At 47.0% G+C, this 143,557-nt stretch overlaps 3 protein-coding genes and 1 long non-coding RNA gene across 14 annotated transcripts; 3 read left to right on the plus strand and 1 right to left on the minus strand.

Moving 5' to 3' along the window:
• Positions 1–2,960: 2,960 nt before the first annotated feature.
• VEPH1 (ventricular zone expressed PH domain containing 1) lies at positions 2,961–61,818 on the minus strand. Of its 11 annotated transcripts, XM_048954739.1 has the most exons (17): positions 61,708–61,814; positions 60,930–61,186; positions 59,610–59,780; positions 55,477–55,532; positions 51,951–52,246; positions 50,091–50,306; positions 47,036–47,210; positions 35,135–35,301; positions 33,429–33,638; positions 28,680–28,900; positions 24,087–24,296; positions 22,968–23,362; positions 19,114–19,253; positions 17,462–17,596; positions 12,081–12,198; positions 6,543–6,679; positions 2,961–3,597 (listed from the first exon to the last, which is right to left on the minus strand). In XM_048954739.1, the coding sequence occupies exons 5-17, from the start codon at positions 52,086–52,088 to the stop codon at positions 3,361–3,363; spliced, it is 2,499 nt and encodes an 832-aa protein (XP_048810696.1). In that variant the 5' UTR covers positions 52,089–52,246; positions 55,477–55,532; positions 59,610–59,780; positions 60,930–61,186; positions 61,708–61,814; the 3' UTR covers positions 2,961–3,360. The 11 variants fall into 11 exon arrangements, with proteins under 11 accessions (XP_048810696.1, XP_048810697.1, XP_048810695.1 ...); XM_048954740.1 differs by lacking the exon at positions 60,930–61,186 and having other exon boundaries at positions 61,708–61,818; XM_048954738.1 differs by lacking the exons at positions 59,610–59,780; positions 60,930–61,186; positions 61,708–61,814 and adding an exon at positions 57,617–57,957.
• On the plus strand, positions 42,870–47,029 carry PTX3 (pentraxin 3). Its single transcript, XM_048954750.1, has one exon. The coding sequence runs from the start codon at positions 43,600–43,602 to the stop codon at positions 44,185–44,187; it is 588 nt and encodes a 195-aa protein (XP_048810707.1). The 5' UTR covers positions 42,870–43,599; the 3' UTR covers positions 44,188–47,029.
• A 5,477-nt stretch (positions 61,819–67,295) lies between the features above and the next one.
• On the plus strand, positions 67,296–79,902 carry LOC125697678 (lysosomal amino acid transporter 1 homolog). The gene is made up of 9 exons (XM_048955178.1): positions 67,296–67,319; positions 68,142–68,224; positions 68,348–68,486; positions 69,666–69,795; positions 70,553–70,643; positions 71,936–72,060; positions 72,914–73,009; positions 73,908–74,093; positions 78,698–79,902. Exons 4-9 carry the CDS (start codon positions 69,736–69,738, stop codon positions 78,797–78,799), a joined length of 660 nt encoding a protein of 219 aa, XP_048811135.1. The 5' UTR covers positions 67,296–67,319; positions 68,142–68,224; positions 68,348–68,486; positions 69,666–69,735; the 3' UTR covers positions 78,800–79,902.
• Positions 79,903–121,576: 41,674 nt separating this feature from the next.
• Positions 121,577–136,030, plus strand: LOC125697758 (uncharacterized). The gene is made up of 3 exons (XR_007378919.1): positions 121,577–121,743; positions 127,055–127,193; positions 128,952–136,030. It is a non-coding gene; the product is annotated as an uncharacterized LOC125697758 (long non-coding RNA).
• Positions 136,031–143,557: the final 7,527 nt, after the last annotated feature.

A 143,557-nucleotide genomic window follows, 5' to 3' on the forward strand; every position in this document is an offset into this window, starting at 1 on the left:
TCATGACCTGAAGATGTTATGGTGCTCCTGTTGCTGAGCAGTCTGTGGGGATGTTGATGTGAGCTCCAGGCTGAAACCTGGAGGGCTCCCAGATCAGTGTTTTTTGTTTTTCACTCTCTTGGAAGGGAGCTGGATATGCTCATTGCTGGTAACAAAAGGCATTGTTTGATTTGTGATGCCTCCTGCCCCCCGTTCCAATTTCCTCATGCTTTGCCCACAGAACACACAGGACGTGTGCCTCCATGTGGTTCCCCTGCTGGGGAAAAGGCAGAAGAAGTGGAGGGCAAAGGCAGAGGGCAGAGAGCAGCAGGCAGAGCTGGCCCTGAACCAACAGCTATCAATGGAACAGCTCTTCTGTCCTGAAACACCGTGACCTCAGATGGACTGAAAGTCATGCTTCATCACATGCTAGGATTACCTTTAGAATGCTTTGTGTCCACAGAAGGTGGAGAGGGCACTGAGAATCACAGAACCATAATGGCTGCAAAAGACCTCTGAGGTCCCCAGATTTTATCCTCGAAGCGTTGGTTGTCTGCACTGGGATGGGTTGGCTGAGCTGGCAGCAGCTGGCAGGCATGGGGGTCCCTGCAGGATCAGAAAAGCTGGAAGCTCTGAGAGTGAGTCAAAGATCCAGCTTGTTCCGCTTCTACCCACAGTGCTGTGTGCAATACCTACGCACTCACCCCCTATTTTATTCTGTTCCTTTTAACCGTGCTGTAGAACTTCTTTTTTGAGGATTCAGGGGCGATTCGTGGGGTAAACTTTCCCTGGAAATGCTCCCAGGGCTGCGCTCAGCTCTGTAAACAAGGCCTGGGCAGGCAGCTCACGTTTCTGGGAAATGCTGTGCGTGGGGCCACTGGAGCACAGGGCACTGCTTGGAGCCTGGGGATGCAGCCCAGTGTCCGCAGCTGTGATTTCTGCCTTTGAGTACAGCCCTGCGGGGGGAATGGGGTCTTGTAGGGATGTGTTGGAAGAGCTCTGCTGTTCTGCCAACCTTGGGAGCTGAGCCCAGCCCAGGGGTCTTATCTGTCCCCATCATGGTTTTAAATGGAGACAGGGGAGGTTTAGGTTGGATATGAGGAGGAAGTTGTTCAGTCAGAGGGTGGTGAGGCACTGGAACAGGTTGCCCAAGTAGGCTGTGGATGCCCCATCCCTGCAGGCATTCAAGGCCAGGCTGGATGTGGCTCTGGGCAGCCTGGGCTGCTGGTTGGTGACCTGCACACAGCAGGGGGTTGGAACTGGATGAGCATCGTGGCACCACGCAAGGTACAAATGGAAGGTGATGGGTTCCCCTGCAGCCTGCAGGAATGTGACCACAGGCACCAGAAGCTTCTCTTTGTCCCTATCCCCATCCCCATCCCCACCCTGACTCATTCCCCATCCCTATCCCTGACCTTGTTCCCATTTCTGTCTCCGTTTCCCCATCCCTGTCACCATTCCTGATCCATTCCCCATCCCTCTCCCTCTCCATGACCCCATTTCTGTCTTCCCATCCCCATCCCTGTCCCCATCCCAGGATGGCTCTTGCTGGGGACATTGCACAGTCACGAAGTGAGGAGTGCCCCAAGCTCCCCACTCAGAGTGCAGCACTACTCAAATTTAGAAAACTCCAATGCACATCGTTTCAAAAAAAAGAAACAGGAAGAACTATTTATACGTTTGCTCAAGAAGAACATTTGCCACATTGCAATTTGCATTTCTTTTTTTTTTTTTTTCATATTTATTTTTAAATCTCCCTGCTCTCATCATAGCTGGATTGATGATTTCTGTGTTTCTCCTTTTGGGAGGTTGACTAGGATAAGCTGCCAGCCGAATTTCTCTTTCATTTCACTCCAAGTTTTAATTTAAGACAGGAGAAGTGTGGCGAAGCTTCTCATTCTGTGTAATCGTTTCTTGGCACAAAGCAGGGCACTAATGACCCTCATGGGTCGCATTGCTCCCATGGGTCGCAGGGCAGGGCGTGGGTTGGTGGCAGTGGTGGCAGTGGTGAGCCATGGCCTGGCCAGTGACAGCCACAGCCCAACAGCTGACCATGATTCTTCTATGTGACACAGTCACAGCCCGGCCCATGCCCAGGTTCTGCACTTGGACACGGAAATCTGTTGGTAGTGAAACAGGTTCTGATCTCTGGATCGCTAAAGTAGGTCGGAAAAGACATCTGAGATCCCCAACCCAACCCCAACCCACACCACCATACCCATAACCACATCCCTCAGTGCCTCATGGTGCTGAACACCTCCATGCATGGTGACCCCACTCTTCCCCGAGCAGCTGTGCCAATGTAACTCCAGACAGTAAGACCACAAACGTACACCCATGAATTAACTTCATTCCCATTCAACTCAATGGTGCATCCTGTGTGGGCAAAGGAAGGGTTTGCTGGTCCCAGTATTTGCAGTCCAATGGCTGACAGCTCCCTTCCCCTGGAAATCCTCACTCTGTCCCTCAGGCTTGGATCTGATTTCTTGATTTTGAGGCACGAAGCGTCATAGAAGTTGTAAGTACTGAAATAGCAGATTCCTAAAATACTGTTTTAGAGGTTTTAGTCAAATTGGAAAACATTAAATTTTATATCTACCCCATCTTGGCCTGCAGGTTAATTTTTTCATCCACAGATTTCCCACTCACTTTTCCCCACTTTTTCTCTTCTGCTTTCATTTTTTTTCTGCGCCATTTCCTTCACTTTGGAATCATTTGAGAGTAAGAAACCCCCTCCCCCCCAAAAAAAACCACCCCAACAGCCCAGATCTTGAAATGATCCATTTTTAGAGCCATTCTGAAAGCTTACAGTGAAGGCAAGTAATTAAAAAAATAAAAAGGAAAACAGTTTTTAAAAACTGTGTTGGTTACAGATGGGGGCAAAGTGGGAGAAGGTGGCAAGAAACCAAAACACTTAAATATCTAAATTTGTTCTTTTGCACTGTTAAATCTTTAAAATCACCCCATCTCTGACCTGAAGGGAGAAACAGCTGTGATTTTTATTTGTAGGGACAGGAAAAAGGTAAGAGGCATTGAGGTTAAATAAGGAGGAGGACGATCGTTTTGCAGATGGAGGAATGCAGGCAGCCTGGGGATGTGGGGTGCTCCCAGCAGTGCCAAGGCCATGGACACCTGAGCCGTAGGATTGGAGCTGGGCTGCTTTCCAGCCACATCTCCCAGCTTGGAGGCGACCAGCCTGAAGGAAAAGCTGTACTTTGCATGTGGACGTGGCAACTCCGTCTCTACCTGCACACGGATGGCAGCACTGGGTCTTCTGGCAGCATTACAGCCACCCCACAGCCTCCCATGTCCCAGCAGCTGCCCACCACCCCGGGCAGCTCATGGAGGGTGCAGAGCAGTGGGATGCTCAGCACTGCAGCCCTACAGGTACGTGGTGGCCTCTCTGCTCTCCCTCTCCTTGGCCTGTGCGATAGCAACGTTGATGCACTGCAGCCACTCCTCCGTGCTCTTCTCATCCTTGGCCTTGAAGACGTAGCTCTTGCTGTCGGTGAAGATCTCGAAGGCCCGGGGCAGGCTGCGGTCCCGGCGCTTCTTGGCCACCACTTTGACACTCTGCACCTTGCTGAGCTCAATGGGGCAGTCGTCGGGGTCGTCTTTCTGAAACACAGGGTGGGGAAGATAAACAGAACCAAGTTCACATGCTGGGGCTTCCACCAAAAGGGAAGCAGCCACTCCTTGTGCTGGTTTGGAAAACAGGAGAGGTATTTCGTGCCTGAGTCGGGAACGCAAAGGAAGCCACGGCGGTTTTCAATGGGGAATGGAGAGCATGGCACAGCTCAGTCGTGCTGTGGTTTGAAAACAGAGAGCAGCACATCTGTGAAACCTCAGCGTCACTGTAAGAGTGGGGATGGGATGCAGGGAGCAGCAGAGATGGCTGCAAAGAGTCACAGAAGTTTCCTGTGGGAGATCTGTGAGCTCACAAAACAGATACAAGCTGCGGTCTCCAGATGAGACATGTGAGCCCCAATCCCCCAACACTATCTATGCTTCTCCTGTTGAGATTCTTAGGCTTTTTAGCAAGAGGAGTAAGGCAGGTTTTCCAAAAGCTTTCTGCTCCAACCACATGGATTCCCCATGCATGGACACAACACCAACACCAGTGCAGGCTCTATGGTTGCCCAAGGAGGCTGTGGATGCCCCATCCCTGCAGGCATTCAAGGCCAGGCTGGATGTGGCTCTGGGCAGCCTGGTCTGCTGGTTGGTAACCTGCACACAGCAGGGGGTTTCAACCCAGGTCATTCTAGGATTCTATGACAGCAATAAGTAGCTCTGCACTGAAATCAGACCCATGTTAAACAGTGAGAATTTTATCACAGCAAATGCAAAACAACAACAAGCTCAGGGGGAAAACCTGCCAACAGGTACTGAGCAAAACCACTATGCTCCCTTGATGGGATGTCGTGTACACACTGCTGAAAGCTGCTCAAGAAAGCTGATTGTACCCATGGCACATTTCTGTGAATACTGTTTACCACAATTTTCCAGGACTATGGGATGTGGCTCATTTTGAACCTCTTCTGTTTTGGTTTTCTCCTGCCTCACCCGCTGGCAATCCCACTGCTTACTCAGAGCAAAGAGCATCCGCGTGGGTACATCTGCAGAGGAAAGGTTTGCGGTGGGAAAGAGGCACTCACAGCCAGCTGGCCGCCCTGCCGTGCCTCCTCTGTGCTGCTTTGGGCTTCCAGGCAAGCAGTGTGACAGTCCCAGCACCCCCGTGTGCCCATCCCTCAGCAGCAGTGCCGGATCTTCTGTGCAGCTGGAGCAGAGCTGTCCCACTCAGCCCTGCAATGAGCACCAGATGAGGCAGAACCTCTTTCTTTTCTAAATACAGAGTTATTTACCAGCCCTCGTGGCTGCAGTACTATTGGTGTGTCCTGCAGCCATTCCTGTTGCTGGTGGGACCTCCCTGCTGCTGCTTGCTGCCCCAGCACAGTATCTCGCTGTCTGCTCACAGTCCAATGCTGGACAGACTTTGTGGCACTGAGAGCAAACTGCCCCTTCCCACCAGATGCAGACACGAAGCAAGACAGAGCACGATGCACAGCCAGGGAAGCCCCTCTGCTGGTGTGTGCAACAGTCAAACCCAGGCCTGCATACAATGCAGGCAGAGCATGGGGGCTCCCGTGCTGCAGCCCAGGCAATGGTTAACATCTCAACTCTCTAATTTAAGCAAAAAATGTAGTGGTAACAGGATATAAAGCAGCAGTTGGAGGACTGATTGCCCAGGCACAACCACCTCAGTCCCTGGGGGCTGGACGCCAGTCTGCTCCTCGAGGAGCCAGATATTTGTGTGCAGCTCCAGAGGAAACAAAGAAGCTTGGATCTGACAGCTAAGAAAGGGAAGTTAACCCACATGAGTTCTGCCATTTAGCAAACTCTGCTGTCTGACCATCTCCTCACATCAACCAGGAGAGCCCTGAGAGCACAGTGCTGGGGCGACTGCTCCATGCCAATAGCATCCCGGGGGAATCAAGGTGTTCAGTGTGACTTTTGTCTGCCTTGTTTGCACAGCTAATTAAATCCATTCCATTAAATGCGTTTCCTTCAGCCAACCACCATGCTAAAAGAAATGACAACTAGTCCAGCACTACAAAAAGTGAACCTCGGCCAGTTCTGAGCAGAAGCTGAGGCTCTATATGGATTGAAATGTCTTCAAAATCTCAATTCATCAGAATAAGTCACCAGAAAGTAAAGAAAAAGCTGTTCTGTTTGCAAGGGCCAATGCCCTCCCTGCTGCAGTCCTCAGAGGAAGGGGCTCAGGAAGCCATTTCAGAGGCTTAAAGAGCTTTGCTGGGTTTCTGCAATGAAAAAGATTATTTACCAGAAATACTAAGGCTTGGCTGCAGCTGGAGGATGCTGCTATTTTTGGATTACCAAAGAGAGTGCTGTTGCAACAAAAATAAAAGGCCTTTTTTTGCGCCATGTTTGATAATCCTCATTGTGAACAGCTGAGGATAGTTAGTTTCTACTAATGGGCAAGTAAGAACTAATGAGGACTGGATTTAATTACCTGCTCATCCATGCCCAGCAATGAACTTGACTCTGAGTCACACTGGTGTCACTTCCAAATGATTTCACAGAAATTTCAGCAGAGTTGCCCTGAATTTAGATGAGGGCAAGAAGTGAAAGAACACTGGGTTCCTTTGGGAGAGGAGCACTTTGGCATCACCTTGCCTTAAACAAACCTGCACTTCCTGCACAAACAATGCCTGTTATGGGATCACTCTGCAAGGGGGAAAATATATTTATCTAAGCAGAGTTTATTGAAGTGGTGTTTATGCAGTGTAATAATTGCTAGGCAGGATGGACAGCCAGATTTACATCACCGTTCCATTGGTGGTGGATGCACTCGTGGTGCTGGAGCACCCTGGTGTCAGCTGGGATAGAACTGGTTTCTCCAGCAGGCGCCAGGAGCAAAGGCTCAGCTGGAGGCGGCTGGGTGGAGCGTGAGGTCCGTGGCAAAAGCCATGTGGTGGAGCCCCTGGGAATGGTGATGCAGAGGAGATAAACACAGAAGGTGAGCTGATGTGTTCCACACTTACGGATTTTCCTTTCCGAAAGAGCAGCTGGTTTCCAGCAAGGGTGAAGTAGCGAGTTTTCCACCTCTTGATGAACTTCCAGCGGACCTGCTTCTCCTTCAGCTTGCCTTCCATCAGCGGCTGCCCGTCCTGGTTCACTTCTGTGGGGGAGATCACAGAGCAGGGGTTATCTCCACAGAGTGCTGAATATCCACAGTTTGGCTGACAGCTCTGCCTGCATTCCTCCTGACCCCAGCGCCCAGCCTTAGTCATACATTGCCTGGGAGGCCTGGCAGCTGCAGCAGGCTGCAATTCTTCCTTCAGTCCCTCGTTCATCACATACTTATCCTCAGCATCACGCCTCCCAATTGTTCCTCAGCCCTGCAAGAATTTATTACTCTGTACAACTGGAGGCCAGCACTTATGTTGTCTGTATGGCTTCACGCCACGCTGCAGAGTTCAGCACAGAGTTCTGCTCCTGCTCTGCAGTGCTATGGACAGGTTATCTCGCTCCCCACTCACTGCTGTGTGCCCACCAGCATGGCTTGCCTGTGCTTCCAGCTGCACACCCACATTTTTCATAGAATCATAGAATTTCTCAGGTAGGAAATGACCTTAAAGATCATCAAGTCCAACCCCAACCTATCCGTACCACTCTAACTCTAACAGCCCTCTGCTAAATCGTGTCCCTGAGCACCACATGCAAGTGGTTTTTAAGCACATCCAGGGGTGGTGACTCAACCACCTCCCTGGGCAGCCCATTGCTTAACAACCCTTTCTGTAAAGTTGTTTTCCCTGATATCCAACCTAAACCTCCCCTGGGCCTTTTGCAGCAAAATTCACTTACTTATCATCAACCAACACCACCGCCTTTCTGCTTCCCTGGGTGGCAACAGCAAAAACAGCACTTGTGCAATGCATGGGTGAATGCCATCGGTATGGAGCGTGTGTTAAATGAAAGATCTGCCCAGGTCAGTGAGGAGGAAGAGAGGGAGACACACCAGCTTCTGCTCCCCCCAGCTGCACTGCGGTGCTCCTACAGCTGGGGCAGAAGGCGGTGACAGATGCAGCAGGTTTAGATCAGGAATGTGGTTTTTTTCCCCAGCACTGTTTACATTGGCAGTAAAACACGCTTTGGGGGTCTTCAGTGTGTACTGCTTCAATTTCCTCATGAAAGACTGTAAATATTTCCGTCTCTGGAAGGAGATACACTGAATGAAAATGGGGTGGCCAAGTTTTAGCCACAATACGGAACCATGCTGGTGATTCCTGTGATAAAGAGAGGTCGTTCTGCACTCCTCGCAGCCCCATACCTCCATCATTCCCATCATTTGCCATTCACGTGAGCAGCCTCTTGGTGGAAAGAATCTTTTTTCTGAATGAACACTCTAAATGACTCATTACGTGCACAGTAACTTTCAGACCTTGATGTCATCTGGATGGAGCTATAGAAAGATTTGATATGGAAAGACAGTTGCTCAATCAGTTGCTCAATCAGCAACTTAGGCTTTGTGAAGCAGTACTGATTCCAGGGCAGTAGGAACATGTTTTAAGCCAAACTAAGAAGCTTTAAGGCACAAAACATTTGGGCACTGAGATGGTTGGTGGTCAGGAAAGCAACATGGGAAAGGAAGTTAACGTGCAATTTTGGCCTAAACTGGATTTTCATGGCCAAAGTCTTTCACAAACAGGATTTACTGGAGAAATGCTGGTCTGTCTTTAAGCACTCGGGGCTGGAACCAATGATAACAGAGCGCTTCTCGCCTACATCCACTAAGAGGTCCGTGGGGAATTCTGATGTCAGCTTCCAAAGTTGTGATAATGAAGCAGATGCCAGTATGTCTGAGTGTCTGATTAGAAGAAAAAGATTCATGAAAGATAAGAATGAAGCTCTTTTCCAATCTTTTTTTCTAAGTCCTTTTGCTTGTTTTGATTGCAGTTAACTTCACAGAGAGGCAGAATAATTCAGCTGGAAGGGAGCTCGAGGGGTTGGTCATCCCACCTCCTGCTCAGAGCAAGGTTGGCTCTGGGGTCAGGCCAGGTTGCTCAAAGATTTAATGATTTGGGATGTGAAAATCTCAGCGACACCTCCAGTCAAGCTGCCCCAATGACTGACCATCCCTGCAGTGGGAAAACTTCCCTTTGCAGCTGATCTGAACTTCCCCAAAGCTCCCAGGGCTGCCCACCCCAGTCCTTACTGGGATTTTACTTGGCCACCATTGAATGCACGGTGTGTGCAAAGTAGGAATCCATGCATGGGGCCGTGCAGGCACAGGGCATCGGGAGCGGACCCACGCTGCCCCAGGAAGGCAGAGATTCACTGTGAACTCTTGCCAGAACCAAACTCAGTTCCTGCTGACCCATGGCTTACCACGCAGAGCATCGTTATGTGGAAGAAGCATCCGCATTTTTAATGCAGTTAGGAGGATTAAAAAAGTGCCATCAGCTGGCAGGTGGAACGTGCACTTTCTCTATACACACACTAATCACCGGAATATCGTGTCCAGTTTTGATTTGCTCAGCTCTAGGCAAACTGAGGAGGCTCCAGAAGAGCGATACAAAAATGGCTGATCTGCTATCTGACCATTCATGTCATGGGAAACTGAGGAAGTGCATTCTCTCCAGTTTCTCAAGCACAGATCTAGATGTGACGTGATAAAGTCTACATAGAGCAATTTTCCTCAGAACGGGGAAGGGCACCTTGAGATCCAGAGCTCAGCAACAAGGCAGAAATAATCCCACATTTTAGCAGGAGGTCAATTTACCTAAGCAACAACTCCTGAGTTGTCCTTCACTTACTTTTAAAGAACAGATTTAGGCATCTTTAGAGAAGTATGCTGTTGTGATACTGATCAAAGGGGAGAGATTTTCTCCACGTAAGCATTATTGGACTGGGTCTATACTAAATAGTACCCTAAAAATAAAAACGATGGTTTTTTTTCCTACATAATATCCGTTGCTTTTTAAACAATTGCAGTGGAGGAAGACTAATTCCAAAATCAATTCAACCCCAAATAATTCCCACTGATGTAAGTGTCCACCGTGATGTAAGCTGGAATTATTTTGTATTGCCTGTATCTTGTTTTCTTTGCAGAATTACAGTGCGCCAAGCTCTGAGTTGTTTGGGTACTGAACAAAAGTAACAAAAACAAAACAAAACCTGACACCCTTCCAAGATGAACTCAAGAAAAAAGCAAAGCATTAAATCTTCTGTTTGATGAAACGAAGCCATCCACAAAAATTCAGCCCCATCATGAATGATCTCAATGATAATAAGCCCCTCTTAACTTGAAAGAATGGAATGTGTGGGTGGCAGGCAGAAGATAAATGCAATTAACCTAAGGGAATATGGATTGGCTCTCCTTCATTAATCATCGCATTTGGTTCTGTTGAAAACCTGGAAAGGACACGTTGCTGAATGCCACTTTTTATGATTTTCAAGCAAGCATTACAGCGGGGATATTTCGGTTCACCAGATAATCACCACTGCTAGCAAAAGATAAATGCATCCCCAAGTTAACACGGCGTGGGCTCTTCTGAGCGAATTGCTTTTTGAAGGAGGAATTCATAAAAAGCCCTCCGTTTCACCCGAATCATTGCCCATGGGCACGATGTCTCCTCTGCAGCCCACGGGGATTACTGCGATTCCTTTGTAAGCTTCCAGAACAAGGCATGCACTGCAATTCCCTCGCAGGCTATCAAGTGGTTTTACTGAATTTTTGGTGTGCAAAGGCTTGCGAGCCAACTGTCAGCGCGGGAGGTTATGTTGAAACGCAGCTCCTAAAAGCCAGCTTTTCCCAACGAGAGGCACGCAGTGCTGACTAACGCTTCTAAAGCCTTACATCCACACTTGAATGGTTATTGTTATAAAAAAACAAAAATAGAAAATGGTGCAGTTTGGTCTTCCCAGCTCTGGGACCAGCAGCAGAGCCAGCGTGCGTGGATGTGGGCAGATGAGTCGGGCTTGCAGGAATGCTCCCTCCCTCCTTAGCACAGGGGGAGCAGGAGCAAAACAACTCAGGATGATTTAGCAGCACTTCTGGAAGAATGTGGTTGTCTAAGTAATGCTTTCAAGTGAGAAGAATGCATGTGAAATGGTCAAACTTTCTCTGCGCTGATTGCTGCGTTGGGTTCATCCACTGCATTGCTGAAGCACAACTGCATCTGCAAACAGCACCACAGAGCACAGCAAGATCCAGGCTTCAGGGCATAATCCTTCCCTAAGTCCCCAGGATAAATGGCATCTTGCAACACGGTATCAAAAAAAATGTCACAAAAACCCAACATTAGCAGAAAACAAATGAAAATAATGGAAAAAGAATTTGCTTCTGAATTCCTTCTTGAAGGACCGGGTTGCTAAACAGCATTGCCAAGAGGGATGAGTGACTTTCTTGTCTTTCAAAAGTACTTGGGATTTCCAAAGGCTCTGTCCCACTGTGGAACAGGATAAAAGATGTGTCGCAGCCTTTACATTTCTCTCCCACTCCAGGAGACCTTGGAGCCCTTTCTTCTGTCTTATAACCCCCTCAATGAGCCCCGAGTGTCTCCCACTCTGGCACCACCCTTCCCATACCTCCACACCCCCATTTCAGGAATGTTTACCTGCACGTTTTCATCCACTAAGCACTATCTTCCTCCCTCTCGTGCATCTGAGCTGTATTACCACTAAGCAGTTTCATTCACTTGGACTTCTCAGGGCATTAAAAACTGAGGAGCGAGCTCCAATAAGATTTGGTGTTTTAAACAAGATGGGCTCATTTTCCTCATGGCTTGACATCCATCTCATTCTGATGTGATGGACAAAGCACAGTAAGGCCACTGGACTGACTTACAGCTCAGAGCATGACTTCTGCAGTAGATGAGTCCCATATGAGAGCTACAGAAGGAGGAAGAGTGGGAAATGCCCCATGGAATGAGGGCAGCTGCTCAAGCAGATAGCTGAATCAGCAAGCTATTCAAAGGCTTGGCCAAATTATTCATAGTTCTCAGCCAGAATTCTGCATGCAGTCAACTTGTGGCAAAATCGTCCAAGAAAAAGCCATCCTGAACCAGAATCTTTTACCTGGGACAAAGTTCATTTCTCCTCACCTTATTTTCTAACATAGTTGAAGTATCAAGGCTGTTCCTAAGTGCTGCCTTGCTCTTAAGATGTGCCCTACAGACACAATGATGTTAGAGGAAGTGGAGTCCCTGGACAACCTCCCTGGGATGCCCTGACAGAGGACAGAGGTCAGGTGCAATATCAGTGCTGATGGCCCCTAAGGGATGGCATATGGGATGCAGCCAGGCAGAGGCAGCCCCATTATCTGTGTGCTGCAGGATGGGCACAGACCCCTCCCCACGCATTAGCAATCATGCACAGCTGTGGGTTTACATTCCAAATCTCACCAGGAACGCTGAGATGAGTTTCATGGAGAGTTCCAATGGAAACAGACAGCATCTCTGCTACTCTGGGAAGCTAGCTTTGCTTTTGCACAACCACCACCACCACCAGCACTCCTGCACAGTGCAGAACCACACTGCTATGCACCCCTGGCTGCAGCCCGCCAGCAGAGCACTCACCTGTTGCCTTCTCAGGGTTGTTGCACATGAAGCACTGCCAGGCTCCCACTTCCTCGCTGTAGCCAAATAAATCAAAGAACCTCACTTCTTCCAGGTGCATCTGCACGTGGTCCAGATCCTGGGCCAATAAGGAAGAGAAACCAAACCCCCTTATGCTTCAGGACCCTGCATCACAGCAGGAGCTGACAAGTGCCCTCTCTCACTGGTCTCATGCTAAAAAACAGCCTGCCCAGGTAAATTGCTGAGCAGGACATCTCTCTCTGCCATTGGCAGCACCCACTGCAACAGCTCTCTAGAAGCAAATCATGGGGCTGAGTGCTTTCCTCCTCCCTTCCACCAGAGCCCACAGCTGAGCCCCTCCTTTCCTCCAGCCCTCAGTGTTCTCCAGGACCCCCAGGGCAGTGGTTCCACATGCTGGGGACCTCCTGTCTGACAGCAGGTCAGATCTGTCAATGGGTTCCCAGTGCAGCCAGAGTGAGCGGCTGCTCTTTCCCTTTTTCTGTTCTCTTTTTGTTGTTGCTGTTGTTTATAAAGAAGAAAGTTCTGAACCCATGCCCCATACAAGAAGCACTATAATAATAACATTTTAAAATGTCAATGTGAATGTTTCCAGAAATGAAGCAACAACAGGATGGATTTATCCTGCACAAAACACATCCAGGTACACGTGATGCTATCCTTCCACCGAGAGCAGGCAGCAAAGTGAGGGCTGGGCCAAAAAGCCAAGGTGATGCCTGACTCCATGAAAGGCCTGCAGAAAGCTCAGCTGCAGCTCCCAGAAGGAGCCAGGAGATGCTCTGTCTGAGGCCATTAAAACATGGTGTAATTTGTTGTCATTTAAAACCCACCATTTAATTTTTATAAAGATGATGACCTCACATTTAAATGGACGTCAGATAACAACCACCACAACGCTCTCTGTGCAGAAGGAGCAGGCAGGAAGGCTCAGAAAACATTCCTGCTTGTTTCCTCAGGAGCATCACCAGTCTGCAGCACAGCCCAAAGAAAACAAGAATTCATGCAGTAGATGGGAACAAAACCCTGTGCTGCCAGGGATATGGGCTCACCCCACTGAGCAAAGGGGAGCTGTGCCATTCTCACCTTTTCTATCTGCTGGGGCAGGAAGGGCTGTGTGCCCTGCCCCAGGGCACTGCACATCACAGCACAATGTGGTTGCATTGCTCTGTCTGCATTGCTGAGGTGCTTACTGCCCCCTGAAGAGGAACTGCATGCAGCTCAGGAGCATGTCCCCGAGACAGCCAGCACGGCTTCACCAAAGGAAGGTCATGCCTAACTAATCTTGTGGCCTTCTATGATGGAGTGACGGCATTGGTGGACGAAGGGAAGGCGACCGATGTCATTTACCTGGACCTGAGCAAGGCCTTTGACATGGTCCCCCACCACATCCTCATCTCCAAATTGGAGGGAAGTGGATTTGATGGGTGGACGACCCGATGGATAAGCAATTGGTTGAAAGGCCGCAGACAGAGGGTGGTGGTCAATGGCTCTATGTCCAGGTGGAGGCCGGTAACAAGTGGTGTCCCCCAAGGGTCTGTCTTGGGACCGGTGCTCTTTAACATCTTTATTAATGACATCGATGAGGGAATTGAGTGCACCCTCAGCAAGTTTGCTGACGACACCAAGCTGAGTGGTGCGGTTGATACGGTGGAAGGAAGGGATGCCATTCAGAGGGACCTCGACAGGCTGGAGGGCTGGGCTCGGGTGAACCTGATGAGGTTCAACATGGCAAAGTGCAAGGTTTTGCATTTGGGCCGGAAGAACCCCAGGCACCTGTACAGGCTGGGAGGAGTGGTCCTTGAGAGCAGCTCGGCAGAGAAGGACCTGGGGGTCCTGATGGACGAGAGACTGAATATGAGCCAGCAGTGCGCTCTGGCAGCTCAAAAGGCAAATGGGATCCTGGGCTCCATCAGGAGAGGGGTGGCCAGCAGGGACAGGAAGGTGATTGTCCCTCTCTACACGGCTCTTGTGAGGCCCCATCTGGAGTACTGTGTCCAGGTGTGGAGCCCTCAGTACAAGAAAGACATAGAGATTTTGGAGAGGGTCCAGAGGAGGGCGACTAAGATGATCAAGGGGCTGGAGCACCTCCCCTATGAGGACAGGCTGAGGGAGTTGGGCTTGTTCAGCCTGGAGAAGAGAAGGCTGCGGGGTGACCTCATTGCAGCCTATCAATACCTGAAGGGAACCTACACCCAGGAGGGGAGTAAACTCTTCAAAAGGGCTGACAACAGCAGGACTAGGGGAAATGGTTTTAAGTTGAAGGAGGGAAGATTTAGGTTAGATGTTAGGGGGAAGTTCTTTACTAGGAGAGTGGTTAGGCCCTGGAACGGGCTGCCCAGGGAGGTTGTGGATGCCCCGTCCTTGGACGTGTTTAAGGCCAGGTTGGACGGGGTCCTGGGCAACCTGATCTGAATGTGTATGTTTGGTGGCCCTGCTAGGCAGGGGGGTTGGAACTACATGATCCTTGGGGTCCCTTCCAACCCGGGTGATTCTGTGATTCTGTGTGATTCTGTGTCTGGCTGCTGTGCTGTGCAATGGGAGAGGTGCACAGCCTCCCCTACCATCCTCCCACCCACCTGGGGGCTGTGAGGTGGACAAAGCTCATGGGGCACTGCTCCCAGTGGGTCTGTGCAGGGCACTGTGAGGATGGGGCTGAACAACAAGCCTGGGATCCTGAGGGAAACCTTCCAACGTCTGCAATGAGCCATGTGAAAGGCAAATGTTGGGGAAATACTGAGGCAGCCGTTGTCCTTTTTCACTCTGTATTCCTTGTATGCCAAAACAAGGAGCTGATTCTGGGAGATGAAGCATGGGGAAAATGACTCACTGGAGAGGAGAGATGCATCTCATCCTGCCCTCCATCATCTGGGAAACGTCAGTGACCGCACTGTGAGAACGCAGCACCTCATTCTGCTGCACAGAGGGAGAAGGCAGACAAAGAGCAGAGAAGGACAGAGCCAACAGTGGCTTAAAAATGTGAACTATTCTCCTGCAGAGCTGCTCAGCAAGAGGCACTCGGAGGGAACCAAATGTCTGCTCTGACACACCACGATGCAACACAACACACTCTGCACAGCTGCAACCAGCACAGCCTTCGTACCCCTGGGTAGAGAGCAGTGAGGCAACGGAATGGAGATCTGTAGGGATGCACATCTGGAAGCACTTTACTCCCGGCACGTTTTGAGCTGTGTTGAATCAATATTTTTTGTGGCATGATCCCGTTGTCCATTTGGCTTTTGGGACAGCACTGCCCAGCAATACGGGCATTCTCACTGCAAGGCATCTGCTGCAATTCCTTGCACGCACTGGTTGGCCCAGTTCTGAATTCCGACAGCGAGGTGAAGCTGGAAATACTGCTCAGAATTTACTTTGGGATAAATCACTGGTGCAATAGCTTTTCCTGCTGGTTTGCAACACTCTTTCGAATACGCATCAAGGAAACGTCTGCATTGATTTATAGTGGAGCAGAGGTCACAGCATTGGCTTTGCTGGGTGCCTGCTGGCTGCCAGCCTGCAGTGTTCCCTGCATGCTCCCACATCATCAGCAGCATCCCCATTTCTGGCACAGCCATTCGGACAGTGCTGTAACATGGGGTGGGTAGACTTGGGTAGAGAACACGGTGTTCATTCTCAGCGTATTCCAAACGTCACCAAGAGATTTCAAAACATTTTAAAGGAAAACATCCAGAAATCTGCTTTCTGTGCTATTAGAAGAGGAGCGAGATTAACAGCAGCAATTGTTTTGTCAAATCATTCGCTATTTTGGAGTCCATTGGTGACAGGAAGACTTTGGACACCAAAGCATTAGGTTTTTGGGAGGCACAGCCTGCTGGGCAGAGCGATGGCTGGGTCACACCATGAGTGTTCCCATCAGGTTTTGGCAGGTAAAGGTAAAGGAACTCTCCTTCCACCCAGCAGGCCCAGGTCCCCGTCCATGAGAGCTCCATCAGACTTCACACAGTTGCTCAACAGAAACATCACGGAACCCAAATTCAGATTCTACATTACATGCAAAACAAAAATGGAGGAAGTAGTCGCAGCAGCACGCTGCGGGGAGCACCGCCGAAGCCATTCCCCTCTCAGGTGCATCACATCAGTCCAACAGTCCTTGGCCTCCGGAGCTCTTCCCATAACCAGCATCTTCTGGAGCTCCCTCTGCCCATCCATTCCGTCACAAATGATCAGCATCTCATTTTTCAGCCCCACTACTTCAGGAACTGGGAGATGTTCTTCCTGTTGGGCAGTGCCAGGAGTTCCCCAAACAGGCTGAATGCCTCTCTGACAGCAGCAGGATTGTGCAACCAACGCGCTGGGGACTGATGACATTTCGAGGCATTTTTCAGAATGGGAACACACAGGGCACTGTATCTAAGCCTCATGAAAGCACACTCTTTCCCAAACCCTTTATTCACCCCAAACCCTTCTGTGCTCCACCAGTTCTGACCTGACCAATGACAAGGATCCAAGTTAAACGGCACTGTGCAAACAGAGACATCCCTAATGCCTCTGGATGACTCTAGCTGGGATTTCCATGCAGATAACAGGCTGGATGGGGACTCTGCCGACCCTATGTCCAATGGCCCATAAGCTGTGACCCACTGCTCTCACACTGCGGCAGCAGCTCCCTGCTCTGTCCAGTGCAAGCTTGGGGGTTCAGAAGCTGTCTCTAATAAAACTCCTGTTTTTAAACTGCCCACAACTTTTGTAAATTAATCTCATTCAGCCAAACATGTTTATGCCTCCAATGTCCTGAGAGACAGTGTTTTAAAACCGTGTTTGACAGTGCATTTCATCCCATTTCGCTGGATGGAGATGTTCGGGAATGTGCAGATATTTGTTTCACAATCCTATAGCGTCCTTTTCCAAGAAGCCCGATTAACAGCTTTGAAATGGCATTCTCTGAAATCCTGGAGACAGCAAACAGCTTTGAAAGAGTAATCTTTTTAACTGGTGGGGGCAAGCAATGGTGAGTGTGCAAATGATCATCTTCATAACAGTCAAGTCTGCGTTTAAGGAGGCAAATTTCCCAGCGGCTGCGTGACTCAGAAGCAGACTTAGAATCACAGGATGACCGAGGCAGGAAAAGAGCTCTAAGATCATCCAGTCCAACCATCCACCATCCATCTATCACAATATTTCCCACTAAACCATGTCCCTCGGTACAACATCTATACGTCCCTTCAACGCCTCCAGGGATGGTGACTCCACCACCTCCCTGGACTTCCTAATCTGCAGAACTTCTGATGGATGGGAAGGGAAGAAGGAAGGGAAAAGGGCCTGTTTTTCACAATGAGAGCACAGCAAACACTCGTTACAGCTATTTTAAAAGTTTTTTTTTTCTCTCAGAGGAAAAGCATACTTACCTTTTGGTGTGGGAATGTAGACTGGATCATGGCAGTTTCAAAACTGTGCGTCCCCTTGAGCTGTGTCTTCTCCCATAGGGCCTTGAGGACTTGCACTGAACTACTCTGCATTGACAAAGGTTCAGCAAACAGGCTCTGAAAAAAAAATGTTGGAAAGTGCATTTGGAGCATTTTTGGCTCAGCCATTAACCAAGAGCATCTTGTTCCTTTTCATACCACGGCAGCTGTGCAGGTAACAAGCAACTAGTTCATTTCTGTTTCAGGAGTGATGATGGATGTACATGCACGATGTTAGATGAATGCCTACAGGTTTCACCTGCTCCTGGGGCTTTGCACTGAGCTGAAAGGCCTGTCACCTCCAAGACCTCCTGCCCCAATGGTCTGGGATGCAACCAACTGCCTTGAAATACTCTACTGTTGCAGTGCTGGTAGGTTCTTCACCATATGAACTGCATACAAAGCCAATATTAAAAGAGTGGCTAAGAGAGCTTAGCATTATTCCTCTACTATATCTACAACATGATCTTGTAAATAGAAAATGCATTTGCATGCTGGTGCCAAGTTAAGAGCACACAAGCAAATCCAATGTTCCGTACTTCTAATGCTGGATTGCACAACACGTGCAACCCAGCTGGATTGCTCTGCCTGAATTAGAGCTGAGAAACAAAGTGCCTGGGGCTGCCGCCGGGCATGAGGAGCCTGCAGCCTGTTAGCTGGGGCTTAGACCAACTGAGGGGGAGTGCTGGGCACTGCACACCAACGGGGGAAACCAACCCCGAGTCTTATGGTGGTACAGCATGATTTTAATGACCGAATCCAAGAGCACCTCCTGTGTCAGGTACCCATATTCTCATTTTCTTCCTCCTGTTAGTTATCACTCTTCTGTCTGACAATCAGCTCTGCACTGAAATGTGCTGCCTTCCTTCTGATCGAGAGCTGCCCAGCCAAGAAAACAGCAGTACATGAGTTTCACAACTTCCATCTGAGATGTTTGAAACACGAGACAGCTACCCATTAAAATTTCTGAAATTCAATAAAAAGCAGAGCCTTGAAATTGAGGGTCTGCTCTGGAGACCATAGAGAAAAACTATTTCTTGCTTCTTCTGCTGCAGAGTCCAAGAGAACATAGTGTGAGCAACAATCAGTGAACAGAAACACAGGTGACCAGTGTGGAAATCTGCAGAAATTGTGACCTAGGCATCACAGCCATACTGCATTATTGTTTTTTCCAACCATTCCTATACTCTAGGATAGAAATTTCTATATTTCTAGGAACAGAGGGAGGAGTGACCTGACCTGCCGACTTCACAGCGTCACTCACTGTGTATCAGCTCCACATTCCGGATAAACCCTTTGCATTTTGGAGGGTGCAGTAGGGTAGGGTGAATGACAATGATCGAATCTATTTAGGTTAAAAAACAATTTAGGACCCAGTTGTTTTACAATAAGCTTATCTTGAACAGTGTACTAATTAAGAGAAATCCTTACAAACTGCAAAACCACCTCAATCTGCCACGATGTAACCTCAGAGGTGAGCAATCACTCGAGTCACAAAAGCTCACCCAGCTGGTTAGGAGTGCATTCCGACAGATTAACCCCTAAAACATTGTTCCAAACATCAGAGATGTGCCCCACCATTGCCCTGCACACACCTGCTGGAAGAGTAACATGATGTGGATCCACAGTGGAGGCTGAGGGCTGAGCAGCGTGAAGCTGGATTTGCTGTAGAGGCAGTAGTGGCCCTTCAGGGGACAGCTGAAGAACAGCTTTGCTACACAGCTTCTCATGGTATCTGAAAGTAAGTAGAAAGAATATGAAAGTCAGACGCATACCAGAGGTATAGCTGCCCCTAGCTGGGCACTGCCATGCCTGGAGATGGCTCTGGTGCAGACAGTGCCCAGGTTAATGAATGTGAGCATGAGTTTGTGTCAGCAGAGCTGCTCCAGCTTTCTAGGTACAGGTAGGTAACCCACTGCCTGGGAACAATCCATGCATTATTTGAGTTACAGTGGTAATCTTGTACTATTAAGTGAACCCTGTTAATAGGAGAGGGGGTATGCTTATCAGCTTCCCATCTGGAATCAAACCCACCCATAGACACGGAGCTGGAGAAGAGGAAATGAATATGACTTTTATAACGGCGGTTTTCAACCATTTCCTCAGTTTCCCTTCAGTTTGGGTTATAGATAGGGATGCAAAGAATAACTGTAGGAGAAAAGGGTAACGATTGGAGCAGTCAGCTTCAGGAAATGATCACCTCTTGGAGCACCACCAGCCATGCATGCACATGGCTCAGTGCAGGGCACGCATGTTGTCACACAGATGGCATAATGCTGACAGGCACTGGGCGGCCCCTGCAGCACCATCAGAACAGAGCTCAAATCTGAGTGGCAAAGGCCACATTTGGGAGCACACAGATTGGCTCAACTTCATTACTGTTCTCTGCCTTCCTAACCGAACCTAGCCTGCCTTCCTTCGCCCTTCACTGCCGGGGTTATGATGCACCTGGGAGGGTGTCCCCTCTGCTCAGCACCAGCACCGAGGGCTGCTCACCGCTGCATGAGGCCAAGATGGTGCCACTCCTATGGCCGTGGCCCCTGGCTTCTGCAGTATGGAATAGCAAACCGCAGTGGGAGGCTGCTACCTCGGGATAAATGGTGTCTGGAGAGGTCCATGTGGCCATGAGCACATCCACCTTCCTGCTGAACTGCCCCCTGCCCTGGGGACATCTCTGCAGATCCCGTGAGCACAAGGACCATCCTTTGTCTTTGGGTCAAATCCAAGCACTCATAGCAGCTCTGCGGGATAAAATCCCCACTGGTATATCCCTGGCACAGCAGAGCAGAGCCCTGGCAGCACCCAATGCTCCATGACCCCACCAGGGCCACAGCTGCTTCCAATCAGTGCAGAAGCACCGGGCTGCGGCGGAGGTGAGCGCTGTAGGGGAGCTGTGAGCTTTTCCATCACCTCCACTGTATGGTACCAATTACCCCTCGGCACAACGGAGTGCTTAACAACAACCAGATTCAGGACAGCTGCAACCTGCTTCTCTGCCACCTCCTCCTTTATCAGCACTTTGTCTCTAAGCCACAGAACATGTGTGCCCATGGCAGAGCACCACGGGACCAGGAGCAGAGCATGATACTGAGGGGCTGAGATGCTGTTCATTGAATTCAGCTTCAGTGCCCAAGAACTGGATGATGCATTGGGTCTCCCTGGTCTCTGCTCTTTTAAGGCAGATACTTGCCTGGCTGAAAGGCTCTCAGCCTGGAATTTACCTAATCATTTGTGAAAGCAGGTACAGTATAATTTTCAGTATAATTAATGCACTGTAGCAATCAGTTCTGCCATGAAATTACATGCGGCTAATTACGTGGTGAGAGGCTCCTATTTTGCATGTGTTGAGTTTGCTTCCTGACAACTTCATTACATCTTCTCCCATATGCATAACAGGACAGAGAGTGAGCCACCACTCCCAGCGAATCTTCTGTCATCTCTGATTTACAGAGCCCTGCCAGCTGGCTCTTTCTGGACTGTGCAGTCCCAGGTCAGTTCAGTCTCCTGCATTTAGGGGCTCTGATGATCCTCGCACTCCTCCCACAGGTCTGCTTTGTCATTCAGGATTCAGACTGTAATCAATGTAGACAATCACTTAACGATGTCATCATGACAGATCTGTTTTTCTTCATAATTCTTCTTTGCTCCATTTGCTTTCCAGCCCGCAGAGAACGTTCAGTTGCACCACATCTGGAAAATCTTCAATATCTCCCAACTCTTGGAAGCGATGCCCTTGGTACTGGTGTCCCATACCTGGCAGGGGCTCCAAACACCAATTCTGTGCCTTTCCAAAAGCACACAAGTGTCTCCTGCCCAGGGCAGCATGCCCAGGCAATGCTTTGGGGGATGGCATCCGGGCTGAGAGCTGAGGAACTCAGCAGACAGGTTGGACCCCTCCTGCACTAGAAGCACAAGCATGGTTCTGAATCCTGCTGAAGTGAACAGCACTTGGCCTGTCGTTAATTATGACTGCTCTGAACTGCCTATAGTGTGCATTCTCTCTCTTTGATATACTACATTTCCAATTCAACAAGTTCCCACGTGGCCGACTGTGCGCATTTAGAAACACGTTAATATTTTCTAAATGTTTTACTTAGAAAGTGAAGCAGGTAAGTTTGAATGAGCCCTTATAGTGTGCAGGGATCGTATAAGCCCATCAGCTGCCAGGTTTTTGATGGAGTGGTTTGTGTAATATCTGAAATATGAACAAAGCTGTCCCCCGTGTAAGGAAGCAGACATTTCTTTGAGCATATTTGGAATGAGTCACATAAATCTCCTGTTCTGCACATGTGCCCCTGCTCAAGGAATTTCCCCAAGAATGCTAGATGTGGATTTCCAGGAAATTACAATAGTTGGAATGAATTTTGAAATAGTCACATGCTCAGAACGTATCGTAATAGGTACTTCAGAAAGCAAATGGAGCAATGTATTTAAAAATATTGATTAACACAAGATTGCAGCCTTCAGCACTTCCAGCCAGATTGCTCCCTCACACGTTTCCATTGTGACTCTATGAAACAAAAGTTCCATCAATAATAATAACAATTTCAAATAGCAGACCTGACATTTTTGTCCTTCTTTAGAAATTCCTGCAGAAATATGAGCTTTTATAATAAATAGTTACGTCTCTTTTATGAGTGGAGACTCGTTAACTCACTGACCATAAAAAAGTAAGCAAACAGGCAGAGAGATATGTGATGGAAATTAAAATCTGGTTTGATGTAAGAGACTTGAAATTAATTTGAGTTACTCTCTATAATCAACACAAGCCACGAAGGGCTGGAATGCAAAGTACTCACAGGCAGCAGCAGGTGGTTTTATGTACACATCTCCTTGTGTCCCAGTAACCAACAGCTGCTCAGTGCGAGCAGGAGGCTTACAGCCCAAACTCCATCATTTTCCTTCAAGGAGCATCAAGGATGTGTTTGGCAGCACACTGCAATCCAGCCCCACCTCCATGGGCCTCACAAAAGCAGCTCTCTCACACTTCAAGACAAATATCCTCCCTTGATGAAAGCAGGAATCATTAAAGGGGTGTGGTGAAGTAGGATCCAGCCTAAACTGGAGCACCAGGACCTTATGCAGTCGCTTTCAAGCAGCATTTTTTGAGGAACGTGGTGACCCAGCTCCGCAGCTTGTGTTGTCACAGCCCATATGCTTGTTCAGGTGTGTGCTTCTCACTGGATCATAGAATGGTTTGGGTTGGAAGGGACCTTTTAGATCATCGACTTCTGACCCCCGCTATAGGGATGCCTCTCAGTAGACCAGGTTGCTCCCAGCCCCATCCAGCCTGGCCTTGCGTGCTTCCAGGGATGGAACATCCACAACCTCTCTGGGCAACCTGTTCCAGTGCAGCCCTGCTCCTGTTGCATTTGCTGCCCATTTGCCCAGGTCCTGCAATAACACTTGTGTTAAAGCTGCTGTAACCAGAAGGGCTCAGACCTCTTACCTTCAATAACACAATGGTCAGGGACGGGAATCCTCCTCCCCATCTCCATGACGTATGCTTTCACTTTACCCAGGTTTTCCTTCAAGTGCAGGTAGAGCTTGTCATGGCACTCCACAGGACCCTTCCCCAGCACCACGCTTCCTTCCTGGGCCTCTCCTCCAGCAGGTGCTGGAGAACCTTCTGATTCTGTGCAATCGATACTCTGGTGTGAAACCAAGGAATTTCCCAGTTGCATTTCTTCAGCATCGACACTGAAAGGCAACTTGTCATTTTCTTGGCTGTCGTAGATCTCGGTGAAGGAGATCCCAGCTGTTACATCCCCATTCTCCTCGTCTCGCCCGCTGTCTGTGTTCACCCCCTTCATGCGGACTGCATGCAAAGCCAGGCTCTTGGACCTGGAATGCAATTAGGGAAAAGTGCTTTGGAATGGAGGTATGGCAGAGCACAGTGTGGTGAGCAGTGAGAAAGGACTCATTTGGACATTTGCTCTTCAGAGTTAGCACTGTGCAGCCAGCTCTGAGAGTTGAGCACAAGGCTAGCTTAGCCAAGGGAAATACCTTCCACAAATACGCATTTCAAAAGCAAATGCAAGCCAGTTTTAATAAGCAAATGAAACTGAGTCCTAAACATATATCACAACATCTGCATGACATAGAAGGAGCCAATCATCCTATCTGTGAGAAACTTATAGCCCCAGCCCTGCAGCGTACGCTTTATTGATCACGTCATAAAGATGCCATCCAACAGCCATTCAACTGCACCACGACTCAGCCTGCAGCTCTGCGTTACCCACACCTACACTCAGCACAGAACAAAGGCCTCCATTAGAACAGGAGGCTGGAAGGGAAGTGCCTGGAAGCAGGCGCAGAGCTGATGCATGTCCGTATCTTCCTTTCCACAGTCATCTGCGAACATTTTCCATCCTCCCTGCTGTTTTAGAACAGATTCAATAAATAACTTGGAATTTTTTTGCCAACCTTTAAATTCATGGATATGAAGTTGGTTCAAACTCCTTACAATGCCCAGAGGTATCACAGAACCATTTCTCAATATTTGGATAACGTTTCATTACGAAACTGATATTCCTGAAAACCACTTGTGCATTTAATAGAACCATACCTGTTAAATCTCATATCCTTCCTTTCTTCTTTAGAAACCTGGCCTAAGCTGTATCTTCTCACAGAGCCAGGGGTACTGGTGTCAATATTTATTTTTTCTTCAAAAGCCTGTATTTTCTCTTGAAGTTTTTCATCTTCTTCATTTCCATTCACTACAGATTTTAAATTGCCCAGTGGCACAGGGGATACCATGTCTGTATCATTTTCTGTCCTGGGGAAGCAGAAAGCAGAGATTTAGCTCCAGCACACTTTGCTCCTCATGATGCTGATTCTGCATTTCCACCGCTGACCCACGTCACGCGCCGGGGGAAATAATTCTGTTTCAGCACAGATTTACCTAGAGGCTGATTAATCATTCTCAGAAACATCTTCCAGATCAACATCTCTGTCAGATGGATCAGAAATACTGAACATCTCTGACAACGTTGGATTAGAAACTGCGTGTGCTGTATCTGCACAAGCAGAAAACCTCTTTTCCTGATAGTCCCACTGGGAAAAGTTTTTCAGCTGAACTTAAACCATTCCTCCAAGCTTGCTAAACAGTGACTTCTTACATTATTTTCATAAACCAAAAGTAGAGCTAATTGCAGGGTTTATAGAGGGCTGTGGTTTTAACAATTTGACAAAAGCACATGCAGTTGGTACTAACTTAATGTACTCTGAGTAAGAAAAACATGTTTTGGAACTCAACACATGGAAAGAAATGGGATCAGGAGAAGTTCTCAATAATTCCACCCAGAGTTCTGAAACAAGCTGGTGTTGCTTCTGGTCTCCTTGGCTTCCTTCTCCACCTTAGGAGCAAACATCACAGTGGTGCAATCTGCGAAACACGGGTATAGAAAAGCCACAAACAAGGATTTTAACACACCATCCTCAAAGCAATTGCATCTCAGCAAGTCGTGCTCACAGCTGGGAAGCCCCTTAACAAGTCTCAAACACTGCAAATCAGCAGTTGTGGAAAGAAAGCAAATTTGAAGAAAACAACTGCGAGCACTGCATCACAGAGCGCGCTGTTTGTCTCGATAAAGGCAGCTCAGGATTCCTCTCGGGGGACTCAGCAAGTTTTGTCCTGTTTGGTTTTTGATTCAGGCAATAACACATTAACACTGCAGAGTGTTTCTGAAAGAAGTATTCTAATAAGGAACTGTAGTATGACCTTTGCTAAGAAATCCTTCTGGAGACGTGGGACAGGATTGGGAGTTGGATTAGATGACATTGTAAGGTCCCTTCCAACTCAACAAATTCTATGACTCTAAGATTTCGTTCATTTGAAAGATGCCAGCCCAGCAGCTCTCTCAACATTGCTCTCACTGTTGCTGATGAGTGCTAAGGCAAGCTTCTTGCACATACATGTGTGTATATAAAGCCCCGAGTGGGGATGGATGAGCTGATGGCTTTGTGAACGATGGAGCCAAGCCAGCAAACCTTGATGGTGGCTGGAAGTAAGAGTGGACTTTCATACCAGCACCTTTCTTCTAGTGTCAGGACAAGGGGGAATGGTCTTCAACTGAGACAGGGGAGGTTTAGGTTGGATATTAGGAGGAACTTTTTCACCCAGAGGGTGGCGAGGCACTGGAACAGGTTGCCCAAGGAGGCTGTGGATGCCCCATCCCTGCAGGCATTCAAGGCCAGGCTGGATGTGGCTCTGGGCAGCCTGGGCTGCTGGTTGGTGACCTGCACACAGCAGGGGGTTGGAACTGGATGAGCACTGTGGTCTTTTTCAACCCAGGCCATTCTGTGATTCCATGATTCACAAATGATTCTATGATTCTTTTCCAGCATTCTCCAGTTGAGCCCTGATGGCTTTGCAAAGGAAACACAAGAGAACGCATCCACTAAAGAAAGACATCAACAAAGCAATATGTTAATAAATACAGAGCTCATCACCAGACCTTGCACCCCACCTTAGCACTGACCTGGCTGATACCAGGACCTCCAGTAACCACTTGCTCTCTCACACATACCAGCTCAGCACCCAGGAAGACAAAAGCGCCTCAGAAGAGTGCAGCAAAGCCCCTGCCCTGTGCCCAACAGGATGCTGGCAGCCCTTCCTGCCGGCCTCCCCTTGCAGCAACAGTAAAATAAACTATTGTTTGAAATCTTGGCAAAAGGCATTCGGTACATTGCTGAGGTTGCTGGAGTGGGATCAGCTTACACCAAAGCTCGGACTGGTTTCAAGAAGGAAAGGATGCACAGACCTATCATGGGTCACAAGGAACCTTGCTTGCAAAACCCTCAATGCTGTTGTGCTCCTCATTGTTCCATTGCTGTCAGGCTCTCTTTAGAGAACTTTAGAAAGCCATCTAACTCAGCAATCAAGAGTGATATATTAATTTAAAGAGCGTTTGTCTGGACTATCACCAATATCAGCATCACCCATCTTGTGATTCAAGTGGGCAGAAGAGTGCCCACAAATAGAAATTACTGAAAACACAGCGGGATGGGATGGCTTCCAGATGCAGCTCTGCTGGGAAGCAGCGTGGATGGATGGAGCACAGGTCCTTGTGGTGCATTAATGGACAGCTTTGAAGGCATGGTGGGATGGCATGGGGCAGGCAGGGAGAGGCTGCAGCTCAGGACCTGCCTCCGCTCATGGGGAGGAAGCTATCAGGAGCTTCCAAATATTGCCAGAAACCAATTACCTTGCAGAAAATGAAAGGCAACTGAAAAGTAAATGAATGCTAAAACGACACCATGTGCTCGAGGAAGGAAAGGTACCTCCAGGTGCTGCTAATCTGAGCAGCACTGCTGCCATCTCTTACCCCCCAGTCCTTACCCAGAATGATGGCTTGGAAACATTAATTTTTCTTCCTACCTTTTCCTGCCTACTCTTAATTGACTGTGCTACACTTGTTGGTTGGATCTGCCTGTTAAGACTCTGTATGTGTTCTTCAAAAGCCCCTCTGAGATGGAACAACTTGCAGTAGAGCATCACATGGTTTTAATTACACTCTCTGCTAAATGCATGTAAAATTCCCAGTGTCAAACAACTCCAAGCGAGCCGTCATTCCAAAGAAATAAGTTTCTTCTTATGTAAACATACCATTCTGGAAGGAATGGTTGCAATCCAGCCACACATTTTAAAACTTTTATATTCCTTCCACAGCACAACTGCTTTGGATTGCTGCTCCTTGAAGCACTGCAGCAGAAATGGCAGCAGCACTGCAGCCAGCACACATTGCCATGTCAGCCTCTGGGTCGTTCCCACTGAACATCAGCACAAATCAGAAGCAGCTCTTTGTAAATCAGTGGAGGTCCCTCATTTTAGCCTGAATTTGCTGCTCAGTACTTGCTCCTGTCTGGGTTAGCTGATGCTATGCTTGATATAGGCCTGAAATGGTATTTTAATTTCCTTCCACAGCAAACACAGCTCTGCCCTGCCCTCTCATCCCCCAGCTCCACACACAATGCAGTATTTTGCATCTGCATCCATACAAACACACACCAAGTAGCTTCTACTTTTCAGCAAAGCAAGTCCTTAACTAAGGGGTGTTTTATAGAGAAATGGGACAATAACACTTTAACAAAAACCTTTTCCTGTGCTTTGGATAAATGATAGATGCAGAACATAACAAGGCATAGGAAAACCACAGCATATTAGCAAATAGCATCATTTTTCTACTGCAAATCAAATGGCCAGTCCTGGGCAGCAGGCACAATCCTTGTGCTTTGCATGTTTCTCCCAGCCCTGCATAACGAGTGGCTCCAGCAGGGCTCCTCTCTTCTCATTTCTAACCCTCCAGGATACCAATTAGTTGTTTCTCAGATGACCTCCATGTTTTGGCTCCGGCCCTACGTCTGTCTCCAAGGCTGTCCTTCATGGTTATGAGTTTTCTGACATCTGTTATGTTTTATATCACAGCATTAGTATCCCCTTTGTGCCCTCCTGACCCACGTCAGTGTACACAATGCCAATGATAAGTCTCTCCCTAATTAAAAGTGACTGCTACCAGCTATCTAAGTGACACCTACATCCTTATTGCGACAACCACAGCATTGCTCCCCATGCTTTAATCTTAGCACAGAGATTTGGAGAAGCTGATTGCTACAGCAGTTGGGTACAAGTTCAGGATATTTACTCAGAGCTCTTTAAGTAAACCCATGTCACAGAGCTGTGCCAGCCATTGTTCTTTTCAGCCTCAGTGGTTATCTTCTAGAGTAAACCCAATGATAGTTGCGCAGCCTGACTTCACTGGTTTATTTTGAAAGGAAGCCTTGCAGATTGCCCATGTCTGCTAATGTGGGACACGGCTTCCTTTCTGTGCTTTTGGAAATGCTCAGACTTGAACAGCTTCTTTGTTCTCCAGTGCCAATGACACAGCTGCTGCCATGTGATGTGCAGAAGCACCTGGCATTGCAGGCACCTGGGGATCATCCCTACAGCCTTAAGTTGCTTCTACAGACAGAGGTGCTGTCCATTAGGTGTAAGGGTGAGCTGGCACACAGACCTATAACCAATGCAATCCAACAGCTGAATGTGCATCAACTACAACAAAACACAAGGGATAATCGAGATCAATTTGCAAATAGCAACATGGCAGCTCCCAGGAGCTCCTAGTGGCTCACACAGCCCTGTCACACCCACCGGCTCTACCTGGCTGATGCTGAGCTGCTGTTCTCCAGCTGCCTGACCAGGAGCTTGGCTATGGCAGTGAAGCTGTTGCTCATGCGGTAGATGTCTCTGCTCTGGGTGCCCAAGATGCCAGAGAACGTGTCAGTGAGACTCTTAATTTCCAGCAAAAGGATGTGGTGAAAAGAGTGCTCCATGTTGGCCAGCTGGTTCACCAAATACATCAGGCACTTCCTGGCTTGCTCCTGGACAACACAAGGAGATAAAAAGAAACGACTCTAAACAAACAAATGCAATGTTTGCTCATGCAAGGTGGGTTGTGTGCACGTTGGGCACACATGGGCATGTGTGCATGCTGCTAATGAAAGCACTGTCATTGGGGAAGGGTGGTACCCCTCGAGGCCAAACACAGGCACATGCTGTGCTCATGTGCCCCCAGCTCAGCGGGGAGCAGACCCTGTGCTCAGGGCTGTGCCGCACAGTTCATGGCTCGTTCCATCTTGGAGTCTTTGTTGTGGCTCCACTGCATGAATGGGCAAGTGTCCAGGTCACTGCCTTGCCCACGTTGCCCTCTGCAGCTGCAGACACTCTAGAGCAACCAGGCAGTTACAGCCAGCTCCATGCATGCCCCCAGCTGTGATGAGCACACAGCCAGCAGCCAATACCTCTTTTTCCAGTGCACAAATATGTTTCTTGATTGCGACTTCCCTTCTGGATCCACTGCTGCACGTAGCATTGCCCCCAGAACCAGCCTTTAGCAGTACTCCCAGCAAAGCTCAGCACTGCAGTGTCCTGGGTACCACTGCAGCCCCCCCAGATGTGGGCTGATGGTGAGGAGTTCAAGCATCCTGTATATCACATATGTGTATCACAGCAGCTCTCCTTGCACTGCAGTGCAACACTCAGATGAGACCAACACTGCAGCAAAGAGGAGTTTAACATGAGATTTCATCATAAGGTCTCACCACTGGTGGTGAGCTTCTGCCTGGCAGCCCTATCAGTCATGTCACACAATGCAGTCTGATATGCCCTTTGTAGGCAAAGCTCTATGGAGCAATTTACCCACAGGACCACATTCCCTGCCAACTAGGATGAAAGGGGCTGTTTCAGATCCTAATCTAAAGAAGCACAGATATTTTCTAACAAAGATACCTTATCTCTGCTTGGCAAGTGCACACAAATCCAATTCCAACTATTTCTGTGTGCACATGTGCAAATTCTCATACTAAAACACAAGCCCTGAAGATAAAGAAATGCATGGGGGGGGTTTCTGTGTTTTATTATAATTGTCCTAAGCAGTTTGGGTTCCAATGTGCTGAAAACACCTGAGTGGCAGAAGCAGCAGAAGGAGAAGCCAGTAGCTCAGCAGCTCATATTGGATCCTCCAGTGGGACAGCAGGGCTTGGGTCGGGGCAAACACCTTCCAGCCCAGCAGATCCTTACAGAAACTGGGAGAAACTTTGCTATTAGAACCTGTGCCAAAATGCATGCAAAGGCACTTTAAGAAAATAAAGGCTTCTCATCTTACCAAGCATTAGCAGATAAGGAGGGGAAGCAGCGCATCACATGCAACCTCCCTACGCTGCGGGGCAAGAGCAGTATTGCCTTGGATTTCAGAAGAAACTCCAAATTCCTCTAGAACCATGTAACAGGAGAGAAAACACTACTGAAGGTTGGCTTCCAAGCGCAGCAGGCCCATAAAAGCACACGGGAGACTTTGGCAGGACATCACCTGAGAGCTGCGAGAGACGTGTTGTGTGAAAAAAGTCAACTTGTTCCAAACTAAAGGCAAATGGCTGCCCTATGTCATGGCACAGAGGAACGGTGCAGCAGTCAGAAGAGCCCTTCAGCCCCATGCAGAACCAGTGCAGGTACTGTGGGGTGGGCTGGGAGCTGCAGTGGAGCCTTTTTCTCAATGGCTCGAAGGAGGCTGGCTGTTGGGTAAATATTCCCTAACTTATTTGGAAGACATTCCTCCCTCCTAGAGATAAACACGGGCTCAATTAACATTTAAAACACATTTCTGTTTCCTAAACAAACTGTGCAGCAGACGTAACTGGAAGAGAAGTTCTGAGCGTTGCCGTGTCGCTTTGATCCAGCTGGAGCTCCTCCAGCCCGCTGCAACGCTGCTGCTCGCCTGGAGCGAGCTGAAAGAACAATAAACCCCGCCAGCCATGTCATGTGTAACTGTTAAACAAAACAGAGTCATGGCAAAACAGCTCGACATGAAAGCCGTTATTATCTCCGTCACAATTTTTTATCCAAGAAAAGAAAAAAGCAAAAAAAAAAAAAAGCAAAAAAAAAAAAAAAAAAGCAGAAAGCCCGTTTGGACAGAACTCGTTGTTGGGAGCTGCGGGTGTTTTCTGATTTTGTGTGTCTTGCAGATATTGCAGATATCTCTCACGTTTTCTGGCACTCTGTCTGCTGGGAGGTGAGGATCCAAGCCATTTGGTGAGGTGTGGCCAAGCACTGTGCTGTACCTGAAATCTGGGCTGGGGAGACTACCAAAGAGATGACAGGGAGGCAGAAGGAGCTCCAGTTTCCAGTTGGTTCCAAACACACACTTATTGGAGGAATGAATCTGAAATACCCAGCTGTGCCCCGAGGTGGGGTTTTGCTTTGCGCTAATTTACAGCCAATGAACAGGGTCTGATTTCAGCTTTGCCCACTGGACCCTCTGCTTGTGTTTGCAGCCTATGCTCTAAAGGGCCAATCCTCAATCCTTGCCACTTCTTTTTGCCAAGTGAACCTTCCAGTAAAATCAAATATCAACAAATAAAATTCCAACCCTACCATTACCTTTCATTTCTCACTCGCTTTGCTTGGCCAGAAAGGGGCTGCAGGTGGGGGCTCACATCCATAGCCCCAGCACTGGAGCAGCAGAGGAGTTCCAAAAGGCACTTCCATGGTGTCTGGCTTAGGGAACAGCCCTCTGGGACTGCTCTGCTGCTCACACACCCTGCTGGACCCGACCTACGTAAGCTAGCTGGCAGCAGGGATGCCTGGAACACAGCAGTTCCACTTAAGTCAGAGTAGAACTTCAATACTTTCTTGTGGTGCACTCATTTTTATCAGCTGAGCCTTTAAGGCTGGTCCAGCTTTCGTGATGCCAGATGTGTTTCTGCTTATCTAATTGCAGGCTGAGCGCCTGTGCTGCAGTGAGCGATGCTCAGTAGATCAGTGAATTCAGTCTCAAAGGCTTTTTCCCTACTTTTAAGGTGCCTGATCTGCACAGCAGTGCCCAGAGACAGTTATCCCATGCAGGTTTGGCCATGGGAAGCTACGTGCAACTGCACCAAGCAATGGATTAAAATAGGAGAGACGTACTCTTCCGGGCAGCCTGGTCTGGTGGTTAGTTGACTCTGCACATAGCAAGGGGTTGAAAATCAATGATCACTGTGGTCCTTTTCAACCCAGGCCATTCTATGAAATATTCTGCTGAATGCAGAAATAAACATGGCCCACTGCAGCTCTTGGAGTCTTTAAAACCTTGAAGAGAGGGACTGAGCCCTGTCTATATACACAGGACTGTGTTCTCCAGCCTATGTGGAGAAAAATCTCCCTTGATTTGGCACAAGGATCACAAAGTCCAGGGGCTGGTGGAATTCAGCTCCGCAGAAATTAATTATCCATGTCACTGTGTGGCAGGCTTCAGTGTCACACTCCACAAATGATCCAACTTACGACATACTACTCATTTTCTGCCTGGGCAGCCAAGTTTTATCACAGCCATAAAAGCCTGACTTATTTAGCCAAAACTCTGTGATTTCAGAGCATTAGTTTTGCCTTCATAGAACTGATTTGAGGCAGAAGGAAAACATCTATTGCTAGCAAGGAAAGACAGTAAGCTTGTATCTGGGAATGGAAACCCAAATCTCATTATAAATCAGGGTATGTCAGATATAAGCCAGGACAGCGTGGTGCCCTGGACACCCAAAAGTTCAGACACTGGGCCCAGGCTGCCCAGCAGTGCTGACCACACTCTGAGCCTGTTTGCAACACGTGGCTCTGGTGAACATCATTCCATCTCCACACTGCATACTTACGATGGAAGCAAGAAGCCCACTGCAAATTCGTACCTCTGTCCTAAAGGTTATGAAACAGCTTTTAGGAGTTTGCCACTGTACATCATTGTACAGCACAGGGCTCCCACAAGGTCAAACCCCAAGCTGAATTAACGTGAAGATGTTCCCATGATGAGGTTCAGCCCAGCACCGCCTCTGGGCACTTCCATTATACAGACATTTGTCAGAAGTATTCAATTAACTCTGGCTACAAATCCAAAATAGCTGGATTACATGATATTAGGAAGTTCATATTTCATCACATGCTTACAACATTCCTGAAGGCTATATGCACTTAAAATTCAATATCATACCAAGGGGCTGCAAAATATTTCTTTTCCTTTTCTTTGCCTTTCATTTCTCTTACTGTAGACACTGCAATCTGAGCTAAGCTGCTGGGATAACGACAGCCGTGTGCATTTATCAACTAGGAGCTTTAGCCACTCCGAAAAAGATGATAGAAATAGAACGTATTCACACAGAGAACAGATGCACTGTTAATTAGGAGCAGTAATAAAGAGACTACACTCTAGTAATAATGATACCACATTCTAGACATACTGCCACCTTACAAACCATGGAGACATTTCTGGTAGGATGCTGTCTGGTTACTCCAGAACATTTAGTATAAGGTTTAACAAAAGAAGCAGACAAACAAGAAAACACATGTGCTGAACCAACCAGCCCATCCCTTTAGTTTCCTAATTACCTCATCAACGCGTCCAACAGCCCCAAAGATCTTCGCTGTTTGCCCAATCAAATGTGGGAAACTCTCACCAATTTCTTTTAGCTCTGGAAGAAACGCAGCCAAGGCCGTTGGGTCATAGCCAGATACTTCTGTCAGTATGTTTAGGATAATGTCACTATGGTTGGGGTCTCTCACAAGCCCCAGCAGACACAGAAGACATTCTTTCAGCACCTATTTAAAAAGAAAAAAAGAAAAAAAGAAGAAAGCTGTGGACGTATTTGTGAATGGTGAATATATACAACAAAAAGAGGCGCTGTACATTGGAGGGCTAGAAGCAGACCGTGAGACTTTGATTCAGTGGAATAGCTTTTCACCCTCACTGACCTCTGCACATAGCTATTTGCTGAGGTCAACAGAAGTTCAGCTCAACATATGGAAGAAGGGTAAGCTGTAGCCTTGAAATATTACAGTTATGCATATATAAGTAAGAAAATACTCCATTGTTAAGAAAAAAAAAGGCCCAAAAAAAACCTTCAACCCCCTCACCAACATTTCTCTTGCTTTAGGTTCTATACTTACAGGATTAAAACAGCATAGGTCTTAGTCATCCCTAGCAATACAGTAAATTAAAGTACTGGTAAAAAAATATTTTGTGTCCCCCAGGAACTAAACAACCTGACAAGGTTAACAGTGGGCACAGAGCTAAAAATAAAGGCTAGCTCCTTGCTGCACAGAAAATGCCGCGGGCAAGCTGGCATTGCTTAGAACAACACAGTTTTCAAGAGGCCGAGGGTTTAGACCTTCAAACATCTCACAGGCAGGATGGAGCACGTTCCACTTCCTACTAAGGGATTCTTTCATACCTGTGCTGCTAAATGTCTACTAACACACCTCTGGGTCAGGGAAACTGAGGGATGTGCATAAATGCGTTTCAGAACAGACTGGTGAGACCTTCCACCAACTTCCCATGGCATGGCATTGGGTTCCATATCCTCCCTTGTGCATCTCTCGGCTCAGACACCAACGTCCCAGTGGGGCAGCAGCCCCGGTGTCCCCAGCCAGGACACAGCAGTGGCACACAGTGACCTCAGACACATCGGCTCCAGCAGAGCCCCTCCATGGCCACATGGGGCTCTTTGGTCTCTTGCTTCCAAAGGCAGCTCTATTTCATCTGTGACAGCACGTTATGATAAAGCTTCCTCAGCTATTTGGAGGGAGGCATTAACCACTGCTGATTCTTCTTTTAGAAAGGTTTTATAGACTTAATAAATTTGCAAAGCTTTGTCTTATTCAAATGTGCTGTGAATGTTGTGCCATTCTGAGAGCGTGACACATAGTGCCTTAATTAATCTTCAGCTCACTCTTAATCGGTTCCTAACTTATTCTAGCTTTCCTTGATATGTTCGTACAATTCTAACAGAAGTGCAGTGATGGGAATTGCAATCCAACTGACAGAGGAAGAGCCAAATAGTAGAGTAGACAGTCCCAGTTTATAAAAACGACGACTGCTGGACCACAACGTTTATGTTCTTTATGACCGGATGGAGAATTTGGAATAGAATTAAAGAATGGAATTAATGAAACTCTATGGCAAACCACAGGAAAGCTCTGTTGTGGACTCCAACTGAGACAGCCACCAGCAGTCAGAGCTCACCAAGCCATCTGAAAGAGATAAACCCCCCAGAAGGAGGTGCAGCACCGAGCAGCTCATCCACACACAGCCTTACCCCGATCTCTTTCCTCCGTGCCATGAGCTGGAGCAGCCGCAGGAGGTGCTGCTGCTCGGATGGCTGCAGGTGGCCCATCAGTGCCAGAAGCTCGGGCAGGCGGTGCACCATCGGCTGTGGCTGCTTCTCATATAGGGCAGGCAGGACACGCAGCAGCAGTGAGTTCCCTGCCAACAGAGCAGAGGAGAGCATTACTGCACAGCAGTGCTGCGTGGCTGGGGAGCAGCCTGGACCATCTGCGTCCACCTGGAAGCAGCAGGACCAGTCATCAGCACAAACCAGGCAGTGTGGAATACACTGGAGGAATCATAGAATGGCCTGGGTTGCAAAGGAGCACAATGCTCATCTGGTTCCAACCCTCTGCTATATGCAAAGTCACCAACCAGCAGCCCAGGCTGCCCAGAGCCACATCCAGCCTGGCCTTGAATGCCTGCAGGGATGGGGCATCCACAGCCTCCTTGGGCAACCTGTGCCAGTGCCACCACTCCGTGAGTTTCTGATTTCTGTGGGCTGGCCCAAGGAGCCCAGTATGTGGCCCAAATAGAGCAGATCACAGCAGGTATAACAATGCATATAAAGTTATTTCCTATTCATTATGATTTTCATTCCCAACACAATACCAGGAGAGGGTTGCTTGCAAGCTTTCAGATTTGGATCATACTCCATTGAGTCCTACACTCAACACTTGTGATTTAAATGGATTTAAAAAAAACAAAAAACAAAGAAGGCTAGAAAGCACATAAAAGCTGTATTTTTCCTTCTCTGAGATTCAGACTTTCAAATTAAATAAGCAGCATATGGAAAGAATAATTGGTTATTAAGAGAGCTAAATGTGCTTGACAGTAAATTTGAACATAAATAGTTAAGGATGCCATTTCCAGGAATAGAAAGCAGCCAGAGAAAGTCAACTGTAGACAGACTCAGATATGCAAAACCCTCTCTCACACATTTTCTTAAGATGTCTGTGCATAATTCAGTTTGAAGCCCAGGCTCATACCAAAATATATAACTTCACATCGCTGTACATGCCTGCTTCAAATATATTTAAGTCTCACTCGAACAACATATGGAAAACATCTGCCTATTGCAATGTAGCATGGCTTCTTTTTGTACAAGTCCTTAAGGTCTCCTTGAATTTGGTTTCCAATAGGAACTAGCACTCTGGCCTGCTGCTTTTTCTCCCACTTAAACCCAAGCCCTATAATTTTGCAAGAGAAGCAGCTCAGTTCCCAGGTGGCAGAAAGAGGACCTATGTGTCAGACCTGACCATACCACGCTCAAGCCAGACACATGAAGAGCAACCCAAGCCTAGCAACTCCACCTCTGAGCCAAGTAGCTGAAATGCAATTCGTTGCAGGCTCCAAAAGCACCTGGCTAGAGCCCTTCACAGTACCTCAGCCCTGGGAGCGCTTCTGCACTGCTCAGGCACTCTCTGCATCTGACCCCAAAGCACTTTGCTGCTCCTAGAGCCGCTGGCTTCTCCCAGGGCCCTGCACAAAACCACCACAGCTCCAGCTCCACCTCTGTCCCCGGGGCCATGGGCAATTCCTGCCCTGTTCCATGAACGGAGCACAAAGCCAGCTGCAAATGAAGGAGATTTGCTGATGGTCACCCCAGGCAGGTCAGCAGCAGTTCAGTTCTGGCTGCTCTACCCACACCTCCCCCATGCTACAAGTGGGACTGCACAATAATTGAGGGGCACGAGTACCACTGTTTTACCATGGGATCAACACTCCTGTGTCACAGAGGTTCTTTTGAAAGTGCCTTTTTAATTTGTATATTCAGCAAAGATTTGATCGTTTTTTTTTTCTTTAACTAACCAGAAAAAGTAACCCAAACTAACCAAAAGCAACCAAAAGTAACCAAAAGTAACCCGCAAAGCACCAATTCGCCCAAAGTTCAAATTAAGGTTTTCTAGTTTCTCATTTGAGTTTGAAATTGAACAGTTTTATAATCAAATATACGGAAAATTATTTCCTTCTCTGGATAATGTGTTTGCAGAATTAAGCCTTTTTGGCACTTGCACGTGCTTAGCTTCCACTGGAGGCTTTCTGTCCATGTAGAACAGATGCCTTAAGCTTCACTCACATCTCAGCAAAAGATGAAATTCCCTCTGCCCTGGACAAGCAAAGTTCTCAACTGTAAGAGCATGGAGGGAAATTCTTCAGAGACAGACAAGAAGTAGCATCTGAGATGTGCTATTGCCTGTGCTGGGACATCATGGACACCTGGAAACTCAGACTAACTATTCAATTTGAGAAAAGCACCAATTTAAATTTAGCACCAATTTATCGGATGCATCAGAAGGGGGACATAACTCAGCATGACACAACGTGCTGGATTGCAGCCACTTGTACTAAAACACTTGGAACAAAAGTAAATTGGGCATCTTGTCCAGTCACCGTACAACAAACGTTACTGGGTTCGCAGTCACAAAGCAGGATGAATGAAAGGCAAGGGCAAACTGCAGGCAACCCCCCTGCATTGAAGCCGTATTTCAGTGACCTCACTGATATGGAATTCTTTTTAATTGGATAACCTGTATATACAAACCTGTAAACAACCCAAGCAGAAACCATAATTTGTGTCTGTTCTTTGTATAACTCCAGAAGGGTCACGAAGCACAGCTCCATCCCCCACATTTTCATGTCTGCGTGTTTCCTGTCAGCTCCCAGCACACCTCAACAGCTGCCAGCCCTTTCCAGCTTCCATATGATTCACCCACACGCAGCCACCACCAACCTTCTGCCTGCTCAGAGCTTGGAGGTGACACCCTGCCCATTCCCAAGCAGCTCAGCCTAAACGAAGAGCCTGAAACGTTCATTTGCTGTCTGAGAATGGAAAAATGCGACACTCCACTCCTTAATCATCTTCTCTCCCTCTTCCTCCCCTGCTCCCATTATCCCCAATGCTTTCCAGATCAGACTTTTCCAGGCGTTCCGGGCAGACCACACACTGGGAATTAGGCAATTTCAGTACAAAGCAATGTGCAGTTGGGGACATCCGATGGCTGAGCGCTGCTGGCTGCAAGTCAGGTGGGGCAGAGGCACCAAAAGGCAAAACACAGCCCTGCAGCCCGGGGCCATGCTGCATGCTCACAACCAATGTACCTGCATGTGCAAAGAGCCACAGAGGTTGGATATTAAGAAAGATTTCTTCTCCAAAAGAGCCAACCACGATGATTCCATGAAAGGCTCTGTGTGCTGCCTCTGCTCTGCCCCTTCCATGGCCCAGCCCAGCAGCACAGAGCTTGTAGGAGAACGACTCCCATAGCACTCTGTGGGTATGTTGTGAGCAGAGCAGTACAGCAGCACTTGGTCATAGAATGACAGAACAGCTTGGATTGGAAGGGACCTCAAAGATCAGTTAGTTCCAGCCTTCCAAACTCAAGGGACAACTGCTGAGGCCATATGCACCTCTGCTAACCCTCCCACAGACACTTGTCCCACTCCTGTGCTATCGGCCGCGTGCCGGAGGAGCAGGGCTGGCAAGCACTAAGGGAAGCACCGGCCTCTCCTGGGGAGTCTAACCAGAAAGGGAACAACGGATTGCAAATGAGATGCAGCTCTGTTTGCTTTTGTATCCTGTTCTCTGAATATTTTGTGGCCAATATATAATTTGTACCATCAGAGTGCTACCCTTAATCTCAATGCTGGAGTAACCCGAGGCTCATTAAACTGATACACTCTCCGGCACTTAAAAGTGATCAACACCAACTACAGTAGGATTTGGCACCAGATTAACATCTAACCCCACAGTCTCTCATTTTGTTTTTCTCCATGTTAACAGACACAATCCTAATCGTGCAGCTGCTAACCTGTAGGCTCCCGAAGGAAGAAACTAGACGGAACACATTACTCTAATGGATACAAAGTTGCTATTGCTAATTTGGGCTAGAAAAGTAAAAACCCAACAAGCTGCCTTTATTTTACAAGCTCTCCTTTGCTGCTCAAACTACCAGCGCAGCAGAAGTTTCTAAAGAAAACAGCCCCCAAAGCCACAGCGTATAGGTTACACCAGACACACGCACCCAAACCAGCTCCAGGTAGCTGTGTTTTCCTGCCAGCCCCCTCCGTAACCACAGCACATACCAACTGCCAACGGAGTTTGCACAAAGAGCACAGAGCAGCCCAAGTGATGCAGCTCAGGCAGCAGTCCCTCTCCCAGCTCCCACCCAACACTGCGCATTTCTGGCACTCTGCTCCAGGGGAAGCAGCAGCGTGCGGAGCAGCTCTCCCCATCCTCCCCCCCCCCCACATGCAGACCTGGGGGCTGACATTAAGCAAGCTGCACGCCCCCTGCTCCTCACTGCCAAAACCAACAACCAGAAGTGCTCCTATTACAGCGCTGGCACTCGCAGTGCTCATTCATTCAAGCTGAGACACTCGGAGCATTTATTAGGGGCTGCCCGTGGCTCCTCGCAGTCCCTGCTGCAGTCCCACTCCAGCCCAGCCCCAGCCTGGCTATTTGCAGGAAGCAGCTGCAGAATGCTGCCTGGAGGAGTGCTTTCTCTGCTCACGCTGTTCTGTGTTTTCAGGGCTTCTGCTTCTGTGCTGGATGAAGACGACGACTACGATCTCATGTATGTGAATCTGGATAACGAAATCGAAGGTCCGGTTCTGGGCACTGAGGAATGTAAGTAGATACCATCTGCAGCGCAGCACTGCGTTCTTTGTTGCTTAGCTCTTGTAACAACCACAAGCATTATTTTAAGAGGAACCATGTGCTTGTAGCAGTGGGTTATTGCAGACGGCAATGCTCGGGTACTGGGATGGCGTGCTGCAGTTTGCTGCCACTGCTTTTCTGTTTTCCTGCAATGGACGGCGGATGCCACTTGGTTTCAGGATTGCTGTACTGAGCACTGCTTTGCCTTCTGCTTTGATACAGACATAAATGCAGGGGCAGGCTGAAGCCTTGCACAGAGGCAGATTTCGGGAAACACCCCTTCTATTTAAACCTACATCTGTGTCTTGCCTTGCAGCTGCCTCGTGTGACTGCCAGCGGGAGCACACGGAGTGGGACAAGCTCTTCATCATGCTGGAGAACTCACAGATGAAGGAGAATATGATGCTGCAGGCGCTGGAGGATGGGCTGAAGGCAGACGTGCAGGCAATCAGAGCAGAGCTGAGCCAACTCACCGTTGGCCTCACCGGCACCTTCAGCTCCGTGGTGCAGCAGCTCACCTCCCACGCCTTGGCCCAGCTGGAGCAGGCACTGCAGAGGAAAGGAGACCAACCTGAGGATGCTGAGAGGCTCTGTGAGTTCCAGCAGGGCAAGGTTCTGGAGCAGGTCCTGCAGCTGAGCCACAACGTGTCTGCCAGGCTGGGCCAGCTGGAAAGCTCCTGGCTGAGATGGGCAGAGGGGGAGGCCCAAGAAACAGCTTTCCAGCTCCAGCAGGACAAGCTCAGCCTCAACAGAGAGGACAACCTTCTCTTGAACACCTTATGGAAAGAGCTGCAGCAGACCAGAGCTGAACTGAAGGCATCTCAGAAGTGGGCTGCCCAGCACCTACTGCCAGCAGGTGAGTGCAGTGTGGGGCGCTTCCCAGAGGGCTCCTTGGGGGCCCAAGCAGATGTCCTGTGAATGCTTTCCTCCTCGTAGGGCTCCATAGCAGCCTCGTGGGCAGCCCAGAGGCTCTGAGCAGGCTGTAGATACAAGGGAGCAATTCAGTAGGCATTCCTGAGAAAGCAGTTCTGAGCTTCCCAAACATGGGATCAAAGAAAGATTTAATCAAAACCCTCATGCAGGGCAAAGCAGCCACCCAGCCACCAGCCCACCTCCAGCAGCTCTCCTGGATCCCAAAGGGCTGCCAAAGAGCAGCCAAACACACCAAAACTATCCTCCCCTTCTCCCTCAGCTGGTAGCCCCCTCACTCACTCACTCACTCACTGAGCCCTCCTGTCCCCCTGGAGCATATTCCTGCTCCTTCCTCCCCCTCCTTGCAGCTCAGAGGACACTGCAGCAGGGCACAGACCTGCTGACACCCTGCTACCACTACATTCACTTTTTTCCCTCTGGAATATCAGTGAGCAAGCGAGGTGCCTGTAGAATGATGCTCAGATTTCCTTGGGGTCCCCTGTGCTCTGTAACAAGACTTGCAGCAGCAGCAGCAGTAGAGCAGGGTATGGCAGAGCAGAGCCCCAGCTGCAGAAAGCATGGGCACACACTGTTGTGTGCACAGGACTGTGCAGCTCTGCCAGCCAGGTGACTATGGCTGCATATTTTCTCAGTGCTGCCATATCTTTAATGACTACATTTCACCACAAATAAAAGTTCCTGTACCTTAAAAAAACTAAGAAAAACCCCACAAACCTACACTTGCATGGTCCTGCACGTGTGCCAACAGGAAGGAGGAATGCAGTCCCAGCACTGTCAGCGAACACTTAGCAATGCCATACAGCTGAGCAAGGATACAAAGCTGTATTTTAATGGGGAACATGAATGCAGTCTTATGAATACGTTGCTTTCACCCCTTTATATGCTGCAGCATTTTAGTAAACTGCATGTCCTGGGAGCAGACCTTCCAGCATATCCCTTACCCCCATCCCAAGCACATGGATCTTGCCTTTCAGAAGGCATGAGCTCATTCCTTATCTCCCCCCGTAGCACAGCCAGCCTTGCACCATTTATTGTGCACTGTAGGAGAGTCAAATCTTGATCAGCATTAGAGACCTCAGCCTCAACACTAGAAACTCGGAGTATTTCCACTAGTTGCAACATGATGTTATAGAAAGCATTCTTACTTTTTACTTCAAAATACACCTTTTAAGCAATTCCAGTGTGTCTCTCTGCCTGGAAGTTCTTTTTCAAGGGAATTTTTAGCAACTGACTTTAATCTTGAACTGCTGCCAGACATCTCTTGAGGGATTTCCTAATCACACTTTTTGTTCTTCAGCGAGGCTGGATTTAATTTTGTTTAGCCCCTGATAACAAAGCCAGAAAGCTTGCTAACTAAAAGCTGCTCTGTGAAAGAGTTCCTTCACAGCATCTTAAAGAGAATCCCCAGCAGTTGCCCCCCGAGTCTCCCCAAAAAAAGAGAATCCCAGAACCGTATGGGTTGGAAGGGACCTCTGCAGCCCCCAGCCCCCCAGAGCAGGTCTCCAGCAGGAGGTTATGCAGGAAAGCGTCCAGGTGGGTTCTGAACCCTCCTCTGGAGATCCTACCACCTCCCTGGGCAGCCTGTCCAGGGTTCTGTCTCTCTCGTGGGAAGGAAGTTCTTTCTCATGTTCAGATGGGACTTCTCACATTCTAAAATCTGCCCCAGGTTTGAGGAAGCAGTCTGAAATAACACAGCAGCACAGCCCTGAAGGACACAGAGAGGCCTTCATTCACTAAAGCAGAAGTTTCCATACATACAGAACTTCCAGATGCTCTAAGCTAAAGAGGAAACTTACTTGTGTGTGTGTGTTGGGAGGGGGGGGGCTGCTTTTTCCCTATGTAACTTAGAATGCCCACTTGTATTTAAGGACCAGGGAACAGCATATAGGACACCAAGGATGTCTTGTGCTCAGTAATCATCATTCTCTAAGCTTCATGAACTCCTGAGAGCAGCTTAAATTATCTAGTTTCTATTGTAACATATGGCTGATTGGTGATGGGAGAGGAACTGTTTTAAAACGTTCATATTCTCAGTGCTTAACCAGTGCACGGTTCCTGATGGCCCTACAGACAGGGCCACAAAAGAGACACCTAAAAGAAACCAAACTCATCACGCGTCTGCCAGCACTCCCTTCTCCTATACAGCACTGCTCTGGGTTTGGCTCCAGGTTTGGCTCCTGCCCCAGCGCGTTGCATTGCACAGAAGGGATGCTCCCAGCCCTGCTGCTCAGAAGCTGTCGGTGGCATCCAGCCCTGCAGGTTGCTCTGCAGCTGCTCCTGACACAGAGATCCAGCAGCTCCATGCTGCTATCCCAGGAACACCAAATATCTCAGACTTCCAGAGAGACAGAGCAGCAAACCCATCCGCTTACTGTAATGTTGTTGTTCCCATCACATCATGATGAAAGAGGGCACAGAGGCTAAAAAATGACCTCTGTGAGACAGAGCTGTTGCTTCATTCACCTCTCATCACAGACAGGACCATCTCTATTGGTGACCCATGCAGACTGCAGGGGCAATGCAGAAGGACAGGCAGGCAGCTAACCCATCTGTATGATGTGTACAGGGCAGGAATGTGCTTCTGTGGAGAAGGGAAAGCTGAGCCTTGCTCAAGCAGCATGACTAGCCCCTAGGCTCACTGCCATAAAAACTATGCAGCAAACTCATCCATCAGATCTGACAGCTTCTTCAAAGCATCCTGCAGGTGGGTTCCTCCATTCCATGGGATGAGCTGAGCTCACAGCCCTCTGAAAAGCCCAAAGCGAGTGTGAGCCAAGGGTCCTACCTGTGCACGTAGTAACAACTTGTACTTAATGTCCTCTCCCTAATCAACTTTTTCAGGCTATGAAACAGCAATTCTGTTCCCGATGCGCTCCAGAAAGATCTTTGGGAGTGTTCATCCAACAGCTGCGATGACCCTCTCCTCCTTCACCATTTGCATCTGGGTCAAAGCAACGGAGGTTTTGGACAAAACCATCGTCTTCTCCTATGGAACAAAACTCAATCCCTATGAGATTCAGCTGTACCTCAGCCAGCAGTCTGCAGTGCTCACCGTAGGTAATGCCCAGCACAAGCTGGCTGCCAGGAATGTGGTGGTTCCTGGGAGGTGGATCCATCTGTGTGGCACCTGGAGCTCAGATAACGGGACCGCATCGCTGTGGGTGGACGGAGCGCAAACGGCCACAGCTGTGGGCATTGCTGACACTCATGTTGTTCCTGATGGAGGAATTCTGCAGATCGGCCAAGAGAAGAACGGCTGCTGTGTTGGAGGAGGGTTTGATGAAGCTTTGGCCTTCTCGGGAAAGTTAACAGGGTTGAACCTGTGGGACAGAGTGCTCAGCACTGAGGAGATAGCAGCGCAGGGCGGAGAGGATGCGTGCAGCTCCCGGGGCAACATTGTGGGCTGGGGAGTCACGGAGGTTCTGCCTTATGGAGGAGCTCAGTATGTTTCTTAAGCTCCAGTAAAGCAGTTTCTGAAGCAGAGCACATTCCATTAAGAGCAGAACACCAGTGTACGTACAAGGAACGGAGCTGAAGAAGCCTGTATCTCCCCAGCTCCCAAGGCAGATTGGCACCGCAAATTCACGCAGTGAGATGCTGTGGGGGTGGGATTTGATCTCCGCCTGCTCTTTAGGCAGAACGCTGAAAATACCACATCCAGACTTGACATTGGATAAGCCATTCCTGAGGTCAGACAACCACCGTCTCTCTAACTTATGCTGAAAGCTGAGTGCCACTGTGGGCACCTCAGTGCTGCCCGGGGCTCCTGCCCAGACCTGGCAATGCCAAGCAGGGTCTGCACACCTCCCAGCCTTCCCTGGCCGTTGCTGCTCACCCTCTGGCATAAGCTGTACAAGGGAAGCCCATCAGCCAAGAAGCGTGTTGTTTATTAAGTGTTGTTAGTGATCTGTAGGCTACAAATAGAACTAGCTTCTTGTTTAAAGCATTTTTAGTGCCACCGACTGACCCAACACATAGGAGTGATATTCACCATCATAATCTGATATGTTTCAAGAAAGTGCAGCTGTATTATACTGTAAATTGACTTTGTCGTAATTTTATTGAGATTATTTTTGTAAAGTTGTTTTGTAAATAAAGATACTTTACTAAACGAAGGCCTTCCTGTGATTCATGGTTTTCATCAACCGAAGCTCTAAATAAATAGAAAACTGGATTTTCCCCATGTTTTTAAGTGCTCCATTTTAATAGCTAATAGAGAAGAAACAAATATCAAGTCTGATAGAGATGGAGAGCCCCTCGGAGGGCTGCAGGCCAACACCAGCCAGAGGCAGTGCCTAACACTGCAGTCTGAGAAGTTTCTTGACATTTGTTGCCCCACTCATTGCTGAATGCAATGCTGCTATCCAACCCTTCCTTCCACCATACAGAAGTAGTAAGAAATAAAAGTGATGACGATGGCATTTCCACTTTACTATGCCATTTGGGGGGGGGGGGGGAGTTGTGCTTTGTGGCTAAAGCCACGTGTTCTGCTTCAGCATTCCAGCCATGCTGTACATTTAAGGGAAAAAGAAATGCTCAGAGAGCTGCAATTTCCACCGCAATAGGAGTTACCTAAACACTCAGCAATGAGCACAACTGAAAGTTCTTACAAAATAAGATGTGCAAATAACCTGAATTATGGGAGAGTGAAAGGTTACCTCTGTTCATCTGCTGACTTCAGAGGAACACTCAAGTTCCCAACATTGTGCAAGCAATGAAGCACTCTCAAGCCCCTTTTCGGCTGCCCTCCATTAAGTGAAAACAAATGTCCCTGGGATGTAGCAGAACCAGCAAAATCCTCACAGATTACCAGCAGTGGTTCCTGGCTGCTTTTCTTGCCATTCCTCATACCTGGGATGCTTTGGTTTTTGGGAAGCCTTTTGCTATCTCCGCACTGCTTTGGCCCATTACCAAACACAACCCAGTCATTCCCACTGACTCAGCTGGAATGCTTTCCAACCACTATTGCTTTGCAGCAACTGTGGATCAGCACAGCTTCCCCATCAGCCAGCAGCTACCTCCATCAGCACCCATTCCCTCCTGCCCTGGCTGAGCTGTATCTGAACAGGCCCTTTGCCTGCTTGGAAAACACAAATTAAAAGTATTTGGGAGAGCATTTTGCCAGCATTACCAATGCAGAGTGCCCTCCTGCAACCTGCAGCTCCCCTCTCTGATTATCCACAGCAACATCTGCTGGTGGAATATCATACATACAGGAAGGCCAGCAGTCAGCTGTGGATGTTTGCCACTCTTCTACATTCATGACTGTACTGTAAAACTCATCACACTCCATGTTTCCATTCATCCCCAGTGGTAATACACAACATAAGCATCTAAATCCAATGCCACAAGCCCTAAAAGAATGATCACTACCAACCCACAAAGCCACAGGGATATCCTGCTCCTGGACCAGTCAGTTTGTACTATCCCACAGCTCATACTTATTGATTGCATTTGTCCTTAAACCAATTAGACTAATTTGTACCATCTTAAGCACCACATTACTTTCTAGCTCAGGGTATCTCTCCAAATTAAAAAGAAAAAAAAAGCACAAAATTAATGAATTCAAGGGCTTAACATTTTCACAACGATATACATGGAATAATCAGACAGCTGTTGGCAATTCTTACTATTACCTGTGCTCGGAAAAACAAACTGATTTTCTCCTACAACAGCACTGTATTGCAACTGTGAAATTGACAACGTTGGCCAGATTGGAATTCCTTTTTTAGAGCTCTGAATAGTTCTGGTTCCTTTTTAAACCACAGAAGTAAAATGTAAAGAGTTTAGCAGCAGAACCATCTGAAGCTACTGATGTAGGCGAGAGTGCAGCATCACCATAAGGCTTTTACATCTGACACAGGGTGGGATCCATTTCATCCTCATTTCTATTTTGGAGTATTGCCACTGACACTAATAGAAAGGAGAAGAGCCCAGTAACTGCAGCCTCCTATCACAGCTCCTTACTTGCACTCCATTAGCACAGTGCACTAACAGCTACAGAGAGATTTCCTGCCCTGGGGGTCACCTAATCTACAACGAATCTCCCATAGTCCAAAGGGTTCATTAAGTTCACATATTCCCCAGAGGTGTTCCTTGGTTAATTTCTGTTCATTTAGATTGCCTTACTCACTCAATCACACGTTTATGAACGTTTGTATGTTCCATACACACACGTCACAGGGTGGGCTCGGCGATCTAGTATTAAATGTGGAGGTTGCTGGCCCTGCCTATGGTGCAGGGTTGGAGTTTCGTGATCCTTGAGGTCCCTCCCAACCCTATGGGTTGGATCCACGTTCGTACCTTGAAGGACACTTTTGACAATGGCATCTGTGTGCTCAGCCAGCAGCTCTGCTTCAGCAATGGCAGCCAGGGAGAGGTAACTTGACATGTTTCTGCACAGCTCCTTATTGCCCCTCTGAAGGAATTTCACCGCCACTGGGACGGCCAGGGCCATCACCGAAGGGCGGCTGTAATTCTGCAAAAACATGAAGAAGCTCTGAAAAATAAGCGGCTGAAGTGAAATAAGGCATCTCCTGCTGATAGGAATTGAAAAATAAAGATCAGAACGACGAGGGGGGGACAGGAAAAGCAAAACAAGGGGTCAAGAAAGCTTATGCTTTGGTGGCAGCACTGACAGCAGGCTTCAAAGAAACAGCAAGGAAGGAAATCTAAAACTGCTGCAGCAGGAGATGATTGTACACACATTTCTGTACTTTGCAAGAGGAGAAAACATGATATTTAGTACACAACATACACATCAACTGCTGCAACATTATGACCAATTCATTTTGTGTTTAGTCCGTCAGGGAAGACAGCAGAAGCCATGTCCACCAATCCAAACAGAACAGGCTGCTTTCACCCCAACGCACAGCAAACCCCTCGGAGCAATTCCTCCTGCTGGGACCCACTCATGCTGCTCACTGTGCCAGCAGAGCTCAGCCCAGCAGCCAGCCCTGCAGAGTGCAGGCAGTGTGTGCCTGCTGCTGAGAGCTCAGCTTTCTGCCCTTCGTCCTCCCCTACCCCGTTCCCTTGCCCAGCTCTCCAACCCCAACTGGGGAAAACTTGACCATATCCAACTACATTCACTGCAAAACAGGACATCAGCATGCTGGATAAACGCACAGGAGCACAGGTCTTCCTTGCATTGGGTCCAGCAGTGGTTATTTCTGTGCTTCTCATCCGCTGTTGTGCTTTTAAGAACTTACAGCAAGGCGTGAATATAGCAGCCACGAGTAGTGACAGCCCACAGCCCTCCAGCATCAGTCACCACGCTCTGCTCAAACTGCAGTCCTGTGACATGCTTGTGAAGTGAGTGAAAACAGAAAAGCCTTTTTTTTTGAAGGGCAGGGGAGAGGTGAAAAATAACTGATGGACTCTGAAATCTAAAGCATACCCGTCAAATGAAGAAGAGAACACATGAGTGGATGCGCTGGTAGGCTTGCTCACAGGCTAACCATCAATTTTCCTCTGATAATTAAGACTTCCTTTCTTAAATTGCAGCCAATTTCCCTGAACACCGGGGTCAGCAGAAATTGTTCATATGCGTGGCGCTGAAGAAAGCTATCTTCTGGCCTCACACTGGCGAGGTGGAGGTCAGTCTCTTCTCCCATGCAATAGGTGATAGAGCAAAAGAAAATGGCACCAAGATTCGCCAGGGAGGGTCCTTAATCAGTGCTTTTCTCTCATCTTCCCTCACTTTTGAGCATCTTTTTGAAACCAGAATACAGCGATTTTGAAAAGAATCCCACAATACGACTATATTTAATTAGAATCTGAAATCACAGGCAACCAGTGGGCCCCAGATGTTACAGAAAGCAACAAAATAGTGAGCAACAGGGGTAGTCCAGACTGAACACGTGCTCGTTCTGGAGCAGCCCTGAAAAATATACATTTCCACCCAAGGAAAAAGCAACTCTGTTGTACATATAGCCAACTCTACCTCTGTGAGAGGGATCTGCCCTGGCCATCAGCCTCAGAAGAGCAGGACTGACCCTAATGAAGGCTACAGCTTGCTGCTCAACAAGAACAGAAGAGCGAATTTAAGAGGCTACAAGGACTACAGGGACTGCTACAGCCCCTTTCCATCAGCCCCTGTGTAAGATTGGGCTGCAGCAACTCCTGGCATTGAGGCAGCTTCTTGTGGCAACTGCTGTGTGACCAAAACTGTGTTTCAATGAGAAAAGCCTTCAAAACGAATAGATCCATATGCAGCAGCGTGTTTAAATCAATGTAATGCCTTGTTACATTTTGGATGAGAGATAGCAAGTAGGAGCCAAATTCTGCCTCCAAGTTACACGCTAGGACTGCGTGCAGAAAGAATGAGAGGATAAGGCTTGGCCCTGTGATGAGTGCTTAAACAGACCTAAAAATTCTGAAGAATGGGATATTTTTTTCCTATAATAAAGATAAAATACTTAGATAAGAAAAGGCTTTAATTCCAACAGAAGAAAGGTTTCATTTGTTCCATTGTAACTATCAGGGCATGACAGCACACTTAGGAAATTGTGAGGGTGACAATGAAAAACAGATTTTAATAATATGATATAGTACTGTTTGCAAACCTAGGGGACCTCCCTGCTGCTAATATCAACAGAAACACGCTGTGAGATTCAACCCAGCTGTCAGATATTCATTACAACTTCAACTAACCCTCGCGTACCGCATTCAAAACTCAGTTCATGCCTGCCTTTGTGTTTTCTTTCATGCAAAGGAACTTGCTGATAGCAGCTCTGTTTCAGAGAGCAGTAAATGCTTTTATGACTTTCTCATCTCATTTGAGTGAACTCCTTTCTCAAAGCAATCTGTAACAGAGCAGTCCCTAAAACATTTGGATAAGGGAACACAGCTGCTGACAGCACAGACCGAAAGTGAGGACAAGCCATTGCATGCCTCAGTATGGTTTTTAAGGTACTACGAAGACAAGATATGTCTCCAGTCTGGAAAGTTTAAGCTGTGCCCTAGCTGGTGTCCAAACCCAGCTACTTGCTGCTGTTTTCTTCCTAAAACCCATAGCAATGCACTCCAAAGCAATTGTTTCTCCAAATGATGGTCCTGTGGCTCCCCCTGCAACTCTTACATGTAATGCAAATAGTAAGAATTAAAGGAGCATTAAGATGGTGAGATCTGGCACTAGACAGGTGCAACATTTCTAAAGATAAGGAAGCTGCAACAGATTTGATTCACTGATATGGATATCACATAATAATATACATTAGCACTGGGGGTCAAATTCTTGGTTTTAAAGACATGCAGCCACTCTCACCCTCAGATAACACAAAGTGCTGCTACCTTTTAGGAGATAAAGCTGAATAGCTGAGGAATGCATGGCACTCCCTCGCCTTCAGCTCCCTCTCACCTGCAAGATGCAGCTCATGATATCAGATGCAATTTTCGCATGCGGCGTGTCCTCGTCTTTGCCAGAAGGCTTCAGATTGTGCTCCAGACACGACTCCCAGAGAGACACCAGGGCTTTCCCATGCTTCTCTATGGACTCCGTCTCCCTGATGGCAGTGGTGATGCGGGTGATGCAGATTTCCACAACGGCCTGGTCGTTGTCATTGGTTTGGTAGTCCTGGTTGAAATAAAGAGACGTGTGCCAAGCACATCTGGGAGCAGACCCCACTGCATTAACCAGAAGGCATAAAGGTTTTGGGGCTGCCCACTGTTTGCTTGCTTCCACCTTTACAGTGGATGCTTATCTTGATTGAACACTGATCAGACATGTCATAGACAATATGCTGTTCCAAGTGCTAATGTTCATTACTGCTAAGATAAGGATTATGCTATCACATGATTTTTAATAGGCTGCCCTTCTTGTTGGCCTCAAGTTGCACCAGAGGAGATTTAGGTTGGATATCAGGAGAAACTTCTTTACAAAAAGGGCTGTTAACCACTGCAATGGGCTGCCCAGGGAGGTGGTTGAGTCACCACCCCTGGATGTGTTTAAAAACCATTTGGATGTGGTGCTCAGGGACATGATTTAGTGGAGGGCTGTTAGAATTAGGGTAGTGTGGTTAGGTTGTGGTTAGACTTCATGATCTGTAAGGTCTTTTCCAACCTGAGCAATTCCATGATTCTACAAGAGATTGAGCTACATGCTTTACAACCACTTGCATGGGATTTTCCTCCCATGAACACCATAAAATATCAAACCAAAACAGTTATATCCACATAGTCACATAAACGCTGGGTCCAAATACTTCCCATCATTTTGCCTGATGTAAGCACAGTTAGCTTCAATTAGTGTTAACACAATAGGAATAAGAAACAAGTAAATAAACTTCATCACAAAACTGTGTGATCCCCCATAATTACTGGGGCACATCCCACATGGCTAGAGAATGGTAGCACTTAGCAACTTGAAAGGCTGCTGGGAAGAGCGATACCCAGACACAACATCACCATCCCTAAGTCTCACCCATGCTGTTCCACCCTGAAAACTAATAAAGATGAAAGGTGGACCAACGTCATGCCAGAAAATTGCAGTTGTTGCAATATGATCACGTTGCTTGCTGAGTATCTGAGCACTCAGATACTTCCTCTTCCTCCCACAGGCTGGCATGTACCCTAGCCAGAAGTGCATTTGAGGGGTTTGACGCTCTGATTCAAGTCTCCCATAGAAGATAATCAAGGAACGGATGGGCTGATCATTAAACTGGATGCAACTTGTTCTGTAACCAGACACGAGTTAAAGGCAAAACACAAAGATGAGGGATGGCACGGGGACAAGATACAAGGGGTTGGGCTCTGGCAATGGACTGCTGCCCTTCAGGAGCTCACCAACCACTGTGTAACCTCACGCTTCTCCACAATGGAGCCAGTGGAGCACTGGTGTAAGCACTGCAATGGGCTGCCCAGGGAGCTGGTTGAGTCACCATACCTGGATGTGTTTAACAACTGTTTGGATGTGGTGCTCAGGGACACGATTTAGCAGAGGGCTGTTAGTTAAGGTAGTTTGGTTAGGTTGTGGTTGGACTTGATGATCTGTAAGGCCTTTTCCAACCTGAGCAATTCTATTCTATTTTAACCAGTGCCCTGGCAGCAGCCCCCAAGCCTGGAGCCAGCCCCAGACAAAGGAAAGGAAGCAGAATGTTTATCTTATATTTTGCTTGGCATTCTTGAGTTTAAAATCTTAAACTGTGCACGTCCCGATCTTTAACACTTTGTTAATACAATACATTTAATCTCACTAATTACAGGACAGCGTTTCACTTACAGCAGATGAACTAATTGTCCTTATTTGTTCAAGAGCTTCAGAGAGGCTTCCTTCGATTTCAGCATCCTCCAAGGAGAAAAGATCCCCTGCACGTGAAAGGTCCCTTTGTGCCAAAACCAGCCCAAATAAATGGTGCATGGTGGCACTTGCTGCCACTCAGCCAGGCCTCTGCACACACCATGTGCTCGAAGGAGTTAGATGAGGGCAAAACGGAAACAATCCTGTCCATCAGCCATCCATTCAACACGAAGAATAAACCTGCAGCATATTTCAAGACTTCATTCCTCAGCCATAATCTAAAAGGGGGAGAAAAACAAGGAGGAAGAAGTAGTTGATGTACTCACTACCATCCAGTTTAGTGAAGATTTTTAAATGGTACGTAGAGTCAGCATGCGGAACCCCCTGACCTAGGGATGCCCTTAAGCACCTACCATGAACTGCATGCTGAAGGACTTTTGCCCTCAAACACTAACTAGCTAAACGACACGGCTTTTATTAAATAAAAAAAAAGTTTGTCCTCTCAAGGCGGATCACCAGGAAACAAAAAAAGGTTGACTGGGCTAACTGAAACATAGTGCCGACCTCCTTTCTATGGTCAGCAGTAGAGTGGAGCTGGAGCAGGCGTGCTGGGCTGCTTGGTTTTCTGGGTTTGTGTCCTGACTCAAGAAATACGCCATTTGTGAGCTCAAGATAATGACTTTTGTTTAGAAAAAACAGTCACTTTTGATGTCAAAACGATCCCCGCAAACTTTCTGGCTCATGTAAAACAAACATTTGACTGAGTTGGAGCTATGGACATCTCCTTGGCTGGGGAATGCAACAGAAGACAAGCCAAGCAGGGCCAGGCTCAGCAGGCGCTCACAAAGGACAACAGTCCTGCACTCATGTCCCAGAACTGTGGTGATTAAAGCTTCCTTAGAGGGGACGTTTGACTTAATTACAGGAGAGGTTTGTTGATATGACTGCCGTTTCAGAAGTGCTGTTTGCTATTTGAGGGCTGCCAGGTCTTGCCTCATGTGGACGGGACCCTCTGCTCATCCATCTTCAAAGCAAGAGTTTTCATGGCCAACCTCAGACTCCTGTTCCAAGGAAGGGACAGAGTCTCTTGGGCCCAGAACACCTTGTGTGGACATTGCAAAGACAGGTCCAAATGTCTGCATGCAAAGAATACCTGTCCTTGAGCCTCCAAGAGGCTGCATGACAGCTCTACTGGTGGGAGCAGGACAAGGGTGGTCCCTCAGCTCCAGTCTGCAGTGCATTCTCCTATCCTTTCCCACCAACACCATGCAATTTTTGAGTAAGTAAAACAACCTTTTTCCACCAAATTCCTGAACTTTCACTACAGACAAAAGCACAACACTCTTCCCAAGTACAACAAACAGTTCTGCTTTAGAAAAGGCCCCATCAGTATGACCTCCTTTTTCACTCAGGTTTGCACTAGATGAACCTGCTGGAGGTGTCAAGAACCACCAGGCAGCTCTGGGCACACACATTCATCAGCCAGGCACTGTCAAACTCGAGACCATGCACTAGAACACAAACATTTTGCCAAAAAGGCAACAATCCCCTCTTTCTTCATTTATTCACAAGAAGTATTTCCTGATTTCAAGGATAACAAGAGATTCTCCAAGCATGCTTCCAGACTGGGAGACTGGGCCCATCGTAGTCATACTCAGCAATTCTCAACTTAAAAAATAAAACATCAAAAAGCTACAAACGTTTTTTTAATTATTAGGATTATTTTTTACCTGCTCACAACTCCACAACGGCATCCTCAGCGATGTCTATGGGTGCAAAGTTTGCATTCTTTGAAACAAAGCCTATTTGCTTTGCTCTCCTGCGACCGTGGGCAACATTCAAGGGCACGGGTGGCAAGCAGGGATTCTGGTGGCAGGCAGTGAACCCGAAGCTGTTAATTGCAGTGCCAGGAGTAAAGCATCTCAGGAATGCAGACTAAAGCAGCCTAAAAGTTACCAGCGGCCCCATCAGGTGACTACAGGCACCATAACGCAGAGGGGCCTTATCTTTGAATGAAACTCTGTTTCTGGGACAAAATATAAAGCCTATTCCACTTGAGTGCAGTTGTTTTTAACAGAGAAAACAGAACTCTCTGTGTTAGTGGAAAGCTATCCTTGCCTGGGAAGAAGGTAAAAAAGCCCTCGGTAAGCTCGCACCGTTTGTTCACTTGTTCTTTTCCTTTGCTGCACAGGAGATTGTCTTTCCAAAGAAAAAATGCTGTCATTCTATAACACTTCCCATGAATATAAAAGAGGGTCTGAAGTTTGCTTTGGCTTCTAACGCTGCATTCAGAAGTAGCACAACGAAATCTGCTCACAGAATTATTAAAATTCAGGAATGGAGACCCATTGAATCTTTTCTTTGAGCTGCAACACTGAAACACGGCCGCCCCTCCTTGGCCTTCTGCAGATGACACCTTACCTGCTGCTGTTATACACACAACACGTCTTGTAAAGCATTTTGTTGTTTCGTTTGGGTTCTAAGAAAGAGGCCTGTTGGACTACTAAACTCAGAGCATGGTTTGTGAGGTGCCTCATCAGCTTGACTTCCCATCACCTATCAGCATCATCTTGTTCAGACAGACAGACAGACATCTCTGTCAGGGCAGCATCTGAGACGGGCACCATGCACTCCATCAAGAGGAAAAAGGTCGAAGATGCTGCCAAAGTTCCCGACTCCCACACAGATCCCCATCAGCTCAGAGTCTGCAGGGTTAGCAGCAGGGATCTGCCCCTTCGTGTGGTCACAACATGGGAACAAAGCGCTGACTTTGGCTCTCATCGCAGCCTTCAGGTCATCACTATGCAAAAAGTGAGACTCAGCACATAATACAGGGCATTCCACTCTTTTGGGGTGCACTCCCACATCAGAAGCAAAACTTGGAAGGGGATTTTTCTGCACCTAGATTCTCTTTTCTTAACAAACTGAGAGTTCCCAGGGACCTTGAAGCTGCTCCCCACCAAGGTGAGCCTGGTAACTTGCTGGAGGCACAGCATTCTTACCAAAGTTCCTTATCAGAAGCATTCAGAATAAAAGCTAGCCTGACAGGTTCAGAGCTTAAAGCAATTGAATCGGTCTGTTTGCAAAATAATTCACCCAATAATAGAAGATTAACAACAAAAATTCCACATGAAATGACATTTGGACCTAAGGGCATCCGAGAGCCAATTGAACTCTAAGCAAAAAAGCTGAGCCTTGAATTTCATCAGAAATTTGGGTTTCGCAGAAGGACATTAGAAGGACAAAATACAATTAAACTGTGCTATTCCACTAAAAATAAAAGGGCAAGAGTTGTGCTGTGGTATTTTTGATTCACTGTACACGAAGCAACATACACGAGAGGAAGGTGCTCTCAGGATTTTCCCTGAAGAAAGGGACATCCATCACAGGGCTGGGAGGCCAGCAGCCTTGCTGGCCCTTAGCAATCCCAGGCACATCACAACCTAATGCTTCACCCTTTCTATCCATTAAATATAAAGAAATACATCGATAGAATTGATGTCCTTACCTCACAGATGTGCTGCCACGCTCTGCAGACCAGGTGGCACAAAGTGCTTGGGATGCCTTGGATGAAAGATGCAAAAGCAAACCAGTATCAGTAACTCGGTGCCTTTTCAGCAGTCTGTGTGCAGACAGTAAAATATATTCTGCATGATACCACCAGGAGTAAGACTCACTGGGGTTAGTATTTAGGATATGGTCTTACTTTAAGAAATAAGTATGAAGCAAAACCCAAAGTCCACTCAAATGGGACCACAGATCTAGTGAACTCTGCAGGAGTTTGATGTTGTTCACACACACGGATGGAACAAAGAGAGGTTTCTATTTCCATTCTCTCTGGGGGTGGGGACAAATGATTTCAACTAGTGCATATTTCGTTTTATTTCACTTCTCTGTGAACAGGAGGTGGACTGCAATCACTGTCAAAGCAGACTTCCATTCTGTATATACAACAGCATTCCCTTCTCTTGAAATTCTTCTCCTCAGCTCACTCCTTATTCCACAGAATAGATTTTTCCTGTATGTCTCAGTTACAGAACCACTACTTCCAGGACTGATGGATATTTCCTTCTCCACGTGCATCCATGCAGGAAAAAAAAATAAGGCCTGGATACATTTCCTGTTAATTTTTGGCCTGAAACTTTCCCAATATTCACACACATAATTTAGGGACAGAATATAGCAAGATATTTTGGACAACTCCTCTCCCCTGTGCGCTACACCAATAATTCAGTTTATTTTTGCATTGGAAACACATTGAACTTCCTAAAAAAAAAGCACTCAAACTTTAAATAAAGTTCTCACATTTTTCAGTGAAAGAGAAGGATTAAAGATGATTTTGAAAGAGCATCATTTCCACACAGGGTGAACAGAGCACAGCAGTTCCCATGGGGTCGGCTGCATGCATTTAAACTCTTTCCACAAGACCACCATTGTTTGCTGGAAGCCCCTCTGCTTTTTGCTGCCATGACAGGTTTCCACACTTCATGCCGCATGGAAATCCTGTGGAGGCTGAGCTGCACCAGATGATGAAACAAGGAATCACAAAGTCTACTAATTACACTATGCTTGATTTCTTTTTTCCTGCCTTGTTGCAGGCTGGGGAGCTGTGAGTTGTCCCAGACATCCAGCTTTAATGAAAAAGGAAGCAACTGTAAAAGAAGGGGAGGCAGCATGCTTTGAGATGCATCTCTTCTAACAGAGCAGCTGTTGGGCAGCAGCCCATCCTCGTGCAGCACTCCTAGGCATGCAAATATTCTCTCCTGTGATAAACAGACTGAACAGGGAGGATTTATTTATTGGTCAGGTGCTGCTTTCAGCAAGGCAGACCTCACAGATCTTGGATGAAACTTTGGGTGCAAGAACAAAACTGATGCAGAGTGGAAAGAATGCACCTACATGCTCATTAACTCACACTTGTGCAAACACTTGCTAACTGCACAAAAACACCTATACTTCTTTTTACGTGTCTACTTGGGAACTTATGCACCATGGAGACAATTTTCTGCATCTGAGGGAGGCAGCAGCTCAAGGCTCTCTGAATTCCCTTCTGGAAATGAAAGCAGGAGCAGAGCAAGGAAGGGATTCACAATCCCTGTCCCTTAAGCTCTCCTGCAGTCACTGAACAACCACCACCTGCCCTGAAGTTCCTCCCAGGCACAGAGCAATCCACTCTGATTTCTCTTCAGTGCGTGAATCAACGCGGCAAACACCTTTCCCCATCTGCATTCCCAAAGTTCCCCAATGTGAGACAATAACAGAGGCAGAATGCCTTCTGAGAGTGAGGGGGAAAGCAAAACGCATTCACAGCCCAAAATGAACCACTGTCACTGTAGGACTAACACACAGAGCATGGCACACCACGACACGCAGGCACTGCTTTTTCCTCTCTCGAGGAAACTCTAAGCTCACTTACAACCCGTTTTGCACAAACATTACTGCAATACAGTTATGCACGCAATAACCACAGCTTTGCATTCACAGAAATCCCAGTAACAGCCGCACTATTAAATACCACATTTCATAAACTCTCAGACATCTCTTCCATTATTTAATATTTGGATGTGCTGCTCAACTTCTTTCCACGCAGCAATTTATTCATTATTGAAAACGTTTCATGAATGCATATTTAAGTTAGTTATTCATACCTCTCAGAAGAGAAACCTCGGAAAAACATTAATAATTGAAGGCAAATTGTCGGTCTTTAGAGAAATTCTGATAAAATCCATTAGGGCTGTCAGTTCCCCTTCCATCCCCCGGTCTCTGGTATGTGAGGCTGCTGGCGCGGGCGCAGCCTTGTCAAACCAACCGTACAGTCTATTCAGTTACCCTGGAGTTGTCATGTGGAATCAAGCAAACAAATATCTTCTCTCCGTTTTCCCCAACTCCAGAACTCAAAAACAGATCAGAACCAATTCTTCACAAAGATTAACTGCTGCAGCAGCTTGAGTAAAAATGCTCAGAGCTTTGATATGGAATTGGAATTAGTTAGGAGGATTTATCAACAGCCAGTGGTTACATTCAGTTAATTAATAACCTGCTAAGAGCAACGAGGAAATTGCAGAAGTTAATGTAAGTTATGGGGCCTCTTGTCAGGAGCCAGTGGGAAGGTCGGCCTTGTTTGGTGTCTTTGGAAGGACACCAGCCAAAGAAAATTCGGGAAGAAGCAGGGCACCTGGTAGGAAATGCATCCCTTCAGGTGGCATTGGGTGCATCACACCCACCCCCAGCACTGCAGACAAAGCCACCCATGTGAGAGCAGTGCCCAGGACCTACCCAAGCACTACAGCTTGCCAGCTGCTCTGGAGGAATCACATCTAAATCACTCTGGCAGCATTTTGTACACAAGAAAACGTGCTTTCCCTCCACTTTAAGCATATCTAGATACTCTTCCCCTTAACCTTCTCTCAATAAGTAAATTTCAGATTTCCAACAAATCAGCAGTAACTAAATCCTACCCTACACGTAGCGCAGAACCAACGCAGGGCAATGCCCTCCCCTGGCAGAACACAGGAGCAAACCCACACTGGGTTGTCCCAGCACTGACATTATTCTAATAACAGCCAAAGCAATAAGAAATGAGCCAACTTGGTGCAGCAAAGGGTAAGGTCAGGCACTCCTAGCCAGCTACTGGAAGAAAAGAGACAGCCTGCCCAAACAGAAGGAGGAGGCACTCTTGCACCATTCTTCTTAGGGCTTTTGTCCCTTTACAGCACAGTGAGAATTTAGAAATCATAGATAAAAGAACTCTTTTCCACAGAAGAAGCATTCAGTCATAGAAGTTTTCAATTTTAACAGTAAATGTGCTCAGAACAGCTTTTTTTTTTCCCCTCCAGATCGTTCCAGCATTATCTCCACAACCAAATCAAAACTTAATGGTGGGTGAACACAACATGCCTTTAACAATGCTAAGAGATTATGTAGAAGAATGTGATTGCATATTCTCCACATCTTCCCTCTAAGCCAGCGTGCACATGAAGCACATTTCTTCTTGTCTCTAGGCCTAGAAGAGTGTAAAAGAGGACCTTGGATTTTACTTCTGCATCCAATTCAATTCAAGTCTCAGCACAGTGTGAACTAATGGGTTGATTCCTTCACTCACTGCAAACCCACTTTCAACTTCAGAGGGCTGGAGCACCTCTCCTATGAAGAAAGGTTGAGAGAACTGGGATTGTTTAGCTTGGAGAAGAGAAAGCTGTGGGGAGACCTCATTGTGGCCTTTCAATATTTGAAAGGAACGTATAAACGGGAGGAATTACAACTATTGACAAGAGTGGATGGCGATAGGACAAGGGGGAATGGTTTTAAACTGCAACAGGGGAGGTTTAGGTTGGATATTAGGAGAAAGTTTTTCCATACAGAGGGTGGTGAGGCTGGAACAGGTTGCCCAAGGAGGCTGTGGACGCCCCATCCCTGCAGGCATTCAAGGCCAGGCTGGATGTGGCTCTGGGCAGCCTGGGCTGCTGGTTGACGACCTGCACACAGCAGGGGGTTGGAACTGGATGAGCACTGTGGGCCTTTGCAACCCAGGCCATGCTATGATTCTCATAACAACCAAAGTAACACACCCCCCAGCATTGAACAACCTCTTCAATTTTTATTCAGAAGGAAAGCAGAAGCACAAGCTGGTTTTATGCTTACTCAAACTGCAGTCACAGCTGATCACAGTCCAGGAAGGCTTATGTGAAAAGGATGAGCGTTGATCCTCTTCTCAGACCATCCATTCTCAGTGTTGAGAGGTGCACAGCAGTGAGGGGTCCCACACAGAATACATCTTCCTCTGCAGTGAGTGTTCTCTGCTCCCAGAATCATCTGCAGCAGAAACAAAACCAGCAAAGACAGCAGGCTGGGGAATGCAAGGCAAAGGAAAGATCGAGTGTGAGAGACCCAAACGAGCTTTGAAAAGAAGACTGATGGTGTTACTGTGGGGAAAGACAGAGCGATGTGGCACTTCCCCAGCTACGGGCTTCAATCCCTTCCAATCTGTCTATTTGCTGCAGAGCTTTGCCACGCTAACCTCACCCTTTACAACCCTGACATATTCATACCTTAATTCTTCTCCTTTTCCACTAATGGGCTCATTGCTATGCACCATTAATACCGCCAAGATGAGGAAACTTTCGCTGATGCAAGATGGCACAGAATGGAATCTAGCAGGATCCTGACCCAAGCCACCCACTGCAGCCCTCTTGAAAGCTCCTTGACTTCCCTCTTGCTGTTTATAAAACAAATAACCCACTACACAAAGAGCACAAATTACCACTGAACCGGAATATGCTTGGAAAGACAGATGAAATTAGAGACAGCAAAGAGCATCTGAGCAACCCACGACTCCAAAGCACATAACGCACATATTAAGCAACGTGCTGCAATAAAGCAAGAAGTTTTCACATCCATTTTGCCATCTGGGAAAGGAGAATTGAGTTTATGAAAAGAGTTCTTCCCATCCTAGAAAAAGCTTGCATTGAACCCTCATAATAGCTGTGATTAATTTGTGTCCTTCTTGAACAAAGCCCTGACAATAATGTATTTTGCTAGACTTCTTTAAATAAACTTCTTGTTAGGAAAGAAAGATGCTATTGTTCTCCCCCTGACTAATTGGTGAAGAGAAACAGAATATTTCATATTCATAGCACTTAGCCTAAATGAGTCATGCTATCTTCTACTCAGACAAAGCAGTTTAATTTTAATAACTACGATGCTGACAGCTACAATACTGTTCTTGCAGAAGTTTGCTTGTAAATAATTAACAATTGTTGTATAATGACAGTGGTTTTTTTGATAGCTCTATTAATTTCACAGTCAAGCTGGAGTCTCTTTAATTTAGAGTATTCATAAAAATCCACACGCACCAGCAAACCAATGACATAAAAGGCCCATGGAAAAAACCCCACAGATGTCCTCTGAGGAAGAAACATTTCTCCCCAGGAGTAAGAAAGAGCCAATAAAAAGCATACTGACCTTAACTAAGCAACTCTTATTAGAAGATTTTATACCTTTGTTCCCCAGCAGGTATTTCCTCAAGTTTCCTTCTCCCTGTTTGCTGTCCCAGATAAAGGAGTGAATAATGATGCAGGCATTTATGAAGCAATCGTTGGTGTAAGCTGGACTGGTTTATGAGAAGTATTTCTGGGCCATTCTGAATGCTACAGCCCAATAATCAGAGCACAAAAGGATGCAATTACACCAAAGTGGAACGTTCAGGGTTGAAAACTCTCCTGCTAAATAAAGGTAGGCATCAACCTAATACTTCTATCAAATTCCATCCATACATACATGCACTCACCCTCCCACATTCACATTCTGCTAGTCAATTAATGTACTTTCATTACCTGCCTGCATCATTTTCCACTTGAACTGCATCTTCTACTTCAGGCATCTATTTACACTCACATTGTTCCCACATACATGGCTTTCTTGATTGAGCTGCACAGTTTATGAACCGTGTTAATTGAGCCACATAACTCCACTGCTGAGTTTTATACACTGCACCAGGCAGCACATGCAGTGCTGGAGCAGTGCCACTGCACTATGAGCCCTGCAAGCTGAGAAGTCCTTTAACACTTCTGCTGCTGCTGCATTTTTCACTTCCACATTCTTTTCCCTACGTTCCCACCTGAAAGGATGGAAATCTACAGTTGGCTTAAGCAAAGGTCTTCCTAAAGGTAGCCAAGAAAATGAATCAAACTATTGATGGTGGCCCAAGCAACCCTTGGAGAAGAAGTTCAGGAAAACTTACCTAAAGAGAGCAAAAGCAGCTGCTCCCACAGAGAAGAAATTCTGCCTGACTACAATGGACTGTTTCAATAGGCACTCATGCTTTGTTTCTGGTAGAGAGCCAGAGGCCTTTAAAAGAGCCCTAGAAGCAGGCAGTAAAGGTATTAGTGATAAGAAAGCAGGAGGACATGCTGTCCTCAGCTGCCTCGAGTTAAGAGCTCATGATCAGGGCATGTCTGCTGCAGAGATACAGCGCCTGGAACCGAGATGGATCTGCACCTGCACAGCATCCTTACAACCCTCATTCACCTTATAGCTAACAGTGATTATCCTCTCAGGCTGATAGCTCATCTGTGCCATAGATGCACATTTAAAGTTGCTACAGGCATTTAAGCTAACCTTCAAGGAACACAGCATGCCTTGGTGCAATGAGCTCCTGCCTTTCCTGTGAGCAGCTCCTCCTCTTGGCACTGGGCAGATGCCACAGTAAGAGTCAGTATTTAAACAGTACTGAAACATCTGCTCAGGGTGCTTCAGAAGCTTACCTCTGCTAATTCTATACCTCACAGATGAGCACAGTGCTTTGAAAAACAGGGACATATGGAACAGTGCTTCCATCAGGAGCTCTAATGGCAGTAACGGCATCAGAGCTAAGCAGCCGCAGTTGTTTTGTAACTCAGGGAAACCAGTCAACAATAACCTCAAGGGAGAGGTTATTTAAATTAATTAATACCACCGCTGGTATGCCTATGTGAATTGCTTTCCCAAACATAATTTTGTTAGCCAGATTTGCAGAGGAATGTCTCTGTGTGGATTGAGCATGAAACCATGTACATGTAGGGTTGGAAAGGCCTCAAGAGGTGAGGTAAGCCACCTCATTATGTTGAGCAGGAGCCATCAGGTCTAGGCACACCCAATATTTTCTGTTCTGTTCTTGCTTCCCTGAGAGAAGTGCTTCAACACCTCATAATTAGGAACTGCCTGGTAGCAAAACACTCCTTCCAATTCCGTTACAGATGACAAAAGATTGCTGCTTTGTTACCCAGCCTGATTTGGATGTTGTGTTGAGGGACATGGTTTAGTGGGAGCTATTGGAAATGGGTGAACGGTTGGACTGGATGATCTTTTAGGTCTTTTCCAACCTTGGTGATTCTATGATTCTATGATTTTTGCTCTCTCAAATGTCTCTGGTGGACCAAACACCCCCTGCAGCTGCTCAGCAGCCTCAGCTTTTCCTGCCCCCATTCCTGAAGCTCTGGGTTCTCATTTGTCTTGTACAGTTACACTGAAAGTTCGTTTCTCACATCTCATCAACAGAAGAGATCTGTGCAACCTTCCTGAATATCTTCAATTTCATTAGAATCATTTCACCTTAAAAATTACAAGATCTAGTTCAAATTTACAGTCTTGGAGTACCTTCACTCACGCCAGGCTGTACACTGAGAAAGGGATTAATGTCACACACATATACAGACCAAAGACTTTATTTTAATGGCAAGGCAACAAAGAAATCCACTTAATGACAAGTTCTCTGGCTAATGTATTATTCATTTTGTTATGTGTCAGTAGAACAAAATTGTATCCATAAATATATAATGCTGTACATATCTCTTCTGCGTAGTTTACATTTATGGGATAATTGCCTGTCTATCAGTACATTGTCCTATCTTTATTCACTTTTTCACTGCTCAGGTCCCTCGAGGCCTGCTAGTGCTCTCAGGACCTTGGCACAAACCTTTCCCAGCGCCGTGCTCCTCTCACAGTGTTGTTATTTTACCCTCTCCATCCACCCGTGTGATCTCTGCACTTGCTGCCCTTGCACAGCCCCAGGCTCACACCCAGCTTTTGGGGTACACGCTGTGTGGGTTCCTTGCATGGAGAATGCCTTTCCCCAGGTGGCACCAGGCCTGAGCCCTGCTGCTCCCTGTGCCCTTTCAGCGCCAGCTGTGGGCTGAGGAGCACGAAGGAGGGATGTGGTCAGTGGACACGGTGAGGTTGGGTTGGACTTGCTGACCTTAGAGCTCTTTTCCAGCCTTAACAATTCTGTGAAGCACAGCAGACCCCGGCCATCCCACCCTGTCATAACCGATGCCATGCGGACATCTCAGCCAAAAGCTTTTGAGGCGTGGAACAGAATCCATCTCTTCCCCAAGCCCGTGTCCTACTGCAGACATGCACAAAGCTGCACGCCTTCACCACTCAGCAGCAGATGAGCCTCATGGACACAAATGGGACTTCCTCAGTGCCAGGCAAGCACTGCTCAGCTGCCAAAGCCAACACGGAGCCATGGTTTGAGCAGCAATTAAACCAGCACAATGCAGACACTGAGCTTTGCTTTAATCATCCTCCCAACCCTGTGTTAATTAGCTAGACAGCAGTAACTACAGAAACAATGAGAATAGAAGTAAAATTGTATTAAAAATTCAGTAAATTATACAACATTCCTTCCTATCAAAATACTTTAAAATATTCATGCTTGAAAGTACATATCCCACAAAGACCCCAGGACTGTTCATTAGATTGCTTCCTTTCTTGGATCCTTAATTGCTGTTACCAATGAAGTGAACGGGCAGTGCTGGCAGCACCAGCAGGTCCAGGGGCACTGCAAAGATATTACTGGTTAATACAGCTGTACAGATTCTTTGGAGTAGAAGGGCTGACATGGATATCAGCCAAAAAAAGTTGTTCTTCCCTTGACGGAGCCTTTTTTTGGGTGCCATATCTATTAGGATTATGAATGTCATCGTTATTTATTTAATCTCACTTTTACATCTACACACAGGGCTTTCAACAGCACGGTCTGAGAGCTGGAAATCTGTGTCAGAAGTCCAATGGATGTACAGCCTGGGCACCACAAGCCCAGATTTTGGAATTCAATGGGGAGTATACAGGCCCTTCCAGCTGTGCTCTGCTGCCATATCTGGTGGACTGAATGATCCCCAAAAGTCCACGCCAACCCCTACAATTCCATGATTACTGCCACGCAGCAGGCGCTGCTGCCAGGCCTGCAGCTGGCACTTCCGCGGCTCCAATGCGGATTTCCCCCACTTTTTAGACGCCCAGGAGCTCCGGCACGGGCTCAGCCCGTACAAACAGGAGCACAGCCCAAACAACCCCCCGGCTGTCGAGCGACCGCTCCGAGAGGGTCGCGCTCAGCGGGCAGGGCGCCTGGCCGGGACTCGGGGGTGGCGGAGGTCTTCCCCAGCTTGAACCACGCAGCGCCTCCCCGTGCCGCCTGCAGAGGGCGCTCCGCTCCCACCGCTGCGGCGCTGAGGGCGGGGCGTGCGGGCGGCTCCGTAAGGGCGCAGGGCGGTGGAGTGCGGTGCGGGGATTTCCAACCCTTTTTCCCCGCAGGGTTTGGGCCGGCGGAGCAGCAGCGGCAGCAGCAAGCAACAAGGAGCAGCAGCAGCAGCTCAGGGCAGGTCGGTATGTGCCGCGCTCGCATGCTCGCTTCCCTCCTCGGTGCCGAGCGGGAGCCGCCATGGCCGGGCAGCCCCTCCGCGCAGCTCCGCTCCCCCCGCCGCCCCTCTCCCCGGACGGAGCTGCGCTGGATGCGCTGGGAGGTGCCTCCTCTTTGGAACGGCTCTTCTTGATATCTGCTTCTCGTTTTCTTTTCTTCAGTGAGTGAGAAGCGTTCTCGGGATCCGCGCTGGGTGCGGTCCGGCCGTCCTCAGCCCTCGGGAGGAGGCGTTCGAGGTGGGAAAGCAGCTGGCAGCCGGGAGCGGCGGGAGGGTTTCGGGCTGGGAGCGCTCCCAGGAGCTCGGAAATACCCTCTAGGCTCCGTCTTGGTTCTAATTCTTATCCCCCAGGAATAATTAAACAGCCAGGCCATGCTGGATGGGGCTGTGAGTAACCTGGGGCAGGGGGAGGCGTCCCTGCCTGCAGCAGCGGGTTGGAGCTGCGCGATCCTGAAGGTTCCAACCCAACCCATTCTATGAGTAGCACACAAATGAACGAGCATCCCTCCGAGTTCCAGGCTGTCCCAGAGTCTGCAGCACTGCTCACAGTGTGACGTCCTGAGGGTGGTGAGGCACTGGAACAGGTTGCCCAAAGAGGCTGTGGATGCCCCATCCCTGCAGGCATTCAAGGCCAGGCTGGATGTGGCTCTGGGCAGCCTGGGCTGCTGGTTGGTGACCCTGCACACAGCAGGGGGTTGGAGCTGGATGAACACTGTGGTCCTCTTCAACCCAGGCCATTCTGTGATCCTGTGATCCTGCAGCAGTTGGCTGTGCCATGGGCCCAGGGATGGCTGGACCTCTTGGTGCTGTGGGGCTGGGCTTAATGAGGGGGATTTCACTTCTCAGCCATTAGGTGTTAGGGTGAAGTTGCAGGCAGGGGATTGTTAAGGCCCAGAATTATTATAGAAACGTAACTCACCCTTTTGTGTTGTTTTCCTTTCTCATCGACTGAAAGGAGAGAAACATTGTACCAATCTCATTCTGTTTGCAGGCGGAAAGCATTTCATGCGACAGAAGAGAGGTGGTCGGTCTTGTTTAAATGTTGAGGAAGAACTGAAGTGAAGGAGGATCCATTCGCATTGGTTCTGCTCAAACACCGTGCTACTTTTGCACTGTGAGCATAGATATGCAGTGTGTCAGTTCCAAATGATGTGGGTCTCTTGGTCTGGCACACCTAGTCCAGATGTAAACTAACTGGAGCTGCCAACAATACTGACCACATTGCCTTTCCCTTCCAGCAGTGGAGGAGGACTTCAGGTTTGTGTCAGACACATTGAGGTTTACAGCATCCAGTTGTTCTGAGCTGGGGTTGGATTCTTTGTTTGGGTGATAGTGCTCTTTTTTGGGACACTGAAGTTTTAAGAACAACAGCCAAAATTAAAGCAGTTAGTGTTAATGAGGCCAAAAAGGGAGATGCAAGGAGTGCCCATCTGGGAAGCAGTGGTGGCCTGGCTGGGTCCCAGCTCCCACTGCCTCTCAAAGTGTTCTGTTTCCTATCCTAGCTGTAGAGTTTTGGAGCAGAGAGCAGCAGGAGTTCAGGTGACTGAGCCCGAATTGCCACATTGCTCTTCTTAGCCCACAGTCCATGTTCTTTGAGTTTTTGTATGCACTAATCAAGCTAGAATGAAGATACTCAGGTGTAGTTTTAAATACCACGTTCAACCTTGGTTTTCTTTCTTTTGTTTTTGGTCTCCTATATTTTGGATATATTGAAATGGACACTTGGGATGAAGTTGAAGTGCAGTGGTATCTAATAAGACGTGTGGTTTGTGTCTCAGTGCTTACAGATGGTTGACAGTTCATGGCATAAGGCCTGCCCAGCAGTATGTGTGCTCTGATGCTTCTGCCTTCTGAGTGGATGCTGACACCCTGTTCAGCTGCAGGGTGCCAGAATGGGAAGCTTACCTGCAATGCTGCTCACAGATAATTTTGAACTTTAAAAATTATTTGCAAAGATGACTGCAAAGCCCAGCATGAGCTGAATATCTCCTACAGGTGAATTCTCAGCATATGAAAACGTGTTTGTTTTTATTGTCTGTGTGGTTTAGGTCCCATGATGATAGTTCCCTTGAGAGGCAGCCAGCTTCTGCAGAAAACTTGTTCCAGCACTGAGCGCTGCAGATACCTGAAGTCTGAAAAGAGAAGGAAAAAAGCCAATTTCTCACTGTCTAGCCAAGTGAGTCCTTTCATTTTCTTGTTGTTTGGGGACTTTTTGGGAGTGGGTTCGGGCTGGGATTACCTTTATTTACTTTGTGAATGTTTACATAGTAAATACTTTCCCAATTTCCTCAGCTGTCTGGCAGGGTACTGGATCCCTAACTGGTCTGATGGGCTACTTAGATGCAGGCAGGCATAAGAGCTTGTCTGCAATCTGAGCATTAAGGGATTTCCTTTTCATAACATTAGCTGGAAGTGAATTACCTGCAACTCAACACCGCGTTTGTGTTTTGTAAGTGTGAATCATAGAATCACAGAATCCTAGAATGGCCTGGGTTGCAAAGGAGCACAGTGCTCATCAGTTCCAACCCCTGCTGTGTGCAGGTCACCAACCAGCAGCCCAGGCTGCCCAGAGCCACATCCAGCCTGGCCTTGAATGCCTGCAGGGATGGGGCATCCACAGCCTCCTTGGGCAAGGAGAGGGTGGAGTGTTCATTAAAGAGAGCATCCTTACTTCACTGGAATAATGCTAAACATGGAAATCAGAGTTTTGATATAAGCACAAATCTTGTTTTTTGTTTACTTTACCCTGTAGCAGTTTTCTGAGCCCTGAGCGTAACTGGCAATCTCTGCCTAACGTGAGCTCAGATTAAAGTGGTGCAGTGGTATAAATCCAGAGCGTTGCAAATAGTTGTCAGGCATTAATGAATGTGATGGACCACAAAGCATCTCTTCTTTCTTGGAAGTCCGACATCTTTTCTGTAAGCAATAAATAAGAGCAAGCATCTTATGGTTAACATCATATTCACACTGGCTGTATTTGTTTCGTTGAATTTGGCAGGTTTGTTTATGAGATTGGAAATAACTGTGATCTCAAGCATCCGTCTGCATGCAGAGGGTTTTCACAGCAGATATTCAGCTTTGGTAAAAGGATTTGCGGATTTGCATGGGGTAAAAATGGAGGCAGAAATAAACTTCTGAAACTGAGCCTCAGTCCAGAAGTGATGGCTTCCCAGCTGCATGCGTATGCTTTCAATATCTCTGCAGTAGAGAATAGGAGTCTGTGTATAAATGGCACACCGTGGATTTGGCATCTTCTGGAAGAATGTGTGGAGAATGCATGGGAGTACTGCAGCGTTGTCGCAGGACTGACTTCCATTGTCTGCTTTCTGTTTGCTGCACTACCGTAAGTTTCAAGTCTTTGGCAGCCCTTAGATTGAAACATGAGTAATCTTGCCTGAAGCCTTTTTCACAAGCTGCCTTTTTTTAAGTTTATCTTGGATATGTTTCTCTGCATAATACAGATATATTATGCCGGAGAAGCATGTTGTTCATGTTTAGAACAATATTTGGTGGTTGACAAATGAGCTTGATGTACTGTTCTGTTGTACTGACTTGACACTAATCTCTGCCACTTAGAGAAAATGAGAATAAATCACCTCTTCTCCCTTATCTTCTCCACTCTGAGATGTGTGCACACAGCATGCTTGCTGCAGAGACTGGCTCACTGTGTATGTAAACCACATGCCGTGTTACCAGTGCTGTTGAGCTGGGTCCTGCCAGTGAAATTCAGACTAAGACCAAGTCAGGAACACAAGTTACTGCTTTGGTAGTGCAAAACCAATTGCTGTTGGGAGAACTGGTACTGGGTTTGGATTTCCAGTGTGAAGGTAGGAGATGGCAAAAGGAAAGTAGAAATGCTGCTTGGAGGTGAAAGTGCCCAAAACAAAATAGGATTGTCCTCATAACAGGAATATAATTTACTGAACTAATGAAAGGCTGATGGAAATCAAAATCAGAACACGCTCAGTAAGCTGTAGAGCTTTTGAAATATGAGTTGAAAGGAGGCTTTACATTCAGAGTGTCACGTTAGCCACTGTGTGATTCATCAAGACGTGTCTAATGGACTGAAATTTGGGATTGCTTCATAGCTCCCATTGTGAATTTGAAGAACAGTTCTTCAATTTCGAGGCTTAAGTGTTGTTGTCAGCTCTCACAGAAGCTTTGTTCGTTCTTAGGCCTTCTGTTAAAAGCGTTTCCTGTTTCAGGATTTCAAAGGCTGGTATTTCCAGCTGATGAGTGCGAAGCGATGAAGGCATAGTTTTGGTGTCCAGACTGATATTTCACTGCAGAACACACACACATAGCACACACAGAAGTTCATGCAAGCAGTAATGAAGATGTAACACGGTCAGCACTGATGACACTTGAGTTTTCCTTCTGAGTGTCAGTGGGTGTTGCTCTGATGGGTCTCTTGTAGTTCTGTTGTTATTCTTTCCTTACTCAGACTTCGAAAATTGTATGTTACAACTTGTCAGAGGCATTTTTGGCTAACAGTGTGTCCCAATTCTGGAATTTGTGCCAGTCAAATTCACGTTGCCTGTCGGGATGGAAAGGTGGACCAAGCACTGTCTTTGGGCTTTCTGCTGTGTTGGATGGCTGGAGATGTCACAAATCTGATAGGCTGCTATTTAACAAATCAACTGCCAATTCAGGTAATCTGTTGATATTTCTACTTTCTGATATATCCTTTTCAGAATGTCTCTTTAAACTCTAGGATGCTGTAATAATCACAGTCCAGTAGGCACCACGGCAGAAAATAGTTTTACATTCTGCTTACTGATCTACTATCCATAAAGAAAAAAAGGTCAGAATTTCTCAGATGTTTACTTTGATACCATTATGTGTGGCAGGAACCATTTCGCTTCTGCAGTCAGCATTACGAGAGACTTACTGGGATGAAGTGGGGAACTCCCAGTTAAATTTTTCTTTCAAAGTAAGTTTGCAGAGCAAACAGGGCTGGATGCAAGTTGTGCTGTTCAGCTTCTGATAGATTAAGCTACCGTGCTGCAACTACTCTTAATATTTCCTTTTGTGTATTTGATTTTAGGAGAAGTGTTTAATAACAGAAACACCAGTTCACAGAAGCTGTTAATCCCTTACAAATCCAAAATTACGGTTTCTTCAGTGAAGGGAGGGCTTCTCTGGAGGAAGCAGTAGTTGTCAGTGATAGGTCCTTTGTGTCTGAAGCTTTCTTATCTGCTGCTCTTATTTTCAGCTCTTCCATTTTCTTACTCTTTACGCTGCATCGATCTGCTGCTGTCCAACTTGTTGTTCCTCTGAATGCTTTTCTTCCTTCTTTTGGCACTGGCTTTCTATTTGTTGTGCACGTTATTATTAAGAAGCACAACTTAGTTCTGATGGTATTTTGTGCTATGTGTACTGAACAAGCAAATGTATCTTCTCTTTCAGACTATCACTGCCATCTCCTACGTTAACATGGATATCATTTTGATTTCACAATTTGCCTATTGCAAGCTCAAGAATTGGAAGATGATGAAAGGTGAGGCTTTTTAACAGTGAAAACATTTTCCTTAACGCAGGTTCTTCACCTTGCTGTTTTCTGCAGAGTTTAAATAAAGCCTATCTAAAAATGGGGTACACAGATTCCAGCTGGAGTTGTTAGGCCTATTTCTTCCAATTCTCTCAGCCTTTTGTGAAAATTCTTTTCTTCTGCCTTTCTCCCCTCCTCTTAACCACTCAATATCTGTCAATACTTTCTATGTAGTACAGTCAGTTTATATAGGCAAGAAATGAAGCCAGAACCTGGTCCCATATTATGATTTGCTCCATGGTTTTACTGTCTACTTACAGACATCTAAATATACAGAGAAGTTGAAATTAAGTGTTATTTTTTGTGTGGTTCAGTTAGTTTCTTCTGTGCTGATTAAAACAGGACTTCATTTGCTTACATCATCAGATAACTTGACATCTTCATGCTCTCTGTTTCAATGCATACAATTTAAAGGCATTCAAGAGGAACGAGATTACTCGAGTTGCTTTGTAATCACTGGCAGTAGTTGTAATATTCAGTCTACCAAACAGACTATTGAAATAGAAGGCAGAAAGCTCTGTGCACGTTACATGCAATCAAAAACAGTAGCTCATCAGTCTTAAAAAAGCAAAGGAAACCCGTGGTGTAGCAGGGGTAACAAAAAGCTGAAGGAAAGCACATGCCTGCGCAGCACACTAAGTAGGATAAATCCAATTCTTTCAATATGGTGCTGATAATAAACCTGAGGATAGGGCAGTGCTGAAGATGCCTCCTTCCTACTGCCTGCTCTTGTAAACAAACATGGGATTTTGTGCATTAATAACTGCCCCTGCCTGCTTCAGCTCAACTCTGCATAGCTGGAGAGGGAAGAATGGTATTTGTGAATAAAGCAGTACAAGAGAGCTCTCAATACCCAGTTTTAGAGCTCTGACCATGGACAAGTTGGTCCATTTTGTGAGTTGGTCACAATCCAAGCACAGGCTGTGAAACCACTGTAGTAATTCCTGTCTCTGTGATACAGGTTGCAGGTCTATGGGGCAGGCTTCTGATGCCATACAGCCGTTTGTTCCACTGGTGACAGTCACCATAGGAGCAGTGCCTGTTAAAGGAATGCTCCTGCACTGCTCCTGCAGTGCTTCAGTAGACACTGTGTGTGATGAGCAGGGCTGGGGACAGAGCCCAAGGAGGTGGAATCCTTAGGCTGAAGTGAGACGTTTACATGTTTGTATTGTGGATGAAAAATAACCTTAACAGCAGGTGTTATTTTCCAGCTCATTTGTTTGTCATTTTTATCATTCTAGGCAGCAGAAGGCTGAAGAATTTCTGTATAACCTGGATCTTGATGTGCATAACCCTGTGTGTTGTTTTACCCTGCCAGCTGTTTATCAGAAAGCAAGACCAGAGTTCAGCAATGGAAAGAAGTATTGTAAGTGCTTACCTGCTTCCATTCCAAGAAATGAAGCTGACAAATTCAGTGTCTTGAAAACATTGTGTGCTCTGAGTTTTCAAGAAATTTGGGTGATGTTTTTAACGATGCTTCAGAAGCCATAAATGTGGCACCGTGTGGATCTCTAAGTACGTACCCTACATTCCAAAATAAATAAGCTGCAAAATAGCTTCTTATAGCAGCTCCCTGTATTTCGGGCTCATTCTATCCCTTGGGTTATTAGGATGTGCTGCTTTGTGAAATGACACGTCCACGTGTTGTCTTTCTGCCTGTGTTGGGTACTGCAGGCATCCATGGAGAGACTGTGTAGTGAAAAGTGCAATCAATAACAAGTGGGGAATTACAATTGTGCCTGCTGCTGCTGCTGTCGCTTTACCAGCAAAGTTCACAGGCTGTTCTAGCAATTTGATGGCCTTCGTGTTAATGCCGGTAAAATAATTGTAATCCAGCAACATTGCCCAGCAGGGAAGCAGCTTATTTTCAAAATACAGCTAGAATGAGAAAACTAACAATTTAGTGGCCCTAGCGACGGGTTTTCAGTTTTGGCTTGAATTACTGTGCCCAGGCTTTTTTAGCAGAAGAACTGGATTGATACGAGGGTTATGTCCTGAAGCCTGGTGCCGATTTTGATCTCGGTCTCAGCCGTGACGCAGCACTGTGCATTGTTGTGAGATAAAGATGAAACACTTTCTCGTCCTTTTTGGTCATTTGAAGAGCAGCCTTGAGCTGCTTTGAAAGTTCTGTCCAAAAAAACAGCCGGCGGGCTCTCAGTTTAAGTCTCTGAAATGCTTGAGAACATTCTTGCCAAAATACATGTCCCTTTATTTTTCAGAACTCTCTCGATATGATTGAAATGTCAGGCTTCGTTTGTGGCTATATATCCTGTGTGTTTTACTTGGGAAGTAGATTTCCTCAGCTGTACAAAAACGTAAGTCTGTTTTTGGCTGAGCACACTTGTATATTTTACCAAATGCTCTGCGTTGCTTGAGATTTGGCCTCGAAGTGTGAAAGCCTCCCTGGCTTTTGTGACAGTCTAAAACGTTAAAGAAGGGTTGATGGTCTTTAATCAGTAGAAGGGTATTGATTGGGCAGGAAAGAGGAAGGTTTACAGCTGGATTTAGGAGATACATAAGCAGAAATGTGCTTTGTGTGATTGTTCTCATGAGCAACTGATGCCTCCCTTATTTTTTTTCCCCAAACAATTCGACTGTAAGAAACCAACTGCAGGATCAAAAACTGAAATCACAGGAAAAGTAGTTTAAAGCTTTAGCCCTTCTTTTTTCCCTTCAAAGATATCATTACTGACTTTTTTTAACATGCCAATATTAAAACAAAATAAATAAATAAAAATGAGAGGCTATAGAAGAAAAAATCCTGCAGGTTTTACGTCATCAAATTCATATGGATCTTTTAGTTGGTTATAAGAAGGTTTGGTGCGTTTCCAAGCTTATTCCCGTTCCCCTTTCCTTACCTTTTCCATTCCAGCTGGAATACAACAACCTTTTCAAAGGGCTCTACTGTGCACACTGATAGAGAAGCAGATTGCCTAAGAACTAAATATCATTTGGAAGCAGATTATCCTTGCTGCTTTGCACCTACATAAGAACTACGTTAAGCAGAGCTGCTTCTAAGAGCTGTAACAATTTCAGTTGCTTTCAGTGGTGTGTGCTGAAAATACTGAGCTGTGAGGGCTCAGGAAAAGATGGAGAGGAACGACTGAAAAAAATCTTTCAGTGTGTGATAATAGAAAGTGCCAGAGTTATATAGAAATGTTTACTATGATGCATCTTAAAACATGTTTTCTGTATAAACCTCCTTGTCTTTAGTTTCAGAGAAAGTCAACAGAAGGCACCTCTTACCTGCTGTTTGCATTGGCCATGCTGGGAAACTGCACGTATGGCCTCAGCCTTGTCCTAAAGATGCCTGCTGCTGGATCTGTCCGGGCCCTCTACTTTTTACACCATCTTCCATGGCTCCTCGGGAGCTTTGGAGTTTTGTTCCTGGATGTTTTTGTATCCTTTTCCTGTTAGAGCTCGAGTTTGTCAGGTTGGACTTGTCTGTGTTTACTGATGATATTAAGTTCATATGAAAGGTGTACAGGAAAGCTGCATTGCAGAGGTTAAGTTCTGTCTTTCAGCATCTTTGCTCTTAGCTCTGTTAACTCCAGGTATGAAGTGGGATAGAATGAAGAGTAATTTCAAGACCATGCGGTGCTAAAGGACGCTGTGTTAATCTGTTCCATGTTCAAAGGAAGTTCTTCACCAGATTGACTTGGAGCAGTTCAAGAAGTTAGGATTCCCAGGCGCTGAGGTTGTTTTTCCTGATTAAAGTAATTTCATAAGCCACTCCAATTAGCCTAATGATGGACAGCTGACCCTTTGGGTGGACTCTGAAGTCATGCTGTCATTCAGAACAGCCATCTGTGCTTCTTGCATCTAGAGCCAGGATGGTTTAAGTGGGCAGTTCAAACAGTAAAAACGTTTGCATTGTGGGAACACAATGCTTGTGTGACTAAATGGTGGTTAGCAGCCTGTTTTGAGATTTTTTTTTTAGTTTTCTCTGTAGAGACAATACAGACAATAGGTGTTCAGGGCTGCTCGTTAGCCCTGGTGGCTGTTCAGAGTGCTCAGACCTTTTGTTCCATACATGAGGGAGTTACTTTTTCTCCCTCCCTACCCCCAGATGGAAGCACAAAACTGCCTGTGTTTATTTACAAAAAAAAAAAATAATAATAATAATAATAGAATTGGATCTGGACAACCCTTACAGTACATTATGTGCATGTTTGGAGATGCTTTTCTGTGACGTACTCTGAAAAGAAAGTTTTATGTGGGCCACAAACCTCCCCCATCTCTGAGCCCAGCCTGCAACTGCAGTGCCAGTGTGCACATGACATTCATTTCTCAGTTCTGTCTTGATTGGAGGCTGAATCCAATCTTGCTAATAGCCTTCCAGTTCAGATTGTATTGAAAGCAGATGCTTCCAAATCAGGTTGAGGAGCTTATAGAAATCTGGTCGTGTATGTAGTGTTAGTTCAAAATGTATAAAGTGTTTGTAATCAAGAGAAAACAAGAGCAGACCTCCAGCTTTGAGAACCCCCTGAGGTATGGAAGTAAATGCTTTTTAAAGAAGAGAGCTTCGTTACTGTCTCTTGCCAAAGAAGAAAATCAAAATTCCAACAGAATGCTGTGTCGTGTTGGACCAGAAAAGAAAGACCAGGGATGCTTGGCTTTTGGGAAGCAGAGGGATTAAGTGAAAAGGTTGTAATTTCTACAAGAGAGGTGTTTCATAATTGACCATTTGTGTGGCAGTCTCTGTTTTGAGAAGTAGTTCCTGACACTGTCCAATTCTAGTGGGGTTTATTCTCACAGTGTGCAGAGTTTCATTAGGTGGAGAGCAAGGCCTCATTTCTCAAGGTCCAGCGGAGGATTAAGGGTTCACTTACTCTGTGTCTGCTGCAGTGTTCGTTCTTCTGCTTCCATCTGACGTGGCCAGGGTTGACTATTTTTAGGAAGAAATGGACTCCTGATGGCAGCAGGAGCAGTGTTGGTTAGCACAGGATTACACTGGGTTGTGTCAGCTTGCTTAACAGGATAACGTGGTCATCCTTTTTCCTCGGTATCCCAACTTAGATTTGTTGAGTTGCACAATCAGCCAGTTATTTTCAGTGAATAATGCGAATGTCCAATTGTTTGTAAAGTATGAATTGTCCTCTTTTTTTTTTTTTTTTTATTTTTATAATTTTAAAAGGAGTTTCGTAACAGGAGGAATTTGAATTATAAATCGGACGTGATTTCCTGTTCCAGTGATTGTCTCCTTCCAACTGCTGCTTTGTACTGGAAGTTGATTGGAGTTTCTCAAGAGGCCACGAAGCCCAGGGTGTAAATGTGTGCTTATTAATGGGTGCCTTGTCTGTAAGAGATACTGGGTGCATGGGGGCCTGTCTTAGGGTCTGTGCTGGACCTTATCAGAGCTCTTCAGGTGCGTGAGTGCTTAATGGTCTGTTTATATGCAAGGACTGAGTTCAACGTATCCTAAAATCACAGAATGGCCTGGTTTGAAAAGGACCACAATGATCATCAAGTTCCAACCCCCTGCTGTGTGCAGGGTCACCAACCACCAGACCAGGCTGCCCTTTGGCACTCAGTGCTGCCTGCTGCTGAAAGCAGCGGACCTGAATTTAGTGCAAGTTTTTGGAAAACTTGGTCCTTTTCTGTATCTTCTTTCACCCTACGTCCTTCTTCCTTTTACCAACAGAACCAAACAACTCTGCTTTGTACTTAGATTCAGGTGAAGCCCTTTACCACGTTTTTTGCGTTTGTTTGTTTGTTTGACAGCATCCTATTGTCAGAGAACCCTGTTCAAATCCTCCATACCTGCTTCTTTTCATTAAGTGTAGCCGGCTTGTTACTAAATAGCCCAAGTATATTCAGCCAGAGCCAGGCTGCTGTATACAGACTGTTATCTTGCACCTTTTGTGAATTGCAGGGCAGCCACTTGGAATCCATTATATGCTCCTACAAAACATCACACTTTGTAATTTAATTACACAGTGCATAGAATGTAAGTCCGACCTCAGCAAGACTTTCCCAGCCAAACGTACTTCTCTGCACTCGTGTGTTTTGTCTCAATGCAGTTAGGTTATTTGAGTTGTCATTCAGTTGTCTTTAGGTTTTGTGCAGCAGATTTGACACCGTAGCCCAGTGGCCATCGCCCCCATCGCTCTGAGGAGTCCGTTTGGTTGTCTCCTCCACTTGGTGCTGTCTGCATGCTTAGCCCATATGGTTTCCCCCAGGAAGTCAAAGACTTGAGCAGTGACTGTTTTTGCATATTAAGCTGTTTTACAAATCCAGCATTTATTTTAAAAACGTGAGCAGATGAGTGCATAAAAGCCTGATTCTGGAAATACTCTTTTGTGAATTCCACGTGGTTGGTTTGTAACTTATCTTCCTTAAAAGCTCTGTTGCCAGCTTGGTGGCTAACAGTGATAGTGTTTCAGTCCAGACTTGTCCCAGACTACCATCTGTTTTCAGCAATGTGATCCCCTGTTCACCGCATCCTTTCTTACCCATGCAGCTATTAAGACTTGGGGAGATGCTGTGCTGTGAGTACAATAAGGCCTACTTGCAAAAAGAAAGAAAGAAGAAAAGGAAAAGAAAGAAGCAGGAAGTGTAAGCAGCAGCTATATATGTTATAAAGCTAATTTGCTAAGCTTAAGAAGATGATTCCCCAAATAATAACTTCAGAAAGACTTAAAAAGAGTGCTGATCTGCTGTCTATGAAGGAAATCCTGTCTAATCTTTAGCTGGGGGGCCAGAGAGGTGGGATGCAGGAAAGCTTTGGAAAAAGTAGGACGATTACTAGGGCTTTGCCTGTGATGTAGACAACTTCCCCTCTTTCCAGGCCTCTCTGAAGATAATTTCCCTTTAAAAAACAAAACAAAGCACCAACGCTTATGGAAAGACATAGCTGGGTAGCTTTGTGTTCTATCTTTATCTCACAAATGGTGTCTCTATTAGAAAACAAAGGGTTTTGTGTCAACGTTGGTGCTTAACTATCTGGCAAAAGGAGTGAGACCTGTTGTCCTTTCCAGGTGCACATACCCATTTATCTGAAGGTTGGGTTGCTGAAAGCCAGCAGTGTTGTTTCAGAGCTGGAGCTATCAAGAAAAAGACCAAGTACATGCTTGTTAATTCTTTGTAGATTAGTAGCGTTTCCAGTGGTCTGTTTTACAATAGAAATAAACACGTCTAATTGCACAATTCTGTGTTGAAAACAGCATTAAATATTGAGTCCTAGAGTTGTCAGGCTGTCAGTGCCTGTAAATCCCAAATGAGGTGGAACTTTGTGGGAAATGAGACTCATGGAATCATCATAGAATCAGAATGGCCTGGGTTGAAGAGGAGCACAGTGCTCATCCAGTTCCAACCCCCTGCTGTGTGCAGGTCACCAACCAGCAGCCCAGGCTGCCCAGAGCCACATCCAGCCTGGCCTTGAATGCCTGCAGGGATGGGGCATCCACAGCCTCCTTGGGCACAACGAGCATCTTGTTTTCTGATCAGGCCCTGCTGATCTGCTGCTAAGAAGGTCTTACCAGCTTCCCCTCCTTCCCATCATCCAGAAGTGGGGTTCCCTGCCCACCTTGCTGTAGGAGCACAGGGCAATTGGGGACATTGCTCCTCTTCCACTTCTAATTAGTCTCATACTCAGGACCCATGCAAGCAAGAGATACTAATGAATGTCTTCACTTGTATTTGAGCCACAGAACCAAGGGGATCTGGAATTTTGATTTATTTTTTTTCCCCTGTATCTTCCTGTTTTTAGTATTGATAAAATGACTGAACTTTTTGCTGTACAGCATGAAAATGAGAATTAAGAAAGATATCGAGAAGTTTATCTGCTAATGTAGAACCTTCCACAGTTAGGATTAGATAAATGAGTAATACTCCACACTATGTGAATAAGTTCTAAGCTTTCCTCTGCGGACTCTGGTACGCTGAGTCTGTGCCAGCACTAAATGGAGGGCTGCTCTTCTGCACAGCTTATTTCATCTCTGATTGGAAGCAAGTGCTGCCTCTGTATCCTGGTTAATTACTTCCTTACCCCAAAATAACAGGTGACTGTGCAGTTCCTTCTGTATGGTCAGCACAAAGAGAGATCACATGCCTTGGTGGCACTGGAAGTGGAGCCACTGCTTGTGGGTGAGGAGGATGCATAGTGCTGTGCTCAGCCCTGCTCACGCCTGGGGACTTGGATGGGTCAGACTGCAGGAGCTTTGCAACCACACTTATTTTTGGTATTCATTTATTTGTCATTAATTTGTCACTGCTTGTTTAACGTTTTCATCTTCACATCATTTGCAAATATTTATTCTGTTGCTTCAGAACTGTATTAAGTCTTTGTTTTCCTGAATGCTTGCCTTTCTCACTGTTCCTCCCTGTGATGGGAATCACAGCAGTGGGTGCTTTGGGAGTATTTATTTGACACGATGATGCCGTGCATATGACAAGGTGACAATTTTTAGATGAAAATCTACATCTTGATAGCAGTAATACGGCTGTTTTAAAACTAGCCCTGAGCCTTGAACTCAGCGTGGAGTTCTGTACTGCTCAGTGTGGTCACATTGCATGGAAGAAAATTGGCCTTTAATTAAGAACCATCAGTGCAGAGGATCCATTGCTGATGTAAAAGCAGAACTGTGGTGTGAGTTCTTGAGATCATAGAACCATAGAATGGCCTGGGTTGCAAAGGACCACAATGCTCACCCAGTTCCAACCCCCTGCTGTGTGCAGGTCACCAACCAGCAGCCCAGGCTGCCCAGAGCCACATCCAGCCTGGCCTTGAATGCCTGCAGGGATGGGGCATCCACAGCCTCCTTGGGCAACCTGTAACAGTGCCTCACCACCCTCTGGGTGAAAAACTTCCTCCTCATATCCAACCTAAACCTCCCCTGTCTACGTTTAAAGCCATTCCCCCTTGTTCTATCACGGTCCAACTGATAGTAGGATCCCCATGTACACTGCAGAGCATCACTATGCATTTTGTTGTTTTAATTAAAACTTTATATACCAATGCCTTTGCCTTCTGTGGAACATAATTACTGCTTGTTGTCATACGCTGCAGATGATGGTTTTCTAGGACTTGCATTTCACTGTAAGCTGCTGGGTAGGGTAAGTACTATACAAGGAAAAAACAATACCACAACATAAGGAGACTGTACCTTGTCATTGCTTATTGAGCACGAGGGATTTTGTCAGTGCTCTGTTGTGTTTAATGAAACCTTAATAAGATCCAAGAGAATAAATTCAAGTTAATATTTCATTGAATGTGTATGTGATGATTCATGCTTCAGAAAATAAGTTTATGACCAAAAAGGCTGTTTCTTCAAAGTCAATATGAGTTGGAATGCTGTTGGGCTCATCATGAAACTCATTCCCTTTGAAGAACGAGATGGGGCTTGGCTGTGTTTGGAGGGGTGAGGTAACATCAGCCCTGCTGTGGGGTATGGAAATGCAAACTGATTTGTAACTTCTGTTCCAGGAGTGATCATAGAACCCTAGAATGGCCTGGGTTGCAAAGGAGCACAGTGCTCATCCAGCTCCAACCCCCTGCTGTGTGCAGGTCACCAACCAGCAGCCCAGGCTGCCCAGAGCCACATCCAGCCTGGCCTTGAATGCCTGCAGGGATGGGGCATCCACAGCCTCCTTGGGCAACCTGTTCCAGTGCCTCACCACCCTCTGGGTGAAAAACTTCCTCCTCATATCCAACCTAAACCTCCCCTGTCTCAGATTAAAACCATTCCCCCTTGTCCTTCACTATCCATGATGCATGTGAGTGGCTGCAATCCGGGGCTTCAGAAGCAGCCTTGTGAATGCCATGTAGAGCTGCGATGCTTTGCTGCTCTGCACAGCGTGGCCTCACTGAGGCTGTGTGAGATCCAGCCCTGTGACACTGCTTACTTTATTGCTGTGTGTGCTGTGAGGGAATGTATTTTTGCTGCTTTCTTAAGCAAGCAGAGGGTATTAGAAGTTAACCTTTTCAGTACATAAATTAAAATGCAATTTGTCTCACTTGCAGATTTATATGCTGTGTGCATGAGATTATCAAACTCCTGCCTGGCTGCTGATTGAAACCATGACTTGTTACTTTCTAATGCAGTTAGAATTTGGTCTTAGATTATTTTTTCAAAGATTATTTCCCCTTCTGTTGCTCCATGTAATCCTATTTTGGGTTGCCTTTTTATCCCTATTTCATCCTGCTGTTCATTGAAACAGCCAAATACGGGATATACAAAGTTAATAAGATTTAAGAATTCCGATGGAAAACAATTTAACTTTCTAAATGCACAGCAGTAGTTGTTGATTTATGGCAGTTCGTATGTATAATATTTCACATATAGATTAAGTGAGTATCTGGGGGGAAAAAATTATTTCCTACCAACAAACTTGCTGTTGGGTGTTTTTGGGAGGGTGGGGGCAGTGCCATCCCTGCTGCTGGATGTGGGGATGTGAACTCAGTTCCGTGCAGCATAAGTTAGACATGCAATAACCACTCGTGTCATCACCCAGCAGGTACATCCCACTGTCACTGCTGCTTCCTGTTGCCTCTGAAGATGTAAGGTTTCTTTGTCGTCACTTTGCTCAGCCCTTTTTTCCAGATCCAGCCTCCCCATGTCGGAAGGGCAGGTGAGAGCTGTGCCAGCACAAAGCAGAGACCAAAAGGCAGCTCCTCACCACCTCTGTTAGGCAGGACAGTACTGCACTTCCACCACAGCTATTTGTTGAAAAGCAAAGTGTCTTAATCTTCTTGCTTTATACTACTAATTCTTCCCCCCGTGCTGCATGTAATCCAGGATTAATGGCATTGTTGCCTAATATTATTTTTGTAGCTATCATGGAAATCTCATTAACTAAAAGAAACATCAAACGTGTCTTGAGGGTTTCATTTTTAAGCAGAGCCATCCAATAACTTACCTAATAGAGTTCTGCAGTCTGCAGGAGGTTCTTCAAGTGCAGAGTTACTTGTGGCCATTACAGGATGGGTTTCACTTGTTTCAGTAAAAAGAAGTGAACTTAATTTGCCCCTCTATCCTGTGAAGGAAGGGATAAGTCTGCACTTTTTCTAAATTCACATTTGTATTCTGGCTGACAGATAAATGTATTATTAGTCTCAGGGAAACGAGTTTTGTTCTCCTAATGGAAAGCATATAGGTGCCATTGGCTGCTCTGTGGTCACGTTACTTCCCTACTAACTGGCCTTCAAGCTCTGCAGCACATCGAGGAAGCAACAAAAAATGGTCCCTCAGGGTTTCCAGTACAATGCCTCAGCAGCATCAATGTTTTCCCTGGTTTTTCAATGGCAGGAAGCTGGGAAGTTAGTGTTTTGCACATGGAAGATCCCAGTTCTGTGGTTAAGGAGTTTGTGGCTCCTGGTTCTGGTTGCCCACGGGCAGCACGGTGTATCCATGCTCTGCTGCTGTGCTTTTTAAAGAAACTTTAATGGTGGCAGGGGCAGCTCGTGGATATTAATTGCTGTAGTACCTCAGTGTCCATCTGTGCCATTGCTTGCTAAATGCAGCTGGAAATACACGGTGTGCAGGCAGGGCATTGATTCATATCGTGACAAGGGGGGCTGCCATACCGTGCTCCGAATGCATTTAAATGATAGCTGCAGAGGAATTAAGACCAGTTTAATCCGACTAAATAATGCTCCTAATGATGAACCATTAAAATCTAGTTGACTTTCAGATCCTAGCAATTGTATCAGACAAGGTGATTATACTAAACATCAGTAATGATAATCATTAGAATAGATTAAAGTATTGACTGAGCCTTAGGAAGCGCTGCCTGGCGCCGGCACTGGGGCTCTTTGCTTTCACAGCAGCATCCTCCCATCCCAGCAGCATTATGCAATTTTGTTGGGTTTGCTGATGGACCTCAGGTCTGCTGCTCCTGCCTGGAGCCCCAGCAGCTCTTTGTCCAAAGCACATCTTCCAGGTCCAAAACACATCCAGATGCATCCACCATGGATGCCCAGTGGATTGGCTATTAGCACTGGAGCCTGAGGTCAAAGCATTCCCCTTGTCCAGGGGAGATAAACAGACAAAAAGGGATAATGCAGGCTTGCTGGAGGAGAAAGTGTGCCTTCCAACTGGTTTCTTTGGGGCAAATGGCCACAGCCATGCTGCACTGCTGCTGGGACCGGGCTGCCCTGCCCTGCAGTGCTGCTGCACTCTGAGCTCTGCTCCACATTGATTCCTGCCCTGGCTCACACTACTGTACAAGCCTGTAAATATAGTGAGAAGATAGGCATTTTATGATGTCTGACTTTCCTACCATATTTTTTCGTTAAGTAAGCTGTAATGGAAATATTGGGCTTTCATTTCTTGCTTGCTTCTTTTCCAACAATTGTCAGTAAATCAAAGTTGCAGAAAGCCATCTCCTCCTCTGCAATGTCAGGCTAACGGCAGCCTAGTGGTCACTTACTTTTGGAAATGATATCGCCCTATTTCGAGGCACTCAGCAGACTTTAGTGCTGATGTATTGACCCTTGCAGCTTTCAGACGAAGGAAATATTCGAGGACAGCATTTCCAGCAGAGAAATGCCCATATTTCAAAATGAGGACTGCAAGTTGTAGTTAAGCCAATTGGCTGAGATACAAATGTGCCAAGCTTAGAAATAAAGCGAGTATTTCTTCCCCTGTTTTTCCATCATCTCCGTGTGCCTCTTCCCATGGTTTCCTGGAGCACCAACCCCACAGCTTCTCACCTCCTGACCCTTTTGCTGCCCACCCCGGGCAGTGGGGCCGGGTGTGCTTTACATTGCACAGGAGATACGGAGTCACAAAGGCTGGTGAAGACCTCTCAGATCCCCAAGTCCCACCCTAACGCATCCCACACTGCCCTTGTGATCCATGTTGCTGATTTAATTAATTTCTTTTTCTTTTACCATTCCTGCTGGCCCCAGGCGAATGTATTGAGTCGATGGTGTCTGAGCACATCTACGAGCATCCATTTGGAGACGAGTGCTGGGATGCAGCTCCCCCCTCAGCACGCTCCTTGGGCTGTGAGCATGCAAACACTGAAGCAAGGAACATTTCAGAACTTTTTCTGCAGTTCCCTGCCGATTTTTTGCAGCAGGACGGCTCCGGAGTGCTGCGGCCCCGCGGCCGGGAGATGCCGTGCCCGCATCCAACTCAGCATCGCGCAGCACCGCGGGGCAGCAGGGGGCTGCGGTGCTCCCGGGGGGCTGCAGCCGGCAGCGGGTTGTCTCGGGATGCCGCCGAGCCCCGCTCCCAGCCCTCGGACCCGCCCGCCAGGTGGGGCCGTTGCCGTTCCGGCGATGCTCGGGGATGGACGCGGTGAACGTGGCCCGGAGATGCGGGTCGGACACGCGGGGATGTCGGGTTGGAACCGGGCCCGGGGCAACGGGGTGCTGCGATGCACTGAGAGGGAAGCTGTTCCGTCGCCGACCTCAGGGCTCCTTCAGTCCGTGCTGCAGCTGAAACAAACAGCAGTTCCTCATCCACCCCACTTCCCTGCTTGGCCCTCGGTGTGCCGCGGCCGGGTGCCCTCTTCCCCTCGAAGGTGGCTGTGCTCGGGACGACGGAGCTCGGGGCTTCAGGACCGCCTCTGCGCCGACGAATGGTAACGTTGTGATCGATTACTGCATGCGACATAAGTCATTTTTGCATTGAAAGTAATATTATGTTCTCCAATCAGGTCACATTTGTTATTTACTACGTTCTCACCCTGCGCAGGTGCAGATGCCTCGTGCGCTCTCCTGGTGGATCTTTTCCCTCGTGCTTCTCCTGGTGGAACAGGATGGCAATATGCAAGGCAATGCAGTGTGCAAGGGGATGGCAGTGTGCAAGGTGCCTTCTTCTGCCCATTTGTGCCTCTGAAATTGCAGGAGCTTGTGCAAAGCACAGCTTGGGAGCAGCACTGCTGGCTGGCACAGGACAGAACCATGATGTGTCCTGGTAGTACTGTGTCTGCAAGATGTAAGGTGCTTGGATGCTGTGCTACAAAACATCCTGGGAAGGGCTGATGGCCTTAACCCTGCCTGTTTTTGTTTGTATAACACTCCCAAGCTGGTTTCCTAGTGCTGCTGTGGGAGCACTGCAGCAGGCAGAGCATGGACTGTTGGCTGCTCCAGTTCCTGCTATCCTGCACAGGTTCAGCACAGCACCAACCTCCAGTGGGACCATTTTCATCTGCCTGCATCCCTGCCCGGAAGCTCCAAAGCTGTTTCCATGCAGCAGAGCAGTTTGCAGTGAGCCAACTTTGCATTCTGGTGGTGCCCAGTGCCCAAAGTGCAGCTTAAAGCCCTTGCAAAAGGGCTTGTACTGCTAATCGTGCTGCATTCAGCCCTTATCACTGGTGTACATCTGCGACATAATGCACACCGTGTCTGGGTCAGCTGAGAGCTGGGATGAGTTAGAGGGGCTTGGGAGGGGGCCTGCATTGCGCCAGGGCCATTGGTGCCAGCTCCAATTGCTGCACACTCACAGCATTTAGCTTACAACAGATTATAATATGCATTCCAGATGTGTGATGAGAAGCTGTACAGCATATCTTAGCTCCTAATCTTCCCCCTGCCAACGTGTATCATTGCAATCTTCCTGCCTACATCAGACAAATTACTTCAGTCGTTGCTTCGAAGCCCAGTGCAGCCAACAGATGCAACGCAATCCTTGCAGCCGCTGCCACAGCATGGAGATGCCCCCAGCACAGCTCAGAGGATGGGTTTTACTTAAAACCCTTTTTATTCCGTATTTCATTCTTTTAGTTAAAAATGAGTATATGAGGAGGGCATATTAAATGCTGATCTTCTTGCTCAACTATTTGCTAATGTGATTTTTTGGTACCGCATCACGGGAAGATCTGAATTCTTCTATTTTTGTGTAAAAGTGCTGTCACAAATCCAAGCAAGTTTTCAGTGTGATGAGGCACTTAAAGAAGAGTTTTTCTTTGTTGTTGTTGTTATTATTGATGTCTCCTGAAAAAGGATATCCTTAAGATATAGGGACAGCTATAGCTGCTGGTTCTCTGAAATGCTATGAAGGCTCACACTGCAAAGAGAGCCTTGACAATGATGGATAACCTCCACAACTTCTCAATAGTGGATTTTGTTTATCTTGCCTCTTCTTTGTGTTTGTGGCTGGTTTTTCACTTGGGGCTACTCTCAGCTTTTAAACACCAGTTCTGCAGCTCTCGCATCGCCTCCCTCCTAAGACAGAGAAGGTTTAGGTTGGATATTAGGAGGAAGTTTTTCAGCCAGAGGGTGGTGAGGCACTGGAACAGGTTGCCCAAGGAGGCTGTGGATGCCCCATCCCTGCAGGCATTCAAGGCCAGGCTGGATGTGGCTCTGGGCAGCCTGAGCTGCTGGTTGATGACCTGCACACAGCAGGGGGTTGGAACTGGATGAGCACTGTGATCCTTTGCAACCCAGGCCATTCCATGATTCTATGATTCCCTCCTCCCATTGCTGTAAACAGACAGTGGGCACAGCTGCACACCCCACAGGAAGCCCCTGAGCCCCACATTGACAGCAATTGGTTTGGGTGAAAGTTGTGATTCCTGAGTGACTTTGTGTGTGTGTCACAGAGAAAGGGATGCTGTGAGTGGCCAAACCTTCAGAGCCTTTGCTCTTGGCCATGCGCAGATCAGGAGCAGAGCCCAGGATGCCACAGGGCTTCCCACCATCTCTGTGACATTTTCCCCTCCTTCTCTTGGAGTTCTTTGGTTTTGGTTGAAAGGTTTTAATAAAATCACTGCTCTAATATGAGAAGTCTTTTCCTGACAGCTTAGCAGTACTCATAAACTCCCTCATTTCTGGTTCAGTAGTTTTCATTAAGATGATCTGGTGAAAGCTGGGAAGTAAATGTGTCCGTGAGCGCTCAGTGTGAGGGTGGAAGGGAGTTGTGTTGCACTGAAAATCTTGGGCAGGAGACAAGCGGGTGCTTTGGCTGCATTGTTTGGGCAATAAAACATTTACAGGCATGGGACGTGGCTCATGAAACTGCAAGACCTTCCTTGCTTGGAAAGAGTTGGCTAGGGGTTGACTTTAAAAAGGCAAAGAGAAAAGGATGTGGGAAGAGGAGCGATGGGTACGCAGTGAAGGTGCTGGGGCAGAAACGTCGTCCTTGGGTTGTCCTTGGGGTTACCAAAGCCAATGCTGAGCCAAACCCCATAGCGAGCCCCAGGCACGGAGCTCTGGGGTTTGCAGGGACCCATGCAGGCTGGGTTCTGCAGTGTGAGCCCACCTCTAATTAATAGCAGCATTTGCTTAAAGAGATCAATGCCTGTCCTTGACCTCAATGCGCAATTTGAGCTATTACTGTATCACTAGATATGAAATGAACTATAATACATCTGAGAGGCAAACCGCTTATATCGAACCTGGTAATACAGATGAGAATCTTTTATTATATCAAATGAAAGCCGTGTGGTTATATTTAAATACTCCGACTGCTGAAGGCTGCAGGGAGAGACTTTTCCGCAGCTAATTCACCAAGGAGCAGCTGGAGGCTAACCTGTGTCCCCAGCGCGCATTAGCTCTCCCAAGAAGAGAAATTGTTTGGGGGGAGAAGCTCTGCTAGCCGTGATTAAAATAGTCCTCCTAATGCATGCTGAAAATAGTGCTTACAGTAAGTGTGCAGGGCTATAAATTGGCGGGGATAAAACAAGGGTGAGGTTGGAGGCACGGTGACTGTGGGATTTCTGCCTGCTGGGCGTATGGCTAGGAAGGGATGGAGGATGTGGGGCAGGGAGTGGGGGGCAGCCCTGGGGCTGAGATGGTGGTGGGATGGGATATCACCTGTGTTGGGCATTAGGAGCCAAGGGCATGTCCTCAGCAGCATGCTTCTAATTAGCGGCGAGTTTGAAAGTCCGCTCCGTCGCATGGGTAAACAAGCTCTCGGAGTAATAGAGGGGTTGTCAATGCTGCTTTTATGTTCAAAAAAAGCCTGTATTGTACTGTAGGTCAATGAAAAGCTGCGAGAGGTGAGGGCCGTTCAATACTCATGGCCTAAGGTCTGCAGAAATTTCCATAATATAAAAATGGATTCTGCAGGGACGGGAATGCTAAAACGTGGCATTACTGCTCCAGGCAGTCGCTGCGCTGTTGCTCCATGGACCACAAACATCTCCAAACACATGACTTTCCTGTAATACTTTGTTTGACACCACCAAAGCAGTACTGGGGTGAGGAAGGCAGAGGTACTGGGCAGGCTGAGGGCTGGCAGCTGAGCATGAGCCATGGGTGCCCTCCTGCTGGTTCCAGGTGTGCACAGCGCTGTGGGTGTCATTGCCACCATTGCTTTAGGTCCATTTTATAAGTTCATTACAGAGCTGGGGGATATACAGGGAGCAGAAGCACATTTCCCTCCAACCCAAACCTTATCTACAGCAGCGCTTCCCGCTCTGGGGGCTGCACAGAAAGAGAATTTTTCATTTGCAGTCCCGAAGGAAACGTTGTTAGTGAATGCTGATCGTTCCTCTTTAGTCTAAATTAATTAAATGACACAGTACTTATTGTACAAAATGAATGGAGATCACTGCATACAGTGATTATAATGCATGGTCTTTCTAAAGAAATATGGGCAGACAATGTCCTTTGCTGGAACACGGAGATGTTCCCATTGCTCTGTAAGGCATCTCCCTGATAGGCAGTAATGCCAACATGGCAGGTGTACAACCAGAGCAATGTGGAAGGCTGTGGGCACATGGCTGCCCTCCTCCCACATACGTATATGTACCTGCAGTCCCATACACCTGTAGGCCACCCAATCCCAGACACACACATCAACCGTGTGCCCAAGCTGTCACCAGCACCACAGAGGTGGAGGATGGAGGTAGGTGGCACTTGCCCTGCTCTGTGGGGTGTTACAGTAGGGGTATGGCTGCTCTGGGGCCATGAGCCAGGATATTGATAGTATTCTGTGCCAAAAATCTCAGCCCATTTGTCTTGCGTGCTGTAGCTGTTTGTTTGCAGAAACAGCAAATCCCAACCGTGCCAAGCTTGGGCTGCCGACACGTGATAGAAGCCCATCCCAGCTCAGCTCTTTGCAGTTGCCCTGAAGGAAAATGGAAATATGAAAGAAATATGGAAAAGGGGAATTCAAGCAGAGTACAAAGACAAAAAAAAAAAAAAAAAGCCAAATTTTGGGAGAGATGAGCACTTCAGCACACAGAACTCCAGCTCCTGTGTTCTCCGTATTCAAACATTCCGATGCGTTGTATGTTTCCAGCTGTGGAGAATGCTTGTGAGAGACAGCTCTAATACAAATTGTGTGTTAAAGCAGAGGGATCAACGGAGATATTCAGCAGGCACAAAGCAGCCTTCGTGAAACAACTGCATGCAGCACTTCAGCTATTAATGCAGCATTCCCCAACAGCACTTCTCAATCTTTGGAACAATAGAAATGCCAGATTTGCAGCCCTGCAGATCAGGAAAAGAAAACAACGCATGCAAAGATCTTCTAAATAGTCATTTTTATTAATCTTGGTGAAATTGCATGGAAACCCATGCAGGGATGCTTGGCCCCATCCCCTTGTACATTCTCCCTCTTCCTGAACTTGCTGCCCTACACCTATCCCTCTGCCCTGTGCAGCCCCTGCCTGTAGGTGCATGCTTCCACATCATATGTTAACATATATATTTAAAAAGTCATCTCCATGAAGCACTAGAAAGGGATTCTTGGTGGTATTTTTATTTCACTAATGTGGTTTTATGGCCTTGCCACTGTGGTGGAAGCAATGGTGCAGGGCTCATTGGGGTGGGAGATGGGATCTGGCCTTGAAATCATATACAGGCTTATAATAAATCATTCGAACCATAGAATCACAGAGTGGTTTGAGTTGGAAGGGACCCCAAAGGGCCATCTGGTCCCATTTGCTGCAATGCATGGGCTCATTCACACTCACAACTCCATTGGATGCTCAGAGCCCATCCCCTGTCCATAGGTGTCTGCAGGGATGGGGCAGCACCAGCTTTCTGGGCAACCTGTGCCAACAGACCCTGCTGCAGACCCTGTCCCCTACCTTCTAACAGCCCCCTTCAGGCCCTGGAAAGCTGTGCTCAGCTCTCCTGGTACCTCCTCTGCTCCAGGCTGCACAGCCCCCAGAGCCCCAGCCACAGAAGTGCTGTTTTGGTACAGACAGCAGTCCCTGGGGTGGCGACTCAGAGCATTTCTCAGGGTATCTGGGTGCCACAAGCCGTGCCCCCCTTAATTCACCAGAACAGAGCTGTGCAGGAGCTGACTTCCCATCAGTGTGCAGATGGGAATGCATTGAATGCATTGCATGGGAGCAGCCGCTGTCTCCAGCCATGTGCTGGTAACCCCACCTGAGGGACACCGCAGCAGGAATCGGTGCTCAAAGATTTATACCAGGATGGAACCTTACAGCCCTCAGTGCCTATTTACTGGAAAATATCCCCTTGGAAAGTTTATCCGACATGATCTGCAAGCCAAACAACTTTTCAAAGGGCGCTGCGAGGAAGGTAGAAAAGAGCAAATCTCCTCTTGTGCTGCTGGGTGTACCTGGAGCCCTGCTTTGTGCTGCTGTAAGAGTGGGTGGAGAGGGTCCGGAAAGGGGTGAGGGGCTGGGGGGGCTGGGGGGCTGTGCTGGGACCCGGCAGAGACGTCCCCCACAGCCTGGGGAGAGGGGAGGCACATGAAAGCGGGCCTGGATTTGCCTTGCAATGACAGCTGCATATTAATCTAAAGAACTTCTGCGAAATCAAAAAGACGTATTTCAGCAAAATGCACCCCTAGAGCCCCAGTCGTAAAGCAAGGGAATAAACTTGAAACGGGATTGATTTCATCTTAAAGGGAATCTTCCTTTGAAATGCTACCAACTGCGGTTGTCTTATTTGGTTTTCAATACTATAACAAAATTGTGCCATATTGTGTCAAATAAGGAGATAATATAACAGCTTTAAACAAATTTTGTAATTATGGGATCAATCGGGAACAAATTAAACCCACGTGCACCGGCCATGCCGTGTCACTGAATGCCACCCAGCAATGCAACTTATCACAACCCACGGAGGTACCCGTGAGATTTCAGCTCCCATTGCTGAATTCCAACGGTCTGAGGTGCTGCTGGCTGCTTTGGAGCTATTTGTTGCCCATTTTTTTCCACTTATTGTGCAAACGTTTTCAGGGTTCGGGCAAGTTCTGTGACCCTGCAGATCAATGGAGGTGTGCAATAAAGGGGGTGGTGCTTTTGCACATAGAATCACAGAATCATTATGGTTGGAAAAGACCTCTGGCATCCCCAACTCACCTCGTCATGCCTACTGCCCACATCCTCAGTGACCCATTCCCATGGTTCTGGAGCATCTCCCAGGATGGCAACCCCAGCGCTCCCTGGGCAGCTGTGCCACTGCATCACTGCTCTTTTGGTGAAGAAATCTTTCCTAATATCCAACCTGAATCTTCCCTTGTGCTACGTGAGGCCATCACCTCTCACCCTATTGCTGTTACCTGGGACAAGATGACCCCCAGTACTGGGAGTCCTGAAGGATTTGCTGGACAGACTTCCAGTAAATTTGCATCCACTTTTCCATTGTGAGACTTTTATACAAGAATATAGATGGAAAGGCATGAAACTCAGCAGTGGCCCAGTAGAGATGTGCTGGGGCACTGGGAGCAGTGGGAGCAGTGGGAGCACATCCCAGTGCAGGATGCCATGCTCTGGGCAGGGACAAGCAGCCCACCAAGCACAGTGTGTTTCCCTGGTTCAGGTGTGTGCAGGGACTGTTGTCCTGGAGGCTGAGCAGCTCAGCCCCACTCCAGGACAAACACACTGCATTGCTCCAGAGCCCAGCACAGCCCCGCAGCGCCCATCCTGCTGCCTCGCACAGCGAACAGTATTGCAGCATGTCCTATAAATACAATGTTTGTTCTTCGTAATGGATTTCAGCAAGATATGGTAAATATTAACTCCCAGGTGGGGGCAAATGCATAATTCATCGCCTAGCACACTCCAACTGCTCCGTCTCTCTCATGATTAACATGTAAGGCATTCATTATATTTTTCAGCCGGTGCACAGACGAGCACAGAAAGTTATGCAGATGAATACCAAACACCTGAGCTCTGTAAAATCATCCCACCCCGGCACAAGATCTGCTCCACAGCCAACTACCATGACACAGGGTCAGCACACCCAGGACCTGCACCCAGCATCCCAGTGCCTGAGCCACCCCACCCATCTCACTGCCTTCTCACCAAAACCCCCTTAAACCTTACTTGGCCTAAGAAGGCACGTCAGTTCCTTATGGTATCCATGGTGCGTGTCTCAGGATGAGCCACCCTATTTCCAGCACCTGAGACTTACTGCAGTCCTACAGTCCTCATTTGTCCTAGGGCCAAAGTAAGACAGTCAGACTTCCCACCTCCCTTCTCCATCTGGAAGACTTGCAGTGCTCTCCTCTCCTGAGGATGCTCCTAGGTAAGAACCACCATGCACCGCCAATGGGTTTTAACCCACGGTCTCTGCAATGCAGTTCTGGGGAATCTGGTGTTTCTAAGACATTTTCTCAGAATCAGAAAACTCCCAGGGAAACTTTCTGGTTCTCATCTGTACCCACACTAATCCATCACCAAAATGTTAACGCATTTAATGAGTCCCAAAGGATGTGGCCTTGGGCTAATGCTGTGCCCAGGGCAGGTCCTGACCACTTATTTCTGGGGTTAGTGAGTTGCAGGAGCTCTCCCATCTCTTCCCCATGGGCAGACTCCCAGAAATCGGATGCACCTCTTGTGCTCTAATACCTCAGTTTCCCATTCTGTTTTTCTTCTGAAACCCCAGATATGAGTAGGCGTGGGCTTAGTAAAGGGCTAGGGGTTGAAAATTGATCTTTAAATGTGTAATTTAACCTGATTAACCTTAGCAAAGTAAATAGGATTTCAATTGAACTCAAGTGATATTCTGAGTGAAGAGACAAACGTGAGCCATAACAAGCATGCTGTCTGTTAATGAGACGTCAATCCAAGAACGTCGGCCTTGGGTGCTGTCACTGAATTTCCCCAGTGGTCATGTCCATAGTTGACTTCTCTGTGGTATCTCACACTGAATTTGGGCTGAAGCCATGGGACGAGGCTGGGCTCTGCCTCCCCATGCCCCCACTTTTGTTTCACCTGCATGTTCTTTGCCTCTGCACACATGTGGTGGCAGTGCAGCAAGAAGCCAACCCAGGAAATGAAAGAAGTGACATTCAGCAATGCAATTTAAGACCTAGGTAAGTCAGATGTTAAACACCTAAGGGGTGTAATCTCCTTTTAATGTGAGCACAATTCCCATTAACATTAATGGGGGGTTGTGTGATGGCTTCAAAAGGAGAATATGCACCTAAAAGTGCAAATTAGCACTTACAAACTCTATTGATAAATTATTAAAGAATGTCATTAAAGCATAACCACACCCCCGTATCATTAGAGCGAGTCCAAACCAGCCAGGCAGCATGCGCAGTGCCCGCTCATTATAATGACAGCTAAAATGCCATTTAGGCACCAAATTGAATCTAGTGTAAATATTGGTTCATCAGCCCTCGTTTCCTGCAGAATTTGGAATTTAAAAGCTTGAACTTCTTCAAATGCAAATCAGAGCCAGGGAGTGCTTTTAACGGAGGTCAACACTTAGAGAGTGGTGTTTAAGAAGTAAATTAAAAACAAAATCCCCAAGCCTTAGGGACTGCGCTGCCAGCGGAGCTCTCAGCTGCTGCTTGGCAGCACCATGGCCACCACCAGCCCTTCATTCTTCCCTGTGGGGCTGCGGCTGCTGCAGTTCTCCTTATGACTGATGCCCTGGGACCATCCTGAGGAGCCAGGGCTCAGCACAACCTCATGGATGTCACATCCAGCGGGACATCTATGGACATCTATTGACACCTATTGACACCAATTGTCATCTACTGACATCTATGGACACCTATTGATATCTACTGGCATCTATTGACACCTATTGACTTCTGTGGGCATCTATTGACCTCCACTGGCAACTACTCACCTTTATTGGCCATCTATTGACGTCTACTGGCATCTATTGACATCTACTGATGGTATTCCTCCTTCTACCACCAACTTGCACCTCCTACAGCGTGAGGAAGCAAAGCAATGCCAACAAGAGAGCCAAACTCCCCCCTGGCCCCTGGCTGCTCCTAGGATGCCCATATCTATCTGATCTATCCTTAGAAAGTGCTGTCCGCCCATTACCTACAGCTGTTAAATTATTAACTATCTTCGACAGCTCATCCACATTAATTCCTTCCCTTTCAGGACACTGTATCTCTCAGAGATTACCCTTTTACTCTCCCTTTTGTTAGATTAACCAGTCTGGGGTGTCTCCAGCTTTCTCCATAATTCATGCCCATAACCGAGCCTCTTTTCGGCTGCCCCTGCAGCACCTTTACAACCTCAGCCATGTCTCCCCCTCACTGGGGAAACGGAGCTGCTGGCACCAGCCTAAATCTCTCTTTCTGAGTTAGGTTTTGTAGGCTTACAAGAATCTTATAAAGCATGGAGGGCTATTTGTCTACCAAGGATATACTGTATAGTGTCATAACCACTGTCCTCAAATACAGGTCCCAAACACTCAACCCATTCCTGAAGCCATTAACAAAATTGTTTTTGGAAGTAAATCATTCGTATGAATGTAGCAGCATGAGGAACGGAGGTGTTCACCTCAACAGTGATCCTGAGTTTCAAGTGATGCCAGTTCTTTATGTTCTTTCGAATTTCGTTGCAGGTGAAGTGAGTGCAACAAGTCCCAGTTCTTGGAGCCAACTCAATGCGCAAATTCAGCTGCTGAGGTTAAAACAACAGCAACAAAAATGCATTTTATTGCGATGAAAAAGTTGTAAAGTTGTAAAAAACTATGCCTGAAATTCAAATAAAAAACAAGGAGCTCCTGGTTTTCAGCCTAGGTTAACTGAAAATGAGTCTGGTGGTGTGGGGCAGCTGGTTTTTCGGCACTGGAGCTATGGCTTTGCACATAAAGCACAAGGCAAGGCGAGGGGGAACAGGAGAAGCAGAGCAAGATGGAGGTTGGAGTGACACCTCCGATGATGGCCTGTAATGAATTTTTCAATGTTTTCCAACAAAGAGCCATAAAGGTCAGCTCCCTTCCACTGAATTTAGCTAATACTTTATTAATACCAGTTGAAATCACATGCGTATCGCAAAAGAGGCAAATCCATGTCCATGCAGCCGCTGATGAAATCCGTGTTGCCTCATCTCTCCTCCTGCTCCAATCCAGCATTACTCAGTCTCGTGCTTTCCAGAAGCCTTCAGATGTGTTCAGGATGTGTTTGTGATGGCCGCTTGCACAGAGCAGAAGCAGGGGATGACTGCTGCCATCTCCCAGATGGGTGCCTCCAGCCCTGCCTTGCAATGAGCCCTCACTGGCTGCTTCCCATAGCACTTCTCACCCCACAGACCCCGAGGAGCAGAGCCTCGTGTTGCAGTGCAATGGAAGATGTGCTGCACATCCACCAGAGGATGGGGACAGGCAAGGTACGAGGTGGCCATGACACTGGTGGCAGTTGGTTGCAAGTTGGGTTCTGCCTTGGTGGCATTTCCCGTATCGCCTCTATGTAATTCTTAATTATTCCTCACATTGTGTCTGGAGCAATCCTTGCTTTTAAAAATAATTGTCCTGAGAAAACATGCTTTATTCCTCTAATATGAAACCATTAATTAGGAGATGTTGACCCAATGAACTACGATAGTTTGGTGGTTGAGGAACACTGCTTTTAATCAGACATTTTACAAGCTGGTGGATGTTAACTTCTGGTTGTTAATTATTCACACCTTCAAGTGCTAAGACGGTCAGAATGTTTCATGAACGCTCTCTTTTCATTTGATGGTGACATTGGATTTTATGAGCCAGGAATCGCACTTATTAATTTACAGTCATTTTGCACTTCTATGCCAGTCATTTAGCATTACCTCTCTGTTTAAAAATAATAAATGACCTCTGACTCCCTATTGTCTGTCACAATTATCATACTGTCTTTTAAAGAGGAAAGCGTGTTTTCTCTTCATTAACAGTAATAATACCTAGGCAGACAATCAGTAAGTCCGTGATCTAGAAGCTGCTGTGGACGCCAAATTACCCTCTCTACCAAGACAAAATCAATTAACACCACTGGGGATGTCATTATTGTCACATTATGTCACCGGATATACTCCAGGGTAAATAAATGATTTGTGGAATTTTTAATGCTGCTGCTCAGAACCCAGAGCCGGGGATGGGAGCGTGGCACCCGGCTGCGGGCAGCATCCCATGGGCAGTGCAGGGCTGGGGGCAGAGGGATGGGGTGGCTGGAGAGGAAGGCTCTGCCACTGCTGTTGGCCTCCCCTGCACCAGCGTGATCCTTCACCAATTGCTGTGGCCTCAGAGCCCTCCGGCCACACAAACCCCGCACCATAATGATTTGACAAGTATCCTCAACTTTGGTATTTTGGCCCACGTCGGGGCTATTTAATTAAGTCTGTTCTGTCCGACACGATCTGATGTCATTGTACAAGGAGATGTTCTTTGTTAGCGGCGCTCTTAGTTTCAGGCTCCTCTGTGTATTTGAAACCATGGTAACAGAAGAGTAAGCTAAAGCCAATGAGATAATGAGATATTCTCATTGTAATTGTGCTTCATGAGGGCACACGCTCCCATGGGTGGGATCCGGCTGTCTTACAACTGCTCACAGAATTTAAGGGACAGGCATACATTAGCACAGGGCCGCCTCCGCCGCGCGGCACTGCTGGCACAGCTGCTGGCTGTTGTCTGCGGCGCATCATGGGTGGATATCAGCATTATAAAGCGCTCAGAACTCCATGGAAGTTGGAGCTGTGGCTGTGGGTGATGTCTGGTGCATGGCGATGGAGAGCCAAGGGGAGGCAGTGGGGCTGCTGCAGCCACTGGGGCACTGAAGGGACCCAAGGGAGGTGAGGCACAGGATCTCCAGCACTTGCGCCTGCAACAGCATCCAAAAGTGCCCTGGGTGTTCTAATGAGAGGACCTTTGAAAGGCAGCAGTGGAGGGAGGTGTTTGCCCTGCTGCATTGCAAAGAAAGAGGAAACAAAACCAAGAACTGTTTCTCCCTGATCCCATTTTATTTGACATCTTTCCGTTTTCTGGGCACTGTATTGCCCAGAATCACTTTGTGTGCTTTCATCATGATCTGCTAACCAGGTTATCCCATGCCACTGATTTGCTCTGTGCTACAGTGATCTCTGTCCTTTATAACTCCTGGCACACATCCCTCTGTCTTTTCTTGTGTGCAGCTCAGCACCTTGAGCACAGGGGACAAAGGGGAAATGGAGTGGGGGACCACTGAGCACCCACGCCATCAAGGTGCTGTCCCATGGCACCCTTTTGTGGTCTGGGTGAAAGAGATTATTACAATTGCAGTGCTGATAAAAAATCACAAGATTGGGATTGCAAGGTGGATTTCTTCTCAGTAGGGCCACTTCTGTGCTTTTTGGGTGCAGTGATGTTGGAGTAATGCAGACAGACAGATTGTATGGATAGGCAGACAGGTAGATGTAGATGTAAATATAGATATGCACATGCTAGTAGTCATTATGGGCACACAGATGCTGTATCTCATCAGCAGAGGGGAGCTGAGCAGGCTTTGGAGCAGGTCCAGCACGCCCAGCACTGCTCTGCAGTGTGCGTTTTTATTTGGTCAGCTGATTGGGTCTCTTTCACTGTCTGAACATCTCCCTGCTCTCCTACTTTCCTCTGGCAAAGGCAAAGCTGCTTCCCTCCATGTGAAACTGATTCATTGAGCATTTCACTGGCACTGGCGTATGTGTGACACTGCAATACAAGTGGGTTCATTAAACATGATACCATGTCGCATTTTCAAGCTTTCCTGATAGGAATCTTTTCCCCCTGCGTTATTTCACAAGGCCTAAAATCCCCACAGGAATTGGGATACCGACTGAAGGAGACTTTATTCAAACAAAAGAGCAGGAAAAATTCTGAATTTAGCAGGAGTAAAACTGTGGCCATGAAATCTCAGCCCTCGAAAGGAACAGCAGTGAGAACAGGCAGGGTGAAAACGTAGAATTTCCTTGAACTAAGTGGGGAAAATAGAAAATCCCCAAAGTGGGGGATGTGATCTGGCACATAATGCAGTGCTTCTCCCTGTGCTGGCAGAGCAGCAGTGGGCAGACCAAGTTGGGAATGCGGCAGGAACCATGGGATGGAGGGGCAAGGGCAAAGTTTGATGGACACAATGGGCTTGCTTTTCACCCTGCATTACCCATAATCCACAATAGATTTCTGTGTATGAGGCAGGCTTTAAGAAGTGAAAAAATATATTTGCTCACCTTGTGGGCTTGAGCAGGTGGGCAAAAGGCAGATGCGCTGCAACACAGCTCTGAGCCCTTAGCATCCTTCCTCAGCTTCAGTGCTGGGACGTGGGGCTGAGAGAGGCCTGCACCCACACTGGGTGCACAGGAAAGCAATGAGTAGGCATGTATATATGTATGTACACATACAAATTTTTACCTGTACCTATACATAGACACAAGCACAAGCACCCCACACGCTCTGCTGGGGTGATGGCTATGGGCACCACGCTGGCTCTAATTGGATTTGATGCTTATTCTGCCTGTCCCTGTTTTCCAGAGTCATCAGCAAAGCAAATGATCAATAAGAAAACTGGGGTGTCCCGCAGACCCACACAGGGACGCTCCACACATTTTAATTAACATGAGACCTCTGCACACCCATAAAGGCATCTCGTCTCCTGACCGACGTTGCTGGAAGCCAGGCTCATCCCAGCAGTTTATTTACATCAGCATCTAAAAATATTTGTCCTTTCCTCGCCAGCCTGACACGCGCCTTGGATCTCCGTGCCTCAACAACAAAGGCTCTCTGCGTGAGACAAGCTGCTCCATCGTTAATATGGACGGCTCATCGTTGCACCGTGCATTGCAAATTGTGGGACATGCTTCTTCAGTGGCTGAGCCGTATTTTAATGTTACTGTCACATCAAATATTTGTTGCTCCGAGTCCGTAAGTGACAGAGTCATAAAGCACCGTGATAGTCAGCATCCTAAGTGTTTTTGATGCCTTATGAGAATCCTGATATTGAGAATAAACCGCACGATTTAGCACTAATTGTATGCAAGCTACAAGAACAGGTTTATTTTACAAGTGTGGAAATGAGATCCATAGCTGCAACAACAAACTGGGGAGAGAATCAGTGGGAGGAGGAAGAGCGGAGTTGGGAATGTGAGCTGAGCTTCTGCCTGGCAGCAGTTTGGGCCACTCGTGGCTTTATGAGTGGGTAAAGGAAAGGAGTTTGATCTCCCCTAACCTAATCATAGAACAGAATCACGACGGCTGGAAAAGCCCTCTGAGATTCCCAAGCCCAACCCATTGGCAGCCCTTTGCCAAACGCTGCATTTTCAGCTGTTTACAGATGCTCTGAGAAGGATCAGTTTAGAAATTGTTCAAAAGAATCCAGAGAAGGAAGATGAACCGAATGCTTACGAAGTCCTTTCTCCCTCACTAACAGACCCCTGTGCCGAACAAAACAGCAAGGTCCATCTCACTGAATTTACTGCAGAAAAAACTATTTGACAGCCTTGTACAGGAAATCAGAGCTATGTTGAGTCTTTTTTTAATTTAAGTGATACACACAAATCAAGTGTGCGTATTAAATCAACGTAGAGTCATTTTTACAAGGAAGTGTAATTTAAAAACAGACATAAAAGATTTCTGAAGTAATGATACACATCTCCTTTGGACAAATGTTATTTCAGGGATTTATGATAATTCCTCTTCTGAAAGAAAAACGAAGCTAATTGAAACAAACTTTGTACTTTATATTAATGCCATTCGAATACAGTATGTGCTGCCAGTTATAAAGTGACATTGAAAGCTGATGCTGTTCTCAACAACACCACAGTTTCTCAGTTTTATGTACTTTTTAATTTCCTCTGTGGAAAATCTGTTCTTCATAAAAGGGCTGCTAAAGAAAATGTGGAAAAAGTTGATTCATTCCATATTTACATTCTTGCCAGTACCTGGAAATGAACCAGTGACCAATGTGAGCCAAAAAAGAAGTTAGAAAAGTCATTTAGAAAACTCATCTTCCTACAGGCACTGCTTCAGAAGCACCCTGGGGAAGCTCCCCTTCGATGGCAAACACCTTTCAACCCTATAGGATCTGGATTAGAAGCCTCTTGATGTGTGCCACCCACTCCTCGGACCCCCCTGCACAGGGTCAGGGATTGCCCCAGATCTGACCTGAGCCCGGACCCAAACCCAGATCCCAAAGTGAGCAGGAAAACAAACTGTAATGCGGACAATCCTGAGCCAGACTTGAATCCAAGCCCAAAAACCAGGTCCAGACCTTAACCTGAAAATGAATCCATCCTCAAATTGAATGTGAATCTGAACCCAACCCCAAATGTGAATCCAGTCCATCCCAAGCCCAAATCCAAATCCAGCCCAACCCAAACCCAAATGCAGCCCAAGTCCAATTCCAACCCTGACCAAACATAAACCAAAGCCCAAACCCAAACCTGAACCAACCCAAACCAAAAACCAGCACACTCTGACCCAGAGGACACTGAGGTGTGGGGATCCAGGCAGTGTAGAACCTGCAAGGCAGCCCTGTGACCCCTGTAGGGCACCCACGGTTCTGCAAATGCCTCAGGGAATCACAGTGGCTGCACTGATGCCATCACAGCTGGGAGCTTTGGAGCTGGGGAGGGCAAACAGTAGTTGTAGCTGGTTCCCCAGCTTCAGCATCCTCCCGCTCCTTCCAGTTCCCATTTAGAGATGATGAATAAGGAAGGAATAGCAGGAAGAAGGGTTGTTCAGGTTTAGAGCTGAATTTGATGTTGTTGACATTCACTCTGCTGTGCTTTGGCCTTAGGTGACTCTTTCAGCCCCACCTCTATCCTATCACCATGGCCAGCCCTGGGGGTTCCTTGCTGGTGTCCAGCTGATGCCATGACAGAGCAGCTTTCCCTTTCCTCCCTGCCTCCAAGCTGCACACACATGGATGTGAGATGCTGAAAAAGCAAAGTCATCTCCAGAGGTGTTCTGTTAGAAATAACAGCTTCTGCACCTCCTGCTTCATTGCTCAGCTTTGTGGAACAGTGGCTGTAGTTAATTGGATATAACTGGAGTAGATGGAGCCTGGCATCTCACTGAGAGCATTTCTGTGCTGCTTCCTACTTGGAGATAACACAGAAAGAGTGTGAAAAAAGGTGAAGTCATCCCTCTTCTGAGAGCTCACACTGCCATGCTGCCCTTGGGCTCAGCAGGTCCGGTGGCACTGAGACCAGCTGGGAGACTGACTAACTTCTGGTACAGGAGGGAAAGTTGGAAGTGGAATTTGCAGCATTAATATGATTTTTCTTTAACTCTTTCAGTATTTGGGTTTTTGTTTTTTTTTTTCTCCCTTCTGTCCAGTTGGCTTTTGCACTCACGTTGTGAATTCCTTTGCACAAAGTGGCAATGGACATCATGTGTTGCACTGTTCCTCAGTACCAGACTCTGCACCAGGAGGATGCATACAGGATGAAGCCTCTGTCCTTGAGGCATGCACAGAGCTGTGAGAAACCTCCTACATTTGGAACTGAGACAGAAGATGCTTGATTTTCCCAAAGAGGGGAGAAATCCAGCCCCCCATCATGCCCTCAGAGGCTGGGGACTGGTGGGAAACACAGACTCTGCTCAGGAAAGCAGGGAAAATTAAAATCCTTTGAAATGCAACAGGCACATCAGCTTTCCTCTGCAAACCCTGTTGGTAAATAAAGCCTCCTCTGCTCTTTATCAGGAACTGTGAACGTGGAATTTGGTTTGCAGCTTCCAATTAAGTTAGGATTGATTTTCTTTTCTTTTGCAGCCAGACTGAAGAAATATCTCTGCTTAAAATTGCTTTAACCTCATTTAAAACTATGCACACTTACACTGAATTTAGTGGATCGGCTGTTTATCTTGCTGCTTCAAATTAACTAAAAAATCAATGGTAAGAAGGAACCTCCATGAGCATCTGAGGAATATTGTAGGAACTGTGGTGTGGAGGGATGCACCTGCAGCTTCTAAATATGACAAGATATCACACAAAACTGTGAAAACAGCATCTTTAAGCTAGTTGGACCAAAGTATATTGCTCTGGGATAAATTGTGTAGCGAGGTGTAGATCTTAAAATTCTGTTGTACTGAGAATATAGATAAAGGGGCATTTTTGCTCATCAGGTGGGCATCGTGTGGTCGTCCAAGCACAGGCAAAGCAGGGGCTGTGGGTGGGGAGGGAGTTGAGGAAGAGCCCCTGGTCCATGGGAGCCAAGCACCACGGTGCTAATTGTGCTGTAACACATCATCCTTCCCCAGGGCTCGGCTAAACCCGATGTATTGACCACAGCTGCTAATGAAACCCGGTGCTCTTCCAATACAACTGACGTCTACACAAGCCTCACTGCTCCATCTGCACCAATCTGAAACACCATGAGGTCGTGCCCATTGGTGTCCTACAGCTCAAGGAGCTGCTCTCTGCTCTCAGAGCTGGCTCCCACCAACCTGCTCCTTCCATGTCTCTTGTAAAGCTGCTCTCATCACGCCAACGATTATACGGCTTTTTGGAGCTATTCCTGCCTGCTCTTATCAACGTTTTCAGCAGACAGGAACCAGGTAATATGTAGGCTAATGTTCTCCTTCGGTATTAGGGCTGACAGATGGAATGCTGTAATATGTTTGCAAAATTTAATGAAAGGAGAAAAGAAAATTCTCAGATAAGCAGGGATAGCCGTGTGCTCCCCATCCCAGCCCGGTTAGGGTGTGGGCCGTACATGGGATTTATGCACCGGCTTTTTTTTCATTTTGATTTATTTATTATTGGGCTGCGAACGGAGTGACTGCAAAATGTCTGCTGTGTGTTGTTCAGATATATCACTGCTTGCATTTATTGTATTTTTTTGCTGAACCGGGATTACACACGCTGATATAAAAAATTGACAGGAAATCAATGTGGCTTAGTGTAAAACATCCCGACTGTAAAGATTTTTCAGATATATCAAATATTCACGCGGTGCACTGTGTGCTTGCTGTATCTTGAGGCTGTTCCCTTGACACAATGACCGTACTAATTGTCCAAGCATTTGACTTAATTTGCAGCAGGAGCCAGAAAGGAGTGTTCAGTTTCTACTTCAGGGATTTCAATCTGACTCTGGGGGAAGAAAATCCTGCTCAGGCAGCAGTCGAGTGATGCAGTGCCCTCCCTACACGGCCCCATTTTTGCAGCTCTGTCGCCCAGCTCTGTCCCATGCTTGTGTTTGTGGGGCTGCCACAGGGCAGTGCTTTCATCATTTAGGGAACAGAAGAATGGATTCTTGGAATCACAGAATGATTACATTGGAAAAGACTTCCACAGCCATCAGCTCCAACTGTCCACCCGTCCCCACCATGCCCACTCAGTCAGAGAATATTTAATGTTGGAGGAGACCTCCAAGATCACCAAGTCCAACTGCTGACCCATCACCATCATGCCCACAGCACTAAGTTTTGGAACTAATTACCCCTCACCCAGCTCATTGTTTGTGGGGCAGCAATGTCTCTTTGCAGAGCACAGCCCTTCCCACCTCCTCCTCCCCCTCAGCCCCCAGGCTGAGCCAATGTCTTGGGGCACAGGGACTGTTCCAAAGGGAAATACTAGAGCAGCTTTAAATGTAGCAAAGAAACAAAGCAAAAAAGTCAGAGCTTAATCTCCATGTTATCAAGCAAGAGAGTTCACTTGGTGATAGTAAGGGCAAAACAAAATTAAAGCAATCAGAGGACATATTCCTCCATGACATCCAGATTTTAAATCCAGCAGTGATGAAACTGTGCCAGTAATTTCTCGTATATTGACACCACAAGGCATAGCCACTCAAAGTCCCTTTGAAAATTCTCATCTCTTATGGTGAATGTGGAGCAGAAGATCTGCAGGAGCACATGCAGTAAAACCCTCTTGTCCTCCCCTAATGCTGTTTGCTTCCGTGGCAAAGGGATATCTGCTGCCATTCTCCAGGAAATGAATGCACAACAGCTGTGTTGTCAGAGCTCAGCAGCCTCCTGCTTATAAAGGCTGTCTGTATGGGTAATACATGCCTGTGTGGGAAATACTTTGTGTACTTTTGGAAAATGCCATATTGGTCCCTAATCAGATGGCTGTATGCTGCATGGTGTCATCCTGGCCAGCAATTAACTGCCTTTCAGCACGGATAGGTATTCTAACCTTTGCCTTTGGGAGGATGAAGAGTGCTTTTTGATACAGAGCCGAATTCAGAGCTTGTGGATGGAGATCCATCATGGAGTTAACTTTGTTGTCAGAAGACTAATGCTGTAGGTGCTACAAAGGCCCGAGGGCTGGATCCTGGGTAGGTTGGAGCACAGGGCAGGGCTTCACACAGTGCTGGAAGCTGACAGCTCACATCTATGGGTGCAACTTGGGTCTTCCTGGGACGGGCTGAGAGCCCCCAGGTGAATCAGCAAGCACTGGTTTTGCAAGGACTGGATCCTGCTCTGCACGACCTCTGGTTCCCTTCTGCCATGGGAGCGCACCATGGGACCGGGCTGGTGGAGGAAAACTGAGAATACCTTGATAAGGCAGCAGAGCAGGCCGGGTGGGATGCTGTTCCCCAGAGCAGTGTTTGTTCTGCACACCAATACCTCACCCATCAGTTTTGATAGAAATTAAGAGACCAATTCCAATATTTCAAACATCACTCAGCCTGCTGGCGGCCCCGCTGCGCTAATCGCTGCCGCTAAACCTGCCTTTGGTCACTAATGCATTTCAACATTGCTAATGACACGGAGCTATGACAAGATAAGAACAGTCTCGTAATGAATGACTCCACGAAAGCAAAGTGGCAAAAGTAATTATAGCATCGCATGGGCGGGCGGCCCCGCACGGCTGCAGACATCGGGTTTCATGTGCCGCTAAAAGAGCAGTGAGATAACCCTGCAGTGGGAGCCTGGCTTGTGCCTGTAATGCACTGACATCGGCGCCGGGAACACGGAGCGATATGCAGAAGAGAAATAACTTCAATTTGCCTCAATTAATTAGACAAATTAATTAAACCACTCTTTGGTATTCCGAGTCTATTCAAGGGCTGGATACTGTAGAGATTTTGTTAAATGGTTCAGAGAAGGCTTATTAACCCCGCGATGAATGCAATCAAACCCCATAAAGCACCAACTTCAAGTGCATTTGTGAAGACGAAAGCTTTTCAAATCAGATAGCAGAGCTACAAAAAGTGCTGGGTATTATCATAATCTGGCTAGTGTTCAATTTGACACTCTTGTGTCAAGATATTAGAGCAGAATGCACAATGGTCTGATAAACATGAGCTTAAGGAATGACAATCCTTATAATCAGTTAATTTCTATTTATCTTATGATACACTTTCCACAGAAATTCATATTAGAAAATAAATACAATTACAGGGTAATTCTGCGAGCTCTAAAAACATGAAGCACGCATCTTCCTCTGAATGCTGAAGTCGTGCTCTATTGTGCAGCACTTTAATAGCAGCAGCATCCGTGCTGTGACACAGCATTGCGTTCCGTGAGCCTGATGCCATCAGCTCCTCCTGCAACATCAGCACTTCCCCATTTCAGCCATCCCTCATGTCTGGGCCCTGATACTGGGGCAGGTCTGGCAGGAGCCCCAGTGATGGGACGGGGGATGGGACATGGATCCGCTGCATAGGGAATGGCATGGGGATGGCATCAGGGGTGTGCTGGGATGAGGGTGGGACAGGGGTGCACCAGGTGTGGGGGCACAATGGGGATGTGATGCCCAGGGCAGCGGTGCAGTCACCATCTCTGGAGGCGCTCAGAACCTTGGAGATGTGGCACTGAGGGTCACAGGGCATAGAGGGAGTGGGCTGGGGTTGGGGATCTCAGAGGTCTTTTCCAGCCTCAAAGATTCAGTGATTCGATGAGGGTGAGGCAGGGACAGGAATATATGGAATACATGGAGAGATGCAAAATGATCTGTAGGAAGGAGTATAATATGATTTCTTCATTTAAGTAACCAAAATATGTAAGTGTTTCTTATGAGCATGGCCTCTCTCTACGACTCACATTTTAAGAAAAATCAAAGATTGGTCTCCTTGCATCCCAAGAACAGGTATGATAAAACTAACGCTGCCACGGGCCTCAGTGCTTTCTTAGGACTTTAAGCAATGCCTGTGTGAGCAGAGAAGGACTGTAGGAGTTGGTCTATGTGTCTGTGCTGGCACTGCAGAGCCTCTTGGACACATTCCTGGGAGGGACTCAAGGCAAAAATCCCAATCTGAGAGGCTGAAATAGGGCGGAGTTGTAGGCTGCAGGATATGACCCGTCATAGAAACAATAGCCAGCCCAGAAGAAATGGGGTTATTATCTGGTCTAAAGGGATTTTATTGACTTGCTGAAAAAATGTCATATTTAATATTGAAGTATAACATTTAAAAACAGAGTTGCTGACTCTATAAAAATGTGCTCTTGAGCTGAGACCTTGACTCCAAAGTGTAATCCAGAGTTTTTTTAATAGCCGTGCTATAAATCATCAAAATTAAATGTTTGCATTAGCAGCACCAAGAGGAGCCCATGTGGAGCAGTGGGGCTGCGTCATGGAGCACGAAGAGCACAGTGCTGGGCACTGTACCACTTCTCTCTTCGTGAGGGCATCACAGACCCCCTCACCAGCCTTGCTGGGGGCTTTGCAGCCCAGCCCTGCCGGGGGCTAAAATAACCTGGCCAGCCCTCCTCCTCGGACCCCAGGACCCTGTGTGCACCCCACCGACATGCAGTGAGCAGAGATGACCTCAGTGCACGAAGCTCCTGCACCTCAAGTATTCTTGCAGCTACCTATAGGGGTGTAGTGGGGTATTGGTGAAGAGCCTTCAGAGAGGATGATCTTGTGCATAGGTCTGAATGTTTTACTTGATGTGTGGGTATGTCATTTACACAGGACACCATAGTTAAATCCCCATTATAGGTTGAGATCTGGCATGCTCACATGAGGGCCCAATGCTGGTGAAGGGCACAAGATCCCAGAGCTGCCCAGGGGAGACCCCATCCCACCTCCCCCAGGTGAGCACAGTCACCACCAGCTGCTGCCAGCCCCTAACAGATATTGGTGCCCATGAGCAGCACCTGGCTCCAAGGCCATCCTGGGGATAAATGAGCCTTTTTTTTCCTGCAGATAATGTGTAGCTGCAAGGTTTACCTTTGTGTGGCTCCTTTTGAAGAGTTGTTCTTCTAGGGAAAGTTATTCTTTCTCTGGTCTGTGGCTGAGTTATGTCCTCTTTGCTGAGCTGCTACCTGTGGGATAGCATTGTGTAGGGAAGTAAATCACTGTGCAGCTTCTGACTGTAAGTAGTTTTGGAGCTGGAGCCTGAGTTTAAATCTACCTCTGGCTCTGTGTTTTATCTCAAATGTAATTTTTAATTTGTCTACTTGATATTATCCTACAGTTGAGGGGTATTCAGAAAGAAGAGGAAAAACTATTTAAATGGAAGTGGGTTTCTTTTTCTGACTGGTCTTCCCTGTGGGAGGCATCACTCTGAGGCTGCAGAGGCTTTGAGCACTGAGCATCCTCCACTTGTGGGCACTGTGTGCAGAAGTGTTCCTGCTGCACTGACGGAGATGGAGACCCTCTGAACACAGTGGTGCCATGGGGATACGGCTACAGTTCTGCCCTCACGCTTGGGATGTGGGAGCAGGACTGCTAAACCCTTGGGAAAAACAACTTGGTGGCTTCTGGGTCTCGTCCTTCTCTTAAGGAGCTGCCAAGGAGAAGGCTTTGTGCAGAGTTGTGCCAGAGTGATATTCAGGCCTCTGAGCTGGCGTTGTCTTCCTGCATTAATCCCCTCTCTGTGTTCTGATGGGCTCTCCCTGGCTTCTCTTTGTTACTGAGTGCTGGGGAATAGCAGAGCAGCAGCACAGGCACCAGCCCTCAATTTGGGTGTTGAGGAACCCCTCCTTGCAGGTGAGCATCCCTAAGCTGCGGTAACAGTTGTACCTAACTGCTTTCATTAATACATAACAAAGTTCAGTTTGCCACTATTTATCACATTGCTTTAAGCAGAATTGAGTTCATAACGCCAAAGAAAGGAAAACAAGGCAGAACCTTCCATGCCATTCACAAAGCATTTGTATTAGCAGCAGTGTATAGGGCTGGCTTTATTTTTTGTTCAATTATCACCGCTTCTCACGGCTCCTTCATCCTCGGGGGCTGCTCCTGCTCTTTCATGTATGTTTAAGAGCTGAAGAGGCACAGGTTCAGATAACGTTATGAAGCACTGATTGCTGTCGTTTGGGGCACAGAGGAAGAAGCTGACCTCCTCTGGTTGTTGGTGTTGGATCCGATCTGGAGTTCCTTCCTTAACACAGAGCAAATCCCAAAGTCAGGGCTGTGCACTTGGGGAACTATTTTGGGTACCTCCAATGGGAACTGCACATGTGAGCATCGCCTGATGCAGCACCAGGCAGATCCCAGAGGCGTGCTTCCCAACGTGCTCCTGCTGGATGTGTGTGTTATCAACGCCTTGTGTGCAGCGGACGAAAATAATCATTTGTGAATGGAGCCCTAATTACATTACGGCTAATCCATTTTCCTCTCTGAAGCTGGTAGTCAACAGTTTATTCTCTCACCTCGGAGATGAAACCGAATGTCAATTTCCGAGATAACATTGACGTGAACTTATGTATCAGGCAAGTAGACAAATACCATTATAATCATTTATAATCCTCTAAAGCTGTGACTGAGAAGTGGCATTTGGACTGGATTTAAACTTGGCGTTGTCCGTGCAGGAGATTAACCGCTACATAAGACTTTGATTCCTGAGTATTGCCCTTTAGAGAGTTTTTACATAGGAAATTGCAGCATTACATATAGTTTTAGCGTGGTTAACAGTGTCTGACACAAACAATAACATTCCAACTCTGGTTAATTCTTTCGTGTCCCATTGGCAGCAAGGAAAACAGTGCTGGCATCCAACAAGCAACCAGCAGAACTTGGAAGATTACTTCTGCTCGATGGGAGTTATGTGTCCCATGCAGACAGCTATCTGTGTGCATGGCCATGACGCTCCAGGAGCTGGATCAGCTAACATGCTTTGTGCAAACTGTGCCAAGGGATGGGGCTGATAAAGACCAAGCGATGTGCATCCAAGTGCTGGCCATGGCCTGCCCTTCTAGGGAAGGGGCTCATGGAGCAAAGCAGCAGGGGTGCAGTAGCGTCCCTTTGCATCTTGGTGCCCCAAGATGCTCCATAGGGGATTTGGGATGGCCCCGGCTGGGTCTGTGGGGGTCACCCATTGAGCTGCAGGAGATCTGATGGTACTATGATCTTGCTGGTGATGTGAGGTGGGTACCAAGCTGCCCTCTGAGGGCTGGTGGGTTCAAGCTGCTTGTTTGTATTGTTCCCTGTGCTTTGTCCATAAGGCCTGAGGCCCTGCTCTTTACCATGAGGAGGGATGTGCATTGATGGGTCTCATGGGTGTGGGATCAGCTCCAATGGGGATGCTTGTGTCCATGATCTGTCGTGCTATGGGTCCGCTAAACCTGGAGACCTGAGCATCCGTGCGGCCTTTTGGAGGCAGATTCCAGACCCTGCAAGCAGCCTGAGATCATCTGGGTGCAATCTAGTGATCAATGGGCTCCAGAAGTGTTTGGCTATTTGTAAAAGCCCACAGCGCTTCTTATCAAAGTATTTCCCACTTTTTTTTTTCCCCCAGTCTTTCCCCGTCTCCAGCTACCTCCTCCTTCCCTCCTGCGTGTTGCACAGCCCCAGCCATTAGCAGTGCTATCGTTTTTTCTCCAAGTGGGAATTAGGAGAGAGAGCTTTCCTCCAACAAGGGCAGCCCCAGTCCTCTTGGGGCTCCCAACCCATCTGTGGTTGAGCAAGTGTTTCCCCCCGGGCGTTATCCCTGGAAATTAAAAAACGCAAACACACCAGGCTCATTTGTTTTGTGAGTTTAATTTCTTCGTAGATTTGTATAAGTACTTATCTTCTCTTTAGAAGATAATCAAAGACAAATGTGTGTACAGGACACAAGCTTAACAAATGGGGCTGCCTTCTCAAAATGTGAGTGCCCATGAAATAGATACGGACGTGAGAGAAGCGCGGCTCCACACAGCATCCCCCCCATGCCTGCGGGGAGCAGAGACTTCAGGAAGGTCACCAGAACCATGAATTCAGCTAAAATCAACGTTTCTGCACCATCAATATTCATACAGGCCAGACAAAACATTTCATTTTGTAGCTGCTCGTAAATCAGACTGGGGCGAAGAGGAAAAATGGAAGAGGGAAAGAGAAGGATATGAAGGAAGGGATAGCTGGGGATGAGTGGAAGACAAGAGCAGGCTCTGCTTGTTCGGGCTCACATCTGCTCTGTCTGAAGTGGAACCACCTGTTAGTTTATTAAGTTGCACAATTAATTTATGTGGAGGGAAGGGGAGACTGCAGCTCATCAGCAGTCTCCTGTTTTGCCCCCAACCTACAACCCGGAGCCCAGCACCCCACGGGGCCCTTGTTCCTACAGGACCATTCCTAGCACCTCCCTCAAGGCACTTGGTGCCCCAAGGTGTGCTGGTGGAAGGTGGATTCCCAGCTCTGAGCCCTGTTCTGGGGGGGGACCTCTGCCCCTAAAACATCCCCAAAATTCTCCATGGTGAACAGTACCATAATGGCAGGGATAAAGCTTCTCCGTTGCCTCTGGCAGCACCACCATCGTGCTCACCCGTGTCCAAACACTTTGAGTTTTTCATTATCAAAGACAATAAACACTCTAAATAATGTTTTTCAGATGTCTATTTCGGAAGGTGTCCTAGCAGCTCCATCCTGTGAGCCCCTAACACAGCCTGGTCTGCAGCAATGCACGCCTTCCCGGCTTCCAGGACTGCTCTCCAATTATGTGAAATGCTCTCCAGATTTGGTTCCCATTATTGTCTTCCTTTGGCATGACTGACTGGAGCACTCGAATTGGAAAGGTCCCAGAATCTTCAGCCTCCTAAAATATTTTCAATAACGTTGAGAGCAATTTTCCTCCGAGCATGTAAGGATTTCAGCGGAGGAGCCAACTTTCCCAGAGGAATGATCCAATTACGGGGACTGGATGCTCCTGTCAATCTCTCCCTCAGGGACATGGAAAATCAAAATTATGATTTATTTTTTTAATGTGACAGTGAGCGTAAAGGCAGAAATCTAAACCATACCGTTATCTCCCCAGGCACTCCCGCTCCTCTGGCTGATACTGTTAGCTAAAAATACCGACTCATTTCAGGCAGAACCTCCTTAAATTCTGCCCTAATGACAGCGCCGGCAGGGCCCAGCCTTCGGTACGGTGCTGAATTATGACTTTTTAATGGTGACCTTTGCATGTAAAAATTGAGTCAGAACGACTTCTGCTTGCGCTAATGCAATGAGAGAAATGTGGTTCCAAGCGAGGGGTTTGCAGTCAATGACAAAGGAAGGGAAAGGAAGCAGCGGTCCCCCAAAAACCGAAAATAGCTTCCTGGGGTCAGAGTAGAGGAGCATTTATTCCTGCTGATGCAGGGCTGCAGGAGATGTCCCCACTGCCAGCACTGGTGGCTGGGGGTCCTTGGGTGGGGTTTGCTGTGCCCCAGTGCCCACCAGCCTTCTTCATCCTCCTCCTGACCACAGTGTCTCCACTCCCTCCTGCCATTGCACAGCACTGTTCTGCTCACCACAGGCCCTGTGCCTCTCATCACGTCGTTTCCTACGCTCTGGGATCCGATTGGGTTCCTCACTTTGCAGTGTTTGCTTTTGTTTTCCTTTGCCTTCTTGGAATATGTGAGTTAATGGCTTGGGCTGACAACAGAGACCCATGGGGTGCAGGGATGCAAGGAGCTGGGATGCAGGATTGGAGGGATGGAGGAATACAGGGTTTCAGGGTGACAGGGGTGCCAGGATTCAGGGTGGAAGGGCAGAGAGCTATGGAGATGCAGGGATGCTGAGTGCCAGGATAAAGAACCGTAAGAATGCAGGGATTCAAGGTGCAGGGGTGCTATGTTGTAGGGGTGCAGGGCTGTGCCCCAGGTGCCCAGTGCATTGTGAGCTGCCTTTGTGCAGCGGCAGTGGGGGGCCTTTGTCCCCTGGGCTGCCTGGCTGCCAGCTGTGGGGCTGCGGTGCTGAGATCAAGGCGTGGGCAGGGGGCTCTGCTCAGCCACGCGCCTCCATCCCCCTTAGAAGTTGTTGTTGCTATGGGGCCCATTGTTGCCAGCTTTCCCCCGGCTCTTTACATCCTGCACCTTGCTTTTTCACAGTGCGAACAATAATGCAAACTCCTTTGGCTCCCATTGCTTCCTTTTCACATGTTTTGCTCGTCTTGCAGTCTATTATGACTGATAAACCCAAAGAATTGCACCGTTCTTCAAAAGATTTTTCACAACCCGATCGCACTGGTTTACACTGCACAGAAAGCTCAGGGAAATCTGCATATCTATGGGTCGTTATTAATTAGCTAGCATGACATCTCTAACTCTGCAAAGATTCATCTCGCACAAATGAAGCTGTCAGGGGCTGATCCAAAACTGTGGTTCCAATGCAGCAAAGAGTCTGTGCACTTCTTCAGCTCATAGGGTCGATGCAGCCAGGGCAGAGGAGCAGGATGCCTGCTCACTGCGGGGTGTGGGACCAGATGGCCTTTAAAGGTCCCTTCCAACTCAACCTGTTCCATGAATCTATGATCCCCACACCACCCCCACCCATCCATTTCAGGACCTCGACGGGAAACCAGCTGGAGGACAAAACCCTTTGGCTCTATCTGTGAGTCCATCGGGATCATGTTTGCAATGGGAGCAAACAGAGATTTGGGGTTTGGGATTGGGCTCCTGCAGTGGTCTCTCCTCCAGACACACAGGCAGTGATGCCCACCAGTCTCTGTGCCCGTGCCCCACACTGGCATCACCCAGTGACCCCATTAGCCAGAAACTGTGCCTCACAATAGCTTACACGGAAGCAATCTTATTTCTCGAGTGAATTATTGAAGTCAGTTTTGAAATTTCTAATGAGGAAGAGCGCATGGACTGGTGAATTGGCATGCCGGATCACCCAGCTCTCAATGACAAATGTTTTAATTAAAATAATTATAATTAAACGGGTGTCAAGAAAATGTTTCAGTTTGGAACACACGTCACGTACTGCCATCACATCCCATCAAAGGCTGGGCACCCAGGCCCCAGGGCACAGGGGCTATGGGGGCTGCTCAGCAGTGTGGGCTGAGCCTGGGAACCCAGCACTGTCCCACAGCTCCTGGGTGGGGAACACCAGAGGCAGCATCCCCAGGACATCCTCAAGCTTCACTATGTGACCCAGCAGAAATATAAAAGAATCTGAGGCTGATGACGGCCTGCTCTACCCTGATCTCTTGTTTTGCTATTTTGGGTCTGGGTCCTTGTGCTACAGCAGAAAGTGAAGTGCTAGGGATCCCTGTGCCCCCACGAACACGTCCCCATCACCTTGTCCCCATCCCCATCCCCATCCCTGTCCCTTGCTGCAGGACGAGATTCTGCCTTTCTGCTATCAGGGCCAACTGTTGTAATTGGATCTTAATTACACAGCTCTCCAAGAGGTTATTTTTATTTCTTTGTTTGTTAATGCAATTATTTAGCTGCCCTATTTTAGCCTTGACCTTGCAGGAAGAGGGTATTTTCCAGTCAGCATAATGCTTTATCTTTGAAAGCTACAATCAATAAGGATAATTAATGATGCCTGCTGCAATGATAGCCTCAGCAATCATTATACCACATTAATCCCTGCAGTCAGACTGGGGTCAAGGCCATCTAAATCATTCACCTAGGGGTGGGGAAATTCAAATAATTTACCAATTTAAATCCAAGAAAACAACTCCATCTTTATTTTTCCAAGCTGCTCACGCTGTTGCATCTTGAGGAAAACACAGCTCGTGTTTTTGGGAGGTGCTCAAAATGTAGACGTGCCAGCTGTGGTCCAGGTCCCTGCTGGCACTGGGAGCACTGGGATGTGCTGGGGATTGGTGAGCAGGGCAGGGTTGCTCATATCAAGCTCAGAGTGTGTGGGGTCGTGGAGCCAAAGGTTGGTTTGGGCTGGAAGGCAGTGGCCCTAAGGCCCGGGTTTCACTTTTAGTTGAGTTTGAGTTCCCACCCAAGTCCTTGTCTGTGTCTGTACTGGGATAACTAACATGAACAATGCTGTGTAATTTATATATGGACACGCACCGTAAATTATGGCCTAAGTATATAATTCTGCAGATATAATTAATTACATTAAACATCTACGTCTTAAACCTACAATTAGATAACCCTCAGAGACAATCCCGTTAGCGTTTTTAATAAATACTTGTGTTTGAAGCTGTGTAACAGAGCACCTGATAACTGATATAGCAGTGTTAACATCTGTTCCATTATTTCCAGAGGACGTTAGTTTCACGTAATGCTGCTCACATAAAATATGCATTTGTTCTTGACTGTCAAGTGCCTCTATTATTTTATTAAAAACTCAAAAAAGAATATAATCAGACTTCATAATTTATGTGTGACATTTTCATTACAGAAAACTTTATGCAAAATTGAATTCTAAAATTTAATTTCCTGTGATGTTTAAATTACTTACTATCTGGCTCCTCTCCAAACATTGTGATCACTCCAGGCCCCATATGAATTCTATTAAGGATATGTTTAGCTGCTGCCAAAGCATACAGGGTATTTTTCTATGTAATTCCAAGAATATGCTCCTTAAATTTATTTTGTGCCAGTTTAAATAGTTTCCCTTGCACGGGAAAGCAATACAAGACATTTTTAAGCACTGCTGTTGTGTTTTTTCGGTTGTTTTCCCCTCGTTTTGACACAGTGGGGTATCTCCCTGTCTGGGGCCACTTGGGAGTGGTGTGGGGCAGAACGGGGACATGGGGGTGAATCGCAGAATCACAGAACCATTCAGGTTGGGTAAGACCCCTGAGATCCCCAACTCAACCCCAGCCCACCCCACGGTGCCACTGCCCACATCCCTCAGTGCCACATCCCCACGGTTATGGAGCACCTCCAGGGATGGTGACCCCCCCACTCCTTGGGCAGCCCCATCCAACTGCAGCCAGGGCTCCATCAGAGCTCAGGAGCAGTGGATGGATCACTGCTGTCAGATTTTGTCGTTTTCTGAGCAGCTCATACCAGTAGAACTTGCCTCGCTTCACTAAAGTAGCTTCATCTCGTGAATCTTCAGAGGAATTCACAGCAAACCTTAAGGCATGGCTTTGGAAATAATTTAGCTTGCTTTTGCAATGTTTCATGCACTGAGTGTGACAGTGATGTAGGATCTTCCAAACTGAAGGCACTCTGACAAACTGTTGCTCATCTACTTTGCCCAGTGCCAGTGATGGGCAGGTACCAGTAGTGGGCAGGTCCAGGTGATGGGCAGGACCCAGTAATGGACATGTGCCAGTGATGAATAGATTGCAGACATGGGCAGGTCCCGGTGCTGATGGAGACGTGCATGTGCCCCAAGGCCTCCCCTGCGGCTGAGCACAGTGCTGCACATCCCAGCACACCCCAATATATTGCAGCTTGTCCTGACACATCCCAGCATATCCAAGTACATCCCAGTACACCTCTGCAAATCCCACGATACCCCAGCTTATCCCAGTACATCCTAGCATGTCCAAGGACATCCCATCTATGCCCAGTACATTGCAGTGCATCCTAGCATGTCTCAGCTCATCCCAACATGTCCCAGGATGTCCCAGCTGATCCCAGGACTCCCTGGCACATCCCAGTACATCCCAGCCTTTTGAAGACGCTGATTTATCTGTGTTCAGCCAAACTGAAATATCCAGGAGGAGGAAATCAGCCCCCCCAGTCCTGCAGCACAGATCCAGCAGGAATCCTTCTTCCTGAACACCAAGATTCGCAAATTAGATGATGACAAAACCAGATAATTAATCACCAGTATCTTAATTTATTTATTATTGTGCACTTTATTAACCTATACACTTTGCTGCCTGTACATCTTTAATGGACTTATAGTAGAATTATTCATTTGTTGCTGCGTGTGAAATAGCACCTTCATAACTCACCTGTGGCACTGCAAGATATCAATTACAGCACCCAGGGGCTGCTTATGATAACGAAATGTGGGAATACAAAACACTGATTGTGGAGCTGAAGCCTTCTTATCCTGGGCAGCACCACCCATCAGCCCCACTTGTCTTTTTGGGGAATGAAGACCCTGCAGAGAATGGATGCATCTTGCTATGGGCCCCTGGAAGCCAGTCTGGGATCTTCATTGGATCAAAAGGGTTTGTCTGTAATGGATGGAGAGAGGAGTTAGCATGAGGAAAGGGAATTCCTGTGCCATTTCTGCACGGCCATGGGGTGTGCTCTAAGAGTCCCCTCCTTCCCAAGCCCCCTTCATGCCACCTTGGTCAGGATGGGTGTTTAGAGCCCAGAGGCAAACAAATGAGGAAGAACAGAGGGGAAGCAGACACTGGCATGGTGCAAATAGCATCATGGATGTGATAATAGGAAACACGTTCAGAGTTGTGAGCACCATCCCAACACGCACCTCACTGGGGCTCCTCATGGGTACCACAGGACCTCCAGCTGGGGGTGCCCACCCAGTGCTCCTCAGGGCACAGCAGCTGCCAGGACCCGGTGCAGCACCCGCCAGGAAAAGCCATTACTGCCATTAGGCTGCCGATAGCATCAGAGGGAGGATGGCCCTAATTGAGAGCGTGCTGAGCGATGACCCCACGCCGACGGCCCTATTCCCCAGCGCACAGCTCCCGGCCAAGCCCCACTCATTGGGCTGTGCTTTCAGTAATAAATCCTGACCTATCAATATGTAATAGGCCTCGATCACTGGTGGCTGACATAGAGCTGGCTGCCTTCTATCCGCCTGTAATTAGCAGCAGTCAGATCGGGCTGTGTGACACTGAGCAATATCCCACACTGTAGGGCAGTGATAGCGGGTGGAACGCACGTTGCCGTTGGCTGGGCGTCTCCATTGTGGGCAGGGTGAGAAACCATCCAGTTGGCTGTAATGGGGTGGGAAAGGGCAATACTGCAGGGGCAGACCCACAGGGCTCTGACAGCATCGATGGCAAGGCTGCGGGATACAGGAGAGGAGCTGCCGCCTGCAGAGCTGCCATGCCCCCAAATGAGGCCATAAAGCCATAAAGTTAATGAGGAAGCCGTGTACTTTTTTACAGGATAACCCTTTACAAAGCCAGCTCGGGAGCCAGGCTTTCAGGGTAATACGGTGAGCGCTATAAAATGGATGTTTAATGTAGCTGGGGGCCAAGAAAAACGCTGTATAATTGCAGCGAGCAGCTCGCTAAGTAAAATGATAGCTCTTAAGGATGAAATACGGCGCAGGTCTTCGGAGCGGCACCAGGCTCCAGCCTCATATTGCTTCAATAACAGTTTCTGCATTGCACTTACAAACGCATCTCAGAGGAGATTTGTTACAAACATCTCTGAGCTGGGCAATAGGATGCTGAGGCATTCTGCTGGCGTTATTTGTTCTGAATAAATTCCCTGGTATGATATGCGCTCCTGCTCCCATCCTGCTCTTTCCCATGCCTTGTGACCAAAGTTACAAGCATCACCATTTCTATAAAGGAAAAGTCAGCTTTAAGCACAAAACCCACTGCAACATTTTAGCAAACAGGAGCTGCGAGGTATATCACATGCAAATGGATGCAGTGCACCGCCTGGTTCCTTTGGGAACAACCACGATGGGATCGTGCAGCAGTGCAGGGATGGGTGTGCAGGGTGGGCATGCTGGCAACCACAGTGCTCCCACTCCACCACGAGGGGCTGCACGTTCAGACACAATGCCTGAGGTGTTCAGAACAGTGCAGTGCGTTAATGAGAGTCAGCTATGATAAAAAGAAAAGTTGGTCTCGGTAACATCTCTCTTCTTTCTATTCTGCAGCTCCACTTGGGTCCAGAGGGATAGGAGAATCTGGAAGACACCCTTAAAAGTTCATGAAGTCTAGAAAATATGTGGTTTGGGGGATTTTTATTCAAAGCCACCACTCTGCCCTGCATCACCAGGCAGGTGAGGTAATGAGCATTTCCATGCCAAAGTTTTCCTAAATAAGAATTACAGAGATTATTCAGAACACCATTTTTTGTTAGAAATAGTTTCTGATGCTTGAGGTTTTTGCTTCCATCTCTCCTTCCAGGCCACAAACGCTGCAGAAATCCAATTACGCCTTGTGGCCATCACTTGCGTGGCACATGGCATCCTGGTGAGGTCCAGGTGGGCTCTTGTTGGGGTCCTGGTGGAGTCCTTGCAAGGTTCTGATGGGTTCTGGTGGGGCCATGATGTCGTGGGAGCCCCATCATCGTGCTCCTCCCCACTACAGTGCACTTTGTGCATGCTTTCTGTCCAAAAGCTATTAAGGAATGAGTGCTTCCGTGAGCGCGTGTCGTTCTCATTAAATATTTCCAGGTCATCCCGACAAGCCTGTTGGTTTAACCAGAGCGGGGCTGATCACCAGCTCTGCAGCCTCATGTATTCAAAGCTGCCTTCTCTGAAGGGTCTGCGGAACGAGCTGCATTAATTGTTCAGGACCTACAGCACATGCTCCAGTGAAAATAAATTACTTTATTTCTATTACACCGGCGGTGGCTGTGTAACTTAATTTCATTAGCTCGAACCTGTTGAGAGCGTTCAGATTTCCATAGCAGGACGCACTTGAAATGAAAAGATGCTTTCGGTTCTCAATTAACAGAATCGTTCCCTTTCAACTGAAATGAATGTTATTGAAACCAATTAGCATAGACTGGAAAATCTCTCATTAATGAGGGGAGTGTGGGTGAGTAAACAGCAATGAAAAGATGAAATTAGAGAAGAGCCTCTTCTTGTTGGCCTGAATAATTACATGCTTAGTTGCCTAATTGTCTGGTGAAAAGCCTTGCCGTGATAGTAACAGATTGCCATGTTCATTAGGCTGCAAAAGGCCACCTGCTGCTGAGGCTCATTTTCCTGCAGTCTATATACACGTGTCGCTCCCCGGGGACCGATATTTGGACACAACACTAACTGTGAAAAGCAAATGAGCTTGCCAATATGCTGCAATATTGTGTCCTTTATGCCAAGATACAGAAGCTTAATATGTCAAATATAATGAATAAAACCAACAGCGATAACGAAGTTTATGAGGAAAGTGACCTTATAACACGTCCCGGTGTCGGAGTCCAGGGCGCAGACACCGATCTCTCCATACAGATGTTCCTCTCTGGCCCGGACTGCTCCAAATTACACAGCACAAAAGATAAATTACAACTGTTACGGCCTGTGCGATTTCTGAGACAATGGCATAATGAAAGCCTACAATGTCACTGTGAAGATTGGAACCAAATGTTAAATGCTGCCCGCTAAGAAGCGCTCGTGAAAAACAGCATTGTTCGTATTTGCTCCGCTGTGGCAATAAACATCAAAAGGAGGGAGGCCTCTTTGCGCCAGCCCTTCCTCAGATCACTTCGTGCCTCGTAATTGCTATTTTTATGGGTCTTCTAAGCTGGTTTTATTGCACGGGGCTGCTCGCACAGGGATGTCTCCCGGTGCAGTGCCAAAGGACGTGGGAGGATCAGAGCGGTACCCAGCACAGCCAGCTTGTGAGGAGCTGCTCTTTCCAAGCTCAAACCTTCCTGCTTTCTGCACAGCATGCTCGGGTGCTGAAAGATACAAAGGGAAAAATAGGCATGAGCGCTCTCTGGTTTTGGAAGCATTGACCCTGATTCAAAGAGGTTTGGGTGTTAAGGATGGTGCACTGGCAGACCATCCAACTTTGACCTGCCTTTGGGACAGACCTGAGGTTTGTAATAGAAATCTCTTACCAGACAGTGGAAGAAAGCCTGGCTTCAGGATGGCAGTGGTGCTGGGAAGCGATGCGGTGCCCAGCAATCTCTGTGCAGCTCTTTGGGGTGAGGGACAGAAGGAGTGGGTGCAACAAAGGAGAAAAATGCAATAAAATTAGGGGGAAAAAAAAGCTGTGGACACAAAGCATTGAGTTTCTGCAGTCCCCACACTCTAAATATTGCAAGCACAGGAGTCCAAGCATACGCATCCTCTCTTTAGCAACATTGCCAGCTGCTTCTCTGGGAAGAGGTACCACATATGTCTGCATGTGTGTGTACACTGATATCTCCACTTCAGTGCAAGCAAGCCTGAGCTTTCCTCAATATTGACAAACAAAATGATGCTTTTGTGTTATTCTGAGTAATTTTTTACAACTTCCTTAGATTTTTTTCAGTGAAATATCCAGTACGATACTATCTAGGCTACTTTCCAACGGGGTAAGTACAATTGACTTCACTAATTGCCAAGATCAGTTTTACAACACACGAAGATTTATTGAGTGATTTCTTGTTTTCGTGATGGCCCAACTGATTAATGTTATTCTTATGGCTGAGGAATGGCAGACAGAAACCCCACCAGATGTTCTGCTTGGTATTAAGTAAACCCAATGCAACTTGGACAGCAGAAAGGTGTAACTACTCATAATGCCTAGGAAAATCTTACATGACGAAGGAAAAACACTAACAGGGAGGAATCATGGCCTTGTGGTGATGCAAATTAGGACTGTCCTGTGATGTTTTGGCAAAAAAAATGCATCAGTCAAGCACTTCCCATGCAAAGTGCATGGGATTGCATATTTTTAAGCTTGTATTTAGGAAAAAATGGGTCAGAAGGTGTCTTGCATCTCCACTCCCAGTGCTATACTGTGGTTTGAAGGCACCAAACACCCAGGCAAAGGGAAAGGTTTTGGACGGCTTGTTGTCCTTGCAGGTCTGCAGAGAGGCACAGCCACCACACTGCTTGGTTTTGGTTCTTGGTGGTTGCATTTGCACATGTTGCACCATTGAATAAAGCTATGTGCCAGCAAGGCAAGTCGCACTGCAAGAAAATTGATATTCCTCTATAATTTACCCACTGTCAATCACCACAAGCAGTGGGTGACATTAAGGCATTTCTTCTGTATCTTTCTCATGTGGCGTCGTTGGAGGCTCTGTCTCTGTATGTGAGATCTTTTGTGAGCAAAAAAAAAATAATGTTGGTGGTGACAAATAAGCAGCAGACAATTAAGAATGACTCAAACTCAATTAAGATGTTCAAAGAGAGAGAAAATCTTCCTAGCTCGGCTGCAGTGCGCTCAGCAATAGCGTCTATCGCACAGGAACCACCTGCGACGCAGCAAAGGATGCTAATTTGATTGCCCTGATTCCTTTTAATGCAAAGAGTGAATTGTTTTCAGACTGCTGATGATTAATGTGGTTATTGATTAGTCGATCGATAAGGCCGCGGTGTCTAATTATTGATAATCCTTCTCTAAATGAAAGATCGAGTGTAAGGAGTGCTCGTTACGGAGCTCAAAATATAAAGTGATTCAGTGCGAAGCCTGGTAATTGAAAGTCAAACTAATCCCATGAATTAAATCATGGCCATCCATAACATTTACCTGATAAATCCTTCTGAAAGCTTCATGGAGCTGCCAGCTGTGGCGAGGGCCCCACCAGGCACTCCCTGTCCTCAGCCCTCTGCTGTTGCCATGTCCCGTGCAGAGGTCCCCCACCTCTCCTTGGGGCTTCCCCCATCCCCACCCTCATTTCCTTGGGTCATGGAGGCAGACAATGGCCACTTGCACTTTCAAAACCAGGAGAAGCAATATTTTGTGTCTCAACTTGCCAATGGCACGGGGCTGCCTGTGTGCGATGACGGAGCTGTGCGCTGTGTGACTGAAGTGACCAGCCAACACTTGGGGAACTTCACTGTGAGAACTGCAAAGACGCTCAGAGGAAGCTGGAATAAAGCCTGGCAGATGAGATCCTATATTCTGGTTGTTGAATCTGTTAGACAATTAAAAGCCCAGGCCAGTTGATCACCTGCATTAGGTGGTTAACTCATCACAGCAGCATGCCCCTTGGCTGCAGCTGTTGGTACTTTAACTGGGGTAACTTTCAAGAGATGCTTCTCACCTGCTGATCCTAAATGTATTCCCAGGCTCTCTGGAGGGGGCTAGCTCTGTGGTCCTTACTTGTTCTTGGTGTAGGTATTTTCAGCTGGGAGTTGCTGCCTTGGATTACCTTCATCCTGCACGCAGGGACAGCACGGAGAAGAGCTGGGGACTGCAGGTTCTACAGGTATTTAGCTTCAATACATTGCTAAGTTATATAGCTGAGCTCAAGTGCTTCTCTTATTGCTCATGAGAGCTGTTTTCCCAGCTACTTAATTTATAACACAAGAGCTAAAAGTTTCCCTACTTTTCAAGTAGAAGAAAGGAACTATAAACCTAATATGCTTGCACTTTTTCCTGTTGTTTTATCATTAACGTTGGTGAAGAATGCATACTTGTTACACAAGGACGTATCTATTGCAATACTGCAATAAAATTACAAACAAACCTCAGCACAAGACCCTCTATTCCCCAGACTCAGGAATGAAGCATTTGCTGCCTGTGTTGGAGCTGTGTGAGCTCCCAGTTGCACCCCAAAGCCCCAGGTTGGTCTCTCTTTGGGTTTTCCCCTCTCAATGGGAAGGAATTAGAAGACAACAAAGCCAAGGGTTTCTGTTTTAAATGCTACTAACAGTTTGTGTGTTGGAAAACCGTTCTGAAAAGCACATTCTTTAGGAATGTGTGCTAAATGCAGCGTAATGGTACTGAAATTATAGTAGTGATTTGGTTCTAAAAATTGCCCCATACATAATAACAGCGTAAATCACACGTAAAAGATTCTTCGCACCGAGTGACACTATTTTACATACATAAAACTCATAATTTCTTCTTATTGAAAAGATTCAGACAGTTGGATGTTATTTATGTGTTTAATTTGCCTGCACCACTAAATAACTCCCTGCACACCACGAGTGGTGGTGGTGGGGCTGCTCCTGTGGTCTCTGAGGCAGAAACATGCTTTAAGAGGACAACCTGACATTGCCTTCAGCAGGAGCTGGCACACCTATGGGGCAGGGGGCTGGGTGCCGCAGGATGGGGGTCCTCACACAGAGCTGTTTTGCAGGCAACAGCACAGCGATTAGTGCACGGAGGTGTTAATGACTGGGGGACTGACACAGCTGCAGATGGGCTGCTCTGCACCGTGAGCATCACTCTTGCTCCTGGACTTTGTGTTGCTCCAGCTTTAGATGGAGCCAAAGCACTTGCAGGGTTGTCCCAAAGCCAGCATCTGGCACGGGATGGGTTTTCCCAGCAGAACTGTGCCTGTCTGCTGAGTCATGATCAGTTCTGTCCTAGCTTCCCTAGGTCTGAGCTCAAACAACTTGATATCAAACACAGCTGCTCCCTTTGGTTTCAAGCAAATTCAGAGCAGGTCCCCAGCAAAGCTGGAGAGTTGGTGGCCATGCTGTCTGTGAGTTCAGAGGATGTCCATGCCCATGTCTCTGGTCTTTCCAGAGAGGAATTTGCAAAACCCTTTGCGTCTTGCCTGAGCTGCACCATCCTTGACCACTGGACTAGATGACCTTAGTGGACTTTTCTGACCTTAATGACTCTATGATTCCTGCAGAGGCACATTCCGGAAGGGATTTTGTTGAGTGCTGCTTTAGGGTGAATTCATCATAGAAAGCAGCTTTTGCATGAGATTGCCTTGAAGTAAAGGAGATCTACCGTTAAGCGGGATGCCATCCGCACAGGGATGCACAGTGAAGTCCTGATGGCTTTGGAAACACATCTTGAAGTACTCGTGCACCGCAACAGCAGCACCTTTATGAGTAGGAAAAAGTTCCACTCTGAAATAATGGCCAGGCTCTGGCATCACAGTGTGTGGAGCAGTGGGGTTACTGCCTCTGGAGGTGCTCCAGAACCACAGGGACCTGGCAGTGGGGGATGTGGGCATGGTAGGAGTTGGACTTGCTGATCTTGCTGATCTTTTCCACCTTGAACAATTCTATGACTATTCCAAGCCCTCCAACCCAGAGCTCAACAAAACTCTGCTGGCCCAGCCCTGTGTCCCACTGTGATGCGCTCCCACGGCTCTAATTGCATCAGGGCTCTGCAATTGGATTGGCAGCACGGAGCCCCACACCAGCCTGGTCATGGGCTGCCACCATTTGATCAGTGCATGGGTCCCCGTCCCTCGTGCTGGCATTGTCAGCTGTGACAGGCTGATTTAATCTGCGGGACGCTGAATGCCTCTGACCACTGCGCCGAGTCATTAACCTTGACTCGAGTAATTGAATTCAAGGTTGATTGCCTGTGACCCGCCTCGCCGAGGTCCTCAAAATGTACATATTCATTACGGGCTGCAGCGCTAAATGGATTGCACAGTGAAAGCTGTAGCAATCAGCCTGCTTGGTATGCGGAGGGCGAGGAGGGCACTAATTGCATGTTAGAGCTGAGGATTAGATTATGAAAAGAGTGAGAAAATGAAGATAGATCCCTCTGACACTGTCAGATTAAGGGCAGCGACGTCGAGGAATATGACATTGAAATTTACAGCGCTGCTATGGAAGGCAGATTTGAAAGGGGATGCTGGAATTTTTTTTTATTCCGGTGTATTTAGTCTGTTATGGACTATTGGGTAGCAAAAGCTGATAAATGTAGTTTCTAAAACTTCAAACCTGGCACAATAAGAGAAGGCTGTGTCTGTGGAGTGGGGCTAAAGGCAAAGGGTTGTGGGGATGGGGTGAGCCCTCCCCAGCACAGAGCAATGCTCTGACTTCTCGCCCAGCACCTCATCCTGTGTGTGCCCAGAGGTGTCCTGGTGGGTGCTGCTGGGACAGCTGGTGGCCCTGTTGGGTCGTTGTCGTGAGTACAACTGAACACGATCTCTGAATGAGATGGAATTTAAGTACAAAAACGCTGTGCCCCCAGGGAGCTCAGATTCTCAATGTGCTTTTAATAACTGTTTGTAAAACATTTAGGAAAATCTATGGCAACACGTTCAGGGAGAAGAAATCAAATCATTCTTGCCTTAAGATATTATTCTGGTATCTAAACTTTATGAATCATTCCGTGTGGCCCAACTTCCAGACGTTAATATTGTGGAGCAGAATGGAAGTACACAGGGCCTCAATTTAATCCGTGTAACATTTTTCAATAAAGATGCTAATGGTAGACATTGGCTTACAATCTATCAAGAACTTCATACTTATTTATATGTCCAATCCTATGCAATCTATACAGCTAACCTAGCTTGGTTCAGATGGATGCAAACTCCTGTTAAGATTAATTGCAGTATTCCCCACACTTATACAGGCCAGGAGCAGGGGAGCCCATTTTGTGCTGCAAGACCTCATGAACTGGTCATGCTTGGTGTTGGAAAACGGGGATATGGCACAGAGGTTGGCACTGTCCCCTTGTATGGGCTTTTGTGGCACTGCTGCATGATTTAAAAGAGTTTTATGAAGCATTCACATGTAAGAGCAGCACCTGACCTTTGGGGTTACACCATTGCCATGAGACAGTCCTGATCCATCTGTCTCCAAAAACAGCTTTGATTTGTTCCAGTTTCTGACTGAGCAGTGCAATGCAGGGGGATGCGCCCATGGAGTGGCTGCGCTCCTGGAAAGGCCTTGATATGTTCAGTGAAGGAAACTGACTGAGAGAAAGCACAGTTGCTGGCGTTTTGTGTACCCTAAAAGTAACCCAAGGCAAACAGTCTCACACGCAACTGCTGAAATTTCATTTACTAAACCTCCAGATAACGAGGCATTGCAGAGGGACTTCTAATTAGATCCTCTTTATTCCTGTCACTGAAATTAATTTATTTGCGTTAGCTCCTACAACTAGTTTGATATTTCCCTGGTTACAAAAGCTGGGGCTGTTTAAGGTGTTGGAATCCTCCTCTCAGATGCCTGTAGGAGGGAACCTTGGGGTAGCTCTTGTCCAAAGGCCTTTACCAGTGTGGCTGGAGAAACATGGATGGCTGTGAGCAGATCTGGGATTGAGAGTATGCAACTTTTCGTGGGTTTTGTGTGTTTTATGTGAAACATCCCAGAACTGAAAGCCTGAAGCAGCCAGGATGTGTCATGTTCTTTGTGCACGCAGGGATTGTAGAATCATTAAGGCTGGAGAAGACCTCTGAGTTCTCCAGCCTACCCCACCATGCCTGCTGACCACATCCCCCAGTGCCACATCTCTGCAGATCTGGTAAATCTCCATGGGTGGTGACCCCACCACTTCCCTGTCTCTACACTCAGAAATCCCACCCAGGCTCAGCAAACTGCAGGCACTTGAAATCTTTGGCTGTGTGGGACTCAAGCTTTCCTGCATTGCCCTGGAACTGTGGATTCATGTAGACCCTGGGCTCAGTGTCCTCTTAGGCCCCACTGGGACACCTTATGGACCGGGGTCTGAGTAAGCAATCAAGCAGCAATATTGCTCCACTTCCCCAGTTCCTGCCTCATGCATATTCAAAGAGGGATGAGGCCGTATACATAATTCATTATCCATTACAATTGCATTATACTATTTATGCTATTACTTCGGTAGCTGTTTAAATTAAGGGTTACAAATAGCTCATTTGTTTTCTGCTGCTCTGATGGGGGGGGGGGGGCGGGTTCAGTGCATTGAAGGGCTGCTGCAGCAGGATGGAGGGACAGTTCAGTCCAAGGCAAGGGGCTGCTCAGGAGGAGTCCCCAGCAAGGGATACACGTGGCTTTCCTATGGTGCTTAGAGTCTGCAAGCTTCATGTCCTGCCTAGCAATGAGAAGATGGCTGAGGTTTGGTGAGTTCCCCATGGCTCTTCTGCTGGGGCTTTGCTGGGCATTCACATCTCCATGTCTACCAAACCTGGCTGTGATGGGCCACCAACTCAACTCTAATGGGCCACCAGCACGGTTGGGTTGAACCCACGGTTGGGTTCAACCATGATTGCCAACTCAACTGATGTAGGTCTTCCAGCCCTCAGTTTTCCAACCCTTGCTTTGAAAGCCGAATTCCACCTTTGATGTCAACTGCAGATTTGCTCAGGAACTCACCATGCTGAATGCACTGGAGTTGTGCCGGTGATATGGGGTGAAACTTGCCTCTTCAGCCCATCATGAATTTCAGGGGGAGTTGGGAAACCCTCAGCTGGTACATCGCTGTCAACTGGCTTCTAAAACCCTGCTCCTGATACAGATATTAGGGCTCTTGGTGCCCTTCCAGACATTATTTTATTAATATGAATAATATATTAACCATTGAACAGTCTGGATTTCATCCAAATCGCTCTGTTGTAAGTGCTTTGCTGAAACTTACCAAGGATGTTTACTTCTCCAAACAGCTGATAATATTTGTGCTGGTTTTGGTTTTGTTCTTGTGCTGGCAAACAGTTGTGAGAGCTCCAAGAGAGGGATCTGAAGGTTTTCAGAATGATTGGAAAGATAATCCATTAAGTGCTGAAGTTCAGAAGGTGACTTCCTATGCTTTAGTAGTTTTAATGAAAACCTCCAGAATGCATTTTTTAAATGTGTTTCCAGCTAACCCCAGTTCCTACCCTCCTCTGTCCACAGCAGGGCTGGAGGAATCATGCTGGGGAGCCACAGCCAGGACTGCCTGAGCTGCTGAGGGAAAGCTGCTTCCAGAGCGGGGCACAGCAGGGACCAAAGGATGCCATTCACTGGCTGTGAACTGGGGATGGATCTGACTTAGGTATGATTTTAGGTCATCTTTGAGAAAATGTATTTTAAGTTACTCAGGCTTGTGAATACTTCTACACAAGTCCATCAGTAGTGAACTCTCCTGTATGATGCAGAGTTGCGTGACTTGGGGAGAGCAGAGCAACAGGAGAGGACTTGGCCAACCATGGCATGGGCTGTGCTGGGAATCCTCTGAGCCAGCAGTGGCTGGGAGACACCAGTCTCCTTCAGTGTCATTATTGAGTCAATCATCTGACTTGAGGAATGCATGCCAGGAGCCCGTGTGATTGCTCAAAAGTTGCCAGGACTCTGCCATTCTAGCTCTTCAGGCTCCCAGGTCTCAGAAAACACGTTGAGCTTTCCTCAGTGCCAGCCATCTCAGCGCCAGTGGGGACCTGTAGGAAACCTCTCTGCCTGGGTGATGCCATGCATGGCAGAAATCCACCCTGACCTGAGCATGGTCAGTTGCCAGCAGCTGTGGGAGCTGCATTCCCTGCTCTCTGCTGAGATCAGCCTGCCCACAGTGGCTTCAGACCTCTGATATAGGAATTGCTGAACCCACACAGGGCTGAGCAGATGTCAAAGCTGCCAGCAGATGACTCTCATTTATGAACACTCAGGTTTATCTCAGAGCTTCATTAACAGTTCTGTAAATGCTCTTCTTGCCTAGAAGTCCCTGCAGGAAGCAGCGATTTACCTTTTGACCGAGTTCCCCAGTTTCTGTGCTCACTGCTGGGTTGCACTGTTCCAGCCCATATCCTGGTGCCCTCACCGTGGGGTGAAGGCACAGAGAGAGCTGCCTGCCCAGCCCTCAGCATCCTCTCCCAGACAGCCCATCATCTGCTAATGGGACTTAAAACAGTTGCTGCCTCATCGGCAGAAGCATAATGATCGCTGGGCAGTGGAGAGACCCATTATCCATCATCCATACTTCTCTTCTGTCGGATGATAATGATTTCTTAGTTCAACAGTAGAGCAGAGGGACCTCACTGCTTTGTGCGTGATTGTAGTTTAATATCCTGATCAAGACACGTACAGATTGCAGGCAGGCTGCTGGGATGCAGCATGAGGTTCAGGTCATCTCTGCTGCCTGCATGCTGGGGCTGTGTGGGATGCAAGGAGAGGCACCTGGGGCTCTATGCAGCTCCCACCCCCCCAGTGCATGGCTGCTGAGATGAGGATTTGCTTTGCAAAGAATCCAAATCAACAGGAGGAAAACAGGAAGCAAAGCTCCTGTAAACGTTTTTGCTTCCTATTTCACTTTTCTCTGCCTGTGATTGCCTGAATGTTGCTGTGTTGGTCTGTGTAGGCAGTTTTGGACACTTTAGGGTTTCAGTGTGTTAAATGATGCGCGGTGCTGGACAAGCTTTGCTTTGTATTTGAGTAATTAGTAATATTGGTAGAATCATAAAATCTATTGAATCTGTCTGATTTTATTCTATGAAATATTGCTGGTAACTGAGAAAACGGATCCCACTGAATTTACACTGGGTCTGGAGCTGCTAGGAAGAGCACAAGCTTATGCTTTCCTTCATCTCCTATTGATCGGATGAGAGGCAGTGGCATAAAGTTGCAGCAAGGAAGGTGCAGGTTGGATATTGGCAACAATTTCTCTGAAAGTGATGCACAGGTAGCTCAGGAAGTGGGGAAGGGGAGGGCACCATCCCTGGAGGGTTCCAGAACTGTGGATATGTGGCACTGAGGGATGTGGGCAGTGGACATGGTGGGGTGGGCTGGGGTTGATCCTGGTGACCTTAGAATTCTTTTTCAGCCTTAGTGGTTCTACGATTCTGTGTTTCATCTGGCGTTCATGTCCCAAACCTGCTTCCAACATGGGCAGGCCTCAAGGAGACGGACCCATCCTGTGCACATCCCCAGCTCTAGGAGCTGCTTCCCCTGCTGCTGCATGGAGAGCATCCCTGCAGGCAGCTGGGTCAGCCCAGTGCAGTGCCACCCGCAGCAGCTTCACGTCCACTGAGCCACGCTCAAAGAAATGCAAGAGCAGAGCTGCTGCTGACAATGAAATGGGAGAGACAAGTATTTATTCTGTTTGGACCTCCTCGAGAAGCAGATGCACGCCGGCAGAATGCTAAGCAGAGCGGCGGTTCGGGGAGACAAATGTCCAGGCAGCTTTTTCTGTAATATCCATTTGAAAGAAGCTTAGTGCCACGAGGCTTTCATCTCAATATTCCTGAGGCCGGATTTGAAAGTGCTTAAGGTTAAATATTACTCACTCTTGGAAAGAACATCTCCATCTGTCTCATAAGAGGGGAAAAAAAAAAAAGCTTTCAGTCTTGGAGGTACTCAGGGAAACTTACCCATAAACACAGTCATTAGAGATTTCTGAGGGAAAAAATCCTATAGGCTCTGCCTGAGAAGTAATTAGCCTTTCAAATTCAGCAATGTTTAATCCCACAAAGCCTTATATACAAAATATAATCCTGTTTTTCTTCAGAGCTGAGCCGGTGAGGGAGCATGACCCTGCTGGACCAGGCTGTGAACAGCTGGGTCCCATTGGCCACATCTGGGTGTCCCGAGGTGTGGGGCGAGGAGGAGGCTTCCAGCAAGTCCAGCTCACCCCAAGGACCTCGAAGGATGCTCTGGGCTTTGGGGTGATGACCCTGTGAGGATGCAGCTGGCAGGAGGCACTGCGGCACATCCCTCGGTTGCTGAGAGATGCTTCAGCTGCTAAATGCCCAAATCACTTTGGAAAACTGGATTTAAGCAGCCGGTTTTGAACACTTGTGGTAACAGAGAAATCTGAAATAACATTGTGTGATTTGGGGTGAAGTGCCCTGAGGCCTGGTGATAATAATTGTAGCACTCTTTAAAAAGAAAAATGACTTTTTTTTTCCGGGCAGTCAAAGCAGCTGACAACATCCCAGGGGACCTCCTGCCGCTTTCGAGAGGAGAAATTGCAGCTTTTCAGAGGCTGAGAAATGACGCCTCTTTGCAACTCACTCTGCTCCTGTGGATCTCAGCTCCAGCACAGCAACACGGTGCTGAGGCCGTGGGCTCAGGGCTGCCACGCTGTGCCACCAGCCAGGGGACGTGTGTGTGAGCAATGCAACATCTGTCAGCAGAAACATCAGCATCCATTCCTAACCATGCCATGCCATGATCTGGAAGAAGCTGGTGCAAAGCTCTGCTTTGGAAAGCGTTCCTTGTTCATCCTCATGGTAGGAAATGAGGTGGATCCTGCCAACTCGGTGACACGTGGCTTGTTTCCCCTCCCAGGTGTGAGGCCTCAACCATCCCATGGCTGCCCCGAGAGCTGCAAGGCTGGGAGATGAGGTCTGAAATAGCCCAGTGCAATTGCTGACCATTCTGTTGGGATGAAACCAGTCTCACTAAGTAGACTGATTTAAGTGAGCCCTCATCTTGTGTTCCCACAGCAGTTTCCCTGCTCCCTGCTGAGCTCAGCCTCCAATTGTGACATGGGATATCATCTTTAAACCACATAAAACTTGAATTTTGTGAGACAGAAACTAAAGAGAACAATACACTGGTAGCTGGGTGTTGACTGCTGATAGGTGCACTGAGGAGCTAATAAGAAAATCTGGCTTTTAATGCACTGATCGTAGCCATTTGATTACAGTAGGAAAAAAAGTCCAACAGAAAACGCTAATAATGTCACAAAACTTGAAGCAAATGAAGGAAGTTCAGAAAAATAAAAATACCATAAAAATAAAGAGCACAAAAGCAATGTCTGCTCCTAGACAAGTATTACTATTGGGGTTTTAAGGCTCATCTGGACCTGGCTGTTAAGCAACACCTGCCTCTATTGGGCTTTGTAGCTTGGGCAAAGGGCAAATGCAACAAGGAAGGCCGGGTATCTCATAGCAGCATACAAAAGTGAGCAAATCAATACCAATAAACTACTTCAGATAGTGATTAATTAATAGGAATTAATTTTAAAAAGAAGAGGCTATTGACGTAAATTGACAGAGGTGCTAACCTCAGAGCAATTCAGAGAAAATGTCTTTAAAACAAAGTGATTAAGTTGTAGAAAGTAATAAAAGGGCTGCGCTGCCTCCAGGATGAGCTCAGCCAGCCTGGGAACAAAGTCAGGAGAGCCTCTAATTAGATGCTGGAGCTTGATGAGGTAAGCTGGCTGGGTTGGCACTGCCAGCCTGGAGTTCAGTTGTGTCGCTTCTGAGTTGTGTCATGGCTGCGAGGCCAGCAAAATTCCTGCAGGGTGCTGACAGCTGTGGAACTGGAGATGGAAGCAAGGATCCTAGCAAGAAAAGGTTGGTGTTTCACCTCTCTGGAGGTCTCCAGCACTGCGGTGATGTAACTCGCTATTATTAGAGGCTGCATGGAGCAGGACCACGTAGGACCAAGGTCCACGGCCGTGGTGAGGATGAGTCAGCCTTGGTCTTTTGACTTCTTGAGCTATGAGAGTGTGAATTCATGGAACGTTTCTGAAAATGAAAGGGAGGCACCCAATGGCCCTTTAGGGTGGCCCTTTAGCAGGCCAAAACTGCATATTGGAGGTCTTCATCTCTTATCCCCTATCTTCTGTGGTGTTTAGAAGCACTGGAGGACCGCTTGAAGAAAGGTGACCCTAATCCAGTGGAATGTATTTCCAAATCTTCACTAAGCCCATCTTATGTGATGACCCTCCATCCAAGCAGGTCCATCCACAAAGAAGAAGCCATCCCTCTCCCCACAGCCTTCCTCTGCCTTCACCCTGGAGCAAAGCCACTGATCAGAAGCTGGAGGAAAGGGTTAACTGTGGGTGTATTGTCTGAGATGTAGGCCGTATCTGATTACTCTGTGGCTAGGGAAAGCTGATGTTGTGTGCCACGTGCAGAGCAGTTCTGAGCTGGTTTCTGCAGGTCTGCTGAGCCACCAGAGCAGCCCCAGCCTTTATTTTCGGTTTTGCTATCTCTGTAATGGAGCTGTTTACTAACAGACAGTTAAAAGCTGACTTACATAAGGCTTCAAAAAAAAAAAAAAAAAAGGAATTCCAGAAGTTAAGCGTTTTCAGCTCGTTTTGAAATAGCTCAGTTAAATGGGAGTAACAGGGAGCTGAGCCCTGCTTTGCAAAACAAATTGGATTCATCTGTGCAACAATGGGAGCTCTTGCTAAATGGCAACTTGGTGGCTTCAGAGAAAACCCTGGCTGGGATCTCACCCTGAAAGCTTGCTCTGCTGCCCTTCTGCAGGACACAGCCCAAGCCCCAAGCAGCCAGGGGCCGCCCCAGCCTGCAGGCTGTATCATCCCAGTGCCATGCTGGGTTGGTGGAGATGTGGGATTCATCTTACAGTGCTGTCAAGTTGCTCCCTCTGAGCTGAAAGGCTGAAGACAGCTTTGTCTGCAATGGCTCACAGCGCAAGTTATTATTGGGACTGAAGACCTAAAATGACCTTGTAGAAAGGAAAAAAAAAATAAAAATTGTTGTGGGAATTAAGGAAAGAAGGATCCAAGGGGTCTATTGTTAATGGCTGGCATCATTATAAAGTTCACAATTGGTGACTTATTTAAAGACTGCTTTTCTGTGAATGCTTTACTCTGTGCAAATCCATCTCGAAGGGAATGACATTCTCTCAAACTCCTCTCAACATTGACGTTTGCAGGAACCAACCGCCTCTAAGCTCTCATTTGAGCAATTAAGACAATTGCAGAAAGCAGTTCCAAATCCTGATCGGAGTTCTCCCATACAAACCAGCACTCCCTGGTGGGGCTGGCAGCCTGGTCTTAGGCCCGTGTTGGTAAGCAGGAGCCAAGGAAGCGCCTTCCTCTGGGCACAGCACAAACCAAACCAGTTCTTGGCTGTTCTAGCAGAGAGTGAGGACAGCAAACTGAGCACATGGCTCTGAAAATTGAATGAGGTTTTTATATTTCTGCTTGTATTATTAATCTACAATATGGTCTTTTAACACCGTTCACCAACATCATTGTGGTTTAAGCGCAATTTAACCTGGCATTCCTCCTGACAGCTTGAGAACATCGTATTTGTGCCTGGCTCCCATCTCAGGCTCTTTTCTTGCTCTTGTTTCAACACGTTGGTGGGTGTGGACATCCTGCATCTCACTTGTACCAACCAGAAGCTTTTTATTCTTGCCTGCATGTGCTGGTGAATAATGGCAAGCACCATAGTCCAGCACAGGAAGCCCTGCGAGTGCAGCCGCCTCCAAGGCAATAAAAGAATCACTGCAAAAAAATGAAAAATAACAAAACATCAGAGCATGGGACTGTTCCAAATGCCAGTTCATCTCCGTTTCAAATATCAGTTCCATTCAGTTTTAAATGTCAGGGCCCAATTCTCCTCCAATTCCCGTCAAAACAGAGGCAGCGCAGCCCTCCCTTCTCCATGGGTCCTGTGGGTCCTGCCTGCTGGTAGCACCTGGAGGTGCTTGGTCTGCTCTGCCTGCAGCGCCGAGCTTCCTCCAGCCCAAGGGAAGCCCTGGCTGAACCAGCTACAAATAAGCCAATATCAGCAAAGTGCAAGGGGCATGCAAGAGCCAGCCTGCTGCCAGCAGGCACATCGCCCTGTGCGTCCTGATGGCCACGGCTCTTCACATCAGCTCTGCTGAGTCCTCTCAACTCCCAGGAACATATGTTGATAGCAAGCTACATCGAGATTTGCAGCAAAGAGAGTTTTATAATAATATTTTACTAGCTCTAGCATGCATGTTATTGTACGGTTAAGAGCAAAATAGGAAACACATGTGTGGATATTATGTACTGCAGAAGTTAAATTCCACCAATGACCACAGAAATATTTATGTTTATGGTTTGTAATGAAAAACTGAATTATAATTATGGATTTACAGAAGTTTGAGTGCAATACCGTCACAGCATTTGCAAAGAAATGCTAATTCTCAACACTAAAGCCCCCAGTCAGTGCACATCTTGACAACACAGAGACATCTCACTTCATAAAGCTTATACAGTGTGTTCAGTATCCATTTTTTTTTTATGATCTAACTCATGCAAAAAATTTAATAAAGTTGTATTTGCTTTTCCAAAGGCATGTAAGTGCACATATGTGGAAGGATCTATGGGGAATGCTTCAGAAAGGGGGAAAATTCTTGATCATAGAGAAGAGCGAGATGGGAGTGTGTCCACCAAGACGCCGAGGTTCTATCCTTGGATTGAAGGCATCAAGGGAGATGTCAGCACAGCGCTTCGACTTCTTGAGACATGATGTCTTCTGCTGAGGAACGTGGTGGCAGAGGACACAGCAGATGGCTGCAGAGAATGGCCCTTCCATTCAGGAGGCCAAGGCAGGAGTGTTGGCGTGTGAGTGACGCATCTCATGGATGACTCCAAGCCTCACCTCAACTGCCTCAGTGCTGTCAGAACGGAAGTTTTGCAGCAGTGCTGTTATAATACAAGGGACTTATTTTTCAGATTTTCTTTTTCCCTAAGGATAAGGCAGCAAAACTGAGGCTTGCTAAAGTAAACTAATGCCTGAGCTCCACTAATGAGCAAGCAAATACTTTTGTATGACTGCCTCCAATGGTGGGTGATGACTCTTTATTGATTGGGTTGAGCAAGATCGCTCTCTAATTACGTGAGTCACCCATGCTCTAAAAATGGAAGAGAAAACTGGCACCAGGAGCTGCTCAGAAGGCTGTGACACAAGCTTTACAGGACTGGAGGTCAGGATTTCCCTTTAAATCAATCATCAGCACTGGGGTTACAGGGCTGGTTGAGCTCTTCCCATTGTGTTTTGCTGAGGTCCCATCGGCGTGGTGCTCAGCCTGGTGCAATGGCACCCAGCACTGTGGATGCCCAGGCAGCTCTCCGGGCTCAAATTCTCATTTCCAAGATTCTGATGGCCCAAGCACCTTCTTGAATGGAGGGAGGTGTTTCCTACTGGCATCAGAGAAGAGCATTTTAATAATGGGAGCCTTAAAATTGTATATAGGTATGATAGAATAAACTGTCATACCGTCAGTGAAGGTAACAGATTTGTACACGTCCCTAAAACGTTTGTGCAGACTTTGGAATTTAAGCTTATGGCATTACAGTATTTACACAATAATTCAATCTAATTGTGTAGACAAGCTGTAAAACTGCTATATCTCTGATGGTTTACTGTGCGGGGGGAAAAAAGGAGATGCTGTTAAACCTTCCTCGCTGACATCTAATGTTTCAGATTTTTTAAAATATTGTATAAAGACTGAGATTTATTTCCTAAGATGTTTCATTAACGGTTGTGGCAGGCAGCTGGCCTGAGGTTTGACACACAATAAAATCCATGTCAAGAATATTAAAGATAGTGCAAAAGATAACTATGAATTTACATTCAAACAGGCTTTTGACAAAGCCATTGCAACAGGCTCCTAATCAGGTCTTGAGACCTAGCCTGCCCTCTCTTTAAACCCGTGATCTTGAAAAGGAGCTTTAAATTGGAAATTATTACACATTAAAACCTCAACACGGGCCAGATCGAAGCGGATCGATATCTTGCCGAGCGCAATAAATCAGCCTTCTGCTCTGCGGTTACTGTTTGCTGAACATATTTAAATTTTCTTGTAACAAATTAATTCCAACATTTTCTCTTGATTGAATTAGGGCAAGTGTTGGAGCTGTCACAAGTATTTCACTGCTTCAGGGAGACAAATTGCTCGTCTGGACATGGGTAACAAGCCAAAGTGTTGAGTCCCTGATAATCTTTCCACTAATTCTCCATTACAGCAAAATGAAGCCATAAATCACCGTGACAGATGATCGATGTAAACATTGTTTCCGCCATGATTGCCAGCGCTCCCCGCGGGCTCACTGTCCGCTCTGCATTCGCTGCGATTGCAGCCGGGAGCCGCGCTCACACACCAAAGTCACTCCTGTCCAAGAAGTAACCATCTCATTTCGGGGCTCAGCCCAAGCGCCCGATAGCAAATATTAATCGAAACGCCCCACTCGGCTACCAGGGAGGTCATCTTCTGGAGCTAGAAATGTTTCTTGGGCAATCATTCTTTTTAAAAAAGTTGAAAAAAAAAGAAAAAAAAAAGAAATGTTAAGCTCTCGTTTTATAAAATATATTTGTGGAAAGGTAACAGCGTGAGCCCGCTGGCCTGTCGCTTTCTCTTAACTAACTAGTGGCAACTTGGATGAAATTACTTGACCCTTTATCGAGTTCTGCTAATGCCTTCTAAAGAAGAAATTAAAGCACCTCGCGGCGCGCCCTATGGCAGCTCTCCGCACGCATTTAATTCTGGGGGAGATGTATTAAGTGCTTCTGTGCACAACTAATTCACAGGCGGAGCCCGCAGCCCCTCTGCATAACAGAGCAGCCCCGGCGTGCAGCAGGGACCACGGGTGGAAGGAGGGAGCAGGGATACGAGGGATGGCCGACCACCCTGAGCCCACCAGGGCCACCTGCACTGAGCGTGTCGCAGTGTCTCTGGGGACATTTGTGAAACATCTTTTTTTTATCTAAAAGCAAAAAGTGAAAAAAGAATTAGGTAGACAACTATTCCTTCATTTAAAATATGCCACGTCGGAAGGCAAAAAAAAACCCAAACAAACGTACAAACAATAAATATGGTAAGAAACGATGTGCAGAATAAGGCTTGCAATCATTTTTTGTGCTTCTCCCAGAACACGTGTGCTCCCACAGCCCAAATTCCCCGCCAGGTATCCCAGCAATGGGGGGGTCCCAAAGCCATGGCCCCCATGACACCCTGCCACACATCCCAGGAGTACATCATGTGTTAGATGCATTCATCAACATCGGGCTCAGCAGCTGGGATGAAAGAGGGGTTGGTGTGGTGCTGGGAGCCTGAAAGGAGGGCAGCCTGGTCCCTATGGGGCACTCATCATGGGACACCTTACAAATGCCTCTGCCCAGCACCTCCTTGCATGAGATTTTGCCTGTGCTGCAAGTTCCGCTTTGGAAACATTTATTATAATTGAAACACGCTTAATTGAGACACACTCAATTAAGACTAATTGAAATTCCACCGCCATTACAAAAGCAGTAAATTAAAAAGGAGGGGAAAAGATCAGGATGGACGCTTTCTTGACGCCGTTAGACTTAACCGCTCTTGTTGTTACAAACTGAGACCCGTTAATAACATATCTGGTGCTCCTGTGATAATTATGCACTCTCACATCCTGTTTCTAAGAAGGAGAGCCTGTTGTTTTCAGGAAACAACCCTAAAAATGCCAGTCAGTGCCATTCAGGTGATCTCACTGATGCACCGCGTGCAAATTTAATTTGTATTGGTTCCAACAGTTAAGAAATCCCTGAAATAACTTCATTTATTATTTTATTCCCTGATTAATGGTTCAGAGCAACTGATTTGCAGCTGAAGTTTCACAGAATGCAAAATTAATATAATAGCCCTTTGTAAAAACGGTCTGTCTTTGCTCAATTATGTGTTTAAAACTGAAACAAACACCAAAACTTCAATAAATACATTTTCTTCCAAGAAATGACACGCTGTGGGTTTTCTGTTATTGTTGAGTTTGATGTTTTTGCCTCTAAGGAGGTCAGCAATATGGAAACATAAAGGCCAATTTAATTTGTGCATCTGTGGCTGCCAAGTATTTTAATTCCGACAGCTGTGACTGAAGAGTTAATATTTTACTTGTCAAAATCCAAAAGAAGGCCAGTGAATCACTCTAATTCTCATTAAGAGGCTTCCCCCCAGTAGCACCCTAATTCAAAATAATGAAAGTAGAGACTGAGTGCGATTCTAATACCAGTTGAGACCTATCTTTTAATATTTCTCTAGTGATGGATTAGGGATCGGGGAAATTCATCTCAGATCATAGAGCCTAATTTAATAAGGGATCATTCCAAGAGTATTGCATTTTATAATAATGTCATTTAATGTGTCGTCTTCCATTTTTACTGTCCCATATGTATGCTTACACGACGGTGCCACAGGGATAAACTTTTAAAGAACCAGCATCATTTTTTGTTCTGGGTTCTTCTTAACGAGGAAGTTTATCAATGAGGCGCTCCATTAGCGACCCATTATAATTGCAGAGCGGTGAAAGAAACCACTGGAAGCCAAGAAGGTGGTAAAATGAATGCCATTTTGGCACAGTCTGAAACCCTGGAGCAAAGGGAAGAACGTTTAAAAGTGAGTTCAGATCTGATTTTAGCACCCAGCACAACAGTGCCGTAGCGTGAAGGATGCGGTGAGCGGGTTGTTTGAGACACGTGACAATAAAATCATTCTCTCCTGTAACCATATCTACATGCAACGTTTTCCTCTTGCCTGTTGGCTACAGTTTTGCAGTTCTTTCTTTTTCCTGATGACTTTTCAATGCTTTTTCTTCTTGCCACAACAGCGCAGGAATTTGCTCTTCTGTGCTGGCAGCGGATTGCCAACAACCTGCAGAACCGAGTCAGACTTTATCATTGTGTATTAACGTTTGGGCTGTAATTGGTTGGTGGTTCGTAGCTCCTGGCTTTGCACTGAGGGTGGAATTCGTGGTGATCGTATGGCAATGCCTGAGCTGCTCAAGGTCACAGCATCCTCTCCAGGTGAAAGTCAATACGGCGTTATCGGCCGTCGGTTGCCGAGCTGCAGCCCAAGCTTTGCTTAATCACACTTCTATCACGCAAGGCCTTTAGGAAAAATGGTGTTATAATGAGAATTTCTGTTCCAAATGCATTCACATCACTATGCCTTTATTTGCAGGTAACAACTCGGCCGCTTCCCTGGGAGCTTTGGCAGAATTGAATCAAATGCAGACAGCCTAAATAGGAAACAGTTGAGTAATAACTGTAAACAATAATCTAATTACAGGGGGTTTTCCAGCGTAGAAATCTGTCTTTTGAAGGGGACCACAATTAATACAAAATGAGGATTTTCATGTTTTCTCTTTTCTCCTGTGTATTTTCGACGTTTTGCTTTCTGTAGAGCCTGGTATCTCGTGGTACTTCTGGCACTTTTTCTCACACAGCTCAGTTTATTATGCTTGTCTCATCCAAAGCATCCTTTTTTGATATTTCTTTTGATTTCCTTCTTTGCATGTTAAGCTCCCATTTATCTGTTAGCTGGTTTTATTCCCTTCCATTCCCCCTTCCTCCCATTATTGCCTTCTCCTCAGATCAGTCATTTTGTTCCTCTTCACACTGCTATTAGAGTCTCACTGTTGGTTGGTTGCACCTTGGAAAAGTTTCACCTAGATTTTATAGTCCTATTTTATTTTCTCACCACGTTATCTTTTCATGTGTTAGTGTGTTGTTTGTTAAACTTGTTTCTTTTGATTAAATATCAAAAGTTTTCCTCCGGTAGGAATGTTGCATACGTACTTGTCTGGCATCTGGAGCCACTTTAGGGACTCATTAAGTTTGCTAAGAGAAAATTATATTTATAACTGTTTAAAAGCTGTTCTAAATCAGAAAAAAAGTGTCTGGTTGTACCTAAAATAATTAGGAGTGACTGGTATATATTAAAAAAATTAGAAACAACAACAAAAAAAATTAAAAAGGTTGGGAGGACCATTTTTTAAAGAACATGCTCTGTGTGAGTAACCCTTTTCCATTTCCACCATTTGTTTTTCCTACATCACCTTCATTGCAAAAAGGTAAAGAAATAAAAAGTGGGTACCAAATATTGGCAGTTAATAAAGGCTGTCCAGGTTGGGGCGTGCTTTTAATGTTTTCCTGCTTTTAATGTATATGTGGTCATTGTTCCTTTTTGTAGAGGATGGGGATGATGGAAGATGGGGTTATGGAGGCTGGAGGAGGCAGACCCGTCCACTGGTGCTTCAGTTTATCAATGCTGGAAGAGTTCAGATGGCACAAATTAACCTGCATCCATGAGTTACCACAGTCTGAGTCACTCTGTCTAGGCTGCCAGCTGCACGCTCAACAAAATAGGGTATAAACAGTGCTGTATCACTGGGGAAAACCAGCATAGGTTGGGGAACGGCTCAGTCAGACAGATATAAAAAGAGTATCTTCAGAAAGTTAAGGGTCTGACAAGGGATATAAGCACTGGGGTGCACCCAGCTTGGTCACTGATTGCTTTTTGTTTGTTCCTTCAGTCCCTGCCCATCTCCTTCACACCCCCATGTCTGTCTGTCGATGCCCATCACCCCGCCACATCCCCCATGATGTTACATTTGGCAGATCAGCTCCAGGGCCCAAATGTGGACTCGTAGTCCAACACACAGCATGGATATCTCCAAGAAGGCTGCTTAGGAAGGAGGTTTCCATGATGTTATCACCATAGGCTTCCCTTCTTGCCCTATCTGTCCCTGACCACGGGGATCCTCACCCCACACCAGGGCCATTCCCACCCCATCTCTCTGGATGGGCACAAGCCCATGACCACACTGCATCTGCTCCCTTTCACCAGACAGTGCCACAGCTCACGATTCTCCTTTTGTTTCTTTGTTACCATAAATTAATCAGAATTCAGTTTTAATCTAGAAATTCACAGTCAGTTCAATGTACAAATTTGATAGTCCATGCTTAGGGTACTATAACTGTGCATTTAAGTCTTTAGACATTTTTGTTTGGCCATTGGGGCAGGTACAGAACAGTTTCAGAATAAACAGGCTGCCACAGCAAATATTCTTTATTACAACACAAGACTGATTTTCAACAAATAAAATATGCTGCTGTGGTCAGTATTCCCACAGATCTCCATGCTTGCTAGAGCTTTTGCAGACATCAGACACAGGAAAAGACAAACAACCTCCAAAGTGCATGTTTTAAAGATCAACCTAATATTACAGAAAAAACTGTCAATAATTTGCTCTGTTCTCATTGGATCATAAAAATAAAATCAGCTGAAATCAGCCACATAATGGCTCTCTGTATGAAGATGTTGGGGTTTTTTTTCTGACAGCCCAATTTGTTTGAGTCCAAACAATAAATCCTATTACAGGTGGTTACATAGAAATGTAACCAGAGCAGTCAGCCATTTCTCTCTCTGATATCAAACTAGTATTTCAAACTAGAGATACTTTATTAAATACTGTTAACTTTACGTCAAATCTACCAACTTCCCAGCCAGTGGGGTCTTCAGAACATGAGATAACCTGGATTCAGTTTGGATACGAGGCCAGATTATAAAAGCACAGAATCATTAAGGTTGGAAAAAGACCTCTTGGATCACAAAGCCCAACTCAACCCCCCCTCACCATGCCCACTGACCACTCAGTGCCACATCTCCACGGTTCTGGAACACCTCCAGGGATGGTGACTCCATCACTCCCTGGACAACCCAAACCTCCCCTGGCACAACCTGAGGTCATTACCTCTTGTCTAAGGCCATTACCTCTCAGCCATTGTACACCCAACTGCAGTGCTGCAGTCATTGAATTTTACTGCTCCCAAACTGGGTGGTTTCCTCCAAGGCACTCCTCCCTCAGATCCCAGCAGCAAGGGAGCTTCCAGCAGCCCTGGAGACATTTGGGTTTCCCCACTGCTAGGGAGCATGGAGACAGTGACCATTAATGGACGATGGATTAATGGACATAGGGAAATAGGATTTCCTGGTTATCACTGTGATGCTGCTCTTTCTGCAGGAGCACAAATGTGCATGAGAAATTTCAAGGACCCAACTGTTGGTATCCTCTTCCACTCTTCTCCTTCTTCATTACCACTTGGCTATGTGTTATTTCTGCATAAAGCACTCACAGGCTCTGGAGTATGAGATTGCTTTACAGAATTAAATCATTTACTATTGCATGAAAGTTGTAATTCACAGGTCGGTGGCAGTTTGCTTCAAAGAGTTGTTTTCCATTTATGTCTGTGTCTGATTTCACAGAGATCCAACGCTTGCCTCAGTAGCACTTGTGACCACTCGGCTATAAGCAACCCACCAAGCTTGTTGCTTCCCTGCAGGAGCAGCAGCTGCCTTCAGAAGCCGTGCACACATTTAATTCCAGCCTCTTCTAAAGCCTGCCCACACCTGATGCCTTCCTGCGTGTCCCGGGGCAAACTGCAGCACCGAGTCAGAGAGCAGCAATGGGCATTTGGTCTTCAACCATTCCCCAGGACTTCAGCGACAAGAGCAGCACTCAGACACCAGACAAGAGCCCTAGGCTATAATTTCCTCAGATCTTTTAAGCTAAACAAGGTTGTGCTTGCTCAATAGCTGTACAGAAGGAATCAAGGAAAAATGTGATTTGTGAGGAATGCATTTCTTCTGGGACAAGCCTGAATTTTTCCATTTCCATCTTGCAGCACTCTTGGCCTGTGCCCTTCCTCCCAGCCTCCTCGGAGCGGATTTGGGGCTGCAGAGCTGCTTTGAGACAGCATCTGCACCCCTTTATGTGCACAGTAAATTGACCTCATGACTGCAGAACTCCACAGACTGACCCCAGCGTGGGTACAGTGATAGCCAAGCAACTTGGAGGATAATACGTGTGGATTTCCACCTTTTCTTATCTCTATTGGGAACTTACGAAATCCATGGTGAGTAGAGGCTCCCAAACTAAATGGACCCACAGCACAGCAAGAAGAGTCCAGTGCAGGCTGAAGCTTCACAAGTTTCATTAAAGTTTCAGTAAATTCCCCTCCTTATAGGAATTATGACTCTTTTTTATACCTGTTAAAAGATGAAAGCACCAGGTTTTCTAAACAGGGTGGCACTTATGGTTACCGATGGCAAAACTGAAGCTCCTCTTTTTGCCCCAATTATTATCTCTGCATTCCTGAACCCCTTGCATTCATCCATATATCTACAAGCTACTGCTCCCAGCTCTCTGAAAGCAGATGGGACCAAATGCACCATTTCCTCATTGGCAGCACTGAGGTACACGGAGCCACCACGTTCCCCCATGCTGATAATGACCAACTGAGTTCCTGAGCACACAGGAAGCCGTGAAACCCAAAAGCAGCTCCTGCTGAATGTCAGTTTTTACTTCGCTGAAAACTACATGGGACGCTCATAAAACTGATGCAAAAGCTTGAAAATTTTCACATGCATTCACATCCAAAATTGCCATAAAGGCAAATGACTCAGGGGAATGCATCACCTATAACTCAGCCCTACCTTGGGCGTATCTTGGCTAACAAGAATTGTTTTGGAACATGTACGTTCCACTTCCAGCAGAAGGCTTCATTCATCTTTCTGAGGAGCTGATGCTGTGCATTCTGCCCTCCCATTGTTTAGCAGAGGGGTTTCCATGCAGATGTCCTGAAAGAGTGCTCCGAGAGAGCACTCACAGCCCAGGAAAACGAGTCCTTGATTGCAAGTAAATGAGTCCATTAGAAATTAACCTAAACGAATCACATCTGAATATAGAATAAGGCACAAATTGCAAATGTTTATCTTTCGTTTAGAAATATTACTGTGGTTAAATTACTTTCGAGATTCATACAAAATGCTGTGCCTAGGTAGGGAAGCTCTGTAAACCATTTCTGTAATTAAGCTGATTACATCTGTCTGCATCTTCATCTGCTCCGTTTTACAAAGCTGTTTGTCAGCTGCGTGAAG

Source organism: Lagopus muta, chromosome 9 (assembly GCF_023343835.1).
Source record: "Lagopus muta isolate bLagMut1 chromosome 9, bLagMut1 primary, whole genome shotgun sequence".
Taxonomy (NCBI): domain Eukaryota; kingdom Metazoa; phylum Chordata; class Aves; order Galliformes; family Phasianidae; genus Lagopus; species Lagopus muta.

Excerpts from the sequence above, each read along its gene's own strand:
- PTX3 (XM_048954750.1), top strand. The coding sequence starts at position 43,600 with ATGCGCTCCAGAAAGATCTTTGGGAGTGTTCATCCAACAGCTGCGATG.
- VEPH1 (XM_048954740.1), bottom strand. The coding sequence starts at position 52,088 with ATGCACCATTTATTTGGGCTGGTTTTGGCACAAAGGGACCTTTCACGT. Across the intron at positions 50,307-51,950 it reads GGACAATTAGTTCATCTGCT|GACTACCAAACCAATGACAA; the intron begins GTAAGTGAAACG and ends TATTTCAACCAG. Across the intron at positions 33,639-35,134 it reads CACGGAGGAAAGAGATCGGG|GTGCTGAAAGAATGTCTTCT; the intron begins GTAAGGCTGTGT and ends CTTTTTAAATAG.
- LOC125697678 (XM_048955178.1), top strand. The coding sequence starts at position 69,736 with ATGGCTGGAGATGTCACAAATCTGATAGGCTGCTATTTAACAAATCAA. Across the intron at positions 70,644-71,935 it reads GAATTGGAAGATGATGAAAG|GCAGCAGAAGGCTGAAGAAT; the intron begins GTGAGGCTTTTT and ends TTATCATTCTAG. Across the intron at positions 74,094-78,697 it reads TTTTGTTCCTGGATGTTTTT|GTGACTGTGCAGTTCCTTCT; the intron begins GTATCCTTTTCC and ends CCAAAATAACAG.